Source organism: Sabethes cyaneus, chromosome 2 (genome assembly GCF_943734655.1).
Source record: "Sabethes cyaneus chromosome 2, idSabCyanKW18_F2, whole genome shotgun sequence".
In the NCBI taxonomy this organism is placed as follows: domain Eukaryota; kingdom Metazoa; phylum Arthropoda; class Insecta; order Diptera; family Culicidae; genus Sabethes; species Sabethes cyaneus.
The window spans coordinates 87,231,592-87,346,491 of record NC_071354.1 but is presented as its reverse complement, the minus strand read 5'-3'; the positions used below and the strand labels follow the sequence as shown (position 1 = coordinate 87,346,491).

The following is a 114,900-nucleotide window of genomic DNA, read 5'->3' as shown; positions in this document are numbered from 1 at the left end:
AACCAACCATTTTACTAGAAAAAAAATTATGTGAAAATAGATTAATTTAAATATTGAAGGTTTATTTACATCATAAATGGAATCTGTCAACACATTTTCTTTCAATAAAAATGAAAACAAAATGATAGCAAAGTCTGATACATCATAAGTGCCATTTTGACTTGGTAACAAAACATGTTTTCTAGTTGATATCAATAGCAGAATATGTAATAATTTTGATATACTTTTGTTGTCAAACCTTGCTCGGGAACCCTGTGCCCTCCTAGAGAGGGGAGAGGTCTCAATGCACCATAAAAAAATTTGCCTCCCAAAACAACCACATGCCAAATTTGGTTTCATTTGCTTGATTAGTTCTAGAGTTGTGAGAAAATTTGTATTCCATTTATATTGGAGCTTCCCCCCATCCTAAAAAGGAAAGGAATCCTAATTCATCATAGAAAACATTCTTGCCTCCAAAAACCCACATATGCCAAATTTGGTTCCATCTGATTGATTAGTTCTCGAGTTATGAGGATATGTGTATTTCATTTGTATAGGAGCCCCCCTCCTAAAGTGGGGAGGGGTCCTAATTCACCATAGAAAAAATTCTTGCCTCCAATAACCTTCACTTGACAAATTGGGTTCCATTTGTTTGATTAGTTCTCGAGTTATGAGGAAATTTGTATTTCATTTGTATGGAAGCCCCCTCTTTTGAAGGAGGGAGGGGTCATAATTCCCCTCCTAAAGAGAAGAGGGGTCTCAATTCACCATAGAAAAATTTTTTGTCTGCTAAAACAACCACATGCCAAATTCTGTTCCATTTGCTTGGTTAGTGTTGGAGTTATGCAGAAATTTGTATTTCATTTGTATGGGAGCCCCCCTCTTAGCGGGTGGAGAGGTCTCTAACCATCATAAAAACCTTCCCCGGCCTTAAAAACCCCTGCAAATTCAGGCCGATCGGTTCAGTAGTTTTCGATTCTTTAACGAACATACGGACAGACAGACAGAAATCCATTGTTATAGGTATAGATGAAAGTAATTATGTTCACTGATATAAAAAATTTAATCAATTGTATCATATTGATTTTTTTTTATCAGAATAAACATTTACTAGATTCTTACCGATTGAAGCAACGCCACTCATATATGTAGACCACAAGCTTTAATTTGTAAACACAAGTCAAAACGATCCCACATCCAAAATCACCAGAGCAACAACAAAAAAAAACGAACATTTAAGATGATTCTTCCGCGATACGGAATGCCACAAATCATTTCGGTACAGCTTGCCGAACCGTTTGAGCGGTCGTCCGAGAGAACGATGCAATTCCGACGATGACGTTGCGTTGCTTAGAATCCGTACCGTTCGGAGGCAAAAATTTGTTTCTCTTTTTTTTTGGTTTGAAAAACTGCATACCGACAAAAAAACGAGTCCACCGCAAATGGGACTCGCACAAGGACAATCGAAACATTAGCGGGTATATTACGGCGCTTTATAGCGGTCATTTCCAGGACGGCCCAGGCAGGCAACCGTCAGAGATCACAGAGAAGCGACGGCCGAGCTTTCGCTCGGGGCAAGCAGCGCCAGCTTTGCGGGGAAGCACCGGTTCCTGTAGATCTGTATCTAGCGAAAAATTACCTTCGCTTCTTCAGACTTCGTAAGTCCACACCGAAAGGGGACGGGAAAAGTTCTGACCAAAAGGGAGTGCGCCTCAGTGTGTTCGAGACCGAAAGTCGTGACTTTGACCAGAGATGCTCATTTGTTTTATATTTTTATTTTAATTTCGGGGCTTATGTGGTTTTATTTCCCGCCTAGCGCTGTAGTGCCCGGGCTGTGCGCTGTTTATGGTTTGTTTGCTTATGTGATCGTTCTAAATAAGCGTGCCATATGACCCTCCTGAGCTGGCCAACAGCACCAGCAGCAGCAACAGAGTTGGGCAAAATGTTGGTTGAGTCGTCGCGACTCATTGACGCAATTTTGGCGAGAATGTTATTTCTCCATACGTTCCGTTTGTCGGTATGAAAATGGCAATTTGTTGGTTGGTTTTATCATAATGTTGCAATGTTGTACAGTGGCTGTTTCAATGGTTTTGCAAAATTCTGTTGCATTTTCTTTTTATGTGAAACTGAGAATTATAAAAATTATAATTTTTGAATTTTAAAATATCCCGTCTTTTTAACATTGTCATTGCTAATTAATTTTACTGACGAAATCCAGTTCACGTCTGTGTGCGGTAATAATTGAAACAACATTTTCCGCCAGTAATTAACATTCACATCCATCCACCTGCCAACAACTACAGCAATTTTTAACCATTTATAGCACATCTTAGCAATAGTTTTCCGTCGCTGTGCGATCTCTTGGTGGTATTCCCGGAACCGCTAGGTTATTAATTGTTTTATTTATCGACATTTTTATTAGCTATCGAAACCGCTAGCGAAACATATCAATAGTTGTCAAGTGCTTTGCCGCGGGCCATAACGGTTGGAAGTTATTGCCCGGGAGTTTGAGCCGAGCTCTCGGTAACAAGCTACTTTTAATGGTAATCCTGTTTTGTGCCACCACAAATGCGGTATATACCTCTGCAATCTATGTTCCGGTGGCGGAAAGCATCCACACGCGGGAGAGTAAACTGGCGAATATTTCCACCGCGCGACCATTGAGTACGGAGCTCGGGCGGCAAAACTGTAAAGTTTCAAAGCAAAATCCAATATGATGGCTATGGTAAAAATCAGATGTAGTTATGGAAACGGGAAATCTTGATGAACATTTTTCACAATCGCATTGAAGTGTTGGAGTGGAATTTCTATTGACTGCAACATTTTTCTGACTCACAGGTGAAGATTTTAATTATGGCTTTTTTATACATCTAAAAAGACCTCATAATTAACTTGAAATTTCATGCGACTTGACTTCCATCTGCTTGCTACACCACGAAACCAAGAGATTGTACATCTCAGTTTCAAAATGTCACCCAATCAATTCCGACTATTTCTCACATACTGGATTCATGGCAACTAAATGTTACCGGCTCATGTATTTCGGATTAGCCGTATACCAATACATAATCCACCGTAGCACATAAAACGTAAAGTAAAGCGCGACCATATCAGGCACGGCGGAACAGCCAGCCCGAAAGAGGAGCCAACAGAACAAGCGCAAAGAGGTAGCATATCTGCGCTGACATCCGAAGGATATATGTCACACGGCATTGATTTATGCTATCGATTTGATATGTATATGCATGCGCGCATCTACATACATACGCGTTGGCCTCCCGTTGCACACTTCCTTCCCATTCGTTCGCCAACTCATGGTATTGAACGGCAATAATAAACGGCAGCCGCCAGAAAGGGCACCCGGCAAGCCGGTCAGAATCAGCATCAGCATTTTTCGAGACGAACTGGCAGACCGTAGCCGAGGAGGTAGAACCGAACGCGAACCAGCACAGCAAGATTACAGACGTGAAAGCCGCTTCTTGATTTCCATTCTTTCCACACAGGCTTTTCTGGACTGCCGCAGTTTTCCTTTCCTCCCACAGTTGGCGGTAGTGGCCGAATGGCAGCGGTCAGCACTGCCCGTCTCGATGGGGACGATCGGTACGGTTTTCCACAGTTTTTTTTTATGAACTCACTTTCGATGCGCTGTTGGTTCGGTCCGTCCCGCAGCGGAGGAACTAAACTGCGTAGCTATCGAGAACAGGTCCAGGGGACCGGAGCGATGCGATGGCCCCAGATATAGAGGGCGAGTTATGGGGATCGCAGGGATATAATAAGAAGGCAATAAGCATACACAAACAAGTCACCGGTGGTGCGCACGATTATTTGAAATGCCAATAAGCGAGCGATGGTTTTGCCAGCTTTTCGCGGCATCTTAGAGGAAAGGTGGAGGAAAAAGAAGTCTAAGAAGATAAAACTCGATCAGAATGGATTTGATCGGACCTAACGTGGTTGCCAGTTTTTTTAGAACCTGTACATCCATCCAAGTAACATTTTTGTTGTATAATAGCTTATTAAACTATTGTTAAGCTAATTCCCGTTGAACAAATGCTTGATAAGCTACTATACAACAAAAATGTTACTTGGACAGCAGCTTCTAAGCAGTTTTAGTCAGTCTATTCTGCAATCGGATTTTCGAAATTACTTAACTAATTATTTATCGTTAGCTGGTGATAAGCTGGTTACTGATGGTTTGTTGCAGCACATTTGACAATAAGTTTTCCGACAGAGTTTATTTGTGGAAAATTCTCTAAAGCACTAACAGCGGATTCTTTATCACGAGAAAGAGTTCTGGAATAGCGCTGATAGCAATAGCGTTAGTTAAGACGTAAGCCTCTGAGTCTACCGCTTTTTTATTATTTTTATGAACTCCAGCCGAGTGTTTCTTTATGTTACTCTACTTTTCAAGATGCGTCTGACCTGATCTATCTCTCGGCCGTTGATGGCATCGGCAGTGGAGGTCCGTTGGATAGGGAAAGTTCTATCTGGACACTACAAAAACTATTTTTATGCCAACGTAAGAACCGATAACTCAATATTTAGTGAACGGGACATAACACTAATAGTTCTTACAAACGGATAGTTTACCTTTTAAACCGACCGGTTTCGGGAAATATGTTTCCCATCAACGGGGTGATGTCTATCTGGACACTTTTCTCGTCTACGTTCTCGTTTTTGAATACTGAATTCACCGGTGAGTTACGCGAGATCGTGGATCAACCTTCGCCTCCATACTGTGCATCTTACTGACCGCCGCGAAATATGTTTCACAGCACCAAGCGTACAAAAGCTTCAACTGCTCGTAGGTCCTCTTCGCGCAATATCCATATCTCGTGCCTGCAGCAGTTGTTTTCTGTCTTGTGAACGTAGATAGACTTCATATGGTTACTAGGTATGTTTGACCCCTAGTTGCTTGAGAAAGCCGTAGTACTCCCGACATTCGTCGATAAATTCGCCTCCGGGTATAGTGGTTGCTGTCATTGAAAACAACTTCGTCGACTATTCCAACACATCGAGCTACGCACTTTATTCTAGTGTGATGATCTGTCGACAATTCCCTTCCCAACAACATTCTCTAACGTATTGCTGAACTGCAGGCAAAAAGGTTCATCAAAGAGAGGGTTGGCGGTCTTCGATACAATGTTCATCTAAAAACCAAAGCAAACCTAGGTGCTACTACTAGGTGAAATCGACTAGGTGAAATCGACTGATCGGAAATATTGTCACACTATTCGTGTTTCGTAGCGTTTGCTCCGTATAGAGCCAGGGCAGCTCGTGCTGTATCAAGCAGTCGTCTCCATTTAAATCGATCTTGGGTCACCCGTTACCAATTTTCCTGTCTTGCACGTTAAGCTCCGTGTTCCTGATGCTGGTGGGGTTATCGAAGAAAATTGTTTTCGTCGCCGGCATCCCGCACCTTTACGATGTGTTCGGCCCTGCGTAGCCTACCGACTTTCGCCAGATGCGCGAGGAATAAATTTCTCTAAGCAGTGCCTGTAGCTCGTGATTCCTATACCTCCGCCACTCTCCACTTTCAGTTTGTGCTCCGCCGAATATCGTCCGCAGCACGTTCCACTCGAACACGATAAGGGCGCGTATATCCTTCGTAAGCAGCGCCACGGGTTCAAGTTCATGAGCATTCGCTCCTATCAACCGATTTTTTATAACAGAGGATCCATTGCACGGCGCTTGGTTTCAACGAACCGGTCATTTCCTGTATACGTACTTTCTGTAAAGAGGAAGAGCTATTTGACTTCAGCGTGCCGTGACATAAGTTTTTACAAAAGCTATTGTTACGTAGATTTTTATGAATTGATTACTAATAGTTCATGTAGACTTATAGTCACCAATCCTTTATGATGATAAATAAGTAACGCAAGTGCGGTTTACTGTCAATTAGAACTGTAATTAATCTAACATTTGCTTACCAATTGCATCTTCTAATACCACCATCTATCTGGCAGCCCTGCCTCAAGGGCACAACGCACAGTGAAAATCATGCATAATCGCATCCAATCCTCCTGCTCGACCAGCAGCAGCAGCCGACCGACCGGTTGGAGATGGTAGCTCTCGTCGCAATCGAAGGACGCCGCCGTCGGTCGCCGCCGCCCTTGCTGCTGTAAGCTCTGCGATCAAGAGGAAAAATTGTCCCCTCGCAAAATTCTGCCCGAGTTCCGCAATCACCGAGGGCAGCCGATTGCGTTGCAGCTTTTTCGATTTCTTCTTGCTGCTGGCATCGAAATGCGCCTTATTTGATATTCGTTTGCTTATTTTTTATGCTGATTTTATGGTCAGAGCGTCAGGCTGTGCCCAAGGCCTGAAAAAGCCGGCGAAATCGAATGCTGACGAATCTGTTTTCCGCTTTTTTCCACCACAACGATCTTCCCCCTTCCAGCTTGTTCAGAAAATTGACAGTACGCGGAAAAATGACTTTTTTTGCTGCGCTTTTTTCTAGAACCGTTCGGACAGCGTTTTTTTTCTTTCGTTGTTCGGTTTGACAGTCCGTTGAATTGACACGCTTTCAAGAAGGATACTGCGCTGGATTGTTGACTTTTGAAATTCAAACGAGATTTATGGTGATACACACATTTGAATTGCTGAATTTTTGACTCTGAATCCGGCCGAAAGACGTCGTCGGGTTATGTTTTCGGTGGAAATTCAGAGTTTACCGAAATTTTACCTACCCTTTGAGGTTGGCTTTGCGGGAGTGCCATCGAGCGGTCTGCGGGCTCGCTCCGACAGGCATTCTTCCCCGCATAGGTACAAGCAGGTATCTTAACGTTTATGCTTCGCTGATCACCTTCGCAGTTGTACGTCGAAATTAGGGTTCACCTTTGACGGCAAATAGAAGACTGTTTTAATAGAAACAAGACGACGAGGGAAGCTTCCCGATGTGGCAACGCTAAATAGTCGCGTAACTTGCTTATTACAGGCATTTGCTGTGGGGCAATTACGATAGAACTGGCGGATATATATTTTTTGCTCTGTGTTTGATATTTCGGAAGGGGTCACACCGGTGAGTGAAGAAAAACAGCACTCTTAAGGTCAATGTTCCGTAATGCGCTGGAGGCGGTTTCCGTCGGTCGATGGTTACATTAAAATAAACTTTATTCCCTTGTAAGTCCAATCATCGAGTGTCACTTTTATGGATTAAATGTATGAAAGTATCTCATTCATTATAACTGTGAAAATAAGCCAGCTTTAGGTTTAAGATTGAGAGAAGAGATCATTTCACACATGCAAAGCAGACGAGGATTCAGCCGCCGTTGTGACAAAGCACCATTGAACTTTACGCGTTCACAACTGGAGTTGCTGTCAGATCGATCGAAGCCGCCCTCTCAGTTGAGCTGCGATTTTTAATTGGATCGAATTAGACAACGACGACGACCATCGTTCGGTGCGACGAAACCGGGTGTGGGACTAGCAAACACTACCTCACGAAATGGTGCATGATGAGTTTCGTTGGGGAGTGCGGAAGCAGGGATCGTGCAACGGAGCTGAGTCCGTAGCGCAGCGCAGCACAGTGCAGGAGGGAAAAGCATTCCTCGCAAAGCAGCGGGCCATCGGCTACGGTGTGCGCGGCAAGGAGCGAGAAAACCCAAGATTGCAAAGTTGTGATAATAATTTTAATAACTTAAGTGGCCTGACTTTTGATCGTGAAATGCTTTGCGCTACATGGTTGCGCCTTAGAGGACATGGTGATGACGCGACGGGAGGAAGGCGGTATGCAAAAAATGTGGTTGTAATCACGTTTGTAGCAAAGGACATTTCGGTTTCCTCTGGCAACTGACTCCATCGGTAGGCGAGGTTGTAAATTTCTCTGTCGACGATTTAGTTTTGGTGCGACCATAAATATTGCCGACTGCAAGCCCAAGCCAACCAGCTTCAGCGGCGCGGCTTGTTGGTTGTGCTTATTCACAACTTGTAAGCTGACGAATCCACTGCTCCAACGGCTTGTCCGTTAGGTTAACGCTACCGCATGGTAACTACAATATTCGAAGATATAGATCAAAGATGGCATTGAATGTTATCGGGAAGTAAAACTGTTAAGTGATTTAGTACGAGCTATATTAGATTAAATCAGACGTCAGCTACCTACTTTCCGTAATCGGAAGTTCGTAAATCAATGTTATATTACTGTTATATACCCACTCACAAAGACCTAAGAAACTTAAAAAGCGTAGAAATGAAACAAGAATTTCCACCACATTTGCGTATTCAGTTTGCGTTGGTAACCTCTTCTAAGACTGGAAAGTAAGTATGGGATCTACACAAACTATTACAAAAGTAAATACCTTTTAAATTACATACTTTCTATACTTAGACTTTGCATGAATATATGCATGAATATTACATGAAAAGCACAACGGAAAAGTTCATATAACTTTTCTCGTATTTTCAACGTGATAATCATTCTGAGTGTACCTTACATAGTCCTACGTCAATAATGTAGTTACTTCTCGGTCTCAATCTTCTCTCTGTTTTGTTATGTCACTTTAAGTCATGCGAAGTCTCGCGATCGTCAAGCGACTAACTTCTCGCTGACCAAATCCGAAATGCCGGACTTTTCGATTAACCTCTGCCATCGAATTTTGTACAGCCACCTCATCCACTTTGTTTGCCGTAGAACCCCGGTTTGCCTTAAACGGCTTCTCGCTTCCAATACTTTTTTGGGTCTTCTTCAGGTTTCGCTTGATTATGGCCCAATATTTCTAAACTGGGTGGAGCTCTAGCGTTGGAAGGGTTCTTGTCCTTGCGCACCACATGCACATTGTTAGCGGTACCAGTCCATGGTCTTTGTTCCGCAATAGTAAGATGCCAAATCCTGTCAAAACAAAGTGGATCAATTGTGTAGCTTCAGGTTGCTTTTCTCTTAAGTCACAGATGAAGATGCTAAACCTAATATTTTTTAGCGAACTTCGACTGTTTCATATGCTTGAAAATATCTGCCATGGTTGTCTCACCAGGAAGTAGCTTGAAGTCTGGACGTAAGGTTCGTCGTGTTTGGGTTGTCTTGTTTTGTTTATCGTCGTAGAGTCACTATCTACTTATAAGCCGACGGTCCAGATCGTTTTCTCACCTCGATGCACGGTTGCAGAACTTCCAGCCTCATATGCTAATGCCAATATTTTAAGTGCAGGTTCCAATTCTTTTCGAGGTATTGAATGGCAGCATTGTGATCTAACCTTTCAGGTTTCGGATAGATTCCATATTCTTCGTCTAGTTTGATGCTGTATAGCAAGGCAAGACTTATTTTTTTGGCGATGGTTATCAGTAAAGTGTATATTATCAAACTCAACGATTAACTTGAAAGGTAATCATCGTACATGAATGACTATGATATCAACAGTTTTTACTATTTCTAACATATTTATAGCGTGATAAGCCTGAAACGTTATCTTTCACCACATCGGAAAAAGTTCACGCAGACAGACACTCGATGTAAGCTGTTTACAATACACACTTTCTTTCTTAGTCTCTTGTGTGAGCGTACAATTAACTAAACCGTTTCTCCGACTCTGACTCTTACGAACCGTGCCGTAACAGAATCCATAGCTAACAAGCTCTTGAACTTGAATTTTCTTCCCCTCGGGTAAACAATAACAATCAACAAACAATTTTCATTGAGAAGCTCTGCTGTAAACATTTCCCAAAACAATGCCATTTCCCGCTTTACCTCACTGCTGCTGGCAGTGCTGGCTTTCATATAATATTACAATAGTCCCCACATATTCTGCCTGGAGTAAGTGTTTTTGACGGGGGGCGAAACCATCAGCCGCCTTTGCGCTTCGGGAGGCTCTGCCGCATGGGGTATAGGAGGGAATACAGGAAAAAAGTGAAATTAATCTACATTTTACAATACCAGTAGAAGCAATTGATATTGATGGCCAACTTCAGCAAAACCAAAGTCGTACGTAACTTGAATTGCCCGGGGATACCGGCGTATTACCAGCTCCGGTGCCCCTCTGCCCGGCCAGGCTGCAACGTTACCTACTTGGCAGACAACAATGCCAATTCTTTTAGGAAGTGTGACGACGATGAGTGGGTTTGGACAGGGTGTATCGGAATGGGGACCGGGTGGTGATTGCCTCAGCTGTGACATCAGCTGAGTTTACTACTCTAGATTCCACAAGTAAAGCGGCTCAACTGCTTACCGACGACCGCCCTTCAACCGCTGGGAAATTCTCAGACAAAAATTAACTGGAATTCTTTGTTCTGTGGGCAGGCTGTGTATTCGCACGGTGCTCCCCCCCGACACGCCGCTTTGCCCGGACTGCTGCCGATCTTGATGACGACATTTGATTAAGACGAATATGGTGCGGGACCTATTGTTGAACTTTTTTGTTTGTTCTGTCGGAACCGCAAGGGCGGGGCGTAGAATTTCACACAAAGTAAATCAAACTAAACGGTAGTTTGCGTAGAATCCGCAACTGAATTGTTTCCCCACATCTCTAGAAGTCAGCTGGTTTTCCATTCCTAAGTGACCTTTCGTGAGTACTGTGTCAGTGAGTGGAGAATTTTTCACATCATCAAGTCAAAGTGGCGTTTGATCTCGGTTCGGGTTTTAACGGAGCATATATGAATGAATTGGTGTGCGGGGAAAGGGAAGCGGAGGGCACAATGAATGGAAAATGATAAAAAATTAAGTCAGTCCAAAACAAACCCATACGATTCTACATTCAAACAAGGCAAAGAACAAACGGGGGCTCGTCTACATAGCACGCAGTAGTAGAGTTAGCAGCTCAGCCGTTATTGTCTACTCATTCGCAAATAGTTTACGATGGAGGAAAACGAAAGCCTCTTCGGCATGGGTAATTTTAATACAATAATCAATTGTTTTCGAAATTGTTGCACCAATTTCACGAATACCACCGCGTGACACCACGCCTCCGCACAACCACAATCCGTCGTTCGGTCGTTCTAGGTTAGTTTTTTTCTGTCTTCAGGTGTTCCGGCTGGACGTGTTTACGTCGCGGCGTTGAGAATGGTCGGATATTTAGATTTGTTTGACCTTGCCATTTAGTTCAGTTTGCTTGTGTTGTTTTAAGGGTTCCCTACCTAAGTCCATTGTTGGTTTATATACCGAGATTTTATTCAATCGCATGAACTAGCTTACTTTTGTGGTGGTGTCGCGAGACTTGCTGCCGGTCGGTAGAACGAATATCTTTATTGGGATATTTTTAGTTAATATTTTGCAATAATTTTTTATTTACTTTTGCACCCACAAATGTATCGTTATGTTTATAGTAGAATAGGGAATAAAAATCATTTATCGATTTTGCGACTAATCTAAATAGATAGAACTTGTTGTAAAATGATCAAAGCAGTTCAGATGTTTTTAAAATAAATGTTTCCATTAAAATAAACATAATTTTGCGAAAATGGACTCCCGATGCAAGAAAATTAAAATATAATATAAATAATATTCAACGCATAGAGGAAAAAGCAACTAGAAAAAAGAGCACACGGAATGGATAAACACGGGCAATTGTCAAAATTGCTTTATTATTTGTTTGTGCAATGTTCAAAGAAATATCAGGATATATTCGACATTCATACAAATATCCATTAAGGGGAAATGAGCTAACGATTGCTTTTCGTCGAAAAGCCTAATTTCGAAAGACGTTTTTGGGCCTAAAACAGAGACTCTGTTTTTAGAAATTTATTCACTGCATTCTTCTTGCCAATCTGAACACAGAGAATATATTTTCATGAACATAAATTTTGTTTCAAACAATAAAACTGCTTTTGGAAGTTACATAATCAATCACTACCAGGGATGGAAGATCAGTGATTTTGATAAAATCTGTGAGTTATCGCCATACGCACAGATCGCGATCCGTACAGATGACAAATAGTGAATCTTTAGTGTAGATCACAAGATTTTATTCTCTAAGCAGTCTCAGCAGTCGATCACAGTGTTACATCTTACCTAGCTGCGAGAAAAAAGGTCACACGTGTTGTTTGTATTGTGATTCATACGATGCACACAACCAATCGTCTGTATCTGTTATATTTCTTAACACAATCATGCAATGAACATGATCTGACATGAAGTTTGTCATAATCTGCACGGATCACGACAAAGTGTTTATCGCTTTCAAGTAGTGATGTCAATGAATCTGAATCTGATCGCTTTTAAGATCTTGATCGCTGAAGGGATTTTTTCCATCCTTGATCACTACTCATTTCTCCAAATGGAATGATTTTTGTATAAATTTGTCTTTCTTTCTTCGTCTTTTCTGTTTGACATAAATGATCGATCCCTTGTAAGCAAATGTTCGCTTCCTTGCGCTTTCTTGTGTGATCAAAAGTGGAATGCCTGTGCCATGTCAGTTCGTTCAGTGGTTACTTCATTTAGAGGGTGTAGAAGCAATCTGAAATTAATTTCATCATGAATTTCATCGACTTGTGAATCGTTGTATCGACATGTCGGAAAATTCCGTGCTTGTCCCAAAATGTAGACTGCATGACATTTCCTGGTAGCTATTATGAGTTCGGACGCGGATGAGTTCTACTTTTCACTTGGATTTCGTAATAAATCCAATAAATGAAATTTTTTTTTGTTGTTGTTGAAAAATTGTGTTCAGCAATAAGCTGGATTTTTGACAGAATAAAATTGTTGTTTCTGAGGCCAGATTTTAGAGACCCATTTTACATTAAGAAAAATTGCACTGTCTACAAGTCACACGCCCCATTTTTAAGGGAATATGATTTCCGGCATGTGGCTTTTTCGGCTTGCCCGGAGGAAGTTCCATCGGGAAGTCCCATTTTCAATAACTTTTTGCAAGTCGAATATCAGTGACAACGTGACGAATGTTGTCTTCTAAGGCGTCCATTGTCTACGGCTTATCGGCGTAGTCCAGAGACTTAACATAGTCCTACCAAAAAATGTCCGAAGGTGTTAAATCGCATGACGCATGGAAGCCAATTCACGGGTGCATTACGTGAAATTGTTCGTACGTCGAACGTTTCTATCAATAAACTAATTGCGTTATGTGTGGTATGTTACATCGTCTTGTTGAAACCCCTACTCCTCCACATTAAGGAAATTCAATTAAAGGAATTCAATGATTCCTCCCGCCCGTAAAGCGCATAAAACAGTGACCTTGTATGGATGCAACGGTATTTTGATAATAGAATGATGATTTTCTTCGGTAGTTTGCTCTTCACTTTATTTTTGTATGCTTCGGTTTCAAAATGAACAGCATCTTGGTTTTGGCTCATTTTTGCAAGAGTTAAATTATGTAAATTCAAAGCATCTTCCAAAATTATCTATAAAGTAGATAGACACGGCTTCAATTGATTGATACAATGCCGAATGGACTCACCTGGGTTTTGCTTGACACTGTGCTCTTAAGCAACAATTGCTTCTTCGGTACGAGCATTAGAAAAATGGACTAATTTTGAATAGTGATAAAAAACTACAAAATATAATTCAATAGAACAAAAATATCCCTCAAATCCTACGATTTCATCTCTGTCGAACGGCCTTATTAAAAGCGGGATGCCGGCATGTTCTTCAGTTCTTTCGAGGTCTTGGCGATCACCTGCTTTTCCGTTTTGGAAACGAAATTATTGGAGTAGATCCGCCGTTTGACGTTCCCCCAAAAATTTTGTGTCGGTCAAAGCTGGGGGATGTTGAGAGGGTTGGCGGTTTTTGATACAACGTTTATCTTAGCCTATCCATCCAGTCTTCTCCAGTGACTTAGCATAATTAGCTGAGTTGAGGTCCGGCCAAGAGACTACATCCTCCCTCGTGTGATATTTTTGATGAAGATGGCAGCTTGTGGTAGACACTTTGTACCGTAAATGAAACTCCTCGTTTACCGTAAGCCCCGAAAGAATGCAGTGCAGTGCATGTAGTTTGTAATTCATACGCCTTCGCCACTCTCCACTTTCAGTTTGTACTCCGCCAAATAACGTCCGCACGCTAGAACACGGTAAGGGCGCGTATGTTCTCCGTGAGCAGCGTCATCGCTTCAAATCCATGAAGAAATAGGGTAAATTACCAATTGTTGCACAACTAAGCACTCGTCTACAGCAATTTGATGATTTTGAACAAATGAAATCAAATTTTATTTGGCAACACTGTTTACTATGCCGTTAAACTAAATAAAATAGGTTTCCAAAGCCATCTGTGTGGAATTCCTTACAAAAATCGTGTAAAATGTGTTTTTGCATAGCAACTCTGCATCCAATTTTTGCACACCAAAAAAATCTTCAAATATTATTATTGCACACCTTACGCTCAATTGTTGCTCAGCTTTAGATTTTTCCTTATTGTTACATTGGCATTATTGCCAAGGTGTTTTATTTGTGATCAAAGCCACTTACATTTACATACTTTAGGAGTACCATAGCATCGATTAAGATTTAAGACCTGGAAACCTCACAAAAAACGGTGAAAACAGGAAAAATCGCGATACGAAAAACTACGTCAAATAGGCGTTGCAGAAAAACAGGGTTTAGGACGAGTGAAACAGGGGTTAGGACAAAAAAACAGGTATGCAATAAAGTTGGAAGGAGTGTCGATAGTTGTTCCAATGATTGAACTTACGAATATATCGGAAACTTGTGTTAGAAAAACCCAATTTTATTCATTTATTGAGTATAGTAAGTTTACTTACTGTGGCCTCGTAACAGGCCACTGTGCAAGTGAATATCACCTAAAACAACTGCGAAAATGAGAAGATGACACGTGCGCAACCTAGAAAGTGAAAATGCGGAACATCTACTATGCTATTGCATGTCACTACTTCATAAAAGAAAAGCTTTCTTTGACATGACTTTAATACAACCCTCAGATGTATGGATGAACTCTCCCAATAAGGCAATAAACTTTATTCGTTGTTTAATAACTTATTGGGATAATGCCGTCGATCAGCAAGAGGAAATCACTCATACTAATATTGATACGACACCCTGATGTGGTGTACAATAAACTGGGGCCTGTCACAATAGATCAAATAACTGGTCGCAGTGGAAAATGTACCCAACAGGAACAAAATAGTAAGTTTCTATCAATGCTCAAAACCCACAGAACATATTTATTTGAATTTAAGATTCGATGAAAGTTTATTTCGTAAATCAACCACAGAATCAACTTTCTTAATAATTTTAACAAGAAAATCGTTTGGTGAAACGAAACACCTCACGAAACGAAACAGTCATTCTACCCGGAAACCGTGTTCGTGCATTATCTACCATAGCTGGTCTCTATCGACAGTATCATATGCTGCTTTGAAATCAATAAAGATGTAATGAGCACATTGTACTCGCGACATTTCTGCAAGATCTGTCGGATGATAAAAATTTGGTACGTGGTTGACCGAATTCGTATGAACCCCATCTGGTAAGTCCCTACGAAACCCTGTGCTATCGGTGACAGCCGACGTGACAGGATCTGGGAGAGTCTGCAACGTTTACCAGCGTTCACCTTTTTGTAGATCGGACAAACCACTACTTCCATCCATTCCTCCTCCCAAATCTTGGAAATAACCCAGTGTAGAGCCGTTGTCAGCGTTTGTCGGCCATGTTTATAAAGCTCTGCTGATTGGCGGTCTCCATTAGCGGCTTTGTTCGTCTTCAGCAACCCGATTTTTCATTTGACTCCTTGGAGATCACGTGCTGGGACATTACCCCTCCACTTGTCGGGTTTCGGTGTGTAGCCCTTACGGATTTGGTTCACCTTCTCGTAAAACTTGCGCGTGTCATTAGCGGAAAATAGCTTTTCTTACTTTTTATAATCTCTATCCTCCTTTTGGCGTTTTTTACTCCTCAGCATCATCGTCAGCTGGTTCGTTGCTCGTCGGTATTCGGCCAAGTACTTGCTAGTGGGAATGCTCGGATGATTTGTCCAACCAATTTTTTTGATTCCGCCGCTAGTTGGCGTTTTCCATTAAACCAATCATATCAATCATTCATCATATACGTCGGGATTTTTCGCCTAGTGACTCCCCGCTGGCCGAGCGTATTCTGGCCTAACCGTCTTCGTGGTTTGAAGCACCTAACTCCTGGAAGAAGGCAGTATCTCATCCAGTATTCGCACGTAGTTTTACGCAGATTACGGGTTATCTAGCTGCCTGATGTTCAGTCGAGGAGGATGGTTTTGACGTGTCTGGTATACGGTTGACAGTTTTGAGTGCACATATATTGCTATTAGGTAATGGTCAGGGTCAATATCCGTACCCCGTAGGGAACGTAATGGTGTGATGTTAGAGAAGAACCGGCCATCTATGAGAACGAGGCCAATTTAGTTCATTGTACGTTGGTAAGGCGATCTCCATCTTTTTGTGGAAAAACCTGATTTAATCCACCTAGTGGTGAAAGGAACCTTTGTTATACGGTCTTACTTGCTATTTGAGATAGAAATCGACACGTCTTCGGAACTCAACTTTTTGATAACACTATGATAGTTATCATCAATACATATGCATGACTATGTAATATACTGATAAATTTGTATAATATTCCAAAGCAATCAAAAAATGTCTTCCTTTTATTTGTATAATTTGTTATTTTGAGTTAATAGCGGGGTGACATTCTGGGGTTTGGTTTAAGTGAGCAACTGCCCGTTTTCCTGGATGTATTCGGAACGTTCCTAGAATGTGTCCAGCCGTGGTCAATGTAACCCTGGACACTTTATATGTCAACAAATGAGCTACTTTTGCAATTTTGAGTACTTAAAAATGTCATATGTTGTACTTTAGCTGAATTCAGAAACTGAAGGGGGACCCTCACTGGTAAATCGAAAAACTTGTTTGTTTTGCATTTTCAGAAGGCTTTTATCTTTTGAAATGTTGAGCCCATAGTATTTTTCGGTACGTGGTCTCGTTGAGAATTTACAGTAAAACTGTTGGATCACTTGAAGGGAAGCGCAGTGCTGTACAATAGTTTAAACGCGCTCTCCTCGAAATCATATGTTCTCAGCGACTGTGCGTGTATCGCAGTATCTTAGAGGATCGATTTGAGTGAATTTTTTGGCGTAACCGCCAAAATTGTGACGTAACCGGAATAAATTGTGACGTAACCGCTTTTCGATATCTCAACTTTTTAATTTTCACTGCATTTTTAAAAAAATCGTTACACTTCGCAACCAGTAAGAGATAGATAGTTACTATGTACAGCAAAGTTGCTTATTTTACTGTGTTCTATAACTTTTGTGGAGACACTGTACTTTTTTGGACGCATTAAAAAAAAACAAAAATTTGTATCACCCTAATAGGTAGATTTACGGTCACCCTAATAGTGTAAAAAGTTGCGCCAGACTTTTTAAATAAACTTTTCCAAAGACACACCACCTGGAAAATTAAGCATTTTTACGCTAGAGCACATGATCGCGTTTTTTCTGTTTGGTTCATATCAGTAAAGTTTGCTTAAATAATTTCATCAATGTTTTTCAAATAACTTTTGACTGGTAAGGCCAATATTTAGCAGATATGTTCACAGCATTAAGGCCTCCTGTTTGATACTAAAATAATTGAAATCTGATTAATTATCTGGTTAAATACGTTATAAATAATTGTAACTTTTTTTATGCTGTACACGACTGCTCATAACTTTCAAATTAAACGTCCAATCAAAAAACAAATCAATAGTGATCTATGAGACTATATTACCTACCAAATGAGACTAATAGCGCATAAATCGGTTTGGCCATCTCTGAGAAACGTTCGACTAATTGACACCTTGAAAAAGCACATTTTTAAGCATAACTTTTGAACCGCTTGATTGTTTCCGATAAAACTCTCCCAAAAAATTTGCAGTAGCAAGAGCCTTCATTTGATACCAAAATTGTTGAAATCGGTTGAGCGATTCCGGAGAAAATCATGTCACGTAATTTTAACTTTTTTGCTTATAACTTTTAAACAAAATGTCAATTCCATTCACCATTCAAAACCATTCAATAGTGATCTACAAGGTTGATCAAAACCATTCAATAGTGATCTACAAGGTGATAACACCTTTCAAATAGGCGTAATAGCAAACGAATCGGTTCAGTCATCTCCGAGAAACAGACGACTAAAGTCAAGCGTCACACACACACACACATACACACACACACACACACACACACACACACACACACACACACACACACACACACACACACACACACACACACACACACACACACACACACACACACACACACACACACACACACACACACACACACACACACACACACACACAGACATTGCTCAATTCGTCGAACCTTATCGATTGGTATATGTGGCTCGGCCCTCCGGGCCTCGGATCAACTTTGTGTTTTTCGATCAATTTTTAAACCTTTGTTATAGTATAATAAAGGTAAAAAAGGTGTTTCGGATCACCAAGCCTCGGGAGGCTGCGAAGTTTATGCATCGTTGGCCGTTATCGTTTGTGTCGGTGTGCAGGACAGGTGGTTCTATCACTGGTATATACATTCGGTAGGGTCGGTAGGGAATGACCTGGGCGTTCTTATCCCCGATGACGATCTTGATGTCCCGTGGTGAACAGCTGTCGTACGTTGCCTCCAGCCTCACGTAGAACGCTTCCTTGTCGTCGTCGGGTCTACCTTCGTGCGGGCAGTGTACGCCGATGATGCTGTAATTGACGACACGTCCCTTTATCCTCAATAGACACATTCTCTCGTTGTTCACCTTCGAATCTCCCAGCTAGCATCAACTCGTATATCAATGTACGAAAATTATCGTAAATATCTCTTAACAAATTCGAAATCGTAACTAAAGCTTGATAAAGTGGGCCCAAGTTGATTTTCTATCGTATATAATGATAATGACTACGATTTTCAGCACAAAATTGTATAGCATTACGAAGCAAGTCGCGCCTAATCTGATGTTATCGTATATAAATACTTATTTTGTCGTAACTTACTTACTTACTTATTCAGCCGAGAACCCGGGTGGCTCTTGCCGTATCAAGAATTCCTCTCCATTGTACTCGGTCCTGGGCTACTCGTCACCAATTCGTTGCACGTCTCGACACACGCAAGTCGGCTTCAACCTGGTCGAGCCATCGTGCACGTTGAGCCCCTATTCCTGGTCCTGGTTCTTGAAGAGAACGGATTTCACTACACAGTCGTCCGGCATCCTTGCGACGTGGCCGGCCCACCGTAGCCTCCCACCTTTCGCCAGGTGTACGATGGGAATATCTTCAAGCAGTGCCTGTAGCTCGTGATTCATGATTATGAACGAAAAAAAAAAAATTCAAAAATATGGATTGTGAATTTCTCTGGAAAAGTAAAACACCGTGGCTGGATTCATTTGAAAATGAAACAGAAAGATCACAGGAACAGATAGCGTCAGACAACTTCAAAATTTATTCAAATACTAAAAACTATGTGATAAATTGGTGACAGATTCAAATGCTCTTTTCACATTTGAATTGTTATTATTTTCCATAAGTTGAATTAAGTGAAACGTAGAAAAAAAAACGATCAACGCCACGGTTGAAATTGAGCAGTTGTTTATTGCAAACATTCGATATCACCAGCGAAATTAATCCTCCGTAAACCTCGTGACCGACGACGTGATGTGATAGTGAAAATCTCGGCACTAGTCAAGTGCACCGCACTCTCGACTCTGATTGACTAGTTCCGTCGCACTGCACCGACACCTCAAGTGTTTTCCAGCGGCTCACGCGCGCTCGTGAAGTGCCTTCCGCAGTCAACAGGCTTTTGGCGGTTGCAAAAAGTCATTGGGTAACGTTAGAAATCGGCGCGCCGGTCCCTTCCGATACAGAATAGTTTTGGCGGTGTAAAAAAAGATGGAAAATTCGACCATATGTCGAACGAACTCACGTGTTATAACGCCATTGTTTTGGGCCGAATCTTGAAATAACCTTCTGACCTTTTCTTGGTGGCATTGTTCCGTCGGTTCGATGTGCACCAACGGAAGGTGACTTCCCGGCCGTAAGCCGGGAAGGGAACCATTTTGGAAGAGAACTTCAGCTGGCGTCCGAGATTTCCCTTTCGCTTGCTGGGAAATCAAATCAGGGACATTTTTCCCGCGATTCCGGTACCGCTAAACGTGTAGGTACACGTATATGTCGATTAATGCGAATAATTTTTAATTAGAAGGGTATGCCGAACCGATGCTGACGGGAGGTTCCGCACAGTCTATCAAAACGCACAACCGGACGTCCCGCGGCGTTATTGTAGAGTTTTGTTGTGTTTTTTATTGTGTGTCACTACGGTTGTGATATGAGAAAAGGACCTCCCGTCGGGGTCTAATTCTCCTGTGTTCGAAGCTGAAATTGATGGAAAATTCTCATGCATTAATAAGTGGGAATAATTTCAGCTGGTTTTGTGTGTGGATTTCTAAGCAATTACCTACTCCAATAAGCTGGTTAAAAATCAACGCAAATTGCAGCCGTCTTGATGTTGATTGAGATAATGAGGCTTCGAACATTTCAATTTAATCATTTTTGCCGTTGTTAGGTATGCTAATTAATGCGAGCGATCGAAAACTCAGGTGGTAGTATGTTAATAGTCTTATTAATGTATGCACGGTACGTTTTCTATGACACAACCCGGCGCCATATGAGCCATCGTAGTGACTGTGATAAGTGAACCTCTTGTGAAACGTCTTATCAGTACGGTTGTTGTCATTGCCGTCGAGTTGCCGTAGACCAGTAGCTCCCAAAATTAACAAATATATGTGTAAACATATGTTTTCGTATCACTCTACCTCTGGTACAGTAAGTGATAACAACAGGTGATAAAGATGACACAACATCAATTAAAAACTATGTAAACAGAATCTCGAATCGTTATCTATTCCACCGTAGTGTAGCCGTCCTCCGACGCGAGGCATGTGTTCGAAAGTCGTGAAATGGAATCAATTAAACGAGATTGGTTTCGATTGGACAGTTTGATGGAGTGTTTTATCTGTCGCCAAGTAGCAGCAGGTTTTCGTTTTATCCTGTTGCTTATATTCTTTCGAAAAAAAAGCGGAAAGGAGGAAACGGGGGAAAATTCACTCATGTATCGTCATCATAAGTCACGGTTTGTGATCGGTTCCCGGCGTGAACCACTCTTTACTTACGGCTTACGGTTACTATCGAGTGGCTGCCCGTGGCACGTTGAATTATTTGCTCTCGAATTCTCCGGAGTCTTTCGAATCGTAAATACTGATAAGTAAGTCGTTGGACGACAGTTTTCCGCTTTTAATTTGAGCCATATAACTACGTCTGCGCGGAGAGTGAGTACCAGCGGAGGTGACGAAAAAGTAATAAATTCGTTCACTATCGGGTGGATGCTTTCCAACCGAAAGACCGCAGGAAGGCAGGGTTGAAACTCAGTCAAAATAAACATGTCATTAAATTTGATTGTTTTAGAAAATATTAAAATAAAAGTTTTATGCACTTTTCAAAATCAAACTATTCAATTTTAACCTTATTTTATCGTTTGATACTTGTTCCATTATTATTTATTAAGTTAGAATATAAAAAATATTAAATCCAAATACACCGCAGTGACGTAAACGTTGACTCACCAATTCCCTAGTACGTAACTTCTACCCGTCAAAACATCTTCGCCGCAAAATGCCGCTGCCGCTCAGCTCGGCAAAAATTGATCATCGATCTTCGATGTCTTTCAACAAGAGCCTTCGAACGGATGGATGGCAGTTGTGCGGTGCGGCAACCGCAGCCGAAGTTAATTAATATTCTGCGCGTGTGCCGAAAAAATGGCGTCTGTCGGTCCCTGACTTTACCACCACGCACCGCGCGACTTGAACGCGACAGAAAAGGCAGGAAGATAGCGACCGGCAGAGTCGCTCGGCTCGTCAACTGCCGAGCCGCCGGAATCCTGCCGAAGGCGTTGTCATCTCCATCTGTACGAGTCCTTTTCCGCGGTGCGCTGGTGGAGGCATTTTGATGATCGACATTAAGCGATACGTGGCACTTCAGAGTTTTTTCGTTCTGCCCCGACTGCTCAGGTGATGAGCCTATTTAGTGTTTGACCGGTCGGGACTTTTCGCAACCCGAACAGTGTAATGTTGATACGAAATTTTTCACACTTTTGTGGTTTTTATCTGCTATCAGATTTTGTCATCGTTCGCGAAGCCGTCCGACGCCGGTTCCTGTCATGATCAATTTTCTGTACGGCTCGTTCATCAATCGCGGGAAATCACCAAATTAAAGTGACGGGCAGTAATCATATAAAAACGACAGTTTATTATCGGTTGTTGCGAGAAGGTTCATTTTTCAAACAACTGCCAAGTGCAAGTCTTATTCAAGTCCAATACCCGTCCAATTCGAAAAATTCAGTTTGATTCGAGTACCCACTCGGAGCATATCGCTGCCGCACCGATAGCCGCTCTAGGAATGAAGGAATGAGTTATGGCCGATTGTAAAAAAACAGGCGAAACCGCCAGCCGCGACTCCACAGGGCACGTCATGTTTTTGCTGTTTAGCTTGGTTTATATTTTTTCCGGTGTTATCAACTCGAACTAGCTCGGAGGCAAGCGAAATGTACTTTTCCTCATTGGTGGGGGGGGTTTGTGGAGTAGGACAGCATTTGTCTGTGACTCACTGCAGCTAATGGTGGTGGTTCGGTTTGAACAGAGTCCTTAGCGACGAGTAGTTTAATCCAGAAGCTCTGATTTTTTCTGATTGTATGTCACGAACGAGTAATCGGTTTCAAATTGCTGCAAATCATGACTTTCTTGTTGTAGACTTTTTTTTATTCTGTTTAAAACTGCCACCATCAAGCACTGTAGCAAGGAAAGAAATAACGTGAGTTATGTAGACAAGCATACATGTGTTCCGATTACACTAGTTCATAAATTGTTGGTTACTGAAACGAAGCATGTTTTCTAAGTTAATCTTGGTGCACTGAAAGGTCAATCTTCTCTGGAAATTGATGGATGATCCGGTTCTTCTGTTGTTGAATTAGCCAATATTTTCAAAATTATAAATAAAAGATGAAAAGAAAGCAGAAACTTAATAGGGTAACGACCCCAGAATTCGCCCCTTTTATCAGGTTTTTATGCTGTAAAATGAATAAATCGCCATATTATTATAAAATCAGCCCTGAACTCAGACAAGTAGGACTATATATTAATATTCTATCTATTTTGGCTATTAGGAATCGCGAAAATTGAAATTTGATAGCAAAAAAGCCAATTTTGTGCAGGAACCTCTAGTACCACATTTCGCCCATAGCGATCCAAAATTCGTCCCCCATGTGACCCAGATTTCGCCCACTTGTTATTTGTTGTAAATTTCCCAAATAACCTCAATTATTTTGTTAGAATTGTTGTTACTATTATTTAACTTTAAGATTATGTCTATCCAGTCCTTAATATGGCAATCAATTTGTATCAGGAATTTGTTAAATGTTAATCTAAATTGAAATAAACTGATCATCATCACCTCCTGATACCTGATTCAGTAAAACTAAAAAACACAGAGAAGGTGGGTTTTTACTAAATGTTTATTTTCATTGCAGTAAAATAAGGCTTTTGACACTCGTCAAAGATATTTAAAATGAATAGTGCTTTTTCTGGTCCTTTGTTGAATTCATTTTCACTATTGATATGTGGGCGAATAAATACAATTCAGTGCCTACAGAATGGTACAATGTTTATTTTAATAGTTTAAATAAACTTAATGATTACTTATATCATTGTTTAGTAATTTTTTGGGAAAGAGTAAATGTTTACTGTGAACAATAAAAAATTAGTTGAACTGGAAAATCTTGATATTCGGCTATATATATTGACTAATCGAAGGTGAGACTCGAGTCCACAACCTAACCTCTTCCCCAAGAAATAACTAAGCTTAACTGCTTAATATAGTCAATAAAAAGATGAAGAAAAAAAATTGTTTAGTAAATCACTGTCTGTAAATGGGTATGTCGGTTTACAGTATTAAATATTCCTGGTAACTGGTAAGCATACCCATCTTACCTACTCAACTAGGATATTTTTTTACATAACTTGGAATTCTTAACTAGCATTTTTGGTTAGACCGGGTTTGTAATGCTAAGCTATTAGAATTTTCATGATATTATCGAAATATTTTATTTTATCAACACGATTATTTCTTTGTTGTCTGCATTGCACATTAAATACTTTTCAAAGTTTTATTCATGACAACAATTTTATTGCGCTTAGATGCTTTAAAATAGTAGACGGATTTTTCGTGTGATTTTCCAATAGTCAGATTTATTCTCATGACAAGAAAAATTGTGATTTTTGAGAATATTATGCGCGTCTTATTAATTCGTGCGGTTTTAATCTTATTATCAATTTCGATGTCGATTATTGCTAATTCAACAGTTCGTTTGGTAGAAACCCCATTAGCCCATGTTTAGCAGGTAATTCTTTTGTTAGATGAATTCAAATGAAGATATGATGTGCTTTCTGCATCAAAATATTATTTATTCTATACTTTTACTCACCATTTTGATAAACATAAATCAGCGAACAAACTAATCGATTGTGACTTGCATTTGCTTATGTGTGGCATATTTGCATATATTTGATAGATGAGGGCGAAAACTGGTTCACGCAGTAAGTTCGGCTAAGTATATACAGATTCGACCTGGGCGAATTTTGGAACTCATATGATTTACAATACCCAGTTTTCGCCCAGTGCATTTATGTTCTATTTTCAGCAGAATTGCGATAAAATATCAAAATAAAAGCACAATTATGAAATTTGAAACAGATATAACCAAATTGATGCGAAAAAAGTGCAAACAGATACGATTTTCCATTACTTTTCCTCAATTTTATTTTTCGTGCTCGTTCTTGAAAATGGAAAAATCGCGTCTTAAATACATTACCTATTTTTCAAACCACATTAAATCATTAAAATACATAAAACAACACAACGAATTCTATTCAAATAACTGAAAACTGAGTTAAAATGAATATAAATTAAACTAACAACTTATATTTCAACTATATATTGAGTTAAATCACGGGAATACCAATGGGAGGGCGAATTCTGGGGTGGGGGCGAATTGTGGGGTTCTTACCCTACATGACAAATAATTGTTCGATCATAAGAAAAATCTAATACCTAACAAATCATTAGGCATTACTGCTTTTTTCTACAATAGCACCTCATTTTCAGCACACAACGATGTTTACGATGAAACCAATATACCTATAGAGTATCCACGGTAAAATTGCAACACACTTAAATTGCTCTAACTTTTGAACCGTTGGGTAAAATTAGTTGAAATCTTGCATGGAGAAAGTTTAAAGTGCATTGTTTGTGGTGTGTAAGTCTTTTCATCAGGTGTATCAAAGATCTGAAAAATGGCGTCGAAAGAGCTGCCGGTCGGGAAAAAATTCTGCACAAGTACATCGAAAATGAGAACCTTATGTATTGTGATATCGGTAAACAGTTAGAAATCCCCAATTCTACGGTCTCTTGTTTCATAAAACGGTTCAAAGAACGTCTGACTGTCAATCGTAAACCAATATACGGAAAAAATATACGGTCCGTATACCGCTAAGGATCACGCCAGCGTAGTTGGGGCTTTCGTCGGGAAACCAAACTCGTCTGTTCGAGATGCGGCAAAAAAACTAAATCTGAGCAAAAGATTCGTACAGAAGGCCAAAAATCGAACTGGATTACGTACATTCAAGGTTCAGAATAAGGTCGCGAAAAGTCGTGCCCGGAAGTTATACGATCAAAGGCTGGCGAAACCACACTGGATACTGCTGCTTATGGACGACGAAACCTATGTAAAAGCGGACTTCTACCCGGGGAACCAGTATTTCACTGCCCAGGAAAAATTTGATATTCTAGAGATCCCCCGAAACCAGAAGATGTCGAAGTTTTCCAAGAAATTTTTGATTTAACAAGTAATATGTTCATTTCGTGACTACTGGTATCATCCCAAGTAACAATTTTGGTTTTATTACACTCTTATGGTGGCATTTAAGACTAAAATTAGTCTTGAAGACCACCATAAGAGTACAATAAAACTCACATTGTTACTTGGGATGGATGGACAAGTGTATTTGAAAGAGTGTCTCTAAAAGCGACTTCTTCCTCTTCTGAAGTCTCACAATTGTCCTACGATCTTTCGACCTGATTTGGCCTAATGCCATTACGCAAAGGACGTGCTGGAGTAGTATGAGGCAAATAATGTCGATTTCGTGCCAACAGATCTTAATCCCCCAAATACACCGGAGCTGCAGCTAGTCGAGAAATTCTGGGCTATTATGGAGCAGAATCTTCTCTAAAACATTGTAAAGTAATTAATATTTTTGAAACGGTATTTCTTTTACAATTGAGCAAGCGGCGGTAGAAAAAAATAATGAAAATTTTTAGAGTAAAGGAGAAAGAGCGGAAGGTGAGAGGAGGGGAGGGGGTATTAGCAGCGACGCTTGATAATACCCCCCCCCCCCCTCCTCGCACCTTCCGCTCTTTCTCTTTTACACTAAAAATTTTCATTACTTTCTTCTACCGCCTCTTGGTGAATTGTAAAAGAACTACCGTTTCAAAAATATTAATTATATATGGATGACCTCATTTCAAGGTCAAGACATAAAAAAACACATGGTTCATTTATCGTAAAGTAGTCAAAACAGTTGAAAAAATAAAGATAGCATAGGTAAATATGCAAAAATATGTCGACTTTGAGATTGTGCAAAACTTTATTGGTGGGGTTAAGGCCACAGTACGAACATCCGGATACGGAGGCAAAATAAAATAAATTAAAGACGCTAAAACTAAGTTTAATTCTTTCATTTAATACCCTGAAAATTTGATGGCAATCGGATAAACTCGGATTTTGGAAATTAATGTTGTGTGTTGCAATTTTACCGTGGACACCCTTTAAATAACCAAGATTACTCTGTCACTTGCGTGCCCCGTAGTAAACTGAAGATGGTGCACCGATCAGGGAAAAACAGGTAATCGTGGGAAGGCGGATTTACATCTACGCGATTAATTTACTTGTCGCAAAACTTTCGGCCGATTAGGTTAAATACTCCGGACTTCTGGACTACACCATAGGGAATTCTTAAGACAAATTCTATAGAGAAACGGGACACGTATTATAGCATGGGCCCACCATTGGACGTGGAATTGGACTTTAATTTAGACTTCAAATTCAGTTTAACTTTAGACATTAGCTTGGAGATTAGAATTGGGCTTGAAAGCGGGCCCGACATTGCACTTCAAATTGAAATTTGGCTTGAAATCAAACTTGAAAATGCACATTAATTTGGGCTTGAAATTGACACGAAATTAAACATTTTGGACACTAAACTAAATTGGACTTCAATGACAGACCAATTTAAACTTAAATCTCTACTTTAAATTGAGCAAATAATTAGACCTAAAACTAAATATGATATTAAACGTAAATTTGGATTTGATTTTTGAGTAATTTCGGCTTGAAGATTCACTTCAAATTGAACTTAAAACTTGACCTGAAATTGTATTTGAAATTGAATTTAAATTGGGTTTCAGCTATATCGGTAGAAATTTTATTGCGAATATTTCAGCTAAAAGAGATCAACCAAAAAAAGTTATTGAATTCTAGTTAACAATAGCTCGAAAAGCTTAAACGTAAGTGTTCTTTATACGATGTAAACCAACCAGCCTGACTGAAGTATGTACTTTAAAAAAAATTTAATTCTGAGGAATTATATTTCCATCAACGCCATCAACGTATCCACTTAAAATGGACTGATTTTAGAAAATTTTTCATGCGATCCGCTCTGCCACCTGGTGGTGAATGGTGAATAGTAACAACCCTGTTGTGTGCAGAAAACAATTAAAGCGTAACTATGTAACTAGTAACTACGCTCGATTGTTCGTTCGCACTGTCAGCTCCATTCCGAAGCACAGAAGTTGGGCATCGTGAGGCACTTTGTGTAGAAGCTAAAGAAGGTGACCGAGAGCAAGATGGAGGCATCGTTCCGTTCGTTTCGTTCTTGGGCTGGGTGGTCGGAGTAACCGGCCAAAACGGTAAAGAAGTATCGGCCTGAAATAGATATTTTTATGCGGAAGCCGGGCGTGCCTGAGCAGAAAACAAACTCCCAAGGTGCTGGCGAAAAATATTTTTCCTGAGATACATCGTGACGAGACCTATTTAACGTAAGATGGCAACGACTGGCAATGGGTCGAATACTTTACGTTCCCCATCAAAAAGATACGCGATGATGTCCAATTCTGAAGAATGTCCCTCTGTCCCGCTGACAATCAGCGAGAAGGGAATGTTCTGGCTGTTGTTCTATCCTTCGGGGCTTACGGTGAGTTGGAGGGTTACTTAGTATTAGTTAAACCCTAATCTTACGATCCGGAAAATATACATATCTGTCAAAAAAACTGCGGATACATTCCATTTCCCAGTGTTAGCGAGATATTAAATATTTATATTAAAGCATCTTACGATTACAATAATATAGTTATAAGATGTTATACATAAGAGTCATAGCCTAAAACTGAAAAAAATAATTTTTATGCTCACATAGGGTTTAATTTAACTGAATAAAAACACTGTGCTCTCACTGTGCTGATTCTATAGGTGGGCAAAATGGCTCTTTGCGTGAACCGTCCGTTTGATATTGCGACGAGCAACCGAGTTGAGTAGGCGAGTCGAGCGTCGAGTCAAGCAGTTGAGTCGAGGAGTCAAGTCGAGCATTTTAATCGAGCAGTCAAGTCGAGCAGTTTATTCGAGCGGTTGAGTCGAGCAGTAAAGTCGAGTAGTCCAGTCGAACAGTTTAATCGAGCAGTCCAGTCGAGCAGTTGAGTCGAGCAGTCAAGTCGAGCAGTCCAGTAGAGCAGTCCAGTAGAGCGTTGAGTCGAGAAGTTTACTCGTGTAGTCCAGTCGAGCAGTTAAGTCGAGCTGTCGAATCAAATAAAAGTCAAGCAGTTTGGTTGAGCAGTTGAATCAAACTGTTCAGTCAAGCAGTCCAGTCAAGCAGTTGAGTCGAGCAGTTCAGTCGATCAGTTGAATGGAGCAGTCTAGTCGAGCAGTTGAATCGTGCAGTTGAGTCGAGCACTCGAACTGAACAGTTTAGGCAAACAGTCTAGTTCAGCAGTCGGCTCTAGCGGTTCAGTCGAGCAGTTAAGTCGAACAGTTGAGTCGAGCAGTACAGTCGAGTAGTTCAGTCAAGCAGTTGAATCGAACAGTTCAGTCGAACAGTTTATTCGAGCAGTTGGATCGAGTAGTCCAGTCGAGCAGTTGAGTCGAGCAGTTGAGTCGGGTAGTCAAGCTGAGCATTTAAGTCGAGCTGTCGAATCAAACAGTTAAGTCAAGCAGTTGAGATGAGCAGTCGGGTGAAGTGGCAAAGTCGAGCTGTCAGGTCGAGCAATTAAATCGATTAGTCTAGTCGAGCAGTTGAATTGAGCCGTCGGGTTGAGCAGTTGAGTGTAGCAGCCGATTCGAATAGTCCAATCGAGTAGTTGAGTCCAGTAGTCCAGTCGAGCAGTGGAATAAAGCAGTTGAATCAAGCAGTTGAGTCGAGCGTCGAATCGAACAGTTAAGTCAAGCAGTTGAGTTGAGCGGTCTGGTCGAGTAGTTAAATCAATCTGTCCAGTCAAGCTGTCCTGTCAAGCAGTCCAGTCGAGCAGTCGAATCGAACAGTCCAGTCAAGTAGTCGAATCTAACAGTCCAGTCGAGCAGTTCAATCGTGCAATTAAGTCGAGCAGTTCGGTCGAGTAGTAAATCGAGTAGTCGGGTAGAGCAGTAAGTCGAGCAGTCGGGTAGAGTAGTAAGTCGAACAAATGTGTCAAGTAGTCGAATCGAGTAGTTAAGTCGAGCAGTCCAGTCGAGTAGTCTAGTCAACCAGTTGAGCAATCGAGCAGTCCAGCAGTCAACCAGTGACTGAGGTGACTGAGAGTACAACCCATTGCTAAGAAAGGGGCCTGTTTTTAGTTATCGATAATCCTCTTATGACGTCCTGTCAGAGTCGTGGTTTTCGGTACAGACATAAGCCTCTTATATAAATAGACTATAAAACTAGTTGGCTGCACCACGTTTCTAATAAAATTACCATAAGTGGGGCGTAGCAATACAAAATGGCGCATTGATCGAAATTAATTTTTTCGGGGTTGATTGTCAAACCGCAATAAATCTATTAGATTTATAAAGCTATTAAAACGGTAACACTCTGATCAAAAGATTTACTGCTGCTATTATGAAGAACATCAAAGTTCAACACCAAAATCATTGTTGTATGCGAAGCCATGTTGCCATATTCTAGTATTTTGTTTTAGCTCACAAACGATATTTCCTCAAAGCAAAGCGTTTTGCAGAAAGAAAGTTATTAATCGGTTTTCCTGTCGCAGCAAGCAACTAGAATAGTTTTGCTAGAATTTATTTATTTTGTTAAAACAACTAGTTTTAGAAAATTGCAAAATTTGAATGGCACGTTGATTTTATCCATGATAGATGGATCAATATGCACGATAAAATTTAATTCGCATATGCTGCAAAACCAACAGAGACAGCTGAAAATTTAGTAATTAGTCTGTGGGATATTTTATTATGGTCGTTATAAACCAAATCGATCAAGATGATCTGACGGATGCAAGTTAACAAAGCTTCTAGCCAGAGCAAAAAACAAAAAAACTTTATATTAAATTATGGTGGTGATTGTCAAGCTCAATCAGTTCTATTGCTGCTTTCAGCAAAGCGTGATACGACTACTTGATACGTGATACGACTTGAGGTTATAAAAACCTTCTGAAGAGTGGGCCGCTTGGTCGGAAGGCAGTTTTATAGTGATCATCAGAAAGTTCTGGTGCAGCTCATGGTTTTATTAGCGGTTTTCTTGAATTGGTCATGAAAATCACTCGAGGAGCGTAATAATACTTAGAATTGTTACTTGGGTATGGACTCATAATCACCGCAAAATAGTATCCAACGGTAAATGTCAGGACAGGAGGCGTAATTCATTTTCCTATATGAACAAGTCGCGTATGCATGAGTTTATTGTTTCGATCTAATGAAATTGAACATTTTGAAAAACTTACAAATATGCGCGTATTCACAACGTCAGGCTTGTAGAAGATAGAAAATTAGCTCCGCAGAATTTTTTTTATAATGACATTTTTTATTATTGCTCAACTCATTATGATATCAACACCAAATACTAACTTAGGATAGTTATTATAATACGGCACCAACTGTTAATCCTGTCAGCATTAGTACATCATCCATTGAAACCCAGCAAGCCACTCAAAGGATCACTAAACACTATTGACCTGTTGGCTCAAGTAGCTTAGATTGCATTTACAGCGAAGCTTCCCTTTCCGTTCAGCTCTGGTTTCAACCGACGTGCGGACTTGTTTACGGGGTTTATCTTATCTTTTCGATTTAGCTTAAAGTCTCCAACATCATCATCATCATCATCATCGTCATCACCGTCATTAACGCCGACATCATGAGCAACACTCTGTTACTGTGTTATTATAAATGTTTTAAACCGCTTTCGTTCCCTTATCTCACTCGATTAATTTCTGCCACTAATGTGGCTGTGACCTAACCTAAAAAATGATACGTATGCGACTTAGTTCTCGAACTCTTCCGACACATGGAATTTTTTTATCATCGTCGTTTCCATGTGGTTAATTCTCTGATAAAAACACTTTTTTGCAACGGTTTAGTAGTACCTCAGTGCGATTTTTTTTAATCAACCCCGTTCCGAACTTACCCCACAGTGCCACGTGCGGATAAACTGATACCAGCCGAAACGCTCGTAAATCGTCACGAGACTGTGTGATATCTCGAGGCCATTTGCAGTAGCGATCTGGCTAGTCAACAAGTAAACTCGTGCTTATCGCGATTAATCGCGTTTCCACGAAGCCCCGGTTGTGCGGGCATAAGATATTCGCCGGTGTCTACGGGTTCAGCACTGGCACTGGCGCGAAGCTTTCCGTTTAATCCGCCCGGATTGGAGCGCTCAGTGCAGAGCACCCATTATGATATTTGTCTAGGATCAAGTTGATTGAATTTGGATTTAACTTGTGCTCGTGTTTACTTTCGTTGCAGCTCGCCACAACACCAGCAGTCGGCACAGCAGAGCTACCACCGATCCTACGAGGATTATATCCACCCCCTGCAGCAGCAGAGTCAACAGCAGAGCCAACAACAACAGTCCCAATCTCAGACCACGGCAGCCGGTTCCCCGCTGCCAGGTCACCATTCTGCAGCGGGCAGTGGTGGCAGTGGAACTGCTGCAACTAGTATGCTGGCACCGCAAAGTCCCAGTATGCTCGGCACCAGCAGTAACGGCATGATGTCCTCTCCGCTAATGCAATCCCACTCTCCCCTGCTTTCATCGAATCCCTCCCTGCTAAACTCACAATCCCCGCTGCTCTCCAATTCTCCACTGATGAGCCAGTACTCTCCCTATCAGGATGTCATCCCCACGATTTTACCCCAGGACGACCCAAGTGGATGGGGCGGGTACGCTTTGGCGCCCGGTCCTTATCAGAGTGAATTCTGTGCGTCCAACTATGGGGTCTTGCATCAGCGGCAACAATACGGTCCCGGTGCACACGGGAAAATGGGACCACACGGGTCACTGAAGAGTGCCAAAGAAGCACGCATCCGGCGGCCGATGAATGCATTCATGGTGTGGGCCAAGGTGGAACGGAAGAAGCTTGCCGACGAGAATCCAGACCTGCACAATGCCGATCTCAGCAAAATGTTAGGTAAGTGAAACAAGTGTGTGTTTGAGGGAGAGGAAGGGGGCGTGTAAAAAAAAGGTGTGCAGAGTTCATAGATTGATAACGATTATATCACAAAAACTTGGCAATTCGGGTGTGGCTTGCAATTCGTGATAAATGGTTTCGGAATAAATTTCGGGGGGTAATTGTGATAATCCGTTCGATTTCGTCCGATAATATTTGAAAATTATATTATGATTATGAATCAAATTGAACCGTACGCGTAGAAGTCGCGGCCGTAGAATTAAAAACCAAAACAGGGACTGGCAGCATTGAACACTTAAAATCAGTGCAACAACCAACCACAAGTAAGGACGGTTATTGAGGCGATAAAAGCAAATCGGATTTTTTTTAGAATAGATTACACTAAGGTCAAGAAAGTTGTCTTTTCTCGATCAATGTATTTACTGACGTGCTCAGACATTGACAAAAATTGTTTTCCGTTGTGTATTGTAGCCGTATCTCAATGTCTTGCCAATTTTTTTAAAACTTATTTGAATCCTTTGAAATGTTCTTCTATTATTTGAATTTTTCACCTTAGTTTGAGTCTAGACGTCTAGGTATGATTTTTTTGTTTCATTTTTCACTTTCAGTCGTCGTATGTTCGAATCTCGACTGCAAGAGACTGTTAGAGTCAGTAGAATCATGGCACTAGCCCCGTAAATGACATATACTCTAACAGGTGACTGCGAAATCTGTCCTCCTGTCTCCTAAAACCCCCGCATGCTAAATTTGGTTCCATTTGCTTGATTAGCTCTCGAGTTATGCAGAAATTTGTGTTTCATTTGTATGGGAGCCCACCCCTCTTAGGGAGGAGGGGTCTCTGACCATCATAGGAACATTTCTCGACCAAACGACCAAAAACCCCTGCATACTTATTTTCACACCGATCGGTTCAGTAGTTTTCGATTCTATAAGGAACATATAGACAGACAGCCAGACAGAAATCAATTTTTATATAAGGTACACCGGGGCAAGTGGGACCTAAAAAATGCATAGTTTGGGTTTATTCCACTGTGTTTTCTATACCTATGATTATTTCAAAATTCTTTCAGCAGAGAAACTCTTCAGTGGTATCACTTCAAAGGATTAATTACGAAAAAGGCCTATCAATTTACATGAAATTAATCTGGAGGAGAATTTTTAAAATTATGGCGATAGGACCCACTTGCCCCATTTACCGGGGCAAGTGGGACCTATATTCAAATTTGATTAAAAAGCATAAAATAATAGTAAATTGTGTAAGTTAATATACAGCAATGTTAAAGCATTGCAAGAAGCAATCAAAAACAATATTTGTATGAAGGGTTCATTCATAAATAGCGTAACAAAATCAGATCACAACGGGCGACTTTATAATTTATATAAAACACAGATCGTGAGCTACTACGCTGTAAAGCATTATTGTAATGAAATGTTGTTGAATATCCAATTCTTGCGAGATGTAATTTAGGATTAACCGTTGTTTAACAGCTCGAAAATACGATTGTGATCTGTTTGTTCTACCATGCCCAATTCGGTAGAGCTACTCATAAGAGATAATCCGCTATAATAACCACAACACTTTATTGTTTCAATTCCAGTTGCAGATTTGCTTAATTATATCAAATTTGCCTTTCCAAATTCAATTAACATCGTTCAGGTGTAACCAAAATCTGACCAAACTGTTTGTTCCCTCATAAGCAGTGCTAATGGGCTTCTTTTTTGGGGCCCCCTGGTTTAGTCCTTTTCGGTTTTATTTTAAAGCTTTACTGGTATAAATATTATGTAATTGAACTGAAAATGTTCGGTAGTTCATCTAAAAAATGTATTAAGACAGCAAGTTTTGTGCTGAAACACTTTATTTTTTAATAGGTCCAACTTGCCCCGGGTGCTTTGAAGTGCCGACCTTATTTCAACCCATTTTTTTTAATGCCATTTGTCAAATTAAACAACTAGTTTTCGGGTGTAATTTGTTAATACACTCATTATGTTTACCTACTGTCAGAAAACATGTACTTTTACGTAAAGCCTGTGGCCAAAATATCATTTAAAGAAAGGTGCGTCAAACTTACAACGCAAATTGAAAATAACGCTCAAATTTAAAGTCCAATTTTGGTGTTTGGAATAAATAATCTATAATTTTAATACATGCATTTGAGTTGTATCTTTCATTTCTAGAAAGGTACGGTTGGAAAAAATGAGGTTGAAGAGAGTTATGAGCTCCGTTCCCACTTACCCATTGCTCCCACTTGCCCCGGGGTACCTTATAAGAATAAATTTTTTATTATTGAATTCAATTATATTATTTTGTTCATCGTATACGGTAAACTATAATTATAATTTTGACCTGGTAATTGGGAATTGGGATTTGTAAACCGAACTTCTCAATAAAATACCGGTAATATTTGTAGTAACTTGAAAGTTTAACATGCACCTTAAAAGTTCAACATGCAACCTGAAAGTAACTAAGAATTCGGATAATGGTGTCTATGGAAGGTTAACAAGCTTTATGTCTATGAATCTATAGCTTGTTAAGCAGCTTTACTTGTAATTAACCGAACTTTAAAGTTGCCTTGAGTTCGTTGCATAGAACGCTAAGCAGCTTCTACAGAAACTTTTTATACTTTTCTATTTTCTACCTCCTTCCCCTTCTAATTTCTGTCAAGTCGGTTCATGCAATTAAGAAAGACCATATAAAAAATCTGTAACATATACCGCTGCTGGATTTGAATCCGAGCGTTCCGCGTTGCAAGTCTATCCTGATGCATTGCGTCATCTCTAATGCCGCTAGTGACGTGAATTTTGCCGACTGTATATAGGGTGCGGGAGGGTATTTCCAGCCCATTAAGCGGTAGCCTGAACAACTATACTTATTCAAGACAATATTTTTATACCAGTTGATAGAATAATATTTAGAATCGGCGTGTATTTTGTCCTTAATAAAACGCTACTGAATTTGAATCATAGTCGCGAGAAATAATGAAGTCGCTGTGGCTAAATTGGGCCCATTTTCTATAGTGGTGTCTGTGTTGTTTACGTCCGACAGGCCGAAAAAGCCTGCACAGGGATTAGATGCTTTTCAGAAACAGATCAAAAGAGAGACCGATGGAAAACGTGTCGATATTGCCTAGATACCGGCTCATTGAAGATAACTAGTTTTGCAGTGACAACAGCTTGCTGCTGGCGCTAGTGTATCATTGAATCGTTCATAGACACTAGCACCAGAAGCAAGGGGTTGTCACTTAAATACTAGCTATGTCAACACGATAGAAAAGTTTCAGGAGTAACTGCTTCACACATTGGTAGTCGTGTAAATAGAGCACCATATGCTGAAATTAAAAACAAAATGCTGCAAGTCACAGAACAGAAGTGGAAGTTAAAATCAAAACTCGTAACTCTAACCTTTTACAGATACTAGCGAACCTGGCGGTGGAAAGTGGCTTTTTACACGGAAAATTTACTATACTGTTTTCCAACTTTAGACTAGCTCAGCCAAAGCAAAGTTGCCAGAACAATTCTATTGAATTCCTGTACGGAAATGGCAAAAAGGTGTTAATAATCTTTATGCTCACGCGACCAAACCAACAAAAACTCAATCATGCATTTATCAGTTTAGTTATATAGAAGTGAAGAATTTTCTAGGAATCTCAAAAACAGTGCATTGGCAACAATAATTTACATTCGTCTAACATAAAACTTCACTTTTCCGGCGAGAAACAGATGATGCCGCTACAAAAGCTAAGTTTGCTGCTGCGGAAATATCGTATTAATTATTGTTTTACACGCACACTAGCATAAAAGTGATCCAGTGATCCAGTTGAGTTGGCTTCACCTATTTTGTTCGAAAACGTCAAAGTTGCCACCGTGTGATCAAAACTACCATAGGTGTTTTTTCATCTCTCAAACATGCTAATGTAGTTGCCGCTAATCGCAGGTGATCAATAATAAAAATCAAAATCTATACCTACGCGACTTTTGATTTTACTCCTGTTTTATACGATACACCGGTTACGCATATCGTTGGAAGTTTAGCATAGAGCTTGCTAAGGGATTCAAAAACTTATCGTTTTTCACTCAAACGTATGTTTTTTTACCGGGGTATAACTGGGGGAAAACAAAAACAAACGTGTAAAATCAATGTAAAATCTAACAACAGCAACAACAAATCGCGCGTCGATGTGTGCGTGCGGCAAACGTCAGCAAGCTCAATAGAGATTGCTGACAAGAATATTACGCACACATCGCCGCGTATACGTATACCCGATTTGTTTGCATCTGGAGTTTTTTTTTCGTTGCAAAGTGTTTCCCGATGCATACAAACCACCAATACAGTCGCACATCAACAATTCTTATATTGCAAATTGCATTAAAAACGCGAAATGCAAAAATCTTGTAAACAGTTTGCAAGTAAAATTCCAGCGGCGAATTGTCAAATATTTATGTCAACTATTGCGAGTGTCAATCCCAATAAATTGACATGTAATTGACAGCTCGTTGCGGGGATTTTACTTGTAATATGTCTGCAAGTTTCTTGCATTTCGCGTTTTTGATGCAATTTGCAATATAAAACTTGTTTAAGATCACAAGCCGCATGTTGATTTCGATTCTCGTCTCGATGATACATTTTGAAAATTCATAACACTTTTCTTTCTGGCATCCTTGCCAACTCGTCTAAATGCTCCAGTCTCGTCACTAGGGACTGGTGAGGCTGTCAAACTCTACATATTGTCCGTATAGCATTTATCAGTTTTGGTTTTGCTCTCATTTGCTGGTTGGAAGTATTAAACAGGAAGCAATTAAACACTGTATTTTTATTACAATTTTACTATTATTAGCTGTTGTCTCCGTTATGAAATTCAACTAGTCGAACCAACTGAATCTGTCAGTTCGCTCAGTCAAACCAAAACAAAAACAAAAGTTGGGTATTTTAATCCCCCTGTGTCTCGTCTAATCTGCCTGGACAGTGGGTAAAGTGATGAAATATGTAGTTATGAATTCTTTTTTTTTACGATATTCCTAATTTAAAAAGTTTTTGTATAGTTGTCTTCTGTAAGTTATTTCAATTTATTGCTTCTTATAAATTCAAATGATTTGCTCCCGTTGTACAATGCATGTCGTTTGATTCCCCAATTAATTTGTATTATCGGTCCATCTAAACGAAATCATCATCAAAAAGGACCCAAATTTTGAGCTTGCTCTTTTTCATCCATTTTCAATCCGAACTTCGTTTTCTTTGCCTCGCTTGAAAGGTATGACCCAAAACTGACACCCAAGGTAAATTTCGGAGTATTTTGTTGAATAATGGCCGCTTCAGCGTCGGCTCCGGAACATCAACCACCTGTCTCCGGGGACATTTTTGTATTTTGAGATAATTCATTTTGCGGCACATCAAATCACATCGGCTTAGCAAAATAACACTAATGGAACTACCCAGTTACTTGGGCAGATAGACAGACTTCGCAGCTGGTTATTAGAGTACAGGATAATTACGGGGCTACTGTGTTACCTGACTCACTGCGAATATGCGTTGTATTCGCGGGATCGTGTTGGTTCGAAAGGTTTCGAAAAATATCGCCCTTGTATCGAAAATATCGTTAGTTTTGATCACTAAAAATAACGTACTTAAACGTTATATTGCAAGTGCTAGTAGTACGCAATAATTGTATTGTGAAACTGAATTGTTATTTATGCAACTTTTTACAAGTTAAATGCAATAACAAAAGCGCATTTTATAAAAAATCGTTTGTTATTGATATTAGCTGCATATGCGTTATAAACGAATAAAACGCATGGTGACGTTTTATTCCAATAACACGCATATTCGCAGTGAGTCAGGTAAAACAGTAGTGCAACGATCCTACTGACTCTATAGCAGCACCTACCAGCCGAGATTCGAATATACGACGACTTGCTTATTAGGTTTGCATCTTACCCCGAAGCTAACTGGGTGGATTATGATTCAGCACATATGGGGTTATTCAGGACAAAAATGTGTAATACCTTAGAAGCTATGATACACGGTATGCCTTCAACACATAAGATGGTTTTTATTCCAATGGTAATGGTTGCTTCTAAAACTAAAACTTCTAAGTTTTCAGTGCCATGCGATTTTGTTTCAAACCGCTCCAATATAACCAGAACTACCCCGTTAACCGGTTCATTATAAGTTATATAAGCTATATACCCTAAAATCATCAATTGAACCCAAACCCGGTTACTGAAGTGGCTATTTGGTTCCAAAATGTCTCCATTGTACTTCCATCAATGTCTTTTGATCAAAGCGATATGATTTGATGTGGCTCATGATGCATTATCCCAAAATCCAAAGAATTCCCCTGAACCAGGTACCGGATGTTCCAGATCCGATAGTGATGTGGTCATTTGCTTTCAAAATGTCTTTATTATACTTTCAATAGTCTCATTTTATCAAGATGATGTGATTTGATGTGCCGTAAGATGAATTATCCTAAAATTTAAACAATGTGTCGCGAATCAGGTACCAGATGTTTTTCCGGTGAAGTGGCCATGTTGGTCCAAAATATCTGCATTACTTCTATTAGTCTTATTTCATCAAGCTGATGTGATTCGAAGTTTGCGGTACAATGCTTGCGGCAATGAATTATTTCAAAATACGAAACGAAATTCGAATTAAAATGATAATGAGAGCATTCTCAAATCTTTTTTCTAATGCATTAGGAAGGTTAAGAGGTTATACTATACACAGTTGAGAGGACCAAACCTTTTGACCAAGAATGGTTCGATCACTTTGACTCAATTTTGATTCAGTTGACAGTACCGTCTCAGCGGAGCAAAATTTGACAATGTGATATATGAATCATTTATAGAACAAGTTATTATCTACAATTTTGCTGAATAAAGTTTTGCTGTATCTTTTGTATTTACGGTGCTACAATGCTAGTACCTCTTTATTAACTAAATGAACGTTCATTTAGTCACTAAACTGTTTGGCACATAAAGATCATTTACTGGGCACATTGCAACAATCTATATATGGGACACATAGGAACTATACGAAAAGTTTTCTCAGTGTAGCCGAGATTCGAACATACGACGACTGGCTTGTTAGACTAGCATCGTACCTCGAAGCTAATTAGGCGGTGCTAACTGGTTTGTGTATGTGACATAAAATTGGTTTGTGTATGTGACGCCTATGCATGTATATGCATATGTACATGCGTGCATACATATATACGTAAACATAATTGTTCTTGTCGAACTGAGTCGAATGGCAGTCGCCATTATGGCTCGAAGAAGCTGATGGATATATTGATGCATATCCAGTTTTTTACATGCCATAATGGCGGACGGCGTTCGTAATATTTGGATAGCATTTTTGACATTTCCTAAATACATGGCACGTTTTCTTTCCGCACGTTCCGTTAGTTTTAACGTGAACGTGCGCAAAGAAAACGTGCGATGTAATTACGAAATGTCAAAAATACTGTCCAAATATTACGAACACACTAACACAGATTATACGGTTCACCAATATGGCTCGTAAAAAGCTGGATAAAATTATTGAAAAATATTCTTCTTTACGGAGAAAATGCTCACTTATGTTAAGCAAATAATATTTCATTCAGATTTTCAGGTTTATATACCCACGAGCGATAGGATGCTTCTTGAAAACTGCTATCCAAAATAACAGCATACTCTGTGAAAAAAAATATGAATCAATCCTGCATAGAACAATAACGTGACTACTGTTTTACCTGACTCACTGCGAATATGCGTGTTATTGAAATAAAACGTCACCATGCGTTTTATTCGTTTATAACGCATATGCATCTAATATCGATAACAACCGATTTTTTATAAGTTGTGCTTTTGTTATTGCATTTAACTTGTAAAAAGTTGCATAAATAACAATTCAGTTTCACAATACAATTATTGCGTACTACTAGCACTTGCAATATAACGTTTAAGTACGTTATTTATAGTGATCAAAATCAACGATATTTTCGATACAAGGGCGATATTTTTCGAAACCTTTCGAACCAACACGATACCGCGAATACAACGCTATGCGCAGTGAGTCAGGTAACACAGTAGTAGGCCCTGTTGTGATAATAGATACGATATTTTGATAAAATCATGCATTTTCCATTTTGGACTTATGGCCAACATTTTGCATCAAATACTCCTATGTGCGAAGTAAAGCTGAAATATTTAGACGAGTTGAAGAATTTCGTTTAGACGAGATTTTGAATGACAAGTGCACTCAAAACAAAAAGTAGTCAAAGTTCTTACTTATTGGTAGAGTTTTAGACCAGAGCGTAGATGCCAGGTTTTGCTCGAACGATTGTTCGAACTTCCACTTCTGTTCTGTGGTGGCAATATCTTTAACTGGTTTGAATCATACCTTACCGGTAGAACTATGTCCGTTAAAATTGGAAATCCTATTTCTTTGCTCGTTTCTGTCACATCTGGCGTCTAGGTCAGGAGGACCTAGAAGGAAGACATCTAGGTGCATACGTTTTCCTACTGTACCTTAATGACATTTAGCTTACGCTGCATGCATGCATGCATGAAATTTCCGTATGCCGATGATTTCAAACTCTTCTCCATAATTAAGAGTATCTCGGACATCCAATTTTTACAGTCGCAGTTGGAGATTTTTGTTGATTGGTGCAATATCAACAGAATGGTGTTAAATGGTTCAAAGTGCTCTTATATCTCCTTTACGCGTAAACGATCAGTCGTATCTTTTGATTATGAAATCTAGGACATTGTTCTTACGCGGCAAAATGTTGTAAAAGACTTTGGAGTTTTATTAGATTCAAATTTGACATTTAAGGGTCACATAGCTTTTATCTGTTCTAAAGCTTACAAAATTCTTGGTTTCTTATTCAGAGTTACTAAACAGAGTACGAACATTCCATGTATAAAAATTTTGCACTGTTCTTAAGTGCAATCTGCACTAGAATATGCTTCAAATGTATGGGCACCGTATTATCAAAATAGCATTCAACGCATTGAGGCTATTCAACGTAAATTTTTGCGACTTCTATCTTGGAATGATCCTCTAAATCTTCCAAGTTATGAAGATCGGTGTAACCTTATCAGTCTTGACACTTCGGTATTACGGCGTGAGATTGCCAAGGCTACCTTTATCTCCGATGTCCTAATATCATATTGATTGTTCCGACATTCTACAACTGTACATAAACATCCGCCTTAGAACTCTTCGATCCCATGCCTTTCTCTACCTGCCTGCTTCACGTACCAACTACGGCAGAAACGAGCTTGTCAATAGCATGTGGCGTATTTTTAACCGATGTGTTCGACAGAAAACACCTTCAAGTGCTCGACAAGGGTACCCGGGTACCCACAAATTGAAACGCTTGTAACTTTGGCAATATTTGACGGATTTGGACTCTCTTACCACCCAAAGATTCAGGAACTTATCTACTTCCAGTGTGGTTACAACGGAACCGGAAGTGGTTCATCTGGTTCTCGAAAATCCGGCATACCGAGAGTGTGCTCCGGAATTAGAGCGCTTTTTATGTTTTTGGATATAATCATAGTAATATGGGAATCCTATACCCGTGGGGCTTCACAGTGGTCCAAAACCAAATAAACATGCATATTGCAGTTTTGAGTGGGAAAACTTGATTTTAGGTTTATGAAACCTTTGGAAGAGTTCTACCGTTTGGTGAAAATCAAATTTTGATTAATCCCCCTAACAGTGAAATAAAAAAATTATACTTCTTCACTTTCAATATAACACATTGATGTGTTCTGCAAAGTTTTAGAGCAAATTATTACAAGAAATTTTGCTGAAGACAGTAACCTTCTATGTCTTCAACGAAGATAGAAAAATCCTATTTCTTACATCTGAATCGATAAAATCAGTTTTTCTATTTTAGCTCTTTTTGTATTAGTTGTATGACTTTTTCATATTTTATAAAGTTGTACAAATAGTAGAAATACACAACTTTTACGAATGTAGTATATTTATATCTTTGCTTGTTTAGGAACTGTAGAACTTTTAATATAAAAAATACCCTAATTTCACCCCCGGATTACTCGACCACTCGAGGCTCGACGTGACTTACAGAATAGGGCCCAAAGTTGACTGACTGATTTAGCTTTTTACCAGAGCAAGCTGTATGCTTTCTGGCTTTATAGCGAAAACCTCATAAAATTATGATGGTGGCGGTCTGGCAACGAAAACCATCATCGGTTTTATTGCTGCTTTCTGCAGAGCGTGATAAGACTACTTAAGTATATAACCTGGAATTGAAAGCGGTTATAAGAAGCATCTGCTGCCCAGTTGGCTTCGAGGTATGCCGCTGCCCTAATGAGCCAGTCGTCGTATGTTCGAATCTCGGCTGGGAGAGGCTGTTGGAGTCAATAGGATCGTAGTAACTGGCCCTGCAATTGTCCTGTACTCTAATAGCTGGCTGCGAAGTCTGTCGTATAAAAAACAGAAGGTCAAGTTTCGATAACGGAATGTAGCACCTAGGCTTTGCTTTTAATAAGAAGCTTCTGAAGAGTAGACCCCTTAGTCGGAAGGAAGTTTTATAGCGACCATCAGGAAGTTGTGCTGGAGCTCAAAGTTTTATTAACAGTTTTATGAAATTGGTCATGAAAACCACTAGAGAAATGTAATAAAACTTAGAATTGTTACTTAGGATAAGGAACTAATAATATACTGTGATAGCTTATCAGCTTATGATACACATTACTAAAAATAAATTGGTCCAATCATATTCGATGGATATTTTGTATTATTTTGAGCATATCGATATTCTGCCGTAAGCTATGATTATTCTTAATTAATTTGGTGTTGAAAACTCGACCATTTTTAACCTGTTTATTTTACCCCTACCACCCCCACTGTTTGATCAGGTCTCAGTTTGCTTCCAGAAAACACGCAAAGCTAATCTTATCTCCTACTGTTGTCTGTTGTGTCTGCTGTTACGTTTCAAACTCGATTGATGTTACTAAATCCAAACCAAAATCATATACTGCCCAGTTGGAAATACCTACTTGTTGAATCAGACAGTAAAAACACAAATCAACCGGCAATAATTTTGCACAGAAACTATTAATATGTATTATCATTGAAATTTGATTGGCAATAGGGGTAATCGATTGAATTTCCCATATTTATGGCTCACAGATAGCATGTCCAATTTCCGGTCCGAAGGCAGATAAAAATTTCCAGCCCAACAGGAAGCTGGAAAGTACAATGTGAGCGTTTTTTTTCTATTGTCACCATACACGATGTACACGAGCACCCACATTTACACTGATCTTATATAAGAGTACATTACACGCACGACGAACTCGGCAGGAAATTAGTATGGCTTAAAAATCAAAACAAATTTCGTTTGATTATTGCTGGCCCAGCAAGTAATGCAAAAAAAGCTGCTATTCGGTTATGACTTTTATCTGGTACTCACCGGAACGCTCGGAGATAAGATAGTGATGATAGAAAAATCTTTTTATCGTGTTCGCCTGAAATACGATTCCATAATAAAAGGTTTATGTTTCATTTAATGATTACTTTTGAGTCTGTCTGTGTCTTGTCTGTGACACACAACGTTTTTTTGTGACAGTTTAGACTATAGCAGGATGCAGCCATTATCAGCTTAGCAGAACTGTCGTCCAGCATCCAGCAATAGTTAGGTGCAGCTGTTCGGTTGAAACTGACAGTGATTGATTGTTGCCCTGATAACGAACTGATTACGGACTTATCTTATAGATCTGAACTGTCACGCGAAATTGGGTGTCTTGGGCCGATACCAAACGTCAGCTTTCATCATCGCAAAAAATAGACAATTACGTTAACGATACCAGCTTCTGCAACTAGCTACTTCTAATTTTTTTGGTTTCCCGTAATAACTGAATAACTGAATAGCCATAGCTAAAACTCTAGAAAAATGCCCACCAATTTGTGAAACCATTCGACACCAAATCCTCATTTACGATTTAATAGTCCGAGAGATAGATGAAGGGAACTTGTCTGGCTGAATCACCCGACTAGTGCTGTAATATGATCACTGCAACTATTATTAATACATTATCTCGGGCCGACATCCACTTCCGAACCGTACATACATGAAACACCTACTTTTGAACAAAGGAGCCATTTCAGCAGACGACGACGACGACGACGACTTATCAACCGCATCCAATTATGGGTAGAATATTATGCATAAATTGCGGTCGCACCGAGGCGATATTTTTAGACCCACATTAGCACTTTTTAGCAATTTAAAAATTCCACTTTCTTATTTATCGGAATCTCTCTTCCTTCTGTCTGCTGCAACGTTGGTTGGTTGCGCACCCGTCGCTTTGATATGTGCTGAAACGTCAAGATTTATATTTATTGATTTGGCATTTTCCTTGGTCTCTTCTTCCTTGGGGATGAGTCTCATTCGTGCTCTTTCTTCCCCGTCCGTTTTGTGCCATCATCATATACCCCTGTGGTAGCTAGCATGACCACCGTTGGACCAGTTTATCGTTCGCTCTTTCTTGTGGTCTCTGTCTGTCTCTCTTTTTTCTCACACTCGCTCACCGAGATCCATTTGCCGATATATCGCAGCTCTGGTGACTCGCCACAGCCTGGAGAGACGCACGCGCGCCCTCCGCGAGAGATATGGATTTGTCTCGCTTTGATTTCCACACTCTTCGTCTCTGTCGTATCGATAGCGGTCCGTTGCCTTCTCTGTTTTTTTTTTCTTGCCCGTTCTTCGATTTAGCTACAGCAATTAGACGCCGCCCTCTTTCGGTTCGATACCATTGGTCGGTTTTTGCATACTTTTCCGTTCAATCTCGGCGCGCGCAGCGGCGGAAGGTAACCGAGCTGCGGATATTGCTACCGCTTTCGGATTTTCTCCGGTGGTAATCCTGCCTGGCAGCGCGAAGTTGGCTTTGGTCGCTTTCTCAATGTGGGTTGATTGGCGCACAGGTCGTCGGTCTGACGGTGCGACGAGGCTGGCCGACCGTTGAAATATGGGAAGCTTGATATACGTGATTGCATGGGACTTCTTTTTGTGGCTTTCAGCGGTAGCCGATGTAGTGAGACTATAAATCGTGATGTTTACAAATAAATCAGGCAATAGTTGGATTTGTGGAAATGTCGGTCCAATACCGGTAGATGGTTGCAGTTTCGCAAGCGACCAGTCAGCGATGGCGGTGGGTGCTTGCATGCGAGCTGATTAGTGGGAATTTGTAAGATGATGCTTAGGACAAATTTAAAGCTAGATTTTGAATACTTGATTTTTTGAAATATTGAAAGCCATCAATGTAATGACCCTTCTCTGAATTCGAAAGAACAAATGCTCATGTTTGATATATCGAGGGTAATAAGAAGTTTTATGTTTGAATGTTTTATGGTTACATGTTTATATGACTGTTATTCAGCAAATTTATTACTGTTTGTTCGACTAGTGCTGAACAATACGTCCAAAAATGTTTGTTAAATCATAATAAGGCATGTATTACAAATTGTTTCTCATTTTCATTCTTATAATTAGTCTATGAAATGCTTTTCATATCACTAGCTGAGTGCCCAATCTTGCTCTAGATTCAAAATTAGCCTTAGATTATACACTAATAGAGCAAAAATAAACCATGACTGTGGTGCTAATTTTCAAATTTGCCATTTTGACGCTGTGGTTTTGTGGACAGACAGACAAACCAACAGACAAAGTCAGATATATTACTAGACTATACGACACGTAAAAAGCAAAGCAAAGTCTAGGTGCTACATTCCGTTATCGAAACTTGACCTTCTGTTTTTATACGACGGACTTTGCAGCCAGCTGTTAGAGTACAGCACAATTGCGGGGCTAGTGCTACGATCCTATTGACTCTAACAACCTCTCCCAGCTGAGATTCGAACATATCACGACTGGCTTGTTAGACCAGCCTAGTACCTCGATAGGCCAACGACACGTTACGTTGGCAATATTTTTTAGTATCATAGAGCAAATGTAAAGCATTAAATAAACCATTGGGACTAAATCAACGTTTATTCCGCTTTATTACAACATTTACACGACCTCATCTTAGCAATTAAAAAAGTTGAAATCAGAAAAGTATTTTTATATTCTTTTAGAAATGTTGTTCTCTTTATAGAACATAAAGAAAGAAGTTTCCAAAAAAGTGCTCCGCTATTCGGAATCTGCAAAATGAAAGGTAACTGACTTTCTACTTGGCAGTTCAAGCTAGGAGAAATAATTTTGCTATTAGGAAAAATGCTTTTGCACATTGGTATATTCGGCTGATCGTCAAAGTCGAAGTCAGCAAATCATCATTCCATTAGCCGAACGTTTAATAACAGTTACGGCACAAGTTTCAATAATCTGGCTTGCAAATTTCGTCTACTCTTCACTAACTGTGAAATTAACCCGCGAATTGGCAAACAAACGATTCCTGCTAAACCCCAGACCGAGCCACATACGCTTTGGGCCTCCTAACGCAGGCAGGCGCTAACAAACAGCATTGACATTGATTCCAGCTGATCACCCATGCGAAAGTAGTACCCGCCAACTAAACCTAAACCGTAGGCCAGAAAATTTATTCACCACCACCACCGCCACCTACCAGCGCACCACTTGTTTCATAGCTGGGTTCGTGCTCCCCCAATCCGCCGGCAAAGTTCAATGTGAATATTACATAAATTACCATCCGTCGCCAGAGAAACGTAAACACCCGTGAAGCGTCCCGTCCGTCCGTTCGGGGTTTCCGACGGCCAAAGTCCTATTCTCGGTTTGAAAACAAAACAGTTTGTTAACCCTTTATTTCGTTCGCATAATACGGCTCACCCTATACCGGCCACCCACAACCACAGCAACCGCCCACCGACCGCCGAGCGCGACCGGCGCGCGAAGCGGACTAAATGGGACCCACGCCGGAACAATAGGAGTCCGACTGACCTATAATTGGGTTTGGTTGATGCACATCGGCAGGAGAGATTACACCTGACTTTGGCAGTGAATGCCCAAAAGCTGAGAGAAAACATAATGGAAGATGGTGGAGTCAATCGAAAGTAGCGGTGAGGTCTATTATTGCGCTATAGTTGGCCGCTGAGATATGTACCCAAAGGGGTACCCGCGACGACGATGGCGACGGTATTCGGTGCGACGAATAACGACATACAAATTGAGTGATTAACATGATACGTTATTGGTGAAGCGTGGCCATTGTTCTATCCGATCCGAGGTGCCAGCGAAGTGATGGCGGTAGTAGTAACCGATTTTATAATCAATCGTTTCGAGAAAATAGGACCGTTCGTATATTCACTGTGGAACGTTGTACTTGCGAGAATCACTTTTCGGGGAGTTGACATATTTGTTGAAATTTCAAACATCGATGAAAATGTATGTTTATATTGATTGGTTAACTACAGCATGCCACATATATATTCGAACAAAACAAAGTCAAATACTTTTGTAAATAAAGGTTTTATTTCGAATTTTAGTTTTAGAAGATGTAGAACCAGTTATTATCTATAATTTTGTTGAAAAATGTTTTGCTGTATCTGCTGTAGTTACGATGCTACAATGCTTATTGCCCGCAGCACGACTTGGTTTTCGGTTTAGATAATAAAGCTTCCTCCGATGTAACAGTAAGAAGATTTATTATAAAATTCCTAACGAGTTTGTAGAAACTTAATTTGTGATAACAATTTTACTTAAAATAGTAGATTTACCTTTAGTAATTCGGCTGTGGCAAACAAACGCGTGGTTGCAACCCATTAGTTAATTATCGTAAAGTTCCTAAGAATAATTATTGATGCTAGAATATTTTCCTCTTTTCGGAAAGATCACTATATAGTTACCTGTGCTAACAATAATAATTTGAAATGGTTTGAAATGTGCTGACACAGTTTAGTTTTAGATATAATTATCTACTAAGATCAACTCTAGATATAAGATTGACTACTACTTCTGAAACAAGTATATCCGTTCAACTGTCAGTTTCACTATGGATTGCAGTTTTATATCACTCTTGTCAAACAACGACCCTTCTTACAGGTAGCTGGTGTGGCGCCCTGGTAGCATTTGCAAGGTGACATACTACTCGACAGCATCACGGTACTTTGAGGGTAAAGTGGGGCTCGGTGATCTGCGTGGCGCAACTAACAATGCTAGTACGTCATTAGTAACTAACTGAACATTCATTTAGTCACTAATAAAGTACTAGCATTGTAGCACCGTAAATACAAAAGATACAGTAAAACTTTTTCAGCAAAATTGTAGATAACTGGTACTACAAATGTCCCATATATAATTTTGTCAAATTTTGCTCGGCTGACTGACTGTATTGTCAAATGAATCAAAATTGAACCAATGTGAACGAACCAGCTCTGCCCATATCCAAAAATCCGTGAATTCAAATCAGTAGAACTTGAAGGCCATTCCTTTTTTCTAACGCTTCGTATTCTGGTTTTCTGGTTTCTGGTCCTGGTTTTTTACGGTTTTCAACAGATCCCGTCTCGACAAATCTTTTTACTCTATAATATTCAAATCCTCTTTTTATGTCGAGATGTGTCAGGTCACGAAAAATAGTACCGCATGCAACACCGTTTCGGAATTTATTTATTATCAACGACCGTAACTCAAACTTGGTACGTGCACATCGAACGAAACACAATACGAAAATGAAACTACGTCAAGTAAGACTTAAGTCATGATGGCACACACACATGATCACACAACGTCCGTCTTAGTTTGATTGTATTAATTGTAGGTTTTTTTTCTAATTCCCGTCGTAATAAGTAAAGCCATTCTAGTTTTCATCATTTGTTGGATGGATTTAATGAATACTCCAAAAGTTCTTGTGCTGGTTTGACTAAAACACACTTACCTTCCAATCCGTGAACTTTGAAATCACAGAAAAGCGACTATTAAAGCATATTATTCAAATTACGCAACTGACTTTATTTCTAAAATTCGTCGTACCGTTTTAAAATCCGTCCATCAAAATTTTTCATCGTCCGAACTAAAAATCACAACAATGTTTACGAAGCTAACGCGCATGTATTTGTGTAGGACGGCATGACAAATGTTATTCTACAAAATTTCTGCAGGCCAGGCAAGTTTTCCTGGCTGTAGAATAACGACAATGCCTTGCGTGAGTTATTTTCATTTATGAATGACGGAAATGAAATCGTTTAGTCGACATTGTCTTCTTCGTCGCACGAAAAAACGTAGGAAACTTTGGTAGGACTTCTTTAATAATAAAAAGCATTTAAATAGATCTCAGCTCAGTTTAATTGATCGCGTATGATAGACAACTAACTAAAATATTAGGCAATAACTAGTTTTGTGTTGGATATGACGGCAATTACGACGATGTAGCAACATACCCTATATGCCGTTGCAAGCATAAAACGATTTTTGTTCGAATATATATGTGTCACACTGTACATTAGTTCTATGGGAGCTCAACAAGCATGAGATTTCTTCAAATACTCGGATTTTGCTCACAAGGCCAATGTTCCATCACTCATTATTTACACATGCACTTAGAATATTTTTTTGTTTCAAAGTAGTATAATTGAACGGAAAGCTTGAACGAAACATTGTAAATTGTTGAAGAATGTGAAACAGACTCAAAGTTTTCAACGATTGGGAAAATTAACTGCCAATTTGCTTATTATTTTCATTTCAAATCCGGAACGCTTCTTAGTTGCATCACGGGAAGAGTATTCACCGAAACCAATTCACGAACATGCTTTGAACACTGAAGTGTGAATATTGACGTAGGACTACGTCTTACAGCAAGGTTTGAGATTGGGTGTTATTCCAAAAAATCAAAAAATGTGACCGTCACGAAAAAATGCAAGATTTTGAGCGCTAATAGCTTAGCGGTTTCCAGATCGATTTGAAATATTTTTGTTTTAATCGATCGGAAAATCTTCTACGCATCAAACCCAATAAAGAAACCTATTGTTTTTAAAGTATGCACTATTGAAAAATTGAAAATAATTAAGCATTGTCCAACTGGATGTCCTCGATTCGTGATTGGTTGCAAAAGACGCCATCATAGTTTTAACGTATTTTTAGAAAATATGACGTAGTCCTACGCCAAAAAGTGACAAAATCTCCCCGTCCCAGCAGGTCGAAGTTTCTTAGCGACGATTGAACCTAGACCAATTTGATATCTGTGCTTGGGAAGTACGCCAGAGTGAAAACCACCCCTCTTCATCAAGTGATGTTATCGTTTGAACATTTAACCTAGTCCAATTTGATGTCCTGAAAGTAAACAATTTTGTTAAAGTATAAAACCACTCCGTTTTTTAGCCGAGTTTATCTTTAAACATTGAATCTAGTCCAAATTGATGTCCTGAAAGTGAATCGTCATAGAAAAGTGAGCGGTAATTTTTTTCTTTTGCCAGATTGTAGCCATATAGGTACTGCAAGAATTTGTTCGGAACTGTTGTCTTACTAGGAAGCAAGACTGAAGGAATATTTGTGCTTGTGACGTAAGGCAATTCTCACAACGAGAAAAATTAGCGATTCTTTTATCCGAGAATAGTTAAGAACATTTCATTTGCAGCTTTGCGTCAGTTAGTTGCCTGCAATTCTTTACAAACTTTTAATAGTCAAGCATTACATTTAGATTAATTTCTTTTGAAAATGATGGACAAGACAAGGAAGGAGGGACCGTTGTGATGTCAATGTGCAAACAATTTTAACTTACTTATATAGGGTACTGGATGGGTTCGTCTACGGCGGGTCTTCGTCTACTTTCTAGACATATGGACGAGAAACCAGCATTATAACCAATTTTGAAGCGAATTACAGTCAAACTAACCTGGTATTGATATTTTTGGATTGTCTCTTCTCTATCGAGGAAAAGATTATATTAGAATATTCCTATTTCTCACTATTTGTTTAAAAAATAGAAGTCATCTTGATTTTCCTACCAGTTTTGAGTATGACGAAGAGAAGTTTGAGTATGACGAAAAGTAACTACTTAAAATTTTGAGCTGTGATTCAAACTATTTCCGCTTTTTTTATAGTTGTTGCGTAGCTCTTGCACACGGCTCAAAGAATACGAGCATAGATTTTTGTACATAATTGCTGTCTGTCAAGGATAAACGAAAGAAATCTTGCTCATGACGAAGTGAATTTTCATATGACGAACTCCCGCTGAAGCATGAAAAATTGTTCCACTGAGAAATGTAAGTTCCGAAATATTTTTTTGGGGCTAAATGGGTATATATGTACAGGCAAGATATGTCAGATTTATCTGGTGTAAAAAACTTGCGGATTAATTTTTATAAAACTCGCAATAAAATATGGATCGTGCTTACGTATGACGAAGAGGTCCGTAGCCCTAGTAGCGTTCAATCATGAAAATAAATAAAATTCGGATGTTTCAACCTGCAACACAGTCAAGCCATTTTAACATAACAATTTTTTGATGTCATCAAAATACATTTATATGTAAATAGTAATTGAATTTTATCAATCTGCAGTTAGTCTCAACAAATGCTGCATGTAGCATGTATACATAAAAAATCGTATTATCACATGCATGGATACATGCTACTATCGCTACAAAGAGACTTACATAGTCCTACGTCCCATATGCGGTCGTGTCTTGTACACAACGCTTCTGATTTTTATTTTGCGCTTAGGGTGCCGCTTTCTGAGTCAGAGTGGCCTCCACTCGCAGAAATCATCTCTATTTAGGTGCATGCATTTTTAAAGATTTACAGATTAGTGGGGGTTATTCCTTTGTTGAGTCCGAACGAGCGTATATACCGAGCATTTGAGCAGGTCGAAGGCGACGCATATTTTCCATGACAATCGACAATTCGTGAGTTGGTCATGTATGTTTCGGCCATTGCGGCCATGACGGGAAGTAGCCCATTTTGCCCCATTCACCCCGATTTTCTAATAGTTTTGAAAGTATCATGTACAAACTCTCTCTAATTTAAGATTCTGTGGTAAGGAAAGAAGAAGAATGTAGGGAAAAAGGTCTATGAACAATGTTATCTTAATGCAACATAATCTACAAGTGTGTTTTGTCCCATTTTACTGTGCTACAGGTAAAACGTCATTTCGATTCTTTTACCAGAGATTTAAAAAAAGGCATGCCTGTTGGGCAGGTTGAAAAAGTTAGAAGATCGAACGACAATCAAGTTAATCACTAAATTGTCATGCAAGGGAATGTTTTACCTTGTTTTACCCTACAACTTTTACAGAAATCTTAGAATGTATTGATAGGAAAATGAGCAAATGTGAGCAAATTGCGTTTAAATTTGATGTGTTTGTTCCTAATTGAAAAATTTCATATCCATTTTTTTATTGGACGCTTCGCTCATTCGTAAGAAATTCGACTAACCATATATGCAATGGACCTTTTGCAAGCTAACGGCAGATTGCTTAACGACGATTGTGTCTACAATACATTACGCCTTTCGCACATTATGCGTAACGTCTATTATGTCTATCATCAATTCTGTCTAACGTCCATTGTGTCTAACGTCCATGATGCCTAACTTCTATTATGCATAATATCTATTATGCATAATATCTATTATGCTTATCGTCTGTATAGGAAACTCCCGATACACAAGACACCGATGATACGTAATATCCAACCTTAAGTCTTATTAAATTACGTAAATTAGTCTTTTTTCCGTTGTAAATCATTTATTTTAAACATAGCACACAACAATTTGATTGAAAACGAAAACCTGGCTGAGACGTACAATCAGTGGCAAGTAAATTAGGCGTACAGCTATTGGCATTTTATCCGGTAAAGCAAAACCATATGGACGTCTTTAAGACTTGTCGATAAAGATATCGACAGACTTCGCAACCGGTTATTAGAGTACAGGACAATCACTAGGCTAGTGCAATGATCCTACTGAATCTAGCAGCACCGCTCAGCTGATATACGAACATACGATGACCGGTCCGTTAGACCAGCATCGTACCTTGAAGCTAACTAGGCGCTTTACAGGGCCTCGAAGCTATCCGGAATTTTTAAAATAAATGATTTACAACGGACTAAAGTGAGTAATTTGTGTAATTTAATAGGAATTAAAGCTGGATGATGCGTATCACCGGTGCCTCGTGTTTCCGCGGAATAAAATATTCCCCACAATGGTGATTTGTCTATTTTGGACCGGCATTACGCGTACTCTATTTTGGACATTTACGGCAAATTCAAACGGAAATGCCCAAAATAGAGAACGCTTAACGCGTGTCCAAAATAGATCGTGGCCTAATACTGGTAGCCAACGCCTACAGGGTCCTCTCCCAGATCCGATTGGGCCGCCCGTTACCAATACTACAAAATTTTGCAGGTCGCGCAGCTGCGGACAAAATGTTTGCCATCCGATAGATCTTGATGTCGGGAGTACATCGTACCCACACATCATATCTTTATTGACTTCAAAGCTGCGTACGATACAGTCGTTCGAGACCAGCTATGGCACATAATACACGAACGCAATGTTCTGGACAAACGAGTGATGTGTTTTGTGCGCATCTCGAGACACTCTCGAGTCCCTTCGAGACGCGGCAAAAGGTGAGACAAAGTGACGACTTATCCTGTTATCCGGCAAATACAACAGCACTGTTTAGGGGTGACCCGACGAGCGGGCATCGAAACGAAAGGCTCCTAGGTTTCTCAGATGACTTTAATTTCATAGCTAGGAACTTTGTGTCGGCGGGCATAATCTACGCCAGTCAGAAAGCAGCGCCTAAGAGGATTGAACTAAAAATAAAGGCTCAAAAAAGACAAATGCGCGTCTTCTACGGACGGTAATCGTTGACGGCGCTAGACTAGAAATGGTAGATGAGTTCATGTATTCGCTGGAGACCGCGGACAACAAGACTAGTAAAAAGATCCAACGGCCCGTTCAAGCAGGATACCGGGTTTCGCAAAGCGCTACGGACGTACAAAACATTCATTAGACTGGTAGCTCTTTATCAACTTGAAACTCTGACGCTGTTCACTGAGGTCACACGCGTCCTTGGAGTCTTTGAGCGGGAGGTGCTACGAACGATATTTGGCGAAGTACAAACTGAAATTGGAGAGTGGCGGAGGCATATGAATCACGAGATACAGGCACTTCTTGGAGAGATTCTCATCGCACATCTGATGAATGTCGATAGGCTGACGTGGGCTGGACACATCGTATGGATGCCGGACGACAGTGTAACGAGAACGGGTTTCTTCAACAACCCAACCGCCACCATGAACAGCGGGGCCCAACGTGCAAGATGACTCGACCGGATCGAAGGCGACTTGCCACCTCTGAGATGCCTGGGATCCTCATGATGACGACAACGCACAGTGAACCGGATTGAAAAAAGTGAGACATAAGTAATAGCGTCGAAAGCTTAAAACAAAGTATAATAGTTGCTTTAGAAAAGTTATATTTTTCAAAGGTGGTTAAACCTATTTCTACGCAATTTGCCTTATTTGCAAAAGAGTAGTCTCATAACGCACTGAATTTATATTTCGATTCGATTTTTAACTTGAAATTTGCGTTAGATAATCATCAAAAGAACTTTGTGTACAGACCAAGGGCAATGTATTAAACTTGTTGAGTAAAAAAAATTTTGATAACTTCTTCTGATATGTGGAAAGACGTAGTAAATTATATTTAAAAACTGTCTTGCCAATTTAAAAGTATCATCACAATTCTTTCACAAAACAACTGTATAATCTCATCACTCATCTATATCTAATCTTTTCTGCTATTCGAAAAGATTCATCATCGCTGATATCCGACCGAACAAACCTGTAGCCTACGTAGATCCCGCAGTGTTCGAAGCTAGCTCGTGAAGACCTTCCACATCGCTCAAACGGAGCCTGTAATAAATGTCAAATCAAATGTCAGCGCGAGTCGCTCATATTTTCCATCTTTTGCTCTCCTTGAATTGCCTTTTCCGGCGGCAAATCGGGGACGCAAGCGCCTTTTTACCTCCCATCCATCCATCCATCGATCCACGGATGGTAAATTATCAACAGTTTAAAACCACCCGTCCTACGTTGGAGCGGACCTTCGACGGAGCTACGAATTGAATTTGTTACAAAGACAAGAATGTGCACACTGGCTTAGGGTTCGTCACGCAAAACTGCGTGACTGACTTGCTTCGTGGTCTGTCCGCAGACTTCGTTCCAGTTTCTCCTATCTGGCAGTTCGCTCGAAAGGCAAGCGCAATCAACTGGCGCAGGAAAAATAGAAAAACTGGGTGGAGAAAGATGGTAGAAAATGAGATCAACTATGGTGGAGATGGAGTCGATTAGCCGCAGCCCAGCTCTCTAGGTAGTGGAGAAAAAAAGTCCGATCGTTTCGAACTGATTTACAGAGCTTCCCGCGCACACGAGCGGATCTCTTCATGGATCAGCACGACAAATTAGCTCCCGTTAATGGTGGTTCTTCGCTTAGACCTTGATTAATTGCTAGTAGAGAGTAGAGACTATGGCCAAGCAAGCGCATTGGTAACAGAACACCACCTTGTCTAATCGGATTTTCCTCATTACTCGTGGGCCGTGATTAAAGAGCACTTCCAGTGAAGTTGGGGCCTTGAGGGAGTAATTATCAAGCCGTATCTTTTCTTTCACTCTACATCTTTTTCATCGTCCATCATCATCGTCATCGCCATCAACGGATGCAACGGTACTCGATGCCGGAGACGAGTAGAAAGCCGTACGTCGAAGCTATAGAGACCGATTAGTCATCGATCTAATTCAAAATGGCGCCATTGGGCCACTGTACAGTTTCGATGGAAAACGTTCCGAATCAAGTTGTTTATCGGTATTTTTTTTTCGGTTGTTGAAGATGAGTAATTTGAACGCGACTGACAGGCAGCCAGGAAAGGCTTCGCTTCGCTGCTCTCGGTTTAGCTTCAGTTTTCTGCTGTACAACTAGGGATCGTCATTTCCGGTTTCGTTGATGTGCCGCGATACGCAGGCGCTCGCAGTAGTGGATCAACAGGGAGGAAGGGCTGCTTACATCATTTGCATGTGAGGGCCTCGTGTCTGCTTTGTGCCTCTCGGATGATGTCGCGCTGCTGCCTGCCGGGAATGATGGGTAATGGCAGCCGTTCTCCTAGGCAACAGCCAGCCAGCGCAGCAGCAGCGGTGTCAGTAGGTATCGAATGGCGAACCGTTGTCTGATTGACGAACTGTCAGTTCGGTGTGACATGGCATGACATTGAAAACGAAACGAGCAGCATCGAGTGGATTGAGCTGGAAATCGGTGGCTGCCATTTTCTGGGCGAGATTTTCAACAAATTGGATTCGTTGCGAAAGAATCTGGGGCTAATGACGACTCGGGATGGTATCGTAAGCGTGATGGGGATTTGTGAAAAACAACATAATAAAATTTACATAGGTATAAAATATGAAATGATTATTTTATATTTTATATAATAATAAATGAACTAGACTCCGTGGTCGTTGTACCACTGTTGCATGTCCTTATTGTAGTGGCAGCTAGCTAAAACCGGTAAAAACGTAACTGGACCACCATGGGACTTAATGAAGAGTAAAATCTGATTGTTGAGACCTTTTGCATGCTTTATTTAATAGATTTAATTGCAACCTTATCTAAATTATGCTTGTTTTGTTTATCAAATCAATTTTATCTTAATTTGACTTGAGGTTTTCTCGATCTTGTTCGAATACTACCAGTTGTGTTTTAGTTTATAAATAAAATTATAATATTTGATTTATTTGTGTCAAGTTTGGGTTAATTTTTTAGAGCTTGTCAATTTTATTTATAAACCGTACCAAAGATTGTATTAGTTTAAAATTTTATACCTCCATAAAATTTTATGCTTCAATGTTTGCAACCAGTTCAATGTAAGAACAACTTTTGCTAAAGCTAAAGTCTAACAGTGAAATTTTGAGAATTGGAAAAATGTTACTCATGAAACTTCAATGCCGTAAACAATGGTGCAATAGGTGCAATTGAAATCGAAATTGAGCCAAGCTGTGGTACAATTATAGCGCTAACCTAACCTTAACTTCCAAAACTAATCAACTCAACCAATCAACTGATTAAAGCCCGATACAAAGCCAATACCAAATACATTTATGTGCTATTTTAATGTTATTTTTTAGTATGTTTGTCACTTTTGCACCCATTTTTGTATCTTTTCCTTTTGATTGTGATTTTGATTTTATATTATTTTTGTACCAGCATTGGACTGTTTTTGTGGCGTTATTGCATTATTTTTAATGTATTTTGCGTTGTTTTTATATCAATTTGGTGCCAATTTTGTATTCTCTTGCATCATTTTTATGTACATTTTCGTATTCCATTTCTGTAATGTTTTAATCATTTTTGTATCAGATTACTATGATATTTCTTGCTGTTTTTATTATTTTGTTGTATTTTCTGCGTTATTTCCCGATCAGATGATTCTAACAAAAATATTACAGAATTGTATCTCAAGTTGATATTTCTATCAAACTTTGTTATAAATGTGATAAAAAAACTTGCGACACACAAAATGTTCTACCAAGATTCTGTCTCGTTCTGTTACTTATAACACGTTTTGTTACAATTTGGCTATACAGCAGGACAGCTGATTTTTGTAACTCATCTTGATATAAATTAGATCAAATTATATTATAATTTGATATATTTATGATATGCCTAGAGCAAATTTTTTTTACAATTGTTGTTATTTTAATTACTAACGAGACCAAGTTTATAACAAAACTCAAAGGAGAATATTTGTTATTTAGAAATCATCCTGTTATAAATTAGATATTTTCATTTGATCGGGTTTTGTTGTATTGTATGTATCATGAATAAAACTCATGAATAAAAATATAGTTAAACAGTAGGGGAGTGTCGTCGTGGTTGGGCCATGTTTTGGAATTCGCCCATAACTTTCGTTTCAAAAGGAATTTAGGAAATCTAAATACATCGTTGCAAAGGTCTAAGAATAAGGTATATTTCCGGAAAGTTTTAAACTGATTGCTTGAAAAATAAAACAGTTATAGCCATTCACGTGAAGACAAAAAATGTTGTCATAGTCGGGCCATGTTGTACAGGTTGGGCCACCGCAGAAAATCTAAGACATACGTATTGAAATTCTATATAGAGACATGAAAAGAATGAATTCCGTGAACAACGGCTCATATAGGTACAAATACCCCATTTTAAATTGCATTTTTGCGAAATTTACAACTACAATGAAAAAAAAAAAAAAACAAAAATTTAGGTTTTTATCGTATTAGTTTTGCTTTATATTATTCTCTAGCGATTATTGCGCTTCTGCGCTTAAAATTATGGTGGCCCAACCATGACTACTCAAGTGGCCCAACCTTTGCAAATAGCGCTTTTCTAGTATTTCACCTTAGCCTTCTCAAACACCTTACTGGAGGCGATTCTTCTACAGTCTTCGTGTGCAGCACAACACACATCATATATTTTCAAAATTTATCTCGATAATTGCATTTCATGAATCGTTTCTTAAAGAAAAGTTCATTGCGCCTGGAAAACTTTTTTTGTACAATTTATTCGCTGAATTCAGTACGGGTGTTTTGAATACACGATTGAAACTCATAATATTGTGAAAAGTTAGCTATCACAGTAAGAAGTTTTATAATGGTTGTATTATAGATATGATGAGTTACTAAAACTGTAAAATCGGGATGGCCCGACCATAATAGTGGCCCGACGATAACGACAATACCCTAATCATATTTTTTGAAACAAACTGGAATTTTTCTGCGTTAATTCCTGTGTTTTCCCGTCTGCGTTAATTCCTGTGTTTGTTTTCATATAATTTTTAGTATCTAGTATATTAGTATCATATTTATGTCATTTTAGTGTTACTTTTCTGTTAGTTTTTGCTAAAAGCTGTGGTTTTTCGGTAGCAGATTTCTAACGAAAACTTTATTTGACGTTTTCGGTCGACGTTTCGAAGATCTATGTCTTCATCTTCGGAGCAACTATTAATATAAACATATACAATTATTTAACAATCTTTATCGTTACTTATACATGTTATAATAACAGTTGCTCCGAGGATGAACCAGTTAGCACCAACTCGTATATCATTGTACGAAAATTATCGTAAATATTTCTTAACAAATTCGAAATCGTAACTAAAGCTTGGTAAAGTGAGCCCAAGTTGATTTTCTTTCTTATATAATGATAATAACTGACATACATACGATTTTCAGCACAAAATTGTATAGCAGTACGAAGCGAGTCGCGCTTAATCGGATATTATCGTATATAAATACTCATATAATCGTAACGCTTAAAATTATTCCTAATCGCGTATATCGCCTCCAAAATAGTACGTAAAGGGTGTCCTACATCAAATTGCACCACGGATGAAACGCTGTAGAAAATTACCTAATTGACCGATCCTTTTCAAACTTTCAGAACACAAAATATAATGCATTAGTAAGCTTTTGGCATATTTGTTTCATTCAGCTTCAATACCATAACCGTATGCTCGTACCTTACGCTTAACTCCACTCAAAATGTTTTGTACAACCTAGCTGCAGCTTCATCTGTACGGAAATCCATTTTTTCTTTATGGCTTTTTCAGATTTACCTCCTTGGGATGCTTTCGTAGTGCCTGCTTCATAATAGCATAGTATTTTCGATGGGCCTTAGTTTCGGTGCGTTGGAGGCGTTCATGTCCTTGGGTACGAAAGTGACTCCGTTGGCTTCGTAACACTCCCATACATTCTTTGAATATTGGCACGAAGGTAGATCCGGCCAAAAGATCGTAGGGCCCTCGTGTTGCTTCGACAGAGGAAGTAGATGCTTCTGTAGACACTCCTTGAGCTAGATCTGCCCGTTTACAATCCTGGTAGTAACAAACGGCGCACTCCGTTTGGCACAGGATGTATTTCTTGGCCAAGTCATGTATTTCTTGGCAAACTATGGAAGTCTCGGCATCCTTACTTCCTCTGGAACATCAAACTTGTGCTGGGCGGTGAAGTACAGTAGCCTCGGAAGCTGCCGGAAATCCGGCTTGACGTAAGTCTCCTCATTCATGATGAGAGAGTTGAGGATTTTCCAGGTGCTTGCGCAAAACAAATTCGCGACGTAGCTTTTCGGGTGACGCCATTTTTTCCAATTTTCGAAAAACTGAACGCGATAAAAGTAGAGTGTAAACAATATACTCTGAACTACTTCTACTTAAATTTTCAGGAGAAAATACCCAATGGGTAATTTTCTATAGTGTTTCTTCTGTGCTGCAATTTTATGTGGGACACCCTTTATAAGCCAACGTTGCGCATCAAATATGATTTATTAGCATGTATATCTGTGCATAATGCAGATTTTTATCTTTTATATACCTATGAAAATGCTAGCTGGGGAAAATGTTGATCTGCAAAATGTCAGACGAAAACGTCTATTAAAGTTTTCGTACGAAATCCGAGACCGAAAGCCACATTTTTTAATAAAAATATAGCGGTCTATTGTAATTATTGTTATTTTTTGCATCATATGCGTATTATTTTGGTGTTATGCATTGTTTCGAGTTATATTTGTATATAATATTTGATTTTTGTGCACTTTTTATGTTATTTTTGTGATATTTTTTTTTGTTAATTTCGTGTTACGTTTGTGCAAATTTTATTATCCTTTATTTTTTGAGTTTTTTTCTACCATTTTTTTGGTAAATTTTGCATCTTGTTTGTGTAATATTTTCATCATTTGTTCTATGTTTATATCTCTTTCTATCATTTCGTTGTAAATTTTGTTTCGTTTTTGTACATATTCGTATTATTTTCGTGTTCAATACTTATATCATATTGGCGTTTATCATTGTGTTAATTTTTGTAGACGTAGAATTTTTGTGTTGTCCTATGCAACAATATAATTTTTGTATGACTGCTTTTTGTTTCTATCGCGGAAAAGATTTTTTTTTGACGTAGGACTACGTCTTACGGCAAGTTTCGAGATAGGGTGTCATTCCAAAAAATCGAAAAATGCGAGTGTCACGAAAAATGAAAGGTTTTGAGCGCTAATAGCTCAGCGGTTTTCCGATCGATTTTCAATATTCTTACACCAATCGATCGGAAAATCTTCTAAGAATTGACCCAAATGAAGAAAAGTATCGATTCTTGATGTTGAACTATTGAAAAGTTGAAAATAATGAACGTATGTTTTACCAGAATTCTCGCTTCGTGATTGGTTGGAAGATTCTTTACGATGATCTAAACTTATACCAATATGATATCTGTGCTTGGGAAGTAAGCCAAAACAAGTGACCAAGTTACCACATTTCAACAAGATTTCTTAACACCGCGATTAAACCTAGACCATTCTGATTTCCTTGCTTGGGTACGCCAGAAAAAGTGACAAAACCCCCTCATGCCAACAGATTTCTTACGAACGCGATCAAACGTAGTCCAATTTGATGTCTGTGTTAGAGAAGTGTGCCAGAAAAAATAACACAAGTTCGTTGTCCCAACAGATCGCAAATTCTTTACTGCGAGACGATTAAACCTAGGCGAATTTGATATCTGTATTGGAAAAATGTACTACAGCTGTAGTGTTCGGTTATAATATGACTCTGTATGAATACGCATGCTTTGCCGTTTCATTAAAAGTGTAATGAAAAGATGTGCTGTTCATAAAATACGATTGAATTGGTAAAATCCCTTCAACGTGGGGAACCACGGGTAATAAAAACCATCTTTAATTTCTGTAAGGTAGCAGGAAAGCAGTAGTTTGTGTTCTTGATTTTGTAAAATTGTTTCCAAATGTACATAGAAATAACTCTGAAATCTTTTGAGGCTTGAACGTATGCAATGTTACTACTTTGATAAATGTTACATACAACGCATGTAGCATGTATATATGTTGCATATAGCATGTATACATGAAGAATCGAATGATTACAAGCATGGAAACATGCTACTATCACTACAAAGAGACTTACGTAGTCCTGCGTCACCTATATATGCGGTCGTGTTCTGTACACAACCCATCTGATTTTTTAAAGAGGACTGAAACTACTTTGTCTGTTGAATTGAACTTTTGTAGTGGAGAAGATAGACTGTTATCTACTCATTCAGTGCGGCAGAAACAAGCTATACGTTTCCGACAGTCGCTCCGGCAAGTCTCGCGATTTACCACAACTGGGTGTGCTTTTACGTTTTATTTACTCGTATATGGACTCTGTACGTAAATTATTTCGGAAAGGGAGTAAGTGTCTGAAGCAAAGAATGATTAATTGGATGAACTGGAAAATTTCGATATAAACCAAAAATATATTGGGTTGTGCAATGGCAGGTAGGGCTCGAGGGTGATTTTTGCATGGACGATGAAATTAACGCATGTGTTTCGTCTGTTAATATTTTTATTGCCGTAGGACTACGTCTTACCGAAGGTTGACAAAAACTGACTCGCATCGGACGAAAAGCTCTTGGCGGACTTTTTAAACAAGAAATGGTTGCAATCGTTAATTTAATAATATTTAGTCAATTTCTGATGCATTTACATTCCATTTTTCATAACAAAAAGGGTCTCGATTTTGGGACGGATTCGATTTTGGCATCATGAGTGGCATGCATTTGTTACCAAATTCGAAATCCAACTGTATATCATTTGATCTAGTTTTATCTTTTTAGCTCTTTTATCTTCTTATTTTTAACGTACGTCTGTTTTATTTCTGTGCTATTTTGGTACAACTTATGTATCATAATCGTATTTGATGCAATTTTTGTGTTAAGTTTTTGTATATTCATTTGTGTATCATTTTGGTATCATGCATCGTTTAAGGGCCATTTTATGTCATTTATATTATGAACTAACGATGTTTATTATCTTTTATTTATAAGGTGTGATTATTAGATTAAAAAATGCGATTCGACAGTAAATACATCGATTAAACACATTGTATGCCAGAAGGGCATTGGGTTAAAAGGCCACTGCGACAGTCTTAATGATCGTCTTTTGTGACAATTGATTTTTATATCATTGTTGTGTTAGTTTTTGTTTCTATGTCAGTTTTTTTGTTATTTTCGCCCCTTCTTGAGGCCTAATAAAACAAAGCACCTCCAATTCTAGGCACACCAATGGTGATTTTACAGCATAATCAAAGTTTGAGGGATTTTAACAATCTGTTCGACATCCGAAACCCGGTTATGGTCAGAAGCCATCCAGTTGTAGTTATCACCAAAAGCTTCTAACCACTATCATTTCAGCTAGATCATAACGCCGAAATAAAATGCTTGTTTTATAGCGTACGGATGTCCAACCGAACCAACGATTATTGAATTTATTTGTACACACGCTTTTACGACTTATGACCGTATAAAGGCTCCACTCGCGCTTGAACATCGTGTTCACTTCTGCAAACGGCGAGCAGTGAGGAAATTATACCACCACACGCCCCCTACGTTTCCAGGAAGCCGTAAATTGTTCCTTATAAATCGATCCCGGTCGCTTAACTTTAGCGGTCAGGTTCCATCGCCGAAATTGATTTCACCATTATTCGGACTTATTTCTGTTTTACGAAGCTAATCAGAATTTTACGATTCCTGGCTCAAACTCTTGTACTAATTTGGAATACGTTTGGGACTTCACCGGTGATCGCGGTTTTATACCCAAGAAAACTTAATATTCTAATAAGGAAGTCACATTCCTTGTCGATTGACTTTTAAGTAAGATCACCGAGCCTTGAGAACTTCGAACGATGGTTTGAACCATTCTAATTTTCTTGTCGGCAAATTTTCCATCACGTACACACAGAAGACCCGAAACGAGCGCCTCACATTCGGTCGGGAGGTGATAATTAACGATGAAAAGCACGCAAAATTACCGCTGATTTGCGCTTACCAGCGGACCGATTGGACTCCAAAAATAAAGTGTGCGCGGTTGCCTCTTTTAATCATTTTCGCCTTTTGTCCGTGCTCCAGCGAAAAAAAAAACCCGCAGAGGAACTCAAAACCCGATTATGTGCTTACTACCAAGTGCAGAAAGCACCGGGACCGCGGTGTGTCATTTTAATAAATTGCAATTTATTGCGTTCTCGTTAGGTTCGATTAAGGACTCTGGGGGAGCTGAGCTGGTGGGAGCAGTAGAGTGGCGCAAGTAGAGTGCAGCGCATTCGATGCGCCACTGTCTGGCGGGGTTGACCGCGCCAAATACCGCTGAGGATCCTCCTAAATGGTTAGCCTTGATCGGATGGTGTTGATAGGCTGCAAGGGACCACCCGTTTTTGTCTCGTGCCATATCGAAAAGCTGACGGCTTCGCGAGTAGCCGTTCGGGTGCGGATCATTATAGTTTCAGAGGTAAAACCGGATTATGGTAGCAGTTTGCATGTATGTGGACTGCGGAAATTGTTTCATTATTAAATATATTAGTAACATGAATTAAAACTGCAGTCTAGAGGTTTGAATTATAATGATTAGGCACATTACAAATTAAACTCTTTTCTTTACTCCACTTCTGAACCCTATCATCTCGTCAACATCGAAGTTTAATCCGTTCGAACCAGCGCGCGTCGATGTGAAGGGCTCGTCGCTCGTTCGCCAGAAAGGATAAAACTTCCAGCAGCACAAAGAAATCGCTGCTGCGGCGAAATATTTTGACACTTCATAAATTTACAGACCATTGCTCTCTTCTTCGGAGCCAACTTATGCTGCTCGTACGGTCCCGTTTTCATGAGGCAAACTCAGAAGAACGGACCACGAGAACGAGAGCTATGGGTCGACGACAAAAAAAAATGCTTATAAATATGTTTAATAATTTATTGAACTAAGTACCTACCTGCCCGCGCGTATCTAATTAATATTCATTAAATACCGTCACGCTGCTTTATGCTTTGACTGTCGCAGTGAGTCTTCTTGATAGCCGCAGTTCTTTGTCCCTGCTTTTCATGGGTAGGCGAATCGAAAAAGGAAATAATGCTCGCCGGAGAAATTTTGATTCTGACCATTATAGTTAGTCATAGTCTTCCAGCGCGCGTTACTAACCCGATCGTACTCCGAAGAAAGTTTCATTGAAGAAAAAAGTAACACCACCAATTGGACTATTGCTGGCCTGGCCTGGCCACTCTGGGGACGCACGTTTGGGAATTATGTATTCCGCTCGGCTGGCGATGATTGAAATAAACACTTTCCGGACAAAAGCGTGCCCGTTTTACCATAAACATAGCGGTGCCCGGTTGTCGAATGTGCGTGGTTTTCAGTGATAGGCGCGCTGATGACGAATAGAATAGAAGCAATACCTACTGTGGATTCGGCCGAGAAAGCGGTCTAGAATAAAGTATCACGTACCAGTGAACTTCCTGTTTACGATGGCAAAATTTGGGATCGTCATATTTATTTTTTAACCTAGAAGAATATATACATATTCATCAGAGAGCTGACTTGACGGTAATTTGATATTGAGATATGCTGAAAGGTAGATCATTGATTTTTGATTGATAACAGATTGAAAATGCGACCTGCAAATGCACACTTATTCTATTCTATATTTCTCTTTCCCCTCCATTCCAAAACACAAAATAATCATTACTTTCTCTTCCGTCCCTTCATGAATTATAGAACTACCGTTTCAAAAAATATTAATATACATATATGCGATGCCAGACCGCATTTCAAGGCCAAGACTAAACCAAGAGGTTGGTCTATATCATAGGAATGGATCCTTTCCCCGAAAACTCGCGCTAAGAATCGCGGCTAACACGCTGACAGACGAACAGCGTCACACGGAGTACCTTGTAAGTCGCAAGGGCCTGCATAGTATCGTCGTCCTGCCAGTAAAAACAAGTTAGATTAAAACTTCTCGGTCGGTAGTTTTCTACAGTAGACGGAGGAAGAGGCACAATTTATGTTTAAAAATAACTCAACCAGATACGTCACCACCTTAATAAGGGGGTTGTGCAGTCTCCTTTTGTCCAGCGCCCTAGTGGTTCAAAGGTACATGAGTACCAGCGAGTCACATGCCATGGCGGGTGTTGTGGGTTCGAATCCGGTTATAATCTCAAATTATAGCTTGGTTCGACTCATGCACCTTCCAGCATTGGACAAAAGGTAGGAGTCACAACGACTACTTGATAACGGTCCCTAGGTTTTCTTAAACGTTCTTTGTCTCCTTTCCACACCTACTGTTTTACCTGACTCACTGCGAATATGCGTATTATTGAAATAAAACGTAACCATACGTTTTATTCGTTTATTACGCATATGCAGTTAATATCGATAACAAACGATTTTTTATAAGTTGTTCTTTTGTTATTGCATTTAATTTGAAAAAAGTTGCATAAATAACAATTCAGTTTCACAATACAATTATTGCGTACTACTGGCACATGAAATATAACGTTTAAGTACGTTATTTTTAGTGATCAAAATTAACGATATTTTCGATACAAGGGCGATATTTTTCGAAACCTTTCGAGCATACACTTTTCGCTTCGATTTTGCTCTTTTGATTACTGCATCTCAGCCAAGCAAAATTTGAATAAGTGATGTATGGGGCGTTTGTAGAATTTGTTATTATCTACAATATTACTGAAGTAAGCATTACTGTGCATTTTGTATTTATGGCGCTATAAGGCTGCTACCCTCTTGGTAGCGAAAAGAGCGCTCTTTTTGCTGCCAACGGCATTGCTGCCCTACAGCGCCGTAAATACTAAAGATAAAACTTCACTTTCTTCAGCAATATTATAGATGATTACTAGCTCTACAAATGTCCCCTACACCACTTTTTCAAATTCTTCTTGGCTGAGGAGCAGTAATCAAAAGAGCAAAATCAAAGCGAAAAGTGTATGCCAAGCCTGCCGCGAACACAACGCATATTCGCAGTGAGTCAGGTAACACAGTAGGTTCTTTTTTCAGAACATTACACACTGTTGATTTTGGAATTTTTGTTTCTTTCGCCAACTTTGATCCAGACCAGGTATTTGTGCGAGATTTTTTTATGTCGTTCGAGTTCCATTCTATACTGCTCCGCAAAGTGTTGGAATTGTTTGACGTAACTTTCACCAGTTGTCACATGTAAACAAAGTCATGTCAAATGGTTCCAGTTTCTACCTCAAGAGGCGCCCAAATTTACTTTTAGCCAGGCTTTATTAGGCACCTCCATGTGCCGTCACCACTATGTGAGCCCGTAAACACCGCTAACCGCAGAGCTTCAGGGGTTGCAGCATTTGGCTCCCATGTTTACTGGATGGATCGAACAACACCACCGATGTTTCGAATTTTACCGCCTTTCGTCCGCTCCTGAAACCCTAGGAAATGCTAATTCTGTATACCTAATTGCACCCATACCGCGAAATTTTGACGTAGGACTACGTCTTACGGCAAGTTTTGATATAGGGTGTCATTCCAAAAAAATCGAAACATGCGAGCGTCACGAAAAATGAAAGGTTTTGAGCGCTAAAAGCTCAGCGGTTTTCCGATCGATATTCAATATTCTTACACCAATCGATCGGAAAATCTTCTAAGAATTGACCCAAATGAAGAAAAGTATGGATTCTTGATGTTGAACTATTGAAAAATTGAAAATAATGAACCTATGTTTTACCAGAATTCTCGCTTCGTGATTGGTTGGAAGATTCTTTACGATGATCTAAACCTATACCAATTTGATATCTGTGCTTGGGAAGTAAGCCAAAACAAGTGGCAGAGCTCCCTCATTTCAACAAGATTTCTTAACACCTCGGTTCAACCTAGACCATTTGATGTCCTTGCTTGGGAAGTACGCCAGAGAGAGTAACAAAGCCCCCTCGTGCCAACAGATTTCTTACGAACGCGATTACACCTAGTCCAATTTGATGTCTGTGTTAGGGAAGTGTGCCAGAAAAAATGACACAAGTTTGTTGTCCCAACAGATCGCAAATTCTTTACTGCGAGACGATTAAACCTCGGCGAACTTGATATCTGTGTTGGAAAAATGTGCTACAGCTGTAGTGTTCGGTTATGATACGACTCTGTATGAATACGTATGCGTGCCGTTTCATTAGAAGTGTAGTGAAAAGATGTGCTGTTGATAAAATAGGATTGAATTGGTAAAATCCGTTCAACGTGGGAAACCATGGATAATGAAAACAATCTTTAATTTCAGTAAGGTAGCAGGAAAGCAATAGTTTGTGTTCTTGATTTTGTTAAATTGTTTTCAAATGCACAATCTTTTGAGAATTGAACGTATGCAATGTTACTACTTTGATAAATGTTACATACAACGCATGTAGCATGTATATATGTTGCATATAGCATGTATACATGATGAATCGAATGATTACAAGCATGAATACATGCCACTATCACTACAAAGAGACTTACGTAGTCCTGCGTCACCTATATATGCGATCGTGTCTTGTACACAACCCCTCTAATTTTTAGGTATTTTCTGAATCATTAAAAGGAATCAAGAAGTTTGTTTCCAGGGTCTGTGGACTTATGGTCTGTGTGCTATGCAATTTTATGCTGAAAATCGTATGTGAGTCAATTATTATAATTAAATACGATTGATAATCAACTTTAGCGCACTTTATAAGCTTTAGTTATGATTTCGAACTTGTTAAGAGTTACTTACGATAATTTTCGAACATTAATACGTGCTAGCTGGGACTTGTCCACCTCAGACTATCAAAATTCTTGATATGTTGAAGCTACACACTAAAAGATTTCAGATTATTTGTCATTTTTTGCTACTTTTTAACGGTTTGGGCTTCGGTGTTGCTTTTCTCAGTTAAGTTGCACTGAACCAGAATGTTTAGGAAGAAGCTTCTATTTGCTGCTAAGCACATAGAAAGTTTCTGGTTCTCACACTTTTTGATTAGAAAGTATAAATTATCTCCGATTTCGGTATTCATTAGCATAGTTATCACATTAAATTTAGTAAAATTTAACAAATTAGGCTATATTAATTTTACTTTCTGCGTGCAGGCAGGTTTTAGATAAATGTTGGTTTATTATTTATTATCTACATCTCTACTGGGTCTCAATGATAAATGTAATCGTTGATTTCTTGCCAGTCACAATTGCCAAATCAAGATTATTAGGCTCCTCAAACCATCTAGAACTACGGGTGATCACTGCCAGGTTTTTCTTCATCCATCGTTCACCAACTTCCAGCTGATTCTCGACACTGATCGGCTATCTATAAGTTTCGTGCCGTTGGAGAGTCTCCAACACCTTGTCATCTTTCTAAACATGCTGATAGTAAGACGTAGTCCTACGTCAAAATAGGACATAGGGTAGATGCTCCAGTAGTTGTGGTAGTACCAGTAGTGGTGGAAACTCGAAATATATCATAATTTTGGCGGATTTCGAGATTATTTCAGTTTTCTATTGTTAAATATATATTTGTTAACAGTTTTATCTAAGATACACAGCTAAAATTTAAGATGTTGGATCAAAAATAACAAATTCCTTTGAGCAGACCAATAGAGTGCAATTGCTTAAGAAATTCGTAACAACCCATAGCATTTTAACAAGCCTACGCTGTTATCCACCTGCTGCCATGCTCACTGCAAGCGTTACTAAGGCGGTAAACAACATTCCACCATTATAGGCAAATTTTCCACTATTATAGGAACATTACCACTACTTTAGGAGCACATACTAATGTCAGGAAAAGCAATATTTTAGATATATCAACCAGTAGAATGGTATAATTTTGGTATGCATTTAAAGCCAACATTATGGTGCATCATATTAACATGTAGTACAATTGGAAACTGATAAATTGAGCGTTCAAATAGTCTTTCCACACTATCCCGCGACATAATCCCTCCATTACTGGAACATCTACCCTAATCTGAATGGCTTATTTTATTTCGGCACTAAATTTTGAATAAATAGGCTTAGGAATACAAAATACACGGACAGGTGGTGGTGGTGGTGCTTCACCAGGTCCGAGCAAATTGGACTGTGTCGTATAAACGAGGAACGCCAGTTGAACACTGATATAATTATGCATTCATATTTCGCTGCTCGTCTGACTGACGGACGGACTGGTACTTTCATTTACAAAGCAAGCCGTAATTGCATGCCATACCGATGACTGGGGCCGACAATTATTTTTTGCGGGCGATGCAGCACAGTGCAGTGCCAGTCAGTGAAGGTTCACCACGCCACCGCACCGCCACGCCATACTGCAATTGCATCGGTGTAAAATGCGTTGAGCTAGCGTAAATGACATGTTAATGACGGCGTTGCGGGGCTCATCGGCTGACGAAATCAGGAGTCGGAAAATTTACTGGGAAATGCGGTAGCGCGAGTGATTGTCGAACAGATGTTGAACAATGTTACCTAGCGCCTTTTAAAAAGTACAGTTATGATGGCACTGAGGTTGCAGTTGCAGCAAGTGCAGTTATAAGTTGAGGTGTTCGTGAATAATTAAAACAAATTTTATTGCTAAAAATGTTGGGGTCCCTGTTTGGAGCTTATTCCAAGATTGGAAGCAGTAGTAATCTATGTTCCAGTGTGTGTTCCAGTCGGCCACATGCAGTTAATCGCTTGGTTGGTTTTCTCTAGTTGATTCTCCGACTCGGCCGCCTTCCGCCATACGGTTTTTTACAATAATCCAACCGTAGTGCCCCTTGAACCGGCTGCAGTGGTACAGAGAGTTCCCTTCGACTGCCGTTAAATTGTCCGCACAGCAAGATTGCATGCTGCTCGACATGCTGAAAAAGTGCAATTCGTAGATCACTTGTACATGTTTTTCCTCGCAGCAGCAATATGCACCCAACTGCAACATGTTTCTTGCTGCCTAGATACACACATACACAAGAAGCAAAAGCAGAACAACACTTGTTACGAAAAAAAAAACTATTAACTATAATTTTTCGCCCATTGTTTCCCAGGAAAAGAAAACTCCCACAGTCCAGATTTTTGTTTTTATATTTACGCCGCCACTGCTGCTGCTGCCGCTGAAGCCAGCTGTGGCCAACTCGCCACGTCTCACATCCTCTCGTGCTCCATTCGCTTCGCGCTCGAAACGAGGTTCACCAAAAGCGAACAAGCGCGATACAGTTCAGTGCTTTTTAGCTATCTATCCGTGCTCGGGTGGTACATATTTCTTCATTAAATTTATTATCATTAAAATAGCTATTATCATCATCATCATCATCATCATCATCATCTTCGTCGTCGTCATAGCCACTACTTTTTTTAACTATTTAACTCCGCTGTGCGGTAGTAAATACATAGCGGATTTCCAATTCATTTCGCTGCAGCACTGACTGACCAAGCAGGCTATCAATCTCAGTCCGTTTAACGTGTGGAGCAGCAAAGGGAAAAGAATGACAGATCTAGTGGATGTTCAGGGTATATTTTCAGTTGAACAGGGATCACATGGTTGTGCTCTTTTCTCTCTCATAGAGATATAAGTATTATCCTTCCGGTAGCTCGTTCAGAGAATTTCACCAGTTGTGTTTGTTTACTTCGATAGAAAACGAAAAAGTGACAGAATCTCGCCGTCCCAACAGGTCAGAGATGATTTATTTTGAACGAACTTTAACCAAGTTGATGTCTTGAAAGTAAACTATTCAGTCAAATCCATCGATATGCCACTACGGCTAAATTAAACTGAAGAAGCGACAGAATGTGAGAATTTGAGTATTTCAATGCAGTAATTCTAGAAATGAGGCAGTTATATTACAAAATTAGTCGTGTTCAATTAATTTAGTTCTGCGTACCAGTTAGGTGCTAACAATACTATTGTTATTTTCATGAGAAAACTTGCAAACAAATTACCTCATTGACTTGCCGTCCTGAGACATAGCCTAATGAGCAAAATTTCTCTAATTCCTTCTGTTGTGGGCTACCGGTCTCCAATTCCTTGGACATCGTGTACCTACTCTCCGTACTCGCCTGGTTTAACCATCTTGCTCACTGTGGCCCTGGTTGTCTTTTTCCCACCGGCTTCCGCAGAGTACTTATTCGGCATTCCTGCAACATGCCCTGCCCATCGTATTCGTCCAGTTTTAGCTACCTTTTGGATATTGGGTTCACCATAGAGCTGTATCAGCGCGATCGTAATCGAGACAACACCGATGATTGCCGACTAAATGCCTCTCCGAACCATTCTTGCCCTTCGTAGCTGCCAAGAGAGTGAGTTGCGCAATGCATCTTCTTAAGACTGCGGCAAAGCAATGTAATAGTCTGTTACAGCGGTAGTTAACCCACACATAATGTACTTTGTTTTAGACGTATTTACCTTTAACCCAATCTTTTTTGCTTCGCGCTTTAATTTGGTGTACTGTTTAGCCATCACCATATATGTTCTGCCGATAATATCGATGTCATCGGCAAAGCCGACGAATTGACTAGATTTGTTGAAGATCGTTCCCCGCGTGTTGATATTCGCGCAGTTCATAACAGCTTGTAGCGCTATGTTGAACAGCAGGCATGAAAGGCCATCACCTTGACGAAGCCCTCTGTGTGATTCGAATGAGCTTGACAATCCACCCGAAATCCAAATACAGCACTGTGTACCATTCACCGTAGATTGAATCAGTTTGATGAGCTTGCTGGGGAAGCTATTCCCGTTCATGATTTTTCAAAGCTTTCTCCGCTCGATGGTATCATATGCGGCTTTGAAGTCAACGAACAAATGATGCGTGGGAACTCTATTCACGGCCCTTTTGGAGGATCTGCAGCAATGTAAATATTTGATTCGTTGTAGCCCGACGAAGCCAGCTTGCTAAGTTAACACAAATCTAATCGCAATTGGGGATAGTCGACGGAAAGTGATTTGGGCCAGCACTTTGTAGGTGGCATTGAGAACGATAGTTCTCACAGCCCAACTTGTCATACTTTTTGTAGATCGGGCAGATAACCCCATATTTCCACTCCTTTGGTAGCTGTTCCGTATCCCAAACTCTAACAATTAGTCAGTGCATACAAACGGCCAGCTTTTCTGGACCCATTTTATTAAGCTCCGCTCCGATGCCATCTTTCCTAGCTAATGATGGAGCTGATGGCCTCCTTAGCTTCGCCTATCGTTGGGGCTGGCACCTCTTCCCCGTTTGCTGTACCGTCGAAATCGCATTCCCGGCCGCCATGGTTCTCCGCCTGGGCGCCATTCAGGTGTTCATCGAAGCGCTGCTTCCACCTATCGGTCGTCTCACGATCGTTCGTCAGAATGTTCAGCTCGCGGCCCAAAGCCTTTGCGGGATTCGTTCAATTTCTGGTAGAACTTTCACGTTTCCTGAGATCGATGCAGCCGCTCTAGCTCTGCATATTCCTGCTCTTTCAGAAAGCGCCTTTTCTCCCGGAAGATTTGGTTTCCACGTTCTGACGTGTGGCACTACGCTTCTGCTCATCCATAACCCTCCTCATTCATCATCAAACCAACTGTTCTGTTGATTCTGTGTCACATGCCCGATGGAGCTCTTTGCTACACTGCTGATGGCTATTTTGATGATGTTCCAAAAGTCTAGCTCGTCCTCTTTCGGTAGCGCAGCTTCGAATGAGTGCGCGTAGTTTGTGGCGACGTCAAGCAGCTTCAACCGCGCGAGATCTAACCGAAGCTGGCATCGGTACCGAAGGTTGTACATAACGGAGAGTTTTGAGCGCATCTTAATCATCACTAGACAGTGGTCCGAGTTAACGACTGAGAAGTGCCGACAGTCGATCGAAACATGGTCGATTTGCGATTCTGTCTCATTTGGTGACCTCCAGGTGTACTTGTGTAAGAGTCTCTGCTGAAATACGGTACTACGTACGGCTATGTTCTTGGAGGCGGCAAGTCGATAAATCTTAGGCCCATTACATTGGTCAGCTGGTGTGCGCTGAAGCCTCCAATCACCGTTTTGTGTTCCTGGTCGACCTGAGCATTGGAGCATCCCCGATGACGCTACGACGTCGAACTTGCGGCCTTTCAATTCGTCGTAGATCACCACCAAGGTTGCTTGTATCCCAGCTGGTACCAAGAGGAAGTAGGGATAGGAGTTGCTGACTGAAACACTACTGTAGGGTCTATTCTATGCCTACAGGTGCGTAAGTAATCGATGGTACGCATTATTTAGCCGTTTACCAAATTTCATATTCCATACAAATTGTGAACCTTGTTACAAATGATTGGTTGTTTAATTTAGTTAATGCCAATGCATACCTAATTTGATAAATGTATTTCAAAGCATTTTTTTCTCAACTTTTTAGTGGTAGTCTTATAATGAATCTTATAAAGTTTTAAAAAATTGGTCGGATTTCATATTTTCAAACCCCAACCCGACCTGGGCCCGAATTTTTTTTCTTTCATTTATTTTGAATTTTATTTTTAGTTAACCCGAACCCGATTTTTTTTCTGTCGAACCCGGACCCGTCCCGAACCCGATTTTTTATTTCCTGTAAACCAGAACCCGATCTGAACCCGAATTTTTATTTAACGTGAAATTCGATCCCGCCCTGAACTTTTATGAATTTTATTTTAATTTTCATAAAACTCATACCTCGATTTAAATCTTGCCAGTTTTCTTTTCGTACTCTCTTTAACGTTCGAAGTCTAAAATTCGTTTGGGCTACCACCCAGTTAGCCCCGAGGTGCAATGCTGGTCTAACAAGCCAGTCGTCTTATGTTCAAATCTCGGCTAGGCGGTGCTTGTTAGATAGAGTCAGTAGGATAGTTACACTGGCATCGTAATTTTCCTGTACACTTAAAATAATCCACACGTCCTTTCCACGTGAAAAATCACATAGATTTCTTTACAGGGAGTTATGTGATTTTCAGCTAATTGTTATTGGAAAAAATAATAATATCAACCTGAATTTCACGTTAACGCATTAATATGCATGCGAACTACCTCGTAAATAGTACTGGAAAAGCTGGATGGAAAATATTCATAACTTTTTCTATAATTTCGACGTGAAAATTATTTTGAGTGTAGTTTAACAGCCGGCTGGGAAGTCTGTCGATAAAAAAGGGTAATGTCTAATGACGGTTTAAGCTCAAAACTTTGCTTTTTGTTTTGCTTTTTGAAATTTTAGGTTTTTATCAGCCTTCTATTTCTTTTTGATCTAACAACTTACTTCCCAGCTAGCACCAACTCGTATATCAATGTACGAAAACTATCGTAAATATCTCCTAACAAACTCGAAATCGTAACTAAAACTGGATAAAGTGGGATCAAGTTGATTTTTTGTCGTATATAATGATAATGACTGACATACATACGATTTTCAGCACAAAATCGTAGAGTAGTACGGAGCGACTAGCGCTTAATCGGCTATTATCGTATATAAATACTTATATAGTCGTAACGCTCAAAATTATTCGTAATCACGTATATCGCCTCCAAAATAGTACGGATATGCCAATTTTGCGCATGAAATAAGATTTATTTAGCATGTATGTCTGTACGTAATACTGATTTTGACCTTTTTTATACATATGAAAATGCTAGCTGGGTTGAAAATTATACTAAAATAGCTGACCCGACAAACTTCGTATTGCCACAAATTAAACTGTGTTGTACATAAATCGTGAATCTCGGATGACTTTTGTCACAATCTTGAGGTTTGCAAGTTTCTGGGGAGCGCATGGATGTTTCAATATACAAATTTTCCTCACAGTAAAGTAGAAAACAACTCTCCCCATTGCTTAGCCTGAAAAAATAAAGCGGATAGCATTTAAATATTCGCCATCATTACAATCCATTTCGCCGAATACCATTTTGGGGAACACCAATTCTCGGTTGACCATAACGCGGAATATAGAGTTTCGCAGAATACCATTTCGCGAAAAACCTTACGTGGAATGTACCATTTCACAGAAAATCTTTTCGTAGAAAGTACTATTTCGCAGGGGTGACCCAACTGAAGTAAAGTAATAGAGGTCAGTAGATCTAGGAAAATAAATAAACCTAGATAGAGGTGATCTCTACGAGAGGCTGCCCCCGCAGTGGCCGGCGCTTCCGACGGCAGGTCGCCGGCAACACTCGCGGCCTGCGGTCGTCTCGCGCTGAATTATCTAATGTTACTATTGATAGTTTTTGGTGGTCTTGTTATTGATCAATGTTTTATGAAGGAGTCTAAAATTTCTCGAGTTCGATTAGTTTTTGAGTTACGCAAAAATTTCTGTTTTATTTGTATGAGAGTCCTTATCCCCGTACCACAGGGGTGAGGGGTCTCAAACCATCATTAAAAAAATTCCTGCCTCCAAAACCCCCCACATGCCAAATTTGGTTCCATTTGCTTGATTACTTCTCGAGTTATGAGGGAATTTGTATGGGAGCCCCCCCTCCTAAAAAGGGAGAGGGGTCCTAACTCATCATAGAAAAAATTCATGCCTCCAAAAACACCCACATGTCAAATATGGTTCCATTTCATTAATTAGTTCTCGAGTTATGCAGAAATTTGTATTTCATTTGTATGGGAGCCCCCCTCTTAGTGGGGGGAGGAGTCTCTAACCATCATAAGAACCTTCCCTGGTCCCAAAAACTCCTATATGTAAATTTTTACGCCGATCGGTTCAGTAGTTTTCGATTCTATAAGGAACATACGGACAGACAGACAGAAATCCATTTTTATTGGTATAGATTTGTATGGGAGCTCCCACTCTTAGTGGGGGAGGGATCTCTAATCATCATAAGAACCTTCCCTGGCACCAAAAAACCCCCACATGCAAATTTTCACTCCGATCGGTTCAGTAGTTTTCGATTTTATAAGGAACATAGGGCAGACAGAAATCCATTTTTATAGGTATAGTTATGTATGGGCCCTCTTAGTGGGGGGAGGGGTCTTTTGCCATCGAGAGAACCTTCCCTGGCCCCAAAAACCCCTACATGCAAATTTTCACGCCGATCGGTTCAGTAGTTTTCGATTCTATAAGGAACATAGGGGCAGACAGACAGAAATCCATTTTATAGGTATAGATTAAAGTATACGTTATAATCGGGAATATCTCTAGTTTTCTATGAAACCATGTAAAATGCGAAATGAAAAATTTACATGAAAAATTATTTTGAAATACTTGGATCTTCTTTCATTTTGTTATAACGGTATTTAATAACCAAAAGCTAGTTCTCAGCTCAAAGCACTAGCACTTTAGTTTAAAGATAATGCTTGCTAATTTAAAATTGGAACAAACTTTTGCTCATATTGTGGCGCTCTTGGTGGACGGATTTGGAAGTTCTTGGCGTCCACGTGTCAGAAATTTTGTTAGCTTCATATATGTATTTTTGATATTTCGCAAAACGACTGTATTTTGTAAACATAGAAGTCACAAGAAGGAAAAAAATTGTGCATAGTTATTTGGAAAATTCATTGTGGTCTGCATCTAAGCTGGTTAAACAGCTGAAATTGCCCAGAAATACCGTATGGCGCGTAATCAAACGGTATAAGGAAACATTGGCGATGATCCGGAAGCCTCAAGCTAATCATCGGAGTGAAACTGTCGACCGTAAACTGCGTGGTAAGATTTTGAAGATCATCAAGAGGAATCCCAATCTGTCAGATCGTGATTTGGCCAGAAAATTCGGTGCTGCCCATAGTACCCTGAGGAGAATTCGACTCCGGGAAGGAAGCAAGTCGTATCGAACTAGCAAACAGCCAAACCGCACCATAAAAAAGAATAGTGTGGCCAAAATCCGTGCTCGAAAGCTATACGACCGGATGCTAACCAAGTTCGACGGGTGTCTTTTGATGGACGATGAAACCTATGTCAAGGCTGACTTCGGGCAAATGCCAGGTCAAAAATTTTACTTGGTAACGACTCGGGGAGATGTTCCAAGCAAATTTAAATTGGTTTTTGCCGACAAATGTGTACGGAAATTTATGATTTAACAGGGTATTTGCAGCTGTGGTAGAAAAACGAAAATTTTCGTTACAAATAAGACAATGACGTCGGAACTGTACCAAAAGGGGTGTCTCCAAAAACGAATTTTGCCGTTCATTCGATCCCACCACCATCCCGTGATGTTTTGGCCAGATTTGGCAAGCTGTCACTGCAGCAAAGTCGTTCAAGAATGGGATGCAGAGAAAGGGGTCCAGTTTGTTCCGAAAGACCTTAACCCACCCAGTTGCCCCCAGCTCCGCCCTATTGAGAAATACTAGGCAATCATGAAGAGGAGACTCAAGGCAATGGGAAAAGTTGTCAAAGACATCAATCAGATGAAGCTCTGGTGGAACGTCCAAAACGATGGACGAAGAAAGTGTGCGCCGCCTAATGAGCCATATTACAGGAAAAGTTCGAGAATTCCTTTGAAACCGTGACGAATAATTTTATCCATATTTTTTCCTAAAAGTATAAAGAAAATGCTACATTTGTGTAAGAAAAGATCTGAAGCAAGCTTTATTAAAAGACTTGAGTGCATTGTGCGTATTTGCTTCATTACTAATACAACTAATTAGGTAATCCGTAATCCATTCCTTAAAGTAATTGATAATTAAAACTATTCTTTCAAAATTTTGAGATTTTCTGACAAAAAATCTAGTACATTCGAACCCGATTTTGGTACACACTATTTTTTCTATTGTATTAGATTGTGTCCCATTTCCTCGTAGTACAAGATCCTATAACCGCAACATGAAAACTAGCTTCACGTCTGTTATCTGCTGGAGATTTCAAGTTTGCACGATGATAACCGTCAAGTTTGTTATTTTCCGCAGGTTCAAACCCTTCCTGCTGTAGACTTATGTTTTTGTTTTTACCCACCAGCTTCACACTGAAACGTGTGCTCAACACACTTTGAATCAGATTTCACCAAAACATTCAGCTTGAAAAGACCCTGCCATGGCCGTACGATTTATGTTGTTTATTCAGATCAGACTTTCGTTGCCGTCTGCCCGCCTCTCTTCATCTTTTTTTCTTCCACTGTGGGTGTAGAATGCTCAAGCCGGCGGGCGAGCGGGCGGCCGCGCTAGTAATAAGATGCGTGGGAGAATATGCTAATTGGATGCTATCGTCAATTTAAGAAAATGGTTCCATGTTGGATGTCGTATGGGTACCCTACCTACTGCCTCTCGCCACCGCAACGGCACCTCGATCGGTCGGTCATTGGTGCTTACGGGTCTGCTGGTTCGGTTTGGCTCGAGTCGGGGCTATGCTATGCTCCGATTATGCAGATCGTTACGGCGGCAGTGGCGGCGGTGACGGCGACGACGACGGCGCTCGCTCCATGCTGGAGTAGTCCGGAATACAAAGCAATGTCAGTGAAATGGGTTCCCATGGTGTCCCTTATGTTTAAGTTAAGCACAAGCCCAAGATGAGTGGCACGCGCTCGGCTGCTAGTGCTCGGGATAGAGTTATGAGTAGAGGAGTTGGAAAAAAGTGGTTACAGCTTGAAGCATCTGTCTGACCGGGCGCTGACGACGTGCCATAACATTTGAATTGTTTTAGTTTCTTTTTGCGTTACCCTTACTAGTGTTCGTATAATCTAAGTTTAAAGTTTTCTTGCTTTAAAGAAATTTAATGCAATTTGTATTCTACTCATTGAAAGATAAATGCAGAACCGTTAATCGTAATAGACTAAGGAATCATATCTAAAATGTGGTTGCCGCTAACAGTGTGTGATACTTATGAAAGAGAAACGAAAACAATCACTGAAAATTGATAGTTGATGATAAGAAAAATTAGTTATTCCTGAGCTTGTACTTTATAAAATTACCGAACAGAAAAAACTTAGTATGCAAAACGTGCTATCGTTTCGCATGTGATGCACTCTGTAATTACGGAACAAAGCAGAGTAGGTATGTATCTAATTAATGAGTAATCAGTACAATTAGCAAAACTCAACAACCGGGAATCACGTCAATGTGTAATGCGGTATTTATGCAAAACTCAGAAAAACGCCTTCTTTTTCTTCTCATTGCCAAACGCTAGATATTTTATTTTAGATGCAAACTCATGCATCATCTTTATTCAAAAAATCAAAATTTCATCTCTAATGGTAGGTACTTAATTATGAAAGCTGGACAAGTCACAACATAACGAATGGTCTTTCTTAAGACATTCTTTTGGGCAATGAAAACAAATGTGTAATTTGATTTTGGAGAGATACATATTTTGCTAATTTTCACAAATTCCGACACCTTAGCGTTATTTATGAATGAATTTCAAGCGTCCCAAAAGTGCATTCGAACAAAGCTTCTCCAAAGGAGTTCCACTACACCTGTGCTCACCCAAGCGAAACTTACGTCTCCTGGTTGCTTCTTTCACTCACACCAATTTTTCGAGCGAACAACGACGACGACGACGATAAAAACAAGCCAACGCAACGCGCCGTCGGTGCCCCCTTCGCTTCATCGACGATAAGGTTATTTGGAACACGCAAAGTGGCAGACACTTGCTGTTCCTTCTTTCCGTTATTCGAAATGTCTTCGCCCTCGGAAGGGTTTTCTTCGCTTAATGCCACCCGCATGCGATAAGTCATGGTCTTATACTACCACACCACCACCAACAGCACTCCCATAACATTGCTGTTGTGTGTTGTCCACCAAACTTGGCACAGGTGCGATGGAAATGACCTCGCACTTTGCTAAGAACGGAAATAGCTACAACAACAAGAACAAAAACAACAACAACAAGCAAGCAAGCAAGGAAACGCACACAAATGCTGTGGTGCTTTCTGCATTTTCCCAGAGGTAACAAATTTCTCACGGAAAATCATCCAACTGGGACGAAACACTGTGGGTGCTTTCCTTTCCACCTGTTGCCCTGCATTGCTGAATGTATTCCAGCTTTCCTCTCTAACGCCCCCTTTACCCCCCAGCCGGCCAGCCAGCGCATCGGCCACATTGGCCTATTTGTACGCGCCGTCGCATCGCTGAGTTGTGAAATCCTACATACATGTAGAACTAAAGGGGAAGAAAGGGCTCCGCTGAACATGGATTGCCATGAATGAACTTGTTGCTGTTTGGGTTCGAGATACCGCTGTTATAGGAACATAAGTTTATGGAACAGACTGGATTCAATTACCCATTACACGATATTTGGAAAGCAAACCTCTCATGTAGTGTCTAAATAGATTATCAACGAAATGCTAATATTTTTTTCTTTGTTGTTTTTCAGGTATGTTTCGATTCTGTTCCGAAATAGTATGTAGGTATAATTGAATTTTTCAAAAATATTGATGTATTTATCATGTTCTAGCCAAATAATCTTTGGAACATTTATGTTGACTACATTAAGTACATCTTCCTAAGTGGCTCAAAGTCTCACCCAAACAAAACTAAATTCGACCTCGTCTTAAACAAAAGTAACGCTAGATTGACTGACCAATATTCTCGATTATAAATATAAAAGTTGTTATATAAACATTTCAATTTATGTAAAATTATGTAAATAATAAATATCTGGAGCCCCCTGATGATATTTCAAAAGGAACAGTCTGAAACTGGAACTCAAAAATCTTGGCATGATCAATTGAGGGTCAAGAAAAATATTGATGTGATACAAAATATCACATAATTTTGTTTCATTAAACGGGTCATTCCACGCGAAGTGTCCGAGCCCCGTGTAATCGACCTTCATGAATTTGAACCAACTTTCGCCAGATTGTTCGTTTTCGGTCAGAAAGTAAAAATCTAAAATTTGGTGCCGATCGGACATTCCCTCGATTAATGAGAGCACCTCCATTTTTAAGGAAAATACCCTTTTTTGTCAAAACCTCCTATTTTCTTTTGCTTATATCTCCGTATTGGGTTTAGAACGACCTTATTTTCACATTTTTAAAGGAAATTACTCAATGAATCGTTGGGGCGAACCAACCAACGGTTGAAAGCCCCATCAAATAGTAAATAAATAAACTCAAGGAATTCGAAAAAATAGTATTTTTAAGCAACAGTGCTGCCAGATATTTTTAAACTCAGTTTGAAAACTTAATTTTCATTTTTCTCTCAATGAAGACAATTTGATTTGAAAAATTACAACTTCATCGTATTTTTCAGATTTTACATTAGAATCACTTATCGTCCCGAGCCATTCCTTGCCAATCCCGAGATACAGCGTTTTAAAGCAAGCGATACCCCATTTTTGTGAATTTTTTTTTTTCTTTTGCTTATATCTCCGGCAATATTAGTTTAGGCAAGTTTAGAAAGACAATCTTTTCACATTTTCACCCAAGGAAATCACCCAAGGAATTTCATCGTGTTCCGCAGATTTTTTTTACATAAGAATCACTCATCGCCCCAAGGTACAGCATTGCCGATCCCGAGATACAGCGTTTTAAAGCAAGCAATGTAAAACTAAGAGCAAAATAATTTTTTTTTGAAGCAGTAATTCTCTACGCAATGTAAAAATACTTTAGCATATCGGAAAAACATTTATACAGTATATAAAAAGGTTTTTCTTTACACTGTTGCCAACTTTTCAGTTTCCCGCTTGATTAGTTACATTAATTAAGGGAATATTAGTCCCCTAGCGTCAATGAACGCAATAAACAAGGAAGGTAAGAGCTCATGTCTATTAGGGAGATGAAAAACAGTTTACAAGGCTATGATCAAACAACAAACGTATATTTTACGCCTTTTTGAAGTAACATTTCCTCATCTAGTGCTATAAATCAAACGAAAAACTGAAAAGCTGGCAACAATGTTGAGAAAAACTTAGATATATATTGTATAAATGGTTTCCGGATATGGCAAAGTAGTTTTACATTGCGTAGAGAATCACTGCTTAAAAAAATTGTTTTGCTTATAATTTTACATAAAAAATTGGGTGTTGCATGATTTAAAACGCTGTATCTCGGAATCGGCCTAGAATACCTCGGGGCGATGAGTGATTCTTATGTAAAAAATCTGCGAAACACGATGAAGTTGAAATTCTTGAGCTTAAATTTAGTTTTCAAATTGAGTTTTAAAATATTTGGCAGCACTGGTGCTCAAAAACAATAACTTTTTCAAATTCCTTGGGTGATTTCCTTTGAAAATGTGAAAAGATTGTCTTTCTAAACTTGCCTAAACTAATATTGCCGGAGATATAAGCAAAAGAAAAAAAGAGTTTTTGACAAAATCGGGTATTTTTCTTAAAAATGGAGGTGCTCCCATTAATCGAGGGAATGTCCGATCGGCACCAAATTTTGGATTTTTACTTTCTGACCGAAAACGAACAATCTGGCAAAATTTGGTTCAAATGGTTTGAACTTTTTCTCGGTCACTTGGCATGGAATGACTCATACATTGAACAAGTTATAAATAACTTAGTAGTAACTTTTGCCAAAATATTATTCTAATAGGTTCTTTCGAATCGTAATAAAAGAAATAACTTCCTTGCCCTGAGAAAATGATTTTTGTCTGGGCCACTACATATGATTCTGGAATGGAGTAAGGAGGGGCAAAAGTGCGATTCAATGATTTATCGGTGCAGATTCCGAGCAAATTGACTACATTGGTATGGATGGATGACATAGTATGACAGTTGAAAATTGTCGAAAATTTGTAGCAGCGTTTTACATCACTCATGTATCTCTTTTGAAAATGCGGTGAGAGGAATTTACAAAATATATTTCGCTTTTCCATAATTTGATCAAACCCCGTCAAGCGCCTAGCGGGGTAAAAGTACGATTCATGGACGGGGCAAAAGTGCGAGTCATCGACGAGGCAAAAATCATAGGTAATTATATATAGTTTTAGGCACTATGTTACAGATACTACACCCAAAACTCGGGGAGAATATTTTGTTGTTTTTGAGCAATAATCTATTACTTTTTTCGTCCTATGACCGTACATTAGACGAAATGAATAATAACTTCCAACCCACTCTTCACGGATCCATTTCCAGACCGGCGTCACTTTTTCTCGTTTGCATCTTGATAGAGTATAATAACCAGAACAAGACGTTTTTGTACTGGAATTACTTTCTCTTATGAGAAAAAAGTTGATTGTTGATAGTCAATTGATTATACGAAATGCTCAAAAAGTTATATTTACACCTTCAACAATATTGTCATATCATATTGTTGAGCTGTATCTTTAACATTATTTCTTATAAACAGATTCTGTAATAAGAGTTCTAACCTGAGAGAGAGGAGCCAGCTGGAATTATTTTTGTGCATCGAACTGTCAGTGGAAACCGGGCCAGCTTGATTGAATAAAACAGGGAAAGGATTTATTTGAGATAAAATTTCAAATCCCTTGCAAACCCGAGCACGCTGACTTGATTCAAATGGTCAAGGTGCTGGAGGTGTTGGAATGGCTCGTGTCGTATTAAAAACTCATCTTCGCTCCATCGACCACTTATCACCTATCTCTAGAGCGTTCGAATACTCACAAGTCAGCTACGATCTGAAGAACAGATTTCTTCTCACTGTTGTCTGGCCTTCTCGCGCACGGCTGAGTCACCCTAACCTCCCGATTTTCGCCAAGTGTAGGATGGATATCTCTCCAAGTAGTTCGTGATTCATGCGCCTATGCCACTCTTTACAAATACGTCAAGTACACGTACGTCATCCGTAAGCAATGTTAGTAACATTATGTTACAATGACAAGTCTTGTCATTGTACCATTGCGGTCTAATTTTGTATTTTGTAAATCCTCAACTTCGTGCAGCGCCACAATGGCCCAAAAGGGTGAAAAGTGGAACTTTTTCGCTACCGTCTTTTGTTTTCATTTTAGCAATACAGTGACCTTGCAACTTTTGTTCGTTCGAATACCCCCAAAATCTGAAACTGTAAAAAGTGATAAAAATATAAAAATAACTTTTTTGTTTTGGGATATACAGACATAGCTTCTTCAAGAAAGTTGTAGCACCGTTTTATAAAACACAAAAAGCAAGTTAATTTAAAGCTTCCATAACTTTCTAGAACAGTCACTGTCAGCTTTGAAAACGAAAGAAAAATTCAACCTCCACAGAAAGCTTGATAAAGATTGAATCATTTCCTTAGGTACGAAGGTAATCCCGTTGGCTTCGTACCACTTCAGGACATCCTTTGAATAGTAGCACGAAGTAAGATCCGGCCAGAAGATCGTAGGGCCCTAGTGTTGCTTCAACAGAGGAAGCAGACGCTTCTGAAAACACGCCTTGAGGTACACGGGTAGAAATTTAATCCCCAAAATGAGAAACATGACTCATTAATTCAGGTTTCTAGCTCATGTTTTATGAAAATACACCATGAATAATAATCATGATATCACGAACTTCTTGCAGTACAAGACAACGCAAGATCATGAAATGAACTATTATTCATAATTTTGAGCTACCTCAGTTATGATTTGACAGCAATTCGAACTTTATGATTTCATGATTTTATCATGGTTCTGAAATCAGATTTCTTTCCGTGTAGATTTTCCCGTTTACAATCCCGGTAGTCAAGAACAGCGCGCTCCGTTTGCCACATGAGCAGGTCGTTTGCCAAATCCTGCATTTCTTGGCAAACTTTAAAAGTTTCTGTTTCCTTATTTCCTCCGGAACATCAAACTGGTGCTGTGCGGTGAAAAACAGTAGCCCCGGAAGCTGCCGGAAGTACTTCCTGACGTAAGTCTCATAATTCATGATGCGGCAATAAGGCTTCGTCAGCATCTAGGTGTACAGTTTCCGGGCCCGTGACTTTTGGCATCGTTCGTTGCGATTTGGAGCTTTCTACATTTTGTACGTATGCAATCCCTCCCGTTCCTTGGGTCAAGACTTAGAGTAGACAGATTGAATTTTATGGTCACATCCCTGGTCGAAGCATTGGGATTCTCCTTAAACGCTTCCACGACATACTTGTGATCCGGATCACTAATAAAACATCCATTCTGACCACATTTCTCCTTCCGTTAGATGCTCAGAGTTTCGTAGTAACGTTTAACCACACGACTCACAGTTGAGTGTACAATTCCGCGTAGCTTACCGATGTCCTGATGAGACAGTTGAGGATTTTCTAGGTACTTGCGCAAAATCAATTCGCGACGTTCCTTTTCGATGACACCATTTTCTCCAATTTTCGAAGAACTGACAGCGATAAAATTACAGTGCAAACAATACACTCTAAACTACTTCTGCCCAAATTTTCAAGAGAAAATATCCAATGGGTAATTTTCTATAGCGTTTGTTCCGTGGTGCAATTTGATGTGGAGCACCTTTTAACCTTGCAAGAAAAGATCAGAGAGATTTGCGGTCTTCTACAAAACCATGTGTTTTGAATGCTTCGATAATTGACTAGAACAATGCGTTCTTGTAAAATGCAACTAACAAAAGTTAAGCATGAAAAACTAATTTCTAAAGAACTTTTTAAAAAAATGCTCTATAGTAATGCACTGGATAGAGATAGAATTATTATTTCTTCGGAAAATTTGCTCGTTTTTACATTTTCTACTACTTTGCTAGAGAAACCATGTTTGTAACTACTAACATAAAGTTTTTTTTTATTTTTATCATAGTAAACCATGTAACCATGGGGGGTATTTATACGAACAAAAGTGCTGAAGACCCGAAATGCTAAAATGAAATATTTTTGTGTGACGTATTTGTGAAATGAAATTTAGTGAATTCAATAGAAAAAATTTTTCCTTGCCTCATAGCTTATCACACTTCCGAATTATCGTAAAATCGTTACTCAAGTATCGCATCCAATACTCTCCTTCAGGGAAGTAAGCAAGTATTTCGTCAAAATAACAAAAAATGGGATAGAAAATTCAAGGTATGTTTTCTAAAATTTGTCGAATTATTCAATTACACATAGTGATAGTTCCTCATGGTCGTTGATGTCGACACTTTCATATACTCCGCCCGATGCCACTCCCACGGCATACAGGCACCGGTTCTCAGAAACCGAAAGACTCGATTATAGGCGAAATCACACCGTTCACAGGAAGTTCCTCGATACCCATAGGGACAACGACACTCTTCAACCCGTGCCATTTTGCCTAATCCATGATAACCTAGCTTGGTGGAAGCATCCATCACCACCGGTGATGCAGACGGCCAGTAAGTGCCGTTCAGTGGGTACATCTTAATCAGGAATGTATCTATATATGATAGCACCGTCATCAGATCCTCTCGGGAAACTTTTCTTCCATCCAGCTGACGAAAATTCGCTTCATGAAGCAGCACAGCCACATCGTTTGGCTGGCCGGGGATTAAACGGGGCTTGTAGCGGAATAGTAAAGTTGTATTGTAACCCTGCAAAAAGTCTGATTGCACTCTTTTTTGAAATATGTTAAACCAAACCTATACTTTAAGAATAATATCCGGATCTTCCTTCCGATAGGATGTGTTATCGACCTCAATCTTATACCGAACAATTCCTCCGTAGGAGCCAACTTGGTATTCTGTATATTTCAGCGGTAATCGATAATAAGGCGTTGAATTTCTTGGTAGATCTTTAAATTTATCATACACGTTTGTGATCAACTGCTTGGGATTTAAGTTCAAACCCTGAATGGTGGCATACTTCATTTTCCAGTCGTTCATATCCATTGTATACTACAATTAAATTAACCGTCAGTGAGATGCACTTCTTAAAACAAAATACTTACGTTCCAACGGAAGAGCTCTGATGCGTGGCACAAACTCGACACCCCCGAACAGAAGCACTTCATACAACTTTTCTTGGCACCGGCCTGATTAAAATAACCATCCCTACACACGTTTCCAGTTACAACTACCCTGGATTCCGAAGATTCCACGGTTGCCTTCGGTTGTTTAGCGACGCAGCTGTAATTCCCACTATCGATCAGCCTCATTCGGCAACTTAGCACTCCATAGCCATCCTCACTAGTCCAATCACAATTCGCTTCCGGTTGTTTACCGTTCATTTTCCATTCGATCAGTGGTGCCGGCTTTCCTGCGGCCGTACAGGTCAAGTTCATTACCGTACCGACGGGCACGGTAATATTTGGCGCAGGTTGTTCCACAATTATCGGCGGCGAGCAATCCTCTTCATCGGAACCATCCACGCAGTGGCGAAAGCCATCGCAGCGAACGGTTTGCGACACGGACCAACCATTCCGACAGCGAAATGGTCGATAGCGAAGCGGGGTTTTGTTTACTTAAAAAATAAAGAATACTTAGCTAATTTGGTGGACTTTGATGAATTTTGTAACCAGTACCTGATAGGACGATGACCAGAAAGCTGCTGATCGCAAATACAAAATAAACTACTCTCATTTCTGTTGACGTTTAATACTTTATATAAAACCAGAATGTTTATTCGAGCAAAGATTGAGACTCAATTTTGAAATGTATGCACGTATTAAATCCAGGTTTAGTGATAAGCACCGGCATAGCAGTTTCAAGATTAAAAAGCTACACTGTAGAGTAGGGTTTATTTCTAATTCCCGTCGTACTAAGTAGGGCCACTCTAATTTTCATTATTTCTTAGATGGATTTAATGAGTACTCCAAAAGTTCGTGTGCTGATTTAACTCACACACACTTACCTTCCGATCCGTGCGCTTTGAATTCGCTCAAAAGCGTTCATTAAAGCATTTTATTGAAATTACGCAACTGACTTTATTTCTCAAATTCGTCGTACCGTTTTAAAATCCGTCCATCAAAATATTTCATCGTCCGAACTAAAAATTATAACATTGATTACGCAATTAGCGCGCATGTATTTGTGTAGGACGGCATGACAAATGTTATTCTGCAAAAATTTCTGCTGGTCATGCAAGTTTTCCCGGCTGCAGAATAACGACAATGCGTTGCGTGAGTTATTTTCATTTTATGAATGACGGAAATTGAAACGATTAATCAAAATTTTTTTCTTCGTCGCACGAAAAAACGATGGAAATTTGGCTGCTAGGAATTCTTTAATTTAAAAAGGCATTTAAATAGATCTCCGCTCACTTTGATTGATCGTTTATGATAGTCAACAAACTAAAATATTAGGGAGTCACTAATTTTGCATTGTGTGTCATAAAAACGCTGCTGTTTTTAATAATTTGTGTTGGATAGGACGGGAATAGGCAATTACGACGAAGCAGTAACATACCCTACATGAAATAATACTCATCGTAATAAATATATTTTACGGGTTTCGCGTGGTCTACGATCGACGGCATCGTTCCACGTAAGAAGTCGTATATCATAAAACTGCAAATTTGTAACCATTTCAACTCGACCAAAATTATTTGTTAACAATTGTCTTTGGTAATCATTGCAAGCTTACAATAAGGATTACACACAAGCAAAATGAGCAACGTTTCAACCAAAAGGCGAAAACATGTTGCGTGGGTAGTTTGTCCGCATCAGAAACATTTTTCGCTTTGAAAATATGTTCCTGATGAGAACAATATGCGTACCTATACGTATTCTCACACTCTTTTAGTTCAGTAGGTTATCACTAGTCGCAATCAGGGCAACAATGTTGCAATCGATTAGAACTGCTGTTGAATAAAAAAAAACACTTTCATTCATCTCTCGGATCAAAACAGTTCAAGTCATGCATTTCCGATTCACTCTGATCTGCATAGCAGTAGTGGTTTCCAGTATCTCCGGTAGGAAAAACACAGGATTAACGCTATCGATAAAACAAATAAACGGATAGTTTCAGGAAACCCATCCCAAGAGCCAATGGAATTTGATATCAAAATTGGATTGGGCAAGCGGTTGAGATTGCACGTTGGCAACCTAGTGCATGCGGCTTACCGGTGGCGTCGTAATGGGGGGCCGGTTTCGGAAAAATGTGAAATTACGTCGGGACCGAACTCCAGCATTCTGATTTGTCCGGATTTCGATTGGTCCGACGAGGGACAGTATGAGTATCACGTGTTTAGCGAGGACGGACAAAGCCAAATCCTGATGAGGGTTAACGTGAAAGTTGTGGACTGTACGGAACCACCAGCGAAGTTGCAACAGAAGGAGGAACCTAGAGAACTGAAAACTACTGTCGATGAATGTTTTTGTTCCGGCATTACCAATCGTTGCCGAAAGGCTGAGCATCTATTCAGGAAGCAGGTTGCTAAGCTTAATTATTCGTTCAGAATGTTTTATTTCAGTGTCTAGTTTATATTATAGATCATTGTTTACGTCACAGAAGCACATATGGTTGATCTGACAATAAGTAATGGTAGAATTCTGGATATAGACAACAAGGATGTACGGGAGGCATGGACATATTACGAACTTCCAGTTGATCTTACTGGAAATTTACTTAAATCATATGGAGGGTACTTTGAATATCCCAATAACGATGACGATGTTGATGAGGACAGTCCAGATGTCATATTGAAAGGACACATCTACACTGTAGTTTATCACAATCGGCGCGAGTTGCTGAGTGAAGAATCTGGTGTTAACAAGATTGCAATGAGAGAGGAAAATTGGCGCCATCTGAATGGAAGTGGAATTGTTTCAAAGCACGTTTTCATGGCAGTTCTTTCGAAAGTGGACTCATTTTATCTAAAAAGCAATCTGTATCGACAAATTAATCCGCTGCGGATCGTACTTGATAGTGCCGATGAGCAGGATCACGGTCTGGGAACAGTAAAAACGGTGGAAGAGTGCCATTGTCGGGAGGGATACACAGGGTTGTCATGCGAAAGTTGCGCACCGAAATACCGTCGTCGATCCGCAGTCGGTATTCAAGGGATCTGCGTTTCGATGACAGAAAGGTTGAAATCATTAAAGGTCGAGCTTGGTTTGCGATCGTGGACGGAGTTAACGAGAGGTGGAGTATGACCAAAAAGAATGTATTCAGAAATGGTAGTTGAATAACGCAGTAGTACAGAACAAAACTTGTATAATTCTGGAAACATTAAAAAAAATATCATTCGACCGATTCTTTTTTTAGTTTCTCATGATCGTGCGTCGTCAAGAGCGTCGAAAATTCAACGTCCAGATGTGAACAAGAACAATGTAAACAAACCCACAATGACATTAGTTTGACTGCCGGATTATCGAACCGACACTAGATACTCCGGTCGTGAATTCGTTAGATTAGATTAGCGGGGTGGTACTGTAATATCACACGCGTACTAACTTGTATAATCGCTAATTAGCAGCCAATAAACTCGCTCAGCGTTATCGAGCAGGATTATTAAGGAGGCGGCTTTTATAGAGATATAGACCTTTAAGTTGGTAACACTTTTGACAGCTGTCACTTGTTTTATGTTCAATTTAGCTTGCCATTTTATTATATATCCCGATCGTACGATCCGGAAAATATAAATGTCTGTTCAGAAAACTGAGGATTCATTCCATTGGCCAGTGTTTGCGAAGTTGTTTAATCTTTGTATTAGTTCTTTGAGTTGTTATATTGCATAATATAACTCTAAGATGTTGTACATAAAAGAGTCAGCCGGGAATTGAAACAAATAGTTTTTATACTCGCATTGGATTTTATTTAACTGAATAAAAACATTATCTTCGCTGTGCTGACTCTATAGGTGGACAAAATAGCTCTTTTGTGTGATTGGCTTTTAACCGTCTGTTTTCTGCCGCGAACCGATTCATATGGTCGGTGTTAAGTCAGGCAGAACCAAGTGACAAAATTCTGACTTCGAGAAAAACGCATTCAAAGTTTTCTGCTCTGTATGGTTTTTAGCTATCAATCCTTCGAAATCATCTTATGACTCTGGCTGTTTGCAACATTTATGTAGTCTGATTAGAGCAAAATTTTGCAATTGAGCAATCGACTCAAGCAATTTGGTTGAGCAGTTGGGTCGAGTCAAGCAGTTGAATCGAGTAGTCCAGTCTAGCAGTTGACTCGGCAGTTGAGTCGAGCAGTCGAATCGAGCAGTTCGGTAAAGCAGTTTAATCCAGCAGCCCAGTCGAACAGTTTAATGGATCATTGGAAAAGCTAAAAAAATTCACAGATGGCTCCAGCATAGACATGTTCTGTCAAACACACTCGACGAACGTCTATGACCGACTGTCATCAAACTGCCTTGCAATCTGATTGGTCCACCTAAAAAGACCGGTTTAGATCAACCGTTATCAACCGTCAACAACAACGGAACGGCAAGAAATTATGACGTGTAATCTGTATCGGCCTTAAAGTTTACTCTAAATATGCCACGTGGGGCTTTAGTGTCCATCTAGTGGCAAGCATGAGCAAAAGCTACCTACAATGATCTATTGAGCAGTTGAGTCGAGTAGTCCAGTCAAGCAGTCAAGTCGAGCAGAAGATTCTAGCAGTTCAGTCGAGTAGTCCAGCCGAGTAGTGGAATCGAATAGTCTAGTCGAGCAGCCGATTCGAATAGCCCAATCGAGTAGTTGAGTCGAGCAGTTGAGTCGAGTCAAGCAGTTGAATCGAGTAGTCCAGTCTAGCAGTTGACTCGTCAGTTGAGTCAGGCAGTCGAATCGAACAGTGTAGTCAAGCAGTTGAATGTTTAAATCGAACAGTTGAGTCGAGCAATGAAATCGAGCAGTCAAGTCGAGCAGTAGAATCCAGCAGTCCATTCGAACAGTTTAACTGAGCAGTTTAGTCGAATAGTCCAGTCGAATCAAACAATTTAGTCAAGCAGTTTAGTCGAGCAGTTCAGTTTCGCAGTGAAATCGGGCATTCGGGTCGATTCGAGCTGTAGAAACGAGCAGTTCAGTCGAGTAGTCCAGCCGAGCAGTTGAATCGAATAGTCTAGTCGTGCAGCCGTTTCGAATAGCCCAATCGAGTAGTTGGTTCGAGCAGTTGAATCGAGTATTCCAGTCTAGCAGTTGACTCGTCAGTTGAGTCAAGCAGTCGAATCGAACAGTGTAGTCAAGTTGGGTGTTTAAGTCGAACAGTTGAGTCCAGCAATGAAATCGAGCAGTCAAGTTGAGCAGTTGAATTCAACAGTCCAGTCGAACAGTTTAAAGGAGCAATTGCAACGAGTAGTCTATTCGAGCAGTTGAATCGAGTAGTCTAATCGATCAGTTGAATCGAGCAGTTGAGTCAAGCAGTTGAGTCGAGCAGTCGTATCATACAGTTTAGTCAAGCAGTCTAGTCGAGCAGTCGGGTCAAGTGGTTCAGTCGAGCAGCTAAGTTTCGCAGTGAAATTGAGCAGTCGAGTCGAGTCGAGCAGTTCAATCGAGCAGTTGAATTGAACAGTTAAGTCAAGCAGTTGAGTCGAGCAGTGAAATCGAGCAGTCAAGTCTAGCAATTGAATCCAGCAGTCCAGTAGAACAGTTTAATCGAGCAGTTGAGTCGAATAGTCCAGTCGAATTGAACAATTTAGTCAAGAAGTCTAGTCGAGTAGTTAAGTTTCGCAGTGAAATCGAGCAGTCGGGTCGACTCGAGCTGTAGAATCGAGCAGTTCAGTCAAGTAGTCTAGACGAGCAGTTGAATCGAACAGTTAAGTCAAGTAGTTGATGTCGAGTGGCTAAGTCGAGCCGTCCAGTCTAGCAAATGAATCAACCTGTCCAGTTGTAAGTTGAATTGAGCTGTCAGGTCGAGCAGTTAAATCGAGTAGTCTAGTCGAGCACTTGAATCGAGTTGAGCATTTGAATCGAACAGTTAAGTGAAGCAGTTGTGTCGGCCAGTCAGGTCGAGTGCTTAAGTCGAACACTTGAGTCGAGCAGTGAAATCAAGCTTTCCACTCGAGCAGTTGAGTCGAGCAGTCGAATCGAACAGTCCAGTCAAGCAGTTCAATCGTGCAGTTAAGTCGAGTCATCGGGTCGAGTAGTCAGTCGAACAAATGTGTCAAGCAGTCGAATCGAGCAGTTAAGCCGAGTAGTCCATTCGAGCAGTTAAATTGAGCTGTTCAGTCACAGGCATGTCTAAAAACTGAACCAAACTGCGTACCGCATTTGAAAACTACCACGAAGTTTATTTGAGACGGTACGCAGTTGCCGTGCCTGATAAAACAACCCGTACGCTGTGAAAAAGCAACCGCTAGCCTTTTCAGTGTTGTTTTTTGCACACCGGGTTTTAACACTTCGGAAACACTCGGGATGGCGTGTATTTCTACTTCGTAAAAGTTTCTCGGATATATGCTGGACGACCAGCGTGAACTTCTCTGTCTTTGAACTGTCTTTTTACTTTTCTATTTCTTTCACTCACACGGCCAATTGGAATAAGTATGAAGCGCCTCCATGCGTGTTTTTGCAAGCTTGAAAGTACTCGCCTACGGTGGATTCCGATATCGGTAACACTCGGAAACCGTGTGTAATTGAAAACAGACTGAACATTTTTTAAACCTAACGCCACCGGTGTAATGCTTCTTACACTCCGTGTTTGTTTGCATGTACGGGAACGGCGTGCAAAACGAAATGAAGTTTGTTGAGTGGTTTTGAGCAATGGTGCCCACGTGTAAGCTCGGTTCGGTGCTTTACCCATGCCTGTTCAGTCAAGTAGTCAAGTCGATCTGTTTATTCAAGCAGTTCAGTCGAGCAGTCGAGTCGAACACTTCAGTCGAGCAGTTCAGTTGAGCAGTCCAGTCCAGCAATCAAATCGAGCAGTCTAATCTACCAGTCCAGTCGAGCAATTGAGCAGTCCGGCAGTCGACTAATGAGGTAACTGAGAATAAAACCCATTGCTACGAAAACATGACGTCCTGTCAGGGGCCTGTTTTTAATTACCGATAAGCCTCTTATGACGTCCTGTCAGAGACCTGGTTTTGGCTACAGACAAGCCTCTTATACAGTGGCCCCCGTTCGTTTGAACGATTCCTCATGCTTAATTTGAACAACTGGCCACCCTAAATATGCTGAAACTCGTATGAACTGGTCGCCCTGCTCTTTGTTATTATTTTGATGGCTTGATTTAGTTAGCAGTTGCAAGCAGACAATATTTCATTCTCCGATCGGATTTCTATCATAATCGTTGGGAAAACTGAATGTGAAACAGATTAAACACACTAGGTCAGTACAAAAAAATCGTGATTATGTGCATTGTGTGCATAAGCAAATGATGTCATGTTGAGAATGATATTTGAACCATTTTTAATTTGCACGTTGTGCAAACCAACGGGGTTCAAATTAAAAAGTATTCAGATTAAAAACGGTCAAACGAACGGGGGTGCATGGTATAAATAGATGATAAACACTATACTATAGAGAATTGCACATGCGAAACTTAACCTTAATTCTTTACATTTATCGGTGGTTCGTTTACGTGAACTTAGAATATTAGTTAAAATAATGAAAGTAAATATTGTTTTCAGTTGTTCAACTTGAATTTATGCAAATTGCAAGATTCGACTAACAAATAGCAAACAAATCACGGATGGATGTCAAACGGATGAATCGCGTTCATTCGTGACGTAAACGTGGAAAACTCTACACCAGGGGGCTGGCAGGCGGCCATGTTTTTGGAGCTAACATGTCGAACGCAGCATAACAACACAGCATATCGTTAACATTTTTAAATTTCGCTCCTGCAACTTTCTGTGCTTCCGATTTAATGGATTTAATGCTTGATACTTCTATCAGTTCCAAATGGCAGCTTGACCGCTTTTCGAGAAAGATTTTTTGGAATGACCCCTATCTAGCCAAACCTTGCCGTAAGGGGACTACGTCTTACGTCACGTCAAAAAAAAGTTAAAAAGCGTCTTTAATAATAAACAAATCTGGAAGAATAGCGGGATTACATGAGAATTATATTTTTTACTGGACATATTTTCAAACCAATGTTGCCATAGTAGGTAGTTAGTAAAATAATCAGAATATATCAAAAATACAATAAATATTCTCTTGCGTTCACAAATATTACATTACCGATAGTTTAACTTGCATCTCGGACAGCATATGACACTCATAAATCACCCACCCAAGAGACATCATGTTAAGGAACGTGCGGCGCCAGGAATTCCGTGTCACTTAATAAAACCCAAAGCCGATGTCCATGGTGCCAACCATCGCCGGTTCTGGCGTGGCGGTTTGTTTCTGCAACCGCAAACAACGACAACTGCAAGTGTTTGTTGTTCGTTTCTTAGAAGTCAAAATCGATTCGGCCTGACTCGATGAGTATATTATTTTTAATTCCCCAAACACAAGTTTCGTACGCGGGTGTTATGCTTTCATGTCACATATCGCGGCGATTTCCACATGGCACCGCACCGGGATCGTGCGCAACGCGTAATACTCGAGTGACAGAACAGATAAATGGTTGGTGGAAATTGTCAACGTTCGGTTTGTCATTTCCGCCGGGCACCCCTTTACACCTTTGACGCGTTGCTGCGAGAAAAATGCTTATCATACTTTACAAACACTTTTTTTAGAAAACAGCATATTAATTTAACACTTTCAGTAATGAAAGTGAGAATAGATCAGAAAATTGGAGTGAATTTGATCTGCATTAAGATAACTGTCAAACAAATTTCCAGTGTCTATGTGCAAAGTGGTGTAATGCCAACAACGACAGGTTCTAGCAGAAACGAAAAGAAGGCGGGATGCAGCACGCAACATAAGCAGCGGCAGAACGCGATGAATTATTCATATCAAGATCTGGCTGTCAGAGCAGGCACAGAGGCGCTTGCGTGCAACACTGGCGTGAAACAAAACTATCGAAAGCCAGCTTCAAGCAGTAGACATCCTATCGACTCCATAGATTGTGCATGAAAGTTTGGAAGAAATGGAATATTATACGAATTTGTATTATAGTTCTTCAGTGAACTTGATTTGCGTACAATTGAAGTTGAAGGCCACTCGACCGTATGGCTCACTCGTGTGAATCAAAATAATCACCCGTCAGATGCAGTTCAGCTTGTTTTGTTCCACATTTTTTTGCCTAATTACTTCAAATTTGCCGTTCCTTAGAATATTGAGACGCACCTTAATTTGGACGCGTGTTCTTTAATTCCTGTTTGTTTCATTGCTGTGAGTTGTAATGCATGAATGAGGCGAACCAACCTTCAAAAGACCTCAGCCCCCATGGACTGCGACTCATTGACTCCCAGTGGTGGTACCGTAGCCGCACCGGTATACTGCTGGGCACACTCATAAGGCACACGTCATGTAAACGTTGCCTGGATACTAATTTGGGCCACGACTTCTGCCGGACGCCGCCGATTGCCGTTACTACAAACAAGTTTGAATCCGAATTTACTGGATGGGCAAAACATTACCCCGACCCGAGGCATAATGATTTCAGACATTCATAGGCACTGCGTGTATGTGCTGTAATTCGAGAATCTCCTTTCGAGCAGCGATGCGACGGAACAAGGATTGTGGGACCCTCGAACTGACCTACGCTAAATGGTACATTTTGCGACATTCCACAACGACAGAAGCGACACTGTTGTATGCTGTCGCTGGAATGCGACCGTTTAAAGTTGCTCAACAGTGGTTTTAATTTGCATCTTTGCTACTACGATGATGCTCAGGTGTATTTGCCGGTCGACAGATTGTTGGTTTCGCTCAATATTGGTTGCTAAACGGAATCAGTTCCCACTGTTACGGAGTGTTTCCTGCAAGTTACAATTTGGTTTGCTTGCTGAGCAGATCGAAATAGGATAATCAAGCATTTCTTTCGACGTGAACAATTTAAAGCAAAGGAGCAAAGGACTAATTTTAATTCAAAAGGTCGATGAACATGGTACTTTATCCATCACCATTTACTGTTACTCCTTTGCTGGCACCATTTAACAATAATCGGACCGACGAGACTATTCGGTATCGGACCGACGAGACAGTTGTATTTTCTCCACTTGAAATGCGGCAGTTCTGCTTTACTGGTATTTACATTTCACTAAAAAGGAGTTTCGGAATCAACAAAACAATTTGCAGGCATTGTTCAGGAGTCACTGCACTATAGACCCGCGGACACTGGCATGCCCATGTCAGTGGCTTTTTACGGACAGTCATACAAAGATCCCAGGTTTCAACATTAGGAGACGAATTGCTCTACTTCCGTAGTCCTACGTCTTTGTTTACTATACTTTGTGAAAACGATTTGTAACTTTACACTTTTGGCTCTATCTTCACTGATTATCATTCGATTTTTATCCAAGTAGTTTCAAAAGAACCAAATTAGATTGGCATTTAATAAAAAAATAATTGGTAAATTATGGTTTCTTTTGCCCGGAGATATAGAAATCTGCAGAGTGCGCAAAAGTTATCCATTCCATTTAGGGTCCATAAGAATGAATCTTACACTATCCTGTAGAGCACCGGTTCATGCCCCACACTCCGGAATATCCGTTTTCGGTTTTATCGGAACTCAAAATTGGCCATTTTGAATTTTCAATCTTGTGTGCACTTTTGGAGGTATTTTGAGCCGATTTAGACATTCCGGAATATCCGCTGTCGGTTGAACCGAAACTCAAAATTGGTTATTTTGAAGTTTCTCCAATAATATGGCAAATGGGGTATCAAATTACAAGATTTTTTAACACGAGTTCTTGTGTGGAATTTTGGATGTATTTTTAGCCGATGCGGATATTCCGGATCATCCGTTGTCGGTTCTACCGAAACTCAAAATTGGCCATTTTGATTTTTTTTCGGAAGTATGGCAAATGGACTATCAAATCACAAGATTTTTCAACACGAGTTCTTGGCTGGTTTCTGTGATTTGATTCCCAATTTTCCATTCTTTCGAAGAAAAATCAAAATGGCCAATTTTGAGCTTCGGTAGAACCGACAACGGATAACCCGGAACATCCGCATCGGCACAAAATACATCCAGCAGTCCATCCAAGAACTCGCAATGAAAAACTCTGTGATTTAATACCCCATCTTCTATTTATATAAGAGGCTGATGCCTGTACCGCAAACCAAGACTCTGACAGGACATCATAAAAAGTTTATCGGCACCGTCATCCGGGGCGAGATTGGGCCAAAAAAGCATATATTTTTGTTCTTTAGCTCAGTATAAACACAATTTAGGAACTAAGTTGATTTCAAACCTGTCAATATATACTAAATTGTTCAATTAACAACTACCGTAGAGATAGCTTAGTTACAATGAAACCTAATTTTACTGGAAGTGCATGATCTTTGGCACAATCTCACCCCTTCTAGGGGGTGACATTGTGCTAAAAACATAAAGTTAGGCCAAAAACCTAAACAGTGAACATTAGCATGTTTATAAACAATACACATAACTATCAGCATAAAGTAGTTCACATGGGGCCGTCCATGAACTAAGTAGACTATTAGGGGCAGGGGCTCGGCCAAAAACAACGCATCATACAAAAAGTATGAACGAAAATAACCCGGAGAGGTCTGAAATAACTAAACATGAGTTTGTAGTCAATGGACAGCCTTTATATAGCCAGTAGCGTTTCTAGGGTTAACAAGGAGGAGATATATGAAGGGGTGTATCCTAAGGGGGCATACCTATTTGATCATTTAACAAAAGTAACCATTACTTCATTCGAGAACCCGCGGCCGCAGAACATGTGGCCTATCCCACTCCCCTCCCCCCTCCTTAAAACTGGCAGTTTATACACGGTATAATATATTCGCCTTATATTAGAGTGTTTATTCAAAGTATCTGAAATTTTCAGAGAAAAAGTAAAAATTAGTATAAATTATTTAGCAGACCTATGACCTATGATGTGAAATCAACAAATTGGATCGATCATTATGGCTTGGCACAATCTCACCCCCATGAAGCTCGAAAAGTACAAAGTTTCGTAAAATATTATTTTCGTAACCAAAACTTATCCAACGCATAATAACCTTTCAATACATTGTAAATGATTAGTTTATATACCTTCAAGATAGCAAGTTGATTCGATTTCTTGTTTGAGTTGGTTCGTGCGGGACATTTTTTACAAGCGTTATTTCCGCGTATTTTTCATCGCGAACTTTGAAACCCAGTTTAGGATAAATAGTTTGCTAATATTATCTGTGTTCCATTCTAAGTTATAAATAAATATGTTATGTTCATCATCATTTTGAAGTTAGGTCACCAGTTTTTATAGATATCATACATTTTTACAAATAAACATTTTTGGTTTTTGGCACAATCTCACCCCCGTGGCACAATCTCATCCCGGATGGCGGTAACTAAAACAGGCCCCTGACAGGACGTCATGCTTTCGTAGCAATGGGTTGTATTGTCAGTCACCTTAGTCACTGGTTGACTGTTGGACTGCTCGATTGCTCAACTTGTTGACTAGACTGCTCGACTGGGCTGGTCGATTAGACTGCTCGATTTGATTGGTCAACTGGACAGCTCAACTGAACTGTTCGACTTAACTAATCGATTCGACTACTTGCCACATTTGTTCGACTTATTACTCGATCTGACTGCTCGACTTACTACTCGAACCAATTGCTCGACTTAATTGCACGATTGAACTGCTCGACTGGACTGTTCGATTCGATTGCTCGACTGGATTGCTTGACTGGACAGCTTGAGTCAATTACTCGACTAGACTGTCGACTCAACTGCTTGACTGGACTCAACTGCTCAACTAAACTATTCAACGATTCGATTACTATTCGAATCAGCTGCCCAACTGCTCAACCCGATTGCTCGATTCAACTGCTCGACTAGACTACTCGTTTCAACTGTTCGACCTGACTGCTCGACTCAACTGACGACTGGACAACAGCTTGCTTCAACAGCTCGACTAGACTGTTGGACATAGCCACTTGACCCGACTGCTCGACTCAACTGCTTGATTTAACTGTTTGATTCGACTGGTCGACTTAACTACACTCAAGTCTCTTTTTGCGCGATTGCTGGATTCGATTGCTCGACTCAACTGCTCGAATGGACTACTCGACTCAACTGCTCAATTAAACTGCTCGACTGAACTGTTCGACTCAACTTTTTTGACTAGATTGCTTGACTGAACAGCTTGATTCAACTGCCCAACTAAACTGCTCGACTCAACTGCTTGACTTCTATTTGATTCGACAGCTCGACTTAACTACTCAACTGAACTGCTTGACTGGACTACTCGACTCAACTGTTCGACTGGCTACTCGACCCAACTGCTCGACTGAACTACTCGACTCAACTGCTCGATTTAATTGCTCGACTGTACTACTCGACTCAACTGCTCGATTAAACTGTACGACTGGACTACTCTACTCAACTGCTCGATTCAGCTGATCAATTAAGAATCAGCACAGATAATGTTTTTTTTCGAATTTTTCGAACATTTTTCGAATTAACGCGGTTTTTTTAAACGGTTTTATGTTACACGGCACGCATCCCCCGTGTAAAAAAAGACTTGAGTGTAAATAAAATCCAATGCAAGCATGGAAACTATTTGTTTCAGTTCCCGGTTGACTCTTATGTACAACATCTTAGAGCTATAATAGGCAATAAAAGAACTCAGAAAACTAATACAAAGATTAAACATCTTCGCAAACACTGGCCAATGAAATGTATCCGCAGTTTTCTGAATTCTGAACAGACATTTATATTTTCCGGATCGTAAGATTCGGGCTCAACTAGTTTGCCATATTTCCGAAGAAACTTCAAAATGGACAATTTTGAGTTCTGGCTGAACTGACAGCGGATATTCCGGAATGTCTAAATCGGCTCAAAATACCTCCAAAAGTCCACGCAAGAACGAAAATTCAAAATGGCCAATTTTGAGTTCCGATAAAACCGATAACGGATGTTTCGCAGTGTGGGACATGAACCAGTGCTCTACAGGATAGCGTAAGATTAATTCTTATGGATCACAAATGAAATGGATGACTTCTGCGCACTTTAAGATTAATTGCTGAAAAATCGAATAAAAAATCAGTGGAGATAGAGCCAAAAGTGTAACTGAAAGTACCTTAACTTTTGATGTCGGGGCCGTAAAGGTTAACCTAGCCCAATGTGATGTCCTGAAAGTGATACGTCATAGAAAAGTGAGCGGTCATCCTTGTCTTTTGTCCAATTGCATCCATTTACTGCAAGAATTTGTTCGGAACTGTTGTCTAGCGCGAAAACAAAGCTAAAGGGATATTTTTGCATGTGACGTGACGCAGTATTTCTCAAAGCGAGGAAAATCAGCGACTGTCTTAGCCGAGAATAATTTTGTAGCGTTTCATTTGCTGCCTTACGTCAGTTAGTTGCCTGCAATTCTTTACATACTTTCAATTGTATTTCTGTCAAGTATGCAAATAGCTATAAAGTAGAGTTTCGAAAGGAACTGGTAAGATGCATAGGACGTTAGTTAATTGATATTTCAACAGGCTGTCCACACGTTAGTTGTAAGACAATTATAGGGTTTAATTCTAATTCCCGTCGTAGTAAGTAAAGTCACTCTAATTTTCATCATTTCTTGGATGGATTTAATGAATTCGCCAAAATTTCTTGTGCTGATTTGACTCAAACAAACTTACCTTCCGATCCCTGCACTTTTAATTCACTAAAAAGTGATTATCAAAGCATTTTATTGAAATTACGCAACTTTATTTCTTAAATTCGTCGTACCGTTTTAAAATCCGTCTAACAAAATTTTTCATCGTCCGAATCAAGGATCACAACAATGTTTGTGAATTTAGCGCCCATGTATTTGTGTAGGACGGCATGACAAATATTATTCTGCAAAAATTTCTGCTGGTCATGCAAGTTTTCCCGGCTGCAGAATAACGACAATGCGTTGCGTGAGTCATTTTCATTTATGAATGACGGAAATTGAAACGATTAGTAGACATTTTCTTCTTCGTCGCACGAAAAAACGTAGGAAATTTGAGTGGTAGAAATTTTTTTAATAAAAAAAAACATTTAAATAGATCTTAGCTCACTTTGATTGATCGCGTATGATTGTCAACAAACTAAAATTTCAGGGAATAACTGATTTTGCATTGTGTGTCTAAAAAAGGCTGATATTTTTAATAATTTGTGTTGGATAGGACGGGAATAGGCAATTACGACGAAGCTGCAACATATCCTACTGCAAATCTATCTATCACAATATGAAATCATTAAGCTGTCAACAATTTCATAGAAATTGACTAATTGGAGTGTTGTAAATGATAACCCAGAATAGTTCTTTATTTTTTCGGTTTAATCGTAGTTAATAAGCAAGCTAAGTTCGTCAACTGCATACCAGTTTCAACCCAATTACTTAAAGTTGACTAGTGCTACCAGTCATTCAACCTTTAAAAAGGTCGATTGATGGATCATTTTCAGATTTGGCCTGGAACATTACTTGGAGCTTGTATGCCATGATAAATATGCGCCTTCTGGGACGGCATTTTGGCAAATTCATTCAGCAACAAGACGAAGGTCTGAACGTCAAGTGCGAAGTGAGCCAAGCAGGAGGCAATGATACTCATAGATACTCATAAACATACAGATGCCAGAAATGCAGTTTGCATTTGCCTTTGATCTTATGATCTGACATAAAGTAATACTTCATCGAATGAAACATCAATGTGACGAGTATCATACGGCATAGTTCTATGTCAGCCTTTCGTACAACCCTTAGGGTTGTATACCTTGTAGTTTTTTAGATAAATTAGGATAAGAATAAGTATATAAAATCAATAATAAATCATTTGACAGTTACGCTTTTATGGGCAGTTACTATCCTCATTATAAAATCTATTTTGATCCCAACAAATTATAATATTTTAAGACATATAATGTTTCAAATTAATCATTTGATATTAAACCACGTTGGCATAGGATACTAACAATAACATATATAGGATACTTGCATGCAACAACCAATAATATGAATTATAATACTGTACTGGTTTATTATATTGTAATAAGATTGTTAAATCTCAGAAATGAAATTCTAACGACGAACAACAAAATTCAACGCATGATATGAGGTTTTCCCTGTCAAAGCAAACTTCATCTAAAGACCATCTGTGCGGGCCACATTATCACAATGAAATTTTATTACCTTCCATGTTCCGCCGGCCACTGACCGTTCCGCTGCATATGGACCTTGGACGAAACCGAACCGACAGCACCATAGCATAACGGAACGGGAGATGAATGTTTTGATTTTTTCAATATAATTGGCACGCGCCTCTTGCTGAGGCTGGCTGCTGTGGTCACCACCATCGTCAAATGTGCTACGAAGGTCCTTTCGCGTGTGATCGTACCATGATGCCATTGCCGTTGGTGGTATCTCGTATGATTCGGTATCATGTCCTGGCTATCGATTGCGCATCCAGAGAGGTGCTGGGGCAAAAACTATCAAAGAAGAAAAGCGAAGGCGGATAAAAGTGGCCGTAAATAATTGCCAGATTTTGCGGATGTTCGGACTTAACATTGAGAATGTTGTTGTCCCTTTAAAGGTGGTAGGGGAAGGGAATATGAAAGCTGTAAATTATATATTTTTGCTGCGTTTCTTACACGAAGGATGGCGGTGCAGTGCTGGCTGATTTTTACGTTTACTTTTCTGCTGCAAAACGATGCAGACATTGTGGCACTAATCAAGAGACCCAAGGCAGCTAAGCTAATTAATCTACCTTGGAAATCTCATTTCCACACAATTTCAACATAGTGGCTGCCAACTAGGTCGAATGAATTTGTTTTGGTTCTGCTGGAACCGTCCATTCGTTCGTTTCTGCCGCCACTGATGCAAAAGGACGGTTGAAGTAGAGCGTATTCATGCAAATTTGGTTTCTAAGGTTCTCACTTTTTGTATGTTGCGTCCGATGTCTGCAATCCATCAAATGCTCCTGCTGCGGCGGCGGTACCGCAAACTACCAACAAGAGCTTAGGACCTATTGCAACATTCGACCACATTCGTTCCGCGGCCGGCCGAGAACCGCCACACTGTTGGTTGGCTGTTGACCGCTGCCGTATGGATTTTGCGCAAAGAACCTCCAACCAGCTTCAACTAATATATGCATGTAAAATTCAAATCAGTTTTTCTTTGCCACATTGCTGCACGGTCTGCTTGTTTTAGTTGTACACTGGATGCCATGTACTAATGCGGTAATAAAGATGTGAGAAGTTTATTATGATGCAATACATCATTTCCGTTATCGCGTGCATAGTTGTGTGTTTATTTATTGCTACTCAGCGGCAAATCTAACAGATGTTTTCATTTCTTTCTCTTTCTCTCTTTTGCAGGCAAGAAGTGGCGTTCGCTGACGCCTCAAGACCGCCGACCGTACGTAGAGGAAGCTGAACGACTTCGGGTCATCCATATGACCGAACATCCTAACTATAAATACCGACCACGCCGTCGGAAGCACACAAAGGCTGCCCGTGGTGGAGGTCCCGGTACCAATGGAGGAGCCAGTAATCAATCAGTCGTGGCTAACAATACTCAAAATGTCAACGTGAGTAACTCTTCGCCAAGTGAACTAAACTACGATGGTGATTCGTCACAGCGAATGAGTCCGTACAGCTACAACCCGCATTATTACTCAGGGACGAATAATGTCCTTAACACTCCAGATTCCAGTCCAACACAAAGTCCTGAGCCAGTGCCGCCAACGGTTGTACCCTCATCTGTCAGCAGTCGGAAGCATACTGGTAGCTCCATTGATGTAAGTCAAAAAATGGACGATGTCTCCTCCGCGCTTCCTACGCCGGAAATGAGCCCCCTTGAGTTGGAAAAAGAAAGCTATAATGGAATTCCTAGTAATCATGGCTACGACGATCTGAAAAGTAAACAAAAATTGTCTTATGACAGCTATAACAATATTAAAAGTGAACAGAAACTGCCTGCCACATTCCCAAATAGCTACGATCATGACAGCGACATCAAACGAGAGTACAGTTCCGCTGGGTCCTACATGAGTTCAGGATCGGAAAAGCGATACTCGTACGATTCGCCACTAACCAATGGCCTTCATGAAAAACGAAACTACCACTGTGTTAGCAGCGGATCGACAACGACTACCGCTATGGTAAACGGGATGTATGTAATGTGTACGAATCGAAGCATTCTTGACCAAGGTCACATCGTCACCGGGACGTACTTTCCCCCATTGGCGACTTCCGAGGATCACCAGACTTTAGGAACGACTCTAACCACAACTCATGTGCCGCATCTCAGTACAAACACCAGCAACAATAGTAACAATCACAATCACGGCAATAGTAACACCAATAATAACAACAACATTACCTCCGGAAATGGTAGCAACCACAGTCTCAGCAAGACTAACAACGGGTTACTGAACAGCATTCATCTCAGTACCGGTGGAAACTCGAACCAGCTGGCGCAGCAGTCATCGCACCAGTCTTCACTGACAGCCGAACAGATAAATAACTACTACGGTGTCAATTCCCTATCGTCCGGACTGCCAGCCTACTCATATGCTTACAAAGACTACGGGATCAACTACGAGTCACCATCACTGACGCAAGACGAGGTAGATTCTCGCGAACTGGATAAGTATCTTAAGTATCCGGACAGCAATCACAACTTCAACAGCTACGAATCGTACCATCACAGTGGTGCCATCTACGGTCATCCCCAGACCGATTACTACAACTACCATCAACAGAACGCCAGTCTTTTAGTCCAACAGCAACAACAGCAACAGCAGCAGCAGCAGCAGCAACAGCAACAACAACAGCAGCAACAATTATCCCTAGGGTCGGCCTCTCCTGCTGGTAGCAGCCATGGATCCTCTGGCACGGTCGGAAACGCCGGTGGAAAAGCTGACGGTATGATTGGCGCATCCGCTCATCTACCGACCACTCCAGTGGCACTGTATGCACTTCCATTACAGCATTCTCAGCTAGCGGCAGCTCAGCAACAGCATCATCAGCAGCACCATCAACAGCAGCAGCAGCAGCATCATCATCACCATCTCCAGCAGCATCAGCAGCACCAACCGCACCTCTCGCAGTCGCATCATTCGCACGGTCCGAGTTCGCATGGTATGACCGATATCTACGTCACCAGTGAGCAGCTGAAGGAGGACGAGTTCAGCAACATACTGGCCGGCGTGAGGAAGACTTGCTACAGTAATTAGGTACGGTAAGCAACCGGGTCGATGATTCAGTGATGATTTGGCTGGGGGCAAGAAAGGATGGAGGCATGCAAATTTTGGTTTTGGTCTTGGGATTTTGGAGTATAATAAGCTCGTAGTTTAGAGATACCCTTTTTCCCATACATGCGTAATTGGAGGGACCAATCGAACTTTATGGTTTTTAATTACTTATTTGAGGAAGTCAATATTCTCGAATCTTCTTGTTGTACATCGAATATCTTATTTCTGTACATTTCCAACTGACCAAATTGAACATCGATTGAAAAAAATCTATAATTATTTTGAAAAATTAGATATGAAATTTGACTAGATGTTGAACTTAAAGCACAGACAAACAGACATAACTCTTGGAAGAAAAATCAACAAAAATTATCGTACCTAACATTTAGCCTGAACACTAGCACCATCTATGATCGACATTCCCAAATATCATATAGCAACATGGGATCCCTCGAAGTAGCAAGTATTTTTTATGGGAAATTCCCCTTCTTTCGTCAAAAAGCGCCACTTTGACCACAACGGAGACATTCCCAACTAAGCCCAAATTTGAAATGACGGTTTAATCGGTACGAAGAATGGAAAACGAGTGTTATGTCTGTTTGTCTGTGCTTAAAGTAAGATTAAAATTGAACTTGAAATCGGACATGAGTTAGACTTAAAGAAAGCCAAGCCTTGGGCTTAAACGGCTTTAAGACTTGATCCTTCCTTATAGGCAGCCTTCGTAGACGACTGTTAGAGTACAAGGCAGTTTTGGGCTAGTAAAGACTTTCGCTAGATGTACGATCAACATCAGAATTTATGGTTCGAGCAGCACGTTTCTCACAACTGTTAGGTGTACAAGGACTCGTTAGGACTCGCTCTAAGAAATGGCGTCTGGTCTGTTAGATCAGCATCGCATCTTAAAGATAACTGGGAGGCAACAACTTTCGCTCGAATACGGCAAGTCTTCCGTAGTGAACAACCAGTCTGCGTTTCTACAACGTCTTGCAGAGTTAAATACTCCTTTGAATCTGCTACTCGTGTTGCATGACATACAGGATAGTCCATCCTCTTACCACAATTCGGTACGATTCGAGGAACTCGAACACGTATCTTATTACTCGTTCTAGGCTAGCTTTGATCTGCCACGTCGGTTTATCTGGAATACCGGAATACTTTTAACCCACTTCTTTAACATTTTTATTTCCAAATCCTCCTGTTTTTGACAGATGCGTCATACAGTAATTTATTGAAAATGTATGCTGCGCTAATTCTGTAAGAGTCACATTGGTTCTTCTTATTTTTCTTTTTCTTCTTCTTCTTCTTCATCTTCTGTAGCAGCATGGAACCAGTGTTTCCAGTGCTGTATCAAGAACTGGTCTCCAGTCCACTTGGTGCTTTTCGTCTTGACCCTCGAATGTCGGCTTCGATTTGGTCGAGTCTAGATGCACTTAGACCCCCTTTATTCCTGGTGATGGTAAAATTCTTAGAAGATAGGAGAATACAGCCCGTCAAACTGTCAGCGGGCATCCTCGCAACATAGCTGGCCCACCATAGCCTTCCGACTTTCGCTAGCTGCACAATGGGAATCTCTCTAAGAAATGTCTACGACCTGTGAGCGCCAGCGCCACCCTCCATTTTCCATTTGTACTTCTCCAAAAATAATCCAAAAATAGTTCGTTCAAATACGGTTTTCCGTACGCACGATTACAATAAGCCCGATTTCCTGTTTGAATGCTTCGTTGAATCTTCTTGTGTAAAATGTTCACTTTTATCGCAAAGCAGAACCACTAGACACAGGGCGGATGACCAATCGACAAAAACCAAAGAACGATTTCTAACGTAACAACATGCATATATTAACGAACTTACTCCTGCCTTTCTTCCTTAATTAGCCAAGTTTAACATATAATCTACAACAATGCATTTTTCGCATGCTTCCTACTCATGGGCCCATGAACTTTACTATCACCTACTGCAGCGCACGTCACGCATCTGGCAGTCGACCAATTACCCCTTCCTTTGCACAGCCAACCCGCAGAGTCGGCCTCAACACCTCGTAGTTTTATTCCGCGATCGTGGTGGCTCGCGGTTCCTCGGCGATCATGTATTTTCCACGTATCGCTCCTTTTCACGGCAAGGCAAGGCAAACCTGTGTAAACGGCCAAACCTACGAAAACGGCCAAACCTGCGAAGACGGCCAAACCTGCGAAAACGGCTAGACCTGCGAAAACGGCCAAACCTACGAAAACGGCCCTGTAGACCCGAGGTTATGTCTCCACGTGTTGGATTACTTCTAATCGGAGCTTACCCTTTCGGAGCCGTTTCCAGTCCAGAGTGTACTGTTGATTTTTTATCGCTGGGGTCGCGGTATGCCTAAGCTGGCTTCTCCCGATGACGATCTGTTGGCCTCTAAAACAATAGCAAAGGTAATGAGGAGCGTTCCTTTTGTACCTTTTGTATCGGTTGTTTTACCAAGTGCAACAAATATGGCTGCAACTGTGGATCTTCTGTCAGCTCGCGAACTTCTATCGCAATAGTTGACCGCAGCTGGACGAACTCGATCGCATGACTGGCCTGGATTCTCGGTGACGGTCGCACACCGTGGTTGAACTGCGCTTTGATGCATTCGTGTGGTTATAGGCATACTTAGAAATACACGGAATGAGTGCACTTATTAATTTATCCACTGATGACCTTACCGAAATCTCGGTGCTTGATTGCAGCCTTTTAAACAGCAACTTTAACTTTTGATACGAGTAAACCACCCGCGTTTCACCGAGGTGCGACTATAATCGCAATGGCTACTGTCTGGCTCTTTTTAATAATTGGTAGCTCTAGCCGAATTAGTGTGATGCGCTTAGGTTGGCTGCCTTGCCTTGAAGAGTTAGCTTAGTGTGACGCACGGGGTGCCTAGTGACGACGCCAAGGGTATGACTTATTTCAATGCGCTTCAATCTCGGTGACATCGCCAGGGACGTAGTGCGCTCTAAATTTTTACGGCTAAAGACATATTTTGATATTGATACAAATAAAATTTATTTGATTTCGACTGCTGAACTTTTCCACACGCAACACTTGACATAAATTGCTCATAAATACTGACAAAAATTGGTCATAAATACTGTCAAAAGAAGGGAATACTACTCAAAATGTTACTTGGGTGTCATCTCTTTGAAGTAGCTCTCGGTTCAATTCGATTCGATTCGAAAGGACTTCAGAGCTTCCCCGAACCGTTTGCATAGCAGTTTACTCGTTCTAGACCAAACAGCAATGTTAGTTTTATTATACTCTTATGGCGGTTTTTATTACCAATTTTGGTCCTAAATGCCATCATAAGAGTGTAATAAAACTCAAGTTGCTGCTTGGGAGAGTAACTATGATCAGCCGTATTGGTTCGGAAATGTGTTATCAAACATTATACCTATCCACATTCGATTATATCCTGAGACATCCAAAAATCCACGATATTACTGAAATAGAGTTTAAAAGTTTAGACCGTAGTAGCAGTTAGCAATGCAAAGCAAAGCAAAGCCTAGGTGCTACATTCCGTTATCGAAACTTGACCTTCTGTTTTTATACGACAGACTTCGCTGCCAGCTATTAGAGTGCAGGACAATTGCAGGGCGTATTGTCCGTATTGTCCTACGAACTCTGTTGCTATTGGGGATAGACGACGCAACAAGATCTGAGAGAGCTCCTTGACCGTTGACCAATCACCCATTTTGTGAAGGTGACAAACCCGACCTTCCACCATTCCATCTGTAATCAGCCAGTGACGTGCTGAAGAGTGTCCCATTTTAAATTTCATCACGGAAAAAACGTTGTAAAGAATTACCTAAATGACTGATCCTTTTCAAATTTTCAATAAATATAACCCATTGGAAAGCTTTTGCCGTATTATTTCATTCAACTTTTATACTATAACTGTATGTTCGCGCCTTACGCTTAACTCCACTCATAAGGTTCCGTACAACATCTGGCTGTAACTTCTTCTGTACGGAAACCCACTTTTTCTTTATGTCTTCCTCAGATTTGACCTCCTTGGGATGCCTCCGTAGTGCCTGCTTCATAATAGCCCAGTATTTTTCACAGGGCCTTAGTTCCGGTGCGTTGGGGGATCATATCCTTCGTTACGAAAGTAACCTCGTTGGCTTCGTACCACTCCAGGACATCCATTGAATGGTGGCACGAAGCCGGATCCGACCAGAAGGTCGTAGGGCCCACGTGTTGCTTCAACAGAGAAGCAGACGCTTCTGAAGACAGCCCTGGTAGTCACGCACGGTGCACTCCGTTTGCGACTTAAGCAGAAAGCTTGCCGAATCATATATAGCTTGGCAAACTATGAAAGTTTCTGCTTCCTTATTTCCTCCGGAACATCAAACATGTGCTGGGCAGTGAGGAACAGTAGCTCCGGAAGCTACCGGAAGTCCACTTTGAAGTGAGTCTCATCATCAATGATGAGACAATGAGGCTTCGTAAGCATCTGGGTGTACAGCTTCCGGGCCCGAGACTTTCCCACCGTATTTTAACGTTCGTCACGATTTGGAGCCATCTGCACTTTGTACGTATGCAGTCTTTCCCGGTCCTTGGCTCTCTGAAGGAAAAACTGACAGCGATAAAAATACAGTGTAAACAATACACTCTAAACTAGTTCTGCCCAAATTTTCAAGAGAAAATACCGAATGGGTAATTGACAACTTTGTTCTTTTCCATTTTTGTAGAAATCTGTTGGAAGCCGGTCGTTTCCAGTGGCCGTATATGACTTCAGCTGTCCGATTTTTCGTCAGATCTCTCCGAGACCCAAGTTTACTTTTATTCAACGTCCTTTCGTAATATCACCTCTGAAGCGCTCATCGAAGAACTACTTCCACCTGACGTCCACCTCGCGCTCGTCTATGATCAGGTTTCCCTTCTCACTCCTACTCATAGCAGGTTTCGGAGTGTATCCTTTACCAAATTGGTTAACCTACGCATAGAACTTGCACTTGTCATTAGTCCAGAATTGTTCTTCTTGCCCTTCACGACCTCTATCCTCCTGCTGTTACTTGACTAAATTCTCCCTGGCGTTCCTCATCAAACCAGACTCGGGGTTTCTCACCTAGCACCGGAACTGTGGCCTCATTGATGTTCAAACTTATCCTGCTCCTGCCCCATCCGTCTTTGATGGTCTAAGCACCTAGCTCCACAGAGGAAGGTAAAAACTCATACAGCAGGCGCGCGTAGTTTTTAGTAGTTCGCAGGATATCTAATTGCCAATTGTTTAACCGAGAAAGATGGTCTAGTCGTGAACGCTATACTGTCAATAGTGTGCTATGGAGCCATTTTACCTGTCTATCGTCCTACCGACCTTGACGTTCACATTCTTGATGACGCTTTTGATGTCCCTTGGCGAACAGATCGTACGTTTTCTCCAGTTACGCGTATGCTGAAGAAACGGATTTTTATATTCAACCGGTTCATCTCGCGATGCAGCATTCTGCTCAATACTGTATAGCCCATTCCAAGCTGCGACAGATCTCCTGCAGTGCCGCGATACTTTTGTGACTAGCCACTCGAGCTACCATTCGACCACTCAGTCATGAAATTCAACGATCAACATTCCAGGTACCAAGCTTCCATTCCATGTTCTAATTTTGTTTTCTGGATTCATATTGAATGTTTCAAGTCGAATTGCCTTAGCTACCGAGCTTTACCGTTCGAGACAACTTGCTTTCCAATTCATTCGTCCGTTCCGGGTCACACGCTGCCGTGAGCCGCTTACTAGATTGAGCCGCCCTAGTGATAGAAATGGACGCTCAGGGTTCTTCCTCATGCCAACACTCACCACGCGCCTGAGTGCTTCTTCTGCTTTCGAGCTTGGTTTCCATTGGAGTGGATTACCTTTTATGTCTCCACTTAGGATGTTCGAATCCTGGTTAGTTTTACGAGAAGATCGGGGTACGAGTTGTTGTAAGAGGATAGACAAGGTATCATCCGACACCTGCCGCTTTTGTAACTCTGAACCTGAAAGTTCAGCGCATCTGCTCTGATATTGCGGAGCTCTTGCATTATCAAGGCACAACTTCTTAGGAAGTTTCTTTCTTACTCCATATCAGGTAAGGAGCCTAAATCCCAAAACGGCCATTGGCTTAACCATAAACCATGTAGTACCTCTTGCATTATCAAGGCACAACTTCTTAGGAAGTTTCTTTCTTACTCCATATCAGGTAAGGAGCCTAAATCCCAAAACGGCCATTGGCTTAACCATAAACCATGTAGTACCGAATTGGGACACAGGATTACAACTATTCCGCTCAACTCCACCAATGGGTATAAGCGATCCGTAAACTGTGTACAGCATCGGGGCCTGCCACAAAGGACGATCATTAAGACTGTCGCAGTGACCTTTTAACCCAATGCCATTCTGGAATACAAAAATAAAGAGGATAGACCTAGTAGGTTCTCACTTTACAGCTTTACTTCAATATAGACACTACCCAGTCAGCATTTTCATACGTATAATTAGACTGCAAATAAGAGTTATGTACTGATATGTATTCAACAAAATCGTATTCGACGCACAAAAGCCGCTTATCCGTACCATTTTGGAGGCGATATACGCACTGAGGATACACTTATATAGGTATTTCAATACGATAAGATCGGATTAAGTGCGACTAGCTGCATGCAGCTATACGACTTTGTGCTGAAAATCGTATGTTTGTCATTTAATAGCATTATAAACGAGAGAATAGCAACTTGTTTGTGCTTTATTAGGCTTTATTTACGAATTCCGATTTTGTTAAGAGATATTTACGATAGTTTTACATTGATATACGAGTTGGTGCTGGCTGGGTATAGTTTATGCCAAAAAAAAATAGTTATTTGAAACAGTATCCTCGGTAAAGTCTATAAAAGTCTTCTATACTGAAAAAATACACTGAATCTTTTACAAATTTTATTTTTTTGACTGGACGGTGTTCGGCAAAGCAAAACGACAATTTTGTTGTTTCTAGCTCGACGTTTCGATGTACTTGACATCTTTTTCAAAGTGTTAGAATTACGTTTTTTTATCTGGCGGCTTCAATATAGTCACATTATTTGCATCACTAGCATTTATTTTCCTTTGATAGGGGCATTGGAGTACTGCAACACGGTGCTTTGATGTATTGTGGTGTGTCCTCTTTTGCTGTATGCCTTTTCTTATGAAAAACTACTTAGAAGTTTATAGAGCGTCTTAGTCTTAGTTTTTCTTCAAAATTCGAAAATTGTCAATTGTTTCATAGCACTTTGTTAAGCATATTCGCAAATTGATTTTTATTGATTCAAACGTCAACCGCGAATTTAGCATTCCGAAAATTATTAGAATTTGTTGACGACGACACACGAGTAATTGTTTTGACAGTTTTGTATTTTGTGACGGCGGAGCCACGGAGACCTGAAGTAGGGTCACATAGTAAGAAGGTTTTGATTCTAGTCACTTTAACAGCTTGGATCATTCGTAACTTCTGCGGGGTTGGGATTTGAACCCGGGTCCTCGGCGTGAGAGGCGTGAGTGCTAACCACTACACCGCGATTGACCCCTAGTAAGAAGATTATTTTGTCTTGATATGGTTTAATGGGCTGCTTAGCGGAAACAACTTCAACAATCTTTCTAACAAATTTTATCCATGTAAAGCTTTACGTAATTGCCTCCATTCTACAGAACAATATATATTAGCCCATCCAAATCAAACCCAAATCGGCAACGCAGCGCTTCAACCTTGATTCATCATGAACTTTATCCATCTTCACAATAC

At 40.1% G+C, this 114,900-nt stretch overlaps 3 protein-coding genes across 3 annotated transcripts; 2 read left to right on the top strand and 1 right to left on the bottom strand.

Moving 5' to 3' along the window:
* Positions 1-7,420: 7,420 nt before the first annotated feature.
* LOC128735654 (putative transcription factor SOX-15) lies at positions 7,421-107,122 on the top strand. Its single transcript, XM_053830139.1, has 3 exons — positions 7,421-7,701; positions 31,964-32,628; positions 105,261-107,122. The coding sequence occupies exons 1-3, from the start codon at positions 7,421-7,423 to the stop codon at positions 107,120-107,122; spliced, it is 2,808 nt and encodes a 935-aa protein (XP_053686114.1).
* LOC128734752 (basement membrane proteoglycan-like) lies at positions 87,106-88,614 on the bottom strand. The gene is made up of 4 exons (XM_053829089.1): positions 88,511-88,614; positions 87,938-88,449; positions 87,636-87,884; positions 87,106-87,581 (listed from the first exon to the last, which is right to left on the bottom strand). Exons 1-4 carry the CDS (start codon positions 88,566-88,568, stop codon positions 87,132-87,134), a joined length of 1,269 nt encoding a protein of 422 aa, XP_053685064.1. The 5' UTR covers positions 88,569-88,614; the 3' UTR covers positions 87,106-87,131.
* Positions 89,828-91,433, top strand: LOC128734753 (laminin subunit alpha-2-like). Its single transcript, XM_053829090.1, has 3 exons — positions 89,828-89,898; positions 89,955-90,358; positions 90,419-91,433. Exons 1-3 carry the CDS (start codon positions 89,844-89,846, stop codon positions 91,079-91,081), a joined length of 1,122 nt encoding a protein of 373 aa, XP_053685065.1. The 5' UTR covers positions 89,828-89,843; the 3' UTR covers positions 91,082-91,433.
* Positions 107,123-114,900: the final 7,778 nt, after the last annotated feature.

Excerpts from the sequence above, each read along its gene's own strand:
- LOC128735654 (XM_053830139.1), top strand. The coding sequence starts at position 7,421 with ATGGTGCATGATGAGTTTCGTTGGGGAGTGCGGAAGCAGGGATCGTGC. Across the intron at positions 7,702-31,963 it reads GACGCGACGGGAGGAAGGCG|CTCGCCACAACACCAGCAGT; the intron begins GTATGCAAAAAA and ends CTTTCGTTGCAG. Across the intron at positions 32,629-105,260 it reads CGATCTCAGCAAAATGTTAG|GCAAGAAGTGGCGTTCGCTG; the intron begins GTAAGTGAAACA and ends TCTCTTTTGCAG.
- LOC128734752 (XM_053829089.1), bottom strand. The coding sequence starts at position 88,568 with ATGAGAGTAGTTTATTTTGTATTTGCGATCAGCAGCTTTCTGGTCATC. Across the intron at positions 88,450-88,510 it reads TCTGGTCATCGTCCTATCAG|TAAACAAAACCCCGCTTCGC; the intron begins GTACTGGTTACA and ends TTATTTTTTAAG. Across the intron at positions 87,885-87,937 it reads CAGAGCTCTTCCGTTGGAAC|TATACAATGGATATGAACGA; the intron begins GTAAGTATTTTG and ends ATTTAATTGTAG.
- LOC128734753 (XM_053829090.1), top strand. The coding sequence starts at position 89,844 with ATGCATTTCCGATTCACTCTGATCTGCATAGCAGTAGTGGTTTCCAGT. Across the intron at positions 89,899-89,954 it reads AGTGGTTTCCAGTATCTCCG|GAAACCCATCCCAAGAGCCA; the intron begins GTAGGAAAAACA and ends GGATAGTTTCAG. Across the intron at positions 90,359-90,418 it reads AGCATCTATTCAGGAAGCAG|ATCATTGTTTACGTCACAGA; the intron begins GTTGCTAAGCTT and ends TTTATATTATAG.